A 143,307-nucleotide genomic window follows, 5' to 3' on the forward strand; every position below is an offset into this window, starting at 1 on the left:
TAAACTGGAGAATGAACAGAAGGAAATTATCAGAAAGTTGCCATTTGGTCCCAACCCCCTTAAAAGGGAGCTCATATGCAATATTAACTGCATTTTGCCATTTCTGTTCATATTGCCTGCAAAGGGGGGATTCTGTACACATTCTGGGAGAAACCAGCTCCCAGTGAATTGTGGGGAAAGAGGGGGATTATACCATAAAAAACTGAAAACCCAAGAAGTCACTCCTACTAAACCATCCATAATTGTGTGTGTGTGAGGAAGGGGAGATAGTTTCTCACACCTCACATCTCTCCTTCACATCTTGTGGCAGGAAATAAAGTGGGAGGGGGTGTTAAGGGACAGGAAAAGAGGGAGAAGAACAAAGGGAAGGGCAGCCTGGTCTCTGTTCTCAGTGCATCTTATAAGGCACATTTCAACTACAGTGGTACCTCGGGTTAAGTACGGTACTTAATTCATTCCGGAGGTCCGTTCTTAACCTGAAACTGTTCTTAACCTGAAGACCACTTTAGCTTATGGGGTCTCCTGCTGCCGCCGCACTGCCAGAGCACGATTTCTGTTCTCATCCTGAAGCAAAATTCTTAACCCGAGGTAATATTTCTGGGTTAGCGAATTCAGTAACCTGAACCTTATGTAACCTGAAGCGTATGTAACCCGAGGTACCACTGTACAGGGAGCAGGCCGGAGACCTCTGTCCATGGTGCCAGTCCTAGTGCTGGATCTTAAAAAGGATACATTCCTTGAGCTGTGGTCATTTTGCTCAGGCGGAGGTCTAGAACAACTGGGAGCTGTAAATCGATCACATCCCCAAGTGTCTCCTGACAAGAAGAATGAATTGTGTTGGTGGGGAAACTTTTGAGGCAGGGAATCCTGACCAGAGGCTGGCTCAGACAACAGCAGCAGCAAATAATAATAATAACAACAGCCAGCTACAGGTAATAAGTTATTACTCCCAGGTTTGTTGTTATTTAGGGAATGTGGGGCAGAATGAATTCTGACATTGCTGCATTGCAGGGGTTGGACTAGATGACCCTTGGGTCCCTTCCAACTCTACAATTTTATGGTTCTATAACCAGGGGAGGGCGGGGTTCACCATAAGCTAAAAATCCTTACCCAAGGTTGCAATCCTATGCTGCTTACTTGAAAGTAAGCCCAGTGGAACCCAGTGGGACACACTGGATGATCCTGTCCTGATTTAATTGGAAATGAGTCCCGTCAATTTCATGCGCATGGGATTGCTGCCTTTCTAGAATGCCCAGGATTTGCCTAGAAGTTTTAGGCTGACTCCTCGGTGATCAAACCATCTGTGCAACCCCAGTTATGCCTGCTCAGAAGTCTGAGTTCAAGGGGACTCGTTCCCAACTATGTGTGCATGGGATTGCAGACTTTGCTTGCCTCCTAAGACAGCGGGTCACCTCTTAAAGAACTCATCTCTGCTCCCTCTTTTCTGCTGCTGTGCTACTGGAATGTCAAGTAGCATGAATTAAGGCAGATTTATCTTTGCACCATATCCCCGTGCCAATAAAAAGCACAGATGTGCAGGGGGGACAGAAGCAAAACTGTATTGAAAGTGCTATGGGGCAGCAGACAGAGCCAGTGCCTAGCAGAGTTATGTTTCAGCACCATGACCAGAACAGCCGGCAGACCTCCTAATTGTTCCTTGGGAGCTTAGCTCATCCCATCACTGCAGGATATTCCGTCCTAAGAAGAGGTCAAGAGGCAAAGTTAAACATGGATGTTGGACCACATCTCCCATCACCCCTGACCTTTGGGCCATGATGGGAGGTGGAGTCCAGCAACAACTGAAGACCACCAATTTTTCCAGCTCTGGTTTAGGGGACGAGGTGGTGGGCAGAGAAAGACAAAGAAAGGCAGAATGGGGTGTGAGTCAGAAGGGGTAAGGGAACCCTGAAAAAGATAGTAGCATTAGAAAGGAAGGGCCCACAGAAGAGGGTGGAAAAGAGGAAAACAGCGCCCCTTATCTCCAAAGTCCTTGACATGTGTGTGTGGCATAGTCCAGCTTTTATCCCCGGAGCAGAGTCTCCTGGCTGTCGGGGCACTGCTTCTCCCGCTGTGCATCTGCTCCTTTCCCCAGGTGGTTCTGGCTGTGGCCGGAGGAGTAGCTGGCCGACTTGTCCCCACCAGATCCTGCCAAATGCCCCGGGCTGCAGCAGAGGACGGCGGCGCAGGCCTGTCGGAAGCGGGGGTCAAAGAAGGCATAGAGGAAAGGATTGAGGCAGCTGTTGATGTAGGCCAAGCAGCTGCTGTACGGGTGGAGGTTGCTGAGGAAAGCGTGGAAGCCGCAAGACAAGGGCATCACCCCCCAGTCCATCAGCATGTAGATGGTCTTCACAAAGTGGAAGGGCAGCCAGCAGATGGCGAAGGTGGCCACCAGGACGATGATGATGGTCAGCAGGCGCTTCCGCTTCCTCAGCGCTTCGGTGCGCTCCTTTCGGAAGTGGCCAGCAATGGTGCGGGCAATGAAGAAGTAGCAGGTCAGCATGATGGCAAAGGGAAGCACAAAGCCCAGGAGGGTGGAAGACAAGCCCAGCCCTGCTTCCCAGACCTGCTCGGTCTCATCGGTGGCCACACTGGAGAAATTCATGTAGCACGTCACTTTGTCTGTCCCGGTGAAGACGGTTGTGCTCCGGAAGATCATGGCTGGCAAGGCTAGGAGGACTGCCATTGCCCAGAGGGTTAGGGTCACCAAAAGCCCACTGACCTTGGACCTCAGCTTGGCATTTGCGATGGGGCGGACGATGGCCAGATAGCGGTCAAAGCTGAGCCCTGTGAGGCAGAAGACACTGGCGTACATGTTGACAAAGACCAGGTAGCTGCTGAGCTTGCAGGCAAAAGAGCCAAAGGGCCAGTCGTAGTCCAGGATGACGTAGGTAGCCCAAAGCGGCAAGGTGACCACAAAGGTGAGGTCGGCCACTGCCAGGTTGGCAATGAACGTGTCTGCAGACCGCCGTTTCTCCTGGCCTCCGCAGAAAATGGTCCATAGCACCAGGCCATTGCCGGTGGTGCCTAGGAAGAAAACCAGCAAGTAGATGGAAGGAATCAGGATCCTGGATGAACTCCAGTCCTCGTAGTCACACTCCAGAATGCCTGGGTAGCTGTCAGTATCGTTGCTGGACTCCATGCCTGCTCAAGAAGGAGAAGGTGGAAGAGGCCTCTATTCCAATCTTGTAGAATCCTTCACCAATCTGGATCCACTCTGTACAAGTTCCTTCCTTGTTGCAAGGAGGAAAAAGTCCCAGGGTCTCAGCTCATTTGCCTCTCCTGCACCTCCTTATCACAGCTTTAGGCAGATCTGGCCAGGGGCTTGCTCAGCCTGTGTGTCATCTCCTCCTCACTCTCACACACACACTCAGGAGGCTGCAGTTCCTTCCTTGGGATTTGTCTTAAAATCCAGGCGACCCAGCCCCCTTTCCCACCCCTCCCTTTGCTTTCACTCAACATCCTTATGTGAATTGGACGACTTGACCCCCTGCAGTGCTGGGCAGCTCCATCTGTCATTTGTATCCACCCACTTGCAAACAAACCATACACATCCTCTCCTCCTAAACTCTCCAGAGCAAAAAAAAAGAAGAAAGAAAGGGGGGGTGGAATGCAGCTGAAGTCCAACCAGAGATGCTGGTGGGTGCGGGTGGAGGGAAGGCTCACTGCCCCAGTTCACAAACGCCTTGCTAACCTGATCTAATTTGTCTGTCAGTTTCATCATGAGCCTCTCTTAGTTTTAAGAGCAGTGCAACATGGAACAAAAGAGTGCCCAAAGCAAAGAAAGCATCAGCTTAAGTCAATCCTACTTACATGCAGCAATGCTGTATTTATTTTGAGTGGCATTTGTTCATGCAAATAGGTTTGGTGGGGTCGAGGATAGTGTCACGAGTGAGCTTGGCGGATGCAAAACCAATCTGAATTTTAAATAGGTTCTGCTTGGTCCTTGGGAAGGATGGAGATAAGCTGGAGACAAAATGCAGATGCTGCTTATCCTTCCAGCAACATCTGAAGCCTAACTGCAGCTTATGTGACTGGTCCCAAAGATGAGAAAAAGAAGGCTTGGTGTGTGCAGAGTATACGAGATGCATTTCCAAGCTTTAAGGAGGGGTGGGATTTACAGGGGGCCCAAACATTTGAAGAGCGTCATTGATCTAGGAACTCTCTCCCCACAGTCTAGGGCAAGGATAGGGAACCTGTGCTGGCCCATGTTGTTGGACACAATCTCCCAAGAACCCTTGCCAAAATGACCAGAGATTGGCCGCCACTCCTCTGGACTAAACAGATTTACTTGTTCTGCACCTCTGAAATCAATGGCATCGTTTTATTTTTTTTAAAAAAAAACTCCAAATAGCTTTTTATAAAAAAATATTGCTGCAATCTTGAATTAGAACTTTGAAATCCAGATCTTTTCTATTTTTCCAAACAAAATAATTTATCTGAAATCGGCCGTAACTGATGTGGGCATCAATCCTTGCCATCTCCTGCATCAGTCATTTAATGCAGTAAAAGTTTTCCCACAGCAACCACATCAGCTGTGAGTGGCATATGTATGTTGCATGTGCTACTAAGGAATCAAAATGAAGTTTGTTGACTAAATGGTGACTCCAACCAGACACTACCACTACCCACAGGAGAAAGAACGATGGTCTCTATAGCCTGCTAACTCTCTTTCTAATATGAGGCTGCAGAGTAAAATATTTGTAGGACCACAAGTCTCATAAAATGGCAATGTCCTCATACTTATAGGGATGCGGGTGGCACTGTGGGTTAAACCACAGAGCCTAGGACTTGCTGATCAGAAGGTCGGCAGTTCGAATCACCATGACGGGGTGAGCTCCCATTGCACGGTCCCAGCTCCTGCCAACCTAGCAGTTCAAAAGCACGTCATAGTGCAGGTAGATAAATAGGTACCACTTCGGCGGGAAGGTAAACGACGTTTCCGTGCACTGCTCTGGTTCGCCAGAAGCAACTTAGCCATGCTGGCCACATGACCCGGAAGCTGTACGCTGGCTCCCTCGGCCAATAAAGCAAGATGAGTGCTGCAACCCCAGAATCGGCCATGACTGGACCTAATGGTCAGGGGTCCCTTTACCTTTTACCTCATACTTAGGGTAAAAACCAAAACAGAAATTCCATGTGTTGATTGGAAACAAACTGACTTACAAACCTTTGATTGAGATGAATACAAATATGGAGAATCTGGAAGAGCTCTGAGAAAGAGTTGCAGGAAACCCTATCAGACTCAGCCCATGAAATGGTACCTCTGACCTGACTTGCCAAAAGGTCATATAAAAAGTCTGCTCTGAAGACTAGTTTGAACCCAGGTCACAGGAGATCTCAGGACAAGACCAGACCCTCTTTGCTAATAGTCAACAGCAGCTACAATCAATTTCTTTGAAGTGTCTACAGTAGTGCCATTTCTTATTGGATTTTATCTGCATTCCCAAGAACATCTGGCTTATTGTACTAAAAAATGGCTTTTGTGCTGACCAGAATGCCATGCCTTATGGTCACGTATGGCTTTGGTGTTTGATCTCTCTGTGATCATTTTATCTGCTCTTTGTGTTTTGCTGGTCTGCCTGATAACTACTGATATCTGTCCTAGTCAGCCTCAGTTCTCTTATGTTTATAGTGCATGCGTTGTGATACCATCAGTATAACAAGACAGCCTCTATGCTGTTTAGGCTTAAGTTTCCCTCCCTGAAATGCTGGACTTCTCAATTGCTTAAGAAAACTAGGAAAGAAGTGTACTTTGATCTAGTTAAACAGACCCGGAATGCTTACACTATCTTGACTGTGATTTGCCTGCCTTCAAGGACTTCAGGGTGGTATACAAATCTTCTCCCCACCCACCTCCATTTTATTCTTACAACAATCCTGCAAGGTAGGGTATGGTGACCAGTCTAAGGTGAGCATCATAACTAAGTGGGGGATTTGAACTTTGGTCTTCCCAGTCTTCATCCAACCAATGCAACACACTGCCTCTCTCATTGTTTCACTCTGGAAGGATTAACAACAGATATCTGCTCAGGTCTACAGTTGGGAAATTAAAAACAAGAAAGCATGTCTGGCTTAGTCAAGGGAGCAATTTCCCCAAATCATGCAAGCCATTTGTTGAAAAGTAGAAAATCATAGTGAGCCTGTGTGGTACTGATGTAGCAGGCCAGCTTTGATGATCATTAAATGATCAAATACCATTCTTGTTTTGGAAAACATTCAGTCTAGATCCTTTTGCCAATGGGTAGCCCATCTCATTCTCCTCTTCACATACCAGGGAATAAGCATGATGTCATGGTTAGTGGGAGATCCAAGTCTCCAACTGCAATAATATTTAAGAGTTATTTAGCACAACTGAATCATACACCTTTTTTCAGTAATTCCGAAGCATACAATGTAGGTCAGAATCATTAGCCCTGTATGGCAGATGGCCAAGTGGCTGAGCCTATCAGTTTGCCTAAGACTAACTAAGTAGTGAGTTCATAGCAAAAGGTGACATTTGAACCAGAGACTTCCTGGTTCACTGTTCACGGCCCCCTTCCAACATTATCAAAACCACTAGATTATGGTGTGATCCTATACTAGCATCAAAAGAAGCCTCATTGAGTGCAATGAAGCTTATTCCCAGGTAAGTGGGCACAGTGACTGTAGATCACTAGGTAGCCCTTGGGAACATCATCATTTCTAGAAAACATATCCACTTCATGTGAGGAACTAGCCAAAAATGTCAAGCCTCTCTTTTGCCTCATTTGAAATGAGAACACGATTTAGAATAAACCTTGGTATGTGTGCTTCATGAGCCAAGATCTACAATTCTATGGCAGGCAAGCTATATATTGTGAAATACTTCTTCAGAAATGCTAAGCCATTAGGGGTTGTTTCACCCATGAATGAATTTCCATGGAGGACATTATGAAACTCTCACATGGAGTGGGTCACATGTGACAAACACATGGGCTTGCACATGTACACACATCCAAATTCATTGTGTAGGAAAGCCAGTTTAGGTGATAAAGCCCTCAATATAATGTTTTAAAACACACAGGCAACTAACTGAAAGCAGTGTTTTCACTAGCCTTCCAAAAGTTTGGGACTACAACCACCAGCCCAGTCAGCATGAACATTTTGTTTTAAGTGGCACATAGATCACATCAGGGTAGCCTGTCTCTTGATGGAAAGGACATTGATCCCAGTGCTTCTGGGTCTATACTGCTTCCATATTGCATAAGAACATAGGTGCCTGCTGGTCAGACAGAGGGTTTATTTAATCCAGTATCCCATTTTCCACAGTGGCCAATCAAATGCTTCTGTGAAGCCCCCAAGCAAGACACGAGAGCAACAGCCATCTCCCATTCATGCCCACCATCTTGAGTTCAATAAGTATATTTTGACCTTGGAAGTTCTAAACGCGTTCTACATAAAGGCTACAATCTGCTATGCTCCATCACCAGCCTCAAGGTTAAAAAAAAATTGAGAGATTTCATGTTCCAGCATTTCTCAGTCACTCCATACAATCTAATGGACTTTTATCTCCTGAAATTCAGAGGCTACTACTAGTCAGGGCATGTCTTGGGAGTCAAGGAGGCTGGAGGAAGAGCTGTGCAGGTGAAAACAATCCCATCCTATTTTAAAGAGGTTAAAGATGTGTCATAATCACGTCTGACGCTTGAGCTATTCAAAGAGACACATGGAACAGACCTTGACTTCAGTTCCTGTACCAAAAACAGGATTATTCCGAGAATCTTACAAACAGCATTTTTTCACCCCTAAATTGCTATTTCAAGCCTGTGATAAACAGGTAGGGTAGAACAGCAATTTGATCAGCAAAGAGCAGTTTTGTAAAGGTGCCAAAATTTCAGAAACCTCCTGAGTCATTACAACGTTACAGTCTAAATAGACTCCAGCAGATCTTTCTTTAACCCAATTGCTTAATTTTAAAAACACAAGAACTTCAGCTAAAAAAATAGAATATGACTGAATTATCAGTCATTTACATATATGCTATGTGAAAAATCCTCAAAACAGCTATTTAGGCCAGCGATGAGGAACCTATGGCCCTCCAGAATGTTGCTGGAATAAAATTCCCATCATTCCTGATCACTGATGGGAGATGGAATCTAAAAACATCTGGACAATCACTGGTTCCCCACCCCAGCAAGGGACATCTTTCTTTCCACCTCCAAGATTAAAAAGCATATTGGGGGTGATATTTTGAGCTGGGAAATTGCCAGAATAAAAATGGTTAAGCACCCTTCCATCTGTCTTTCTCACACCCCACCTTGTAGCCTGCCCAGACCAAGTTTGGCTTTTAAAAACAATAATGAATGGAGAGGACTAAAACTGTTGCTGCCACATCACGTGTAGTTTGGAGCTGAATGTTGGAAGACCCAGGACAGACAAAAGGAAAGACATCTTCACATATTGGATTCACTTCCACAAGTAATGGTGGCTACCAACTTGGATGGCTTTAAAAGGCTAACAAGGGCTACTAGCCATGGTGGCAATGTTCTACCTCGACTAAAGGAGGCCACAAGTTTCTGAATACCAGTTGCTGGAAACCAGAGAGGATGCTCTTGCGCTCAGGTCCTGCTTGCAGGGTTCCCAAAGGCATCTGGTTGGCCACAGTGAGAACAGGATTCTAGACTGGATGGGCCACTGTGCCTGATTCTGCAGGGCTTTCCTTATGTTAGGGCTGGTCCACACTTCTGTTTGCCCCATGCTTTCAAGCGATTTTTCTTTTGCCCCACCACTTTCCCTGAGAAAACCTGCTGTTTACTGCTAAATCTGAACAAATATCCATTGCATTTTCTGCAGATTGACATTTGTTTTGATTCAATAGCAAAGATTGGGTTTTCCAGGGGAAAGCAGCAAGGCAAAAGAAAAACCTCTCAGACCCATGGCTAGAAATCATGGGACAAATGGAAGGGGGAAAAATGGAAGTGTGGAGAGAGCCAGGGGCTTGATTAAGGTCACCTAGAGAGCTTGTAGCAGAGTGCAAGATTGGTCCTGGTTCATCTTGCTCAATCTCATAGTACTGCACGTACTCCCAGACTCTGAAATATCTTTTAAATTAAGTCGATGGATGGGAGTAGGAGCTTTTCTAGGAAAACAAAAGGTGTGCATGATGTGACTTTATCATTACTATTTAATATGGGTCTGGTATTGACACGATGTCAGATGTTAGACAGCTTTGGGAAAAGCAACTCGTATTTTAAATTGCAAATTCCAGCCAGGTCTAGTCTAGAAACTGGCGTTACAAATCAAGCTCAGAGAGGAAGGATTGTGAATTTGAGAGTGGCCCAGATGAAAGAGTGAGGAACAGACACAGCAAAAAGGGGTTAGACGTGACTATGCAATAAATAAACTCAGACAGCAGCATCTCCAGTCTCTGGTGTTCCCTTTGATTCCATGCTGCCCAATCTCCCCCGCCATGCCCTGGTCAATTATCTTATTATTACATACAAGCAAGTACGACCAAGTAACTGCCCTCAGTTTTCCTCAGAAGGGGGGGAGGCTAGAAATACCTGGGGGTATCATATTTGAAAACTTCACCTGTTTAAAGCAGCCTTCTCCAACATGATGCCCCCAGGCATTTTGGATCACAACTGTTAGCAGCAGCCTGCATGGCCAATGTTGAGGGATAATGGGAACAAGTGTTTGGTTCAACAACATCAAAAGAGGGTGGTACCTGGTTGGGGGAAGGCTGGTCCATAATAAATGCAAAGGAAGATTCAACTTCTAAGAGACTTGGCCTTTTGTAAAAACAACTCTCCTACGCTCTCTTCCATCTTTGTTGGGTACACAGCTACAGTCCTACCCTCATACCATACATTTAAAGCACCAAGACTCCTGGAAACTCAAATTTACTCCTCGTAGGGCTACAGCTCCCAGCACCCTTAGTAAAATATAGTTCCCAGGATTCTATGGGGGAAGCCATTGGGCTTTAAATGACAGCCAGTGTGATGTAGCGGTTCAAGTCCCCACTCAGCCATGAAGCTATTTGGGGAGCCTGGGGCCAGTCACCCCAGTCTCACCTACCACCTATCCACTACCTTGAACTCCTTGAAATAAATAGAAATGTATGCTGTGTCAAAGAAATATCTTTCTTTGATTGCTGTGAGTGTTTTGATGCGCTGGGCTAGGCTAGTGAGCCAACAAGCATGTGCTACTGGCACAGAGGTACAATGCCAACCAGTTTAGCTGGAATGCTCCCTTCTCTGCAGTCAGGCCTGGAAACGTCAGCCAGGCTCCTTTCCATCGATTGAGATGTGTAGCAACAGCTGCAGGGGCCTCCCTCCAAAGCGCCGGCTGCCACTCGCCTGTCTATTTCCGTCACTTTTCCCTCAGTGCTGCAAGTGTGCCTGGATGTTGGAGAAGATGCCTGGCTGAGATTGGGAGGGGGGGCAGGAAATGGAAGGGAGACAGGAAGGAAAGGACAGGAGAGCCGGGGCCAGCATACAGTAAGCAAAGTATTTATAGCGTGTCTCACTGTAACAATGAGGGGATGTGAGCAGTGGAGAATCTCTGCTTGGATGCAGATCAGCTTAAGGAGATAACAGAACTCTTTCCTCCCATCCAGAGCTGAATGACTATCCACTGTAGGCATTGCAGCACAAGTAAATCAGGCCCCAAGCCCATTATCCTTGGAGTGCCATAGACCTTCTCGGCACAACAGATAGAATAACAGAATTTCATAGAATCATAGGGTCATCCAGTCCAGCCCCCTGCAATGCAGGAATCTCAGCTGAAGCATCCAGGACAGAATGGGAAGTGAAATTCCAAAGGTATGTAGTCTTGCTATTGTGAGGGGAGGCAGCACTTGATGCTTTGCACTCCCAAGCACAGGTGAGGATTTGTGCACAGCCCTCAAAAACTGAGATACATCACTCTTCCCTATTTTGCCAGTTTACGTTCTCCACTAGATTGCTATAGTGTAGTCTCTAAAGAATTTTGAAAGCTAAATGAAAAGGGTCTCAGCTTAGCATACGCAAGGGAAGCTTGCTGCTTCTCATCAGCCATTTTGCACACAAAAATCATTAGAGTTATGACTCTGATGCAACAGTCATTGTCCAACAGGAATGAGGAACCATTGACCCTCCGGATGTTGTTGGACTGCAGTTCCCATCATCCCTGACCATTGGCTGTGCTGGCTGAGGCTAATGGGAGCTGGAGTCCAACAACAGTGTAAGATTATCTACACCACAATCATAATATAAATGAATGTGCTAAGTGTTCTTTAGTGTAGCATAGCCTTGTGGGCAGGAAAGGAAAAAAAATCATCTCAACATGAAATTCTAAGCTTTTCCTCCCTGCCAGTTTAACAAACATGTTTTTAATTTGCACCAAAACAAATTTATGCACAATTGTATGCTTATGTCCATATGAAGCAGGAGGGGAGAATGAAACACGATGAAATGACGCTAATTGGAAACTTGTTTTTTTAATTGTTTGTTTTTATTAGCACAGACATAGTTTTCCGTTTAAGCGCTCTTCTGCAAATATCTCAGTAATTAAATATAATAGCCAAAAAAAGAGTTTTAGAAATGCAGCTAACACAGTGCTGATCAGAAACATAATAGTGACAATGTGTGGGGATATATATGTGTGGTCTTGAGCTTGCACATTTCATATGACACTGCACGTATAAAAATTGAGCTCTTAACACACTTTTGTTCCATTCTTTCAACAAAAAAGCCAGATTTTCTGCTGTTGGGCAGGGGGAGGGGAGAACATGGAGAGGAGGGAACACAGGACTATGATTTAATGGCATCGTATAAATACCCTGTAAAGAGTGGGTGAGTAGTGTGACAATTGCAAAGCAACAGTGGGCTTGGCAGCATCCAAGTCACAAATCCACACTGAAATGAGACAAACACCATGACATCACATCACGTCTCTCTCCTCTTCACCCCCCACTCCCTGCCAAACACATAACACATACTTTACATAGAACAAATACTGAAAATGTGGAATGTTTGTGCAAGCTGAAAGATTTAGGAGCATCTGCAACATCTGTAGTGATGGGGAAACAGGGGAACATTCTCAGGCATTTTCATGCTTACCCAGGTCTGTTCAAAAGATGGCAAGGGGGAAGAAAGTGAAGTATTTAAAATATTTTTCAAGCTTTATTAAGGCAATAACATTCATTTAAAAATACGGCAATTTAAGACTTAACACTCTCGTTTTTCTGAAACCCTTGCAACTAACCATATCCATAAAGCAAGAATACTGGAAACTTATATAAATTTGAATTTTTGCAAACATCGCTTGTGCTTTCCCCCCAAATACTTCAATAAAAATGATGTAGATTTCGAAGTGACCAAACATCTCATTCTCTTCAGCCATAAATCTTGTAGAGGCCAAGAGAGCCCAATCTTACTGTTTTCCTTACTGGCACTTCAGTACTGTAATTCTTCTTTTTCCACTTTGGTTTCCAATGCAAGTTATCGTGTATTGACCATATTCAAGTGTGCACATGGATAGACCTTGACCACTCTGCATACAGATGGAATTATGTTGGTAGCCACACTCAATTTTAACCCAGTTCAGGATGCATGTGGTGAGATTATTTTTTTCCATCTGTGGTAGAACTGCTTTTACTCTCTTGCTGTTTCTTACTGCCTTCACTTCTCCTGTCCATCTGTAGCAACTGAATGCACAAAGCAACAAGACATGTCTGCTGCCAGTTTACAAGGTGCCACAGTGCCCTCTGGTGGGTGCAAGGCACAATAGTTTCAGGCAAATCCCGCATGTGCAATGGCATGTTTGAAAAGCAAAATAATAATAATTACACTATAACATTTGAAAATGGGATCAAGTTAAAGGCACTTCAAGATTGTGCTGTAGTTAAATCGAGGTGTATAAAATCAAAAGTGTGCCTCCCTGGTAAACCTGTGTCCAAGAATGAATAAATCCTCTTTTCAGAAAATATTGTAGCTAAGCTGCTAATCTACTGTGGGCTCAAGTTCAATACTCTGTTCCACTAGTAAAGCTGGCTGATTTGCAGGCCATAGTGAGCAATGGTGCAACAGCCAGACCAGAAGAAAACTATAGGACCCCTGCTTCAAGAATGGCTTCTGTCATTCTCACCTCGTTGCTTGCAGATCCCACGGGGGGGGGGGGATACACAAGAGTTCTGCGAAGGGGGGGGTACCAATTTAAATTTGAAGACTGGCTGTATGCACACCTGCATAGCTGTCATCTAGGAGGAAGAGGAGGATGTTTGCACAACTACATGTTAAGGCCAGCTAGTATGTGTCCAAAAGGAACCCCAGACTCATTTAAGATTGAGAAATACTTGTCTTGCATAACTGAGGCTACTATGAAAGTGGAGAGTGGCCAATCCACTTCTGGCACAGGCAACATGTGAAAAGTCTCTGTGTGACAGTGCCAGGTGTAAAATGGGGTTGTTGTACTTCCTAATGAAATTAACTGCATTAAATACCCCATGCTGTATCGTGACTGTGACCTGACTTATACCTGTTCTGAATCAGGGCTGGGGAACCACTTTTGGCTCAAGGGTCAAATTTGTTGTTCCAAAGGTGGAAGTGGGCAAGCCACACCCACCTGCCAATCACCAGACATCAGGCAGAGGAAAGGTAAAGCCACGCCTGCAAAAGAACTATTAGGAGAATACTGTAAGCCTTCGAGCGAGTTCTCAATTGTGCCTTCGCAGCTGTGGCTTGAATTTGGCGATATCTGAACACGGCATATTTCCCCATAGCGCTACTTTCATCATGGCTCTGATATAGCTGCAGTGAGCAAGTGCTTTCAACCTCTACCATAAGTAGCAAAACAGGTGAAAGACACCTAATTGAGATGGTGTTGAATTCAAGCTGTGGCTGCAAAGGAACAATGGTGTCAGGAGTTGGACAGGTGGGAGAGGATCACCTAAAACAACCTCACAGGTTGGAGATTCCCTCCACCCCAACTGCTCTTTGGGGAGGTACAAGAGAAAGCCAGTTAAAGAGGAGTGAGGATGTGTGCTGATGTATATAAAAGAGGGAGTTGGGAAGATCTGGTGTAAGCTTTTCCCCCTGCAGAGCAAACCTGGATTCATCTCCCCCTACAGTGCCATCAGCACACATACTTACTAGGGATTACATGACTGAATCAGCCACAGATCTTGCCCCTCATGCCGTGGGTAATGTAAGCTATCTGACTTTTTAAAAAAATATATTTTTAAAACCGTCACTTGTACATCTAAGCACTCCAAGAGTTTATTTGCTACCTCAGTCCTGGAGAGGATTACGTATGTACAAGTAGGACTTGCAACAAAATAAGTTGCATTGTGGATGGAGTGCTCCTGCTCAGGGGTCCAGCTCAGCCTGCGTTGCCCTCTTAAAATGTACTCCATTCCATCTCCCTTTCTGGTTTTCCTCCCCACACCCACCCACTAACCAGCATCCTGAGCACACTGAAGATACTCAGTTCTAACTGGACTATTTTGGGACTTGCACTCTGAGTTTTTTTCTAAGGGTTTTTTGTGCTTGTGGTTCCCGTATATGTGTGGTGTAGTTTAAATACACAATGATCAATACACCAAGAATGAGCTCACTACTCGTACATAGGACAGGACAAGAAGACTGGTGAATGTACTTTCAGAGCTCAGAATCTTTTCGTGCACATCTTCAGCCTTAAGATACCCACCAAGAGGTACGGTTGGGTTTCTCCCCAGAACTAAAATTCTCCACATTGATTCATATTGAAACTAGCTAATGAACCAAGTTTCATATTCTAATATTTACACTCATCCTACAATTCCCAACAGGACTAAGCCAATGGGTAGTAAAAACTGAAAATCAATTTTTAAAAAAGGTAAAACTATATTGAACAAGCGCCCTGTTTTTATCCACTAAAAAGCAAAACATTATTTCACCACCAGCATTTTATTATAACCCCTGCTTGTCTGCCCCTCTCAAAGAATAGGTTGCCAAGTAACAAGGCTGGCTCAGGATACAGCTCAGAGGATCACACACAAGCACGCGGGAACCACAGTGCCTCCTTAACCATAAAACCTTTATTTGTTTCAAGTGGCCAAAGGGGGAGAAATCCATTCTTCTTTTGTCTGAAATGCATTATATGGCAGCCGAGAAAGCAGAAGCCTCACCTCTTTGTCTTCCCTCCCTACCTTGGGGTGAAAGAAAAGGGGGCCAGCACAAAGCTCCTTGACTGGTTACAAAAAAAGAATAAAGATACTTTATAAAAATGTATGTGGTATAAGAAGGAGGAAAAAAAGGAGAAAACAGCCAGGACAGCGGCAGAGAGCATCTGACCGCCATATGCATGAGTGACTGAATGTGATACAAAGTGCATAAATGTGCCTCGTCCCCCCTCTCCCCTCCCCACCCCACCCCAATCCCTCTAAGTTGTTAGGTGGGGATTCTGGCTCCAGACCCAACATGCTGCCTCCCACCCGTGAACAGCTCACTGGAACTTCAGCTGTCAGGGCCCCAGTAGCAGGAGAGCAACACCTGCAACAAAAAGAAGAATATGACAGGAATTACAAAGCTTGGCAGGCTTATTTGCTATAGTGCAGGAATCCCACCTACAGATTTATGCATCACCGCCCAACTTTGGCTCATGGGCAAAACATGTTAAAGGCTTAGTCTCCCACACAAGCCTACACACCCTTTGGAGCAGCACGTTCAAATCAAGGTGACCTTTCGTAACTGCATAGTTATTTAGTATGCCAAATTCCCTCTTCAGTTCTCTTTCAGTTAGAATTCCCAAGGAACCAATCTTCCATTTCCCCAACCAAAATAAATGGAAAGTCAGGTGCAGCATTGCCCACTAGGTGGCAAAAAGTTCCTAGAATAACCTGCAAGTTGCAGACACAGGATGTTTCCCGCCACATGCAGTTCCAGCTGCTAGAAGGCTACTCTAGTTCCTGGAATAATGGTAGTCTGGTGCAGCAAAGACAGCCCAGAGAGTAACATATGTATTATGACCTAAACTTTTGTAGACTAGCATTCATTCTGTGCAATACATGGAAGTGCTATGACACGACCTGTACTTTTTGCATTTCATTTGCATCTATCCTCATACACCCACACAGCCCAAAAGCACACATGTGCATATATTGCGTGCATGCACCTACTCAGGACAATATGTCATGCATCTGACGAAATGGAGTCTAGTCTACAAACGTTTGTGCCTTGATAAACATGTAAGTCTTGAAGGTGACGGAAGACTGTTGTTTTTGCAACAATTCCCAGGTCAACCAGGGCAGCACTCATTGGGAATTGCTCTATACCAGTCACACTTCTTCAGCCTGGCAGCTAGTTTCCTCACCTACAATATGCACACACCATTTACACAGGAATCATCCTGTGATGGGTCATGTCACTTTACATTAACTGCAATGGACCTCTGACAGATGGCAAATGTTTTAGGCTCCTCTACTGCAGCTGTCTGTGGGATTACAAACAGCTAGGCAAGAGCATGATTATCATGAACATGTATGATAATTCACCTATTTAGGATTCCAGAGTGCCAATTACCACAATGCAAGCACAGGTAATCCACTAGTGCAGCCTTCTGGGCTCATGCAGTTCTACTAACTATAGCTTTGTCCTTATAGTACCAGGACTAACCCAGTATACATTACCAGAGTGGTAAATGGAAAGGTCAAAAAGGACAGGAGGATTCCCCAAGCTCCCTATCCCCACCCCACACAAACACAACAAAAATAAATGTGTACTGAAAAGCATTGTATTTGAAATCACACTTTTGTGCTAACACAAGCAGCCTGAAGCTGCTGAGTGCAATCTGGACAAGACTGCAGTGAGAGCTCACGGAAGAGAATTTGGGGTATATGGATGCTAGCAGGGAAGAGATTTAATGGCCACTCTTATAACTCTGTCCAACTGACATCCACTATGAAGAGTGCTTCAACTTCCAGGAGGCCTAAATGCCTCATCCTCTTCTCTCAGATAACAATTCAGAGGTCTTAATGCTTGATGTACAACAGCCACAGACATTTTTCTGTGAGCATGCTTGACAAACTGCCAAAATTCCAACAAACGTTTCTTGCAGCTGCAGAACAAAATTGGCCAGATGTGCTGAATGTAGTGCACTTGGAAAGCAATGATGATCCCACTTGCACAAATATTAGGGATCAGATGACCATTTGGTAAGCTAGACTTAAGCCCTAGAAAACTTGCCTGAATGTTTTTATTTCAAGACTTCTTCTTTTTCAACTTCAGAACTTGCAGCCAATTGGGTGAGGATGTTTCTGACCTAGGGGAGTCAGGAAATGGTTAAAAGCAAAAGGTGGAACTACGATAGAAAAAAAAATGGGTTACCCACATTCCAGAGGCAAAATGATGGACCTGGATGCTAAGAAATAGTTTGAATACCAACGCTCAGCATGCAGCCACACAGACATGCCACTATATACAATTTTCCAACCCCTCCAACACTACACAGGCAAGGAGGCAGAGTGCAGAGAACAAGATCTAAGAGCCCTGCACCACTAATCCCCCCCCCCATCTAATATGTCTCATGAGTTGTGGGCAGGAAGCCTGAAGGAGCAGGTAGCGCTGTGACCCATGGCAGAACCCAAAATCACAACACTAAGTAACAAAGTTTGCCCCAAAATTATATATTTATTATGTTTCTTATTTATTTCAGTTACTTCTACCTGCCTTTGCTCACAGAAGTGGACTAAGGCAGCTTACAACAAGACCACGGCTACAGTCATAAAATACAAATCATAAATACAAGCCAGTAAGACAACAGCTGAAAACAACAATTAAAACATCATGGAGAGAGGCCAGGTTAAGTGAGCACCTGCTGGAATAAGATGTTCTTCACTGCTTGCTGAAGGGCAAGCAATGAGGAAGTCAAGTTCATCTCCCTAGGCAGGCTGTTCCTTAATGAGGACACCACAACAGAGAAGGCTTCTCTCTCTCTCTCTCTCTCTCTCTCTCTCTCTCTCTCTCTCTCTCTCTCACACACACACACACACACACACACACACACACACACAGACATCAGCCCGTTAGTTGTATCTCTAACAGCAAGTGAATATAGTAGAGGGCCTCTGTAGTGGAACAGCATTCCTATGCAGGTTCAGACGGGAGAAGGCAATTCCAAAAGAAAGAGTACATCCAGTTTCAAACTTTTTGTAACATTCGTTTTTGAATGCTCAAAGAGGAACAAAACAACTGCAAAGTTTATTTTTAAAATAAGAAAATCCCATGAGGTCATTTGCTGGGAACACATCACTGAACTCCAAAATCTGTTTTAGGACAATACTTTTATTAGGCCAACCAAAAATGTCACAAAACAGCAGACAAGCTTTCAAGTTGCCCAGAACTTTTTATCAGGCTGGTTGTTCAAAAAGCAACAGTGGGGAGAGAGAGAAGAGGAGGGAAAGGCCATGGGTCTGCATCAGGTAAGAGTCTTAACCCAAAATGCCTTTGTCCCTTCCCCTCTAGCTGAATGCCAACCACTAAGAGGTCTTGACTAGTTGGCATGCCAGAGTCTCATTCGATGCCAGCACTAAAAATACAAAACATTCCACCAACTAAGAATGGCTATGCATTGTTCAGAGCAGAGAAGGTGGGGCAGGGGAGTAGAACTTGTGGTCTTCCAGATGTGGATGGACTGCAACTCTCCTCAGCCCCAGCCAGCATGACCAGCGGTCAGGGACAATGGGAGTTTCAGTCTGATAACATACAGAGGACCATAATTGCCCACCCATGACTTAGAGGGCGCATGGTATACAGACACCTGTAACTGACCAACAATAGGCCAGCAAAGTCCATAAGATTGAACAAATGCCCTTCATTTGGGATTCCAGCTGTTCCATTTCATTCTTCCCCATCCCTGGTTTTCCCTAGTCAAGGAACATTCTGTAATCATTAAGCACACTTAGTTCTCAATGGGATGTTTTTTGGGGAAGGAGGCATTCCCCTCAAAAAGGTTTCTTCCTTCATGATTTTTTGTACTTCTGCAAACCTGGGGTGCTGCCTCTTGTGCATGGGTGGTGATGTTCTGACTACATAAGCAATGGCACTTGGAGAATTGAGAACACTGATAGTATATATGATTTTATCCTAATTTCCTGTGTATTGTTGGCTGCTGCCTTTCTTCTGTTATAGTTGCCAGAAAGAGCTGCAGCACACTCGCGTTCTGCAGCAAGCAGGATAACCACCACTGACATACCAACACATGTTATTTTCCACCACCACACACCTACCCTGAGGATTTCTCTGGTTTGGGTGGCAGCACCAGAGGCTTCCCAGTGATGTTGGCAATCTTGCACGATTTAGAGCGCTGAACATGGGTTTCCTTGGTCTCACTTTGTGGATCCCCTTCCTCAGCAGAACGGTTTCGGCCTCGCAACTTGGCCTAGGATTGAGGACAACAGATTTACAAAAACAGGCATTTAGCAAAACACCTAACATTTGCTTAGAGTTGTCCTACTCCCTGATCTTTCATTGGCAATTTTCTGCTTTTTCTCATAACTGCCCCCTGCACTTCCTTTACCATCAGCGGCTGGAGGTTAGATAGTAATCTCCTCTGACAAAGCAAAGACCTATCTCAAGTGTGTGGAAGTTTTTGGCTCCATGGGGCAGGATTGCCTTGCAAGCCAAACTGGACACAACTAATCCTATGGGCCAAAACAAGCCTTGCAAGGCCACCCATTTGTCAATCACCTCACTAAAACAGAGAAAAACGTTTTGTTTTAGCAGGGCTTTCAATGCCAACACCTTTTTATAACAGGAGATTTGCATTGAACCTACTGCTAAAGCAAAGGTTTTTCGTCCTTTCATTTTAGCAGGGGTATACACTTCCCTTCCTTATCACAATGGGTTCACATTGAAACTCCTGCTAAAACAATTTTTCCCCCCACCATTTTAGTAGGATTTCAATGCAAACCCCTTCCTGAACCCCTGAAACCCCTGGCTGCCTATAGGCCAGAGGTTTATCAGCTATTTAGTCCAGCATCCTGGTTCGTCATAGTAGCTAACCAGATGCCTATCAAATATGAGTGCAATAGCATTCTACCATTGGTGATCCTCAGCAAATGATGTTCAGTGGCATGATGGAAGTAATGTTTATCCACCATGACTTGGAAGCATTGACTGTCTCATTCTCCATGAGTTTTTCTCCCCCCTCCTTTCATTCAGTACTTTGATTTCAGCTTGGAATTCTAACATAGAACATTCCACTATCTGATAGCAAAGGCCACTCAGTTTCTAAGAGCCAACCCATATTTGTTAACATTGTGTCATTCTTTATCCTGTCCCCAACCCCTTTTCCAGGTACTACCTTCAATGCCGATGGGTTCAGCCCTGGGAAGAGAGGGACCTTTACCCCCTTTGACAGTGGAGATGTTCGTGACTTCCTGCTCCTTGGTTCCTCTGGGGCTTCTTCATCAGAGACCGCAGAAACTATTCGAGGCTCTAAACAGGGAAGAAAATGGCGATACCATAATGCAGAAGAACCCATGCTGACACCATGTGACGCATTTTAATCCATGCCCCAACAGGAGGAAAAAAATGACATAATCTAAAGTGCAGTGCCTAGAAAGCAGCAATGACAGGCAACCTAGGACACTCCTGTTGGAAACCTTTGTCACACCAAGTCATGCTGTATGTGGCACATCTGCTAAGCCTATAACAAAGCCTAAGCACATGTAACTGAAGCAACCACATACTGCTGCCTTGGTTATCCCCTCTTCACTCTGTCAAATTCTAGACTGCAAGCTCTAGATAGAAGCTTGCATTCTTGTACTGGTAGCATAATATAAACTACATTAAGATGGCCTGACCCTAAGCAGTGCCTCTGCAGTGAACGATGCCTGGGAATCATATGCAAGCTGCTTAGAGCTTTTTGTGAAGAAAGGCAAGAATGTAAGTTAACAAAATAAGCCACACACAAAATGACATAACCAAGTAAGACACAAAGAGATAACACATCCGAAACCTCTTCAGTAACAGGTGTTGGGAATACACCAATGAAGGCTACATGCCAGGCCCAGCATGCAACGCTCCATGCTACCTGTGGAATCTCTGAACATCCAATTGTCTCCGTCGTTCTCGGAAAGAGCCCCTCCAGACCGGGTGGCTGGTGCACGATGACCTCGCTTACGGCCCAAATTAACACGGTCACGATACACAGTGTTGTCAAGAACCTCTGTATCCTGAAAGCATACCGAAGAGGAGAACAAAGGGATCAGAGAAACACATTTCTCCCTCAATGAATGCACAGCAACACCCAGAGTATCCCCATAGATCCTTCTCAGCTTCAGTTCCTTCAAGGAACAGAAACTGAAGAGTACTTCATACACTTTCCAGAGACATGCACAGCTTGCAGGACCACAGCTAGCAAAACATCCACATATTCCCACAAAGCCTGAGCTCAACCATTAACAACTTGTCCTTTCATTAAAAACTGTTAATATGTGTTGGTTTTCTTCTATTTCCTGCCCCAAATACTCTTCTATGGTTGGCTCACCTTCTAAATTTTAGGTGAACGACTGACAGCTATGAGTAGAGGAAGGCAGGGAGAACTGCTTATGAATTTTTCCAACCAGATTGCACTGCGTCAGGCTGCTTACATTGCCCTGGGGTGTCACTCAAGTCGAAAGTGTGGGATGAGGCTGGTTACCAAAAGCCTGGACACACTAGCTCTGCCCATGTAGCACAACACAAGGGCATCACCAGGATGTGTGGGAAGGCTTCTGGGCAGACTGGCATGGGTGGTTGGCTGAAACCTTTCCTACAAATGATTTACAGCTTGCATGAAAACCAAGGGACAAAAATAACTTTGGTTCAAGGTTGCCCAACTGAAATGGCAATATTAGAAAAAGGATTTAGATTTCTCTTCTCACTCTCTAGTCTTCCAGCTTATTTCTACATCAGCAGCAAGACATAAGCTGTTTTTTGGAGGACTCTTGACTCATGAGTCAACTTGTGAAGCCTGAAATATTATCTGGAGTCAGCTACCAAAATACAGCCAAAAAAGGCACGGCTATGAGCTATTCTTTATACATAGAATCACAGAATCATGGAATTGTAGTTGGAAGGGACCATGAGGGTCATCTAGTCCAACCCCCTGCAATGCAACATCTTTTGCCCAACGTGGGGCTCAAACCCATGGCCCTGAGATAAACAGCCTCACGCTCTACTGACTTAGCGATCCCTCTCAATCCAGAAGCAATTATAGAAGATGATAAAACCCTTTGTAAAGCAGGTCTGAAATGGAGCATTTGCCTGAAAGAAAGCATTAGGAACCCATGTTTCTATATCAGCTACGCATTAAAATGTAATGTAAAAGCCCCTCAAACCTTGGAATTGCTGTGCACGTATAAGCCTATATACTGCAGAGAAGGCTCAGGGGTCAAGCAGGTACCTCAGAAACATCTTAAGTACTACTTACCTCTAAGAAGATGAAGTTCTCCCCTTCAGGAGCAATAGCTCCCTCTAAAGCAGGAGCCTTCTGTGATATGGGCTGTGCAGCTTGACTTCCATTTTGCTCTGGATGATTCAACACTCTCAGGTCCACGGGTAGCTGACTCCCATTTCCACTGTCTAACTGGCTGTCCCCACCATCTGCAGCAGACAAAGCTTTTCCATCCTCCTTTGCTGAGAAAGGCAGTCCTTCAGCCCTTTCAGCAAGAGCCCCCTGGTTATTACGCAAGCTGCGCAGTATCCTCTCTTCTTCTGAATGGCAGCTGTGGAAGGAGGCAGGTCTCTTCTGCTGGGCCACCTCTTTGACAGCACTATTGGAAACCATGTCTTCCTGCAGGCAGCTGGGGCTGGAGAGTCGCTCACTATGGAATTTTCTGCTTGGATGTCAGATAATGAACATTAGGGTAAGGTTCTTCTTAATTCTTATCAACAGGTCTCTCACTATCCTAGCAAAATTCCCCCTCCCCAACTCCAAGCATCTCCATATCTCCTAATCATCCCAAAGCCATTTTTCTCCTCACTGTACAAAAGAAATGACGGTATGTGAAGGTCAGGACTCGACAGCCAAAGGGAGAATGAATACCTTACAAACATGATGCAGGCCTAAGGAGGCATCAGAGATGGACAAACCCACAACAGAGGATTCAAACCTACAATTGCCAATGGTCAAAGAGTACAAATACCTCAAAGAGAACTCAAATCATGACCCTACACTTAAGCCACATGGTACAATCATCGTAGGGATATCCGCTTCACAATGCAGGTGGAAGCTCATGTGATCCAAGGGAGCAACAGTTTGCATTAGAGAAGACAGGAGGAAAGATAAACCTGCACATTTCCCGACTGCCAAAATAAATACAGGCTATACTATATGACCATTTCAAAAGGCTGGACTGTAATGAGGAGTGTGGGATATGTAACTGTAGCTACTCCACAGACTACAGATTCCTCAGGCCAAAGGCTGCCGTTATGACATGTCTGCCCAATTTACAACCCACAGCCTGCAAAAACCCTGGCTTGACAACCTCCCTGGTTTTACATTCCCTTAAGGGCAACTCTAAAAGAACAATCCTATGCATGCTTACTGAGAATTAAGTCCCATTCTGTTCAATGAGGCTTACTCTCACATAACACACATAGTCCTGGTTAGTATGTAATGGTAAACCATAGCCTAAAATTACGGTTTACCATGACCCCATGTTTTTGGAGCATTTTCAAACAAACCATGAGTAAGAAATCAAGGTTTGTCTTTGGTTTGCCACTTGTGGTTTGTTTAGTGGGAAACAAACCATGAGTGCCGGTTTGCATGCAACGCTAAGCCAGCAATGATTTGCTTCTGAAAAAGGACAAACACAGAGGTCACAATCCGACCACCATGTACAAGTATACTGCTTGTTTAAGATAAGCTATAGTTCATTTCAGAGCATGGCTGCTACATGCAAACTGGGCAATAGGATTATAGCCTTAATCAACTTCAGTGAGCTGCTAGGCACCACTGCATTCTGTTTCCTCTGTGGCCTGAAGAATGTAAGTATGAAGAGGGGGAGTACCCAAGACAAGACACATTAATTAATTTTCATTCAATTTACACTGGTTTGGATGGTGATACTTCCTGGTTTCTCATTTTGAGTTGCAGGGATTAGCAGAGAGATTCAATCACTCCATGCATGGCTTAAGGGTGTCAAGTGTACAAAATTACCCAATATACAAGAAAGCCTTTGTTTGGAAGTTACGCAGCAACCAAAACAGGCAGAGGCAGCTTCAAAACAAGAGTGTGACTAGACATGCACATGAGAAGGATTCCACATCAGAGAAAGCCAGCATGCTAGGCTTGGACTAGGGAGCCCCAAGTTAATATCCATGCTCAGCCATGATGTTCACTGGGTGACCTTGGCTGTACCCTCTATTCTCTCCACCCCCCATTTTAGCCAAATCAGAAGGCGCATCATTTAGCTAAGAAGAGTCCTTGAGTGAAACCTGCACCTTTTAAAATGGCTGTGTGCATGGCATTGAAATTCACACCTTGTCGTTCTTCTTGAATTCTCTCTACAGTTGCCAAGGCCATCTCTATAACTATCCATTTTCATTAGTTTACAAGGACGAGATGATGGCAATCAGTTATTTGAGATTAAAACTGACCCAATTCTTCCCAATTTCTACACATATATATGGAGGGCACAATGAGAAGACTTCAGTTCTTTTCCCAGGCCTTTCAACATTTTCAACATATGTTACCAATCAGTGCTTTTAACATTATTTTGTTTTGTTTTGATAAACTTGATGACAATGAGGCTTATGCTCAAGAGGAGTTTAGCATTTAGACTGTTTGTTTGCTATGGTTCATTTTTGCTGCTGTACTTGATTAAATTTAATATATTTAATTTTCACTGTTGGCCACTTGGGGCTCCAGCATAATGGTGACTAAGAAATAATAGTTTGCCCCTGTTTCATGGTTAGCTTAAAAAGTGCAGCACTGCAAACTATCTTTCTTGTCCCTTTCGCTTTCCATAATCACAATCCAATTTGATGACTTCGCATTTAAAAGAGCTCACAATCTGGAAGTCTTATTCCAAGCAGTGACATGAGTTCCTCAAATGATAGAACAGAAAGATGCTGGTTATAACCCACAGAAAGTGATAGAAACATGACAACAGCATTAGCTGTATAAAAATAAAATTGTTTCACATTTAGGAAAGTGGGAGAAAGGCGACAGGGGTTTGTGCGGTCTGCTACTCCTACTCTGTTTTGCATTTCAAAAAAGCTGGACAGTCATCAAAAATGTTATTTCCCCAATGAAAGCAATACAGGTATGGATCCTGTATTTGAGGGCTGGGGGGGGGGGGAATAGCTACCACTTCATTCCAGGAAGAGACCACAAGGGCCTGGTCCAACCCCTTCTGACCTACTTCAGTTATGGGACCTGTTCCTACCTCTGAAATAGTGTGCCACTTCCACATCAGCACAATCCTTAAGCCATACTTGCTGCTGGTCTCTCAAGTACCTAGTTGTGGAGAATGTATTGCCAAAAAAGAGGTGCTCAAAAGCACATGTTCAAAGGAGGGAGCAATGCCACCTCACATCCTGACAAAGCACTCCTACTCCAGTCTAGAGCAGTGTTTCACAACCAGGGGCCATATGCTGGGGCCCAGGATATTCCAAGGGGGCCACAGGAGAAAACTGCGTAAATGAGGGACCACAGCAAGAGGCATGGGGGGCACAGAGGGAAGTGAAACATTTTTAAAAAAATACTAGTCAGCAAATCCAAGGCTGAAGAGAAACAAGTGATGACGAAGGGAGATCTTTACAGAATACAATATAGGAAAGAGAATTATAGATACTGTCACTCATTTTCACCCATAACAAAGAGGTTGTGACTTCAGAGCATACTGAATGAGAGTGCTAATTATGTGCATAAGACATGGGACCTGCTGGTACAGGATGTTGCTGAAGCAAGACAGCTAATTGAAAGCCAAACACTAGAAGCAATTCATAAAAGAATCCGTCCTCTTCTCCTCATTCCTGCTGAACATGGCACCAACCCAAGACAAGACAGTGGAACTGATCATACGACAGCAAAGGTGACAGCTCTTGCAGAACAGCAGCTGTATCATTAGGCATTTGCCTGGTCAGCTAAGGAGAGTAAAAATATACCTCCAGGTAACCTGCTGCAGGCCCCCCCCCACCTGCCTGATTTCATTCTGCAACAGCCACAGTACTCTATTGTGTTTCCACAGTTAGGAAAACAAAACAGTGCACATCATGGCTACTGGGTGTGCAGTTGCTGTCATGACCAGATGGAGGGTAGCAGTGGAGCATCACTGGATTTTCTCACCAAAGAAACAAGAGTTACACACTATGATTGTTGCTTCTAAACCTCAGGGCCATATTCAACTAATATGTTGAGCTAAAGTTCCTCACCACAAGGATTTTATTTGTTGGATGGAACCTTCTCCCTCTCTTCTTCCCTCTCCCACACCACCAAATGTGACCCATGCCATCCCCAAATCTGCTATGGAGAACTGGGGGAAAACCCATAGTAGATTTAGGGGCCACACAGGGAGTGAGGGAAAGAAGTTCCATTGCCTGAGCAGTGTTTCTACATTGCAGCGCCGTAGAAGTTGCCTATCCTGGTTCCCACAAAGATTTCTGGCTTCAAGAGGTAGCTGTAAGGCCTACCTCAGCAGCTGTGCACCATAGACACAAAGTAATATGTGGTACTGGCTGCACTAACAATGGGTAACATGGAGAGATGAAAGGGAATGGTTGCAAACCGATTAAAAGTGTGCAACTGTGCTTTTGATTTTACAAAAGGAATTTACAAAAGGAAATGAATACAAAAACAAAAACAGTACTTCAATTCCATTGTCCACTTGTATTCATGTAGCCTTCCACTTCCATTCTAACTTTCTTAAGAGACATGGGGCTGTGCCATCACTTGCTTCACTCACCAACCCCCCCCCCCCCCGTCTGACCCACATTAATGATGCAGTATAAGCCTCAGTGGTACAAAGCAAGAAGGAGGGGAAGCATAGAGCACAACAGATGCTGGGGAGCTGCTCAAGGGGTCCCGACTGTTCCTCTATGACTCACTTGGGCAGGTCACCTGCTTCACTTCCCTTGTTGTCTGACACTGCTGAGGCTGAAATGGCATCACTGGTGTGTGCTGAATAGCAATGGATGTGGCGGCAGCAGCAGGACAGCTGCTGGGAAGATGTCCTGGCAATTCCTCTGCGGATCGCCTGGGCAACCTACCCACCTGCCTTCATCTCCTCCTCCTCCTCCAATACCACTGTGATAGCTCTCATAGGTCTGTTGTCACACTGCACCGCACTGCACAACATCACCTGTTGGAGGCCAAGTGAACTGAAGCATGAAAACATCTGAACCTTTTTATAATACATTAGGATACAGCCTTTACCTTTCTCCAGAGACTCCAGCTGCTCTTGGATGCTCCATCTCATCACCATCCAAAGGTGTCGCTCCAAACTGATAGCTGCTGTCCTTATGCTTTATCCCAGTTGCGCCAGTCCAGTCCATCTGTATTAGATCTACTTCCTCAGCCCCATCCAAAGCCTTGGGCCTCAAATCAGACACTTCCATGCTTTCAGTGCCAGATCTGTAGGCCAAATCTGCTTGTCCCACACCAGGTTCTCTGGTCTCCTCTGGATTCACAGTCCTTACATCTGATGAAGGAGACAAGGTTTCCAGACCCAAGGAAGGAAACCAATGAAGCTGCTTCTCTGTAGGTTTTTCAGATGCATCTGGGCTCCCAACTTTCAAGTCTTTTGAGAGATCCATGCCTCTGAGGCCAAGATCTTGAGTCCACTCAGGCTGCCCCTCTCCAACTCCTCTAGGCTCATCCATAGCAACTGCTATTAAGTCTCCAGACTGACCTACCAGGCTGCCGGCTGTCTCCTCCAAATCCACGGTCACACTTAGACTTGGTAACTCTATTGGACCAAAACTACCAGCTCGGTCCTTCCCTATAGCACCTAACTGGTTATTTTGTTTAGTTGCCGAGACATCAGTGTCTCTGACCCATTCTCTTGTGGCAATGGGGAAATCACTATCTTGTAGATCAGATTCCCTAAGGTTGTAATCATCAGCCCAGACTGGCTTCCGGGCACAGTACTCCAGATCACCAGCCTCAAATTCAGTGGTGCTGCTTCTGCTTGCAATACTGAGTTCTCTTTCCCAGCGTGTTTGATTATCATCATACTCACTGGCTCCATCTGGTTTTTCAGCACTGAACACACCATCATGGCTTTGGGGAATACCCATGACATATCTGCTGGGCCAATCAGACTGTTTGACACTCAGTTCAGACTCCTGGCAGCTGCCATCATCAAAGCCATATGTATTGGGTCGTAGTCGCTGTTGGATGCTAACCTGGGATTCTAGATGATTGGCACTATATTCACTAGGTTGCTCCACCTGGTTGGCATGGGACTCTGACTGCACTGGGCTAGCCCTGCTGTCAACATTGGAATCACTAGGCCAGCCTGACTGGCTGGCACTGGATGTGGCATCCTGAGAGCCAACATTGACAGCACTGTGATCACTGGGCCCCTCTAAATGCCTGGCACTGAGCTCTGCATCCTGGTGGCTGTGAGTACCATATTTGCTAAACGCATCTGATGATTTTGTGTTAACTTCCAATTCTGGACAGCTATCCTTTTCTTCACTGTATTTATTGGGCCAGTCAGTTCTTTCAGTAGCACCAACATGATAGGGGCTGCTCCAACCCATTTTCTCAGCAGCAGACCTGCTGCTCTCCTGATCATCTTCATTACTGCAGAGTCTGGGCCAGCCTGGTTTTCTCACGTATGGCTCTCGGTCCTGACACTCAGCAGTGCTGATGCTGTATGTGCTGCTCCAATCTGGCTCCTCAATCTTCTGGTCACCACAGCTGCTGCCATAGGCAGTGATCCAATCTTCTTGCCCTGGATTAGAACTGTCCTGCAATGGTGTTCCTCTGGTCCAGACTTTCTGGCTGGAACCAAATTCCATATCCTGCCTTTTGGCATCACTGTACGAGCTCAGCCACTCCTGTGGGCCAGTGCCAAATTCTCGATCCTGCTCTGTCTCACCAGGCCAAACTACCTTGCCAACACCAGCAGCCCAACCCATGCCAAAGGTAGCAGACCGATCAACTTCTACAAAGCCAAACTCGCTGTGAAGATCCTTCCTTGACCATCCCAGAAGATCCTAATAAAGAAAGGCAAGGAAAATAAAGCAACATTAGAAAGGCATGGGACAGTGAGCCAAATTTAGTGGGGATCTGATCTAGTAAAGATGTCCCTTCTCCCAACAGTCCAATATGAGAAATACATTAAGGAGACAGAAGCTGAAAATGTAAATTCACTAAACCCTTCCTGTATTTTTTTTTAAACCAGTTTGAATATATTTCACTTAACATGCACAACTTAGGAAAGGGCCATTACTGAGTAGCAGCACGTTTTGCATGTAAAAGTGCCAGGTTCAATCCCTGCCATCCACAGACTGGGCTGGTAAAGATCCCTGTCCAAAACCTTGGAGAGCAGCTGGTCAGTGTAGACCATTATATCTGCAAAAATGGGCCAGATCTAATACCAGATCAACATGACTTAAGGTGGGCACAACAACTACATCACAACCTTATAAATATGTGGTAAAAAATTAAGATGCTTATGCCCAAAAGCATGTTTGAACTAAAAATGGGTCCCAGGTCTAAACTAGACATGAACTAGAGGGATCAATGGTCTTGGTTCAGTCTAAGGCAGATTCCTATGTTCCTAACACTGCAATTTTCTATTTAGAAAGTTCCTCCAAATGGAAAAATATATCAAACCCACATGTATGATTTTAGAGGAAAGTTTTCCTTTTATTCTCTGTTATCCATTATAAAGGCCTTCGGCTATATACAATAAAAAAACCTGACCATACATATAGAGTGATAAGCCTGCACTTGGTAATCATCCACTCATGTGTAGATGCAGCAAGTTACATGCATTTAGTATAGAAACAATTATTTACGTAAATGTGTATGGAGGGGGACCTGGTGGCAATTCTTTCTTTGGTCTTTCATGCTTGCTCATTTTCCTACATAGAAGTGTTTTCTATGTAAGGAAATGATAGCTTGAAACGTGCCTGTTAAAAATTAGTTTTCAAAAATAATTTGGAATTTTGGCAAGTTCCATATTGGTAGAGTGCAAGGAAGATTAAAGAGGTACTTATATGGCCAGGAAAATAAACTAGTAGCCACTGGTACTGAATTGTTCACTGGCAAAGAACCCCCTTGCAAGCCTGATCAGACTGTGAGACTTTTGGGCTTTCAGAAGCACCCCCTATTATAACCACCTAATGGACAGTTAATTCTTGTTCGCTAGAGCACGTGAGCCTACCAAGGTATGCACATTAGTTTTGGTATACAACCCAGTACATTAAGTGATGTGCCTTGTAGCTACATAGCTATGGAGCCCTACCAAACTAAAGAGCACCAATTCATTCTTAGGCTGAGTCTGCTGGAGCTCAAGGCACAATTTCTTGGTGGCAAAGAGGGCCAACCAAACAGACAAAAGTAACTTTGATGTGTACGGGCAGGCTGGATTCAGGGAGGTGAGGGAAGCTGCTCCACCCAGGATGACTGCAGGATTACCCACGCAGCAGCACCTTTTGGCTCAGCCTCCTCTTTTGCACGCTCTGCAGCCATCTAACCTGTTCAGCCACTTTTGCGGCTTACTTAAAAACCAAGACCCGCCCTTCCCAAAGACAAGTTCAGTCTCTGTTACTTAACTGGGCAGGAATGCACATTCACCTAGCCATGCTTGTGCCCATTTAATGCCTTCTTACCAGGTTCTAAAAAGCACTAGAAATAGGAAGCCAGTAGAACTGTCTCCTTGCAACCCGTTTTGCGGTCTTCAGCCAACCACCCATGCCCGCACTAAATACAGTTCCTTTACCTCCGGTCCTGTAGGGTCTTCTGACTTGGGCGTACTTCTCTTCTTTATGTCATCAGCACTAGGCGGAGGAGATGCCAGCAGTTCATCGAGCCAGTGTGAGCCTGGATCAGGGTCAGCCCTCCTTTCAGGGTCAGCAACCCCCAACTTGCCTTCACGTGCCAGACCTACAGCACCATCATCTTCTTGGCAGGAAGCAGCTGTCCGCACCTGGACATCTTCAGAGAATAAGATGCAAGGCTCTGCAGGAGGGGCAGCCTGCTCTACACTTGGCAATGGCTCCATTGCCCTTAAAGCCCCTTCCTCAGGGGTTGGGACAAAGGGTAAGAAACCATCATGCTCCTCTTGACAACCAACCTCTGCTGCTGCTATAGGGCCCTTGAGCTTGGGGCTAATAGGCTCCCTCAGAGTTGAGGGACCTCCAGGTGCTGATATCTCAAGGGCTGAAGGGGACTCCAGCTGGTCCTCAGCCTTTCTCCTGATCCCTGGGGAACTCCTGGAATTGCTGTGGCAGAATAAGCTCCCATAAGCCTCAGTCTCCTCTCCTCTCTGGCCCTCTGAACCTCTTTCCTTATAAGACCCTTTGGGGCTGAGGCTTTCTCTATCCAATTCTGCCTCCAAGAGACCAGTATCATCAGCCTCCGCAATGGGAGACCTTGGAGGAGACCCCAGTCTCCTTCCACCAAACTCAAGAGCCCGGTTAGGGAACGACCATTCAAAGGACTGTGACAAGCTCCAATTGGACTCTCCCCCTGCAGCCTGCTCTAAAGCTGGGTCCCCTCCTCTTGGCAAGACAGCCAAAGACCCTCCCAGCTCCTCCTTGTCCATTTTTTTACCCCGTGGTTGCAACACCCCTTCTGAGGCACGCCGTAGAACCAGTTGAGATAATTGGGGGTCTTTACCCTTAAATGGTAATGTTGGTGCTTGATTGTCGAGGGAATCCTTATCCCTGGAGAGTAAGGGGGAGGCTTGTGCATGAGAGGGAGAGCCAGGAGGTTTATCAGAACTAGCAAGGTACTCAGAAGGAGTGCTCGGGGAGCCAGGGGACTCCGACACTCCTCGGAGACCACAGGGGGGTGCCAGGCTGTGCTCAGCAGGAGGATGAGTCAAACTGGCAGATGGCCCAGCACATCTTGCAGAAAGGTCCCCAAGACCTGAAGACAAGGAGTGTCCTAGGAAACCACTGGGGGATCCTGGGGGGCAGGGATCAGATAGGGCAAGAGGGGAACCTGGAGCCTGGGCATGACCAAGGGAGACCTTAACAGGAGATCTGAGGGGTTCAGTAGGTGCATCAGGAGAGCCTGGGGGAAGCTGAGCTTCAGCACTTGGGACATCTCCTGGAAAATGTGGGCTCTCTGGGGACCGGGCTGATTCAGCAGGGGCATCAGGGGACCCAGGAGTGACTCGAGAAGAAAGCTTCGTGAGGAGTTGATAGGTCTTGGGGAGAGAGACCTGGAGAGAAACAAGGGAAGAATGGGTTTTAAAAATATGATTCCTCCCTCCCTGGAACCTTCCCGAGCATCCTAATCTGTCCCCTCCAGCCCCAAAGAATACAGGATGTCTCCTCCAATCCTAACCTCTTCCCTCTTTTTCTAGACCTTAGAGATTGTCCTTCATGTCTTGGAAGTTCTGGTTTCACTACAAGACCCCACGAGACCCTCCCCAACAATATTTCTGCCCGAAGGAAGCCAGAAGGAAAGGAAATTCAAAGAATGGAGGAAGGGGAAAAGAGAGGCTGAAGAAATCGTTCAAAGTGTTGCAGTAACAAGGCTGTATGCCCCACCCCAGGACCTTGCCTCCTCTCCAACTAGGCCTTCACAAAAGTGAAGAACTAAGCTAAGTAGATCACACAATAGGCTGATGACCTTCCTTCCCCCCTCCTCCTCCTCCTCCTCTGGGAGAGGCAAAAGGAGTTAATCATTACCATCACCCATCCCTGAACAAGCAGCAAGAGGTTACAGTGCTTTCACTGCTAGATTATTTGGCCAAAGGCCCAGCTGCTGGGATCTGCTTCATACATACCTTGTAGGTCACCAAATTATATTCACTGAGTCACAGCTGCTCCCTTCCCTCCAGCTAAGGGCCTGGTATTCTGCATTAGGCTTCCACACTTTGCCTGGGCTAGGCTCAGGCTAGCTAGCTAGCCTAGGCCAGAGTTTGCTCTCTGAAGAGCTGAAGAGTCACAGATCCATTTTTCTCATTTATTTTCTAACTCTTCCAAAAGCATAAGGCAGTATTGGGACTGTTAGTGGGAGCGCTATGTGCTATACCAAATGCCAAGATTATGCTCTGGATTTTTCAAAACTGTACCATGCAAGGTAGAAAAATGAAGACTTCCTCAGAGTCGATGTCACCATGTCTTGCACATGAGGTTAGGGGCTGAATCTTTCAAACTGAAGGCACCTAGGTAAGCCAACCCATGGGATTTTGACAAGGACATACCCAGTTACTGAAAAAGCAACAAATATGGCCTGGGACACCCCATAGCAGTGCAAGATAGTGCATCGTTTGCTTGGGCTACCAATCTCTTCTTGAAGAGAAGCATTAGTAGAGAAAGGAGACACGCACCCTACAGAGAGGGAGCCCGGAAGGAGAGAGGTGGCAGATACCCCTGAGACAGAGGAGAGCCAGGAAGGAGAGAGCCCAGCGGAGGAATTGCCGTGCTGCAGATAACTCACACCAGGAGGAGACAGTAGACTGCTATATCCAGGTTGGCCTCCATCACAGCTCATGCTAGGTTGACTGGAGCTGCTGAGAGAAAGATTACATCACCATCAGGAAACAAGCCTGATTACTGATGGAAAAAATGTATTTCTAAGGCAGGGATGGAAAACCTGTGGCCCTCCAGATGTTGCTGGGCTACAAATCCTATAATATCCAACCATTAGCCACGTTAGCTAGTTGTTGATTGGAGCTGCAAGTCCAACAACATCTGAAGATCCAGTTTCCCCAAAGCCTGCTCAACAGAATTGTGTGCTACTTTTGTCACAAAAGGGTTTTCTGCCTGACACTAGGTATCACATAACGAACGGGAGATGGGGAACCCCAAGGATCATCTAATCCAACCCCTACAATGAAGAAATGCTCCAAGCATCATCAGAGTTCTTCTAAAATCAGTTACCTGTGCCTGATCAACCGCTCACCTACAAATAAATCCCAAGAGTTGCTACCACTCATGACATCATCGTAGGATTTAAGATTACTGAGATTTCACAGAAACTATAGTTGGGAGAAGCATGCCCAATTCTAGCCATTGAATTCAAGTTGTGATTAATTCAATGGTATTTATTGCCATGTATGTAATGCCCAGGAATGTAGCCTTCAGTTGTGCCAACCCTCAGTTTTCATTCTTAAATCACAAGAATAATTTAGCTCTGCTAGAGCCAAATGTGAAAGAACAAAGAAAGAACTGCCAGCAGGTCACCTTCTAGACACATTTACTGTATTGCTTTCATTTTCCTAGCACTGTTCTATAGTTGCTGACCTGCATCCCATCTCAGTCCTCTGTGATGTATTGCAAAGCTGATCTTCTAAGATTATGTGGAATGAATCTGAACCTCACCTGTCCTTAGAGAGTAAATCTAAGTTTCTCTCCGTTGCTCTTGCTGGTAGCTCAGATTCAGGCAGATGCTGACCATTTGAGCTTGTGATTTCCTCCTTGTTCCTTGACAATATGCTGTCCTCAACTTCACAAGAGGCTCTGCAAGCAGGACCCTCCGACTCTGTTTCACCCCCTTCTCCACTGGAATATCTCCGGAATGCAGCATAACCCTTAGGCCCCAGGTGGACAGCTGTGCTACTATCCTGGCTGAAGAAGGAGCGTACCAGCCGAGGCCTGTCAGGGCTGCTTGCCCCTTCTTTGTTGGGCTTCTCCATCTTGGCCAAAATCTCCTCCACTGTGGTCCCAGGAAAACGCTCTGGTTTGGCTGCTACTGGCACCGGTATTACTTTGAAGGGAACAGCACCTTTGCGAACACTGGAGGACTCTCCACACTCCTCTCCGGTTGCTCCCTCCACAGCACTTGATTTATTTGCAGACCCAGTTCCTTCTCCATCTCCAGCTGGTTTGGCTGTAGTGGAAAATGGATACAAAACCTCCTTCCCATTGGTAGCTTCTCTTGGAGAGGTCTTTAGACCAAAAGAAAGACGCTTAACAGCATTGCCAGCCCCACCACTATATGGCTTGGGCCCAGCCAACAAGTTGATCTTTTCAGCAGAGGGCACCTCAGAGAGAGCCTGACGCTGTCCAGGAACAGGCTTCACTGGCATGGCTGGCTTTGGCAACACACAGGGCTTGGGTTTCACGGGTGGCTTTGGACGGGCATCCCCTGAGGAAAAAAGGATGTGGGGAAAGATGCATTTTATACAGAGCTCAGTCAGAACACAGGGCAACTAAATTATATGGATCAAAATGATAATCCATTGCCTAAGTACACAAAAAATAAAAATAAAATGAGCTCTACTAATAATCCTTGCTAAATTTCCAAACTACTTTGCAGGAAACAGAGAAGCCACTAAAACTGCATGCAGCTTTGGACACAGGTCAGGCTAGAGGATCTTCTAGTCTATTAAACCAGAAATAGCGGTAATAAAGATTACCAACAGAAGCCATGAAAATGCTTTTGGAATGCATTTAAATTGCAAATGGTAGTATTCAGAGTAGACCCACTGAAAGTAATAGCATTACTAAGTTAGCTCTATTACTTTCAATAGCTCTGCTCTGAATATAACGTAGTTGCATACCACTCGTTGTTCTCAGGTCCGGCAGTGGGATCAGAGCCTTTACGTGATTAGCAGAAGCGTGTGGTGCAACTTTTAGGGATGACACCACTTCAATTATAGGTGCAGGGCTGCCTCCTGGGGCAAAGAGAAATCCCCCATGCACACAGAAAACAAGCATGTCAGGAAGAAAGGTTCTAGGTTAGCCTTCTCCTGGACACAATAGCCTCCATGTTTTGTTTTTCACACATTCAAATATGTTGTCCCCTACTTTCAGAATGAAGAGCTACAATCCCTCAAGAGCTGCATTAAGTGATTCTTCTGCTTGCTATTTGATTCCATTCTTCAATCTCTGGTGCACCACCACCCAACATAAACAGAAAAATTTAAATACCTAGCAACTTGGCACACCATCTCCCATATTTAGCTCTCTCAAACAATCAGCTCAGTTCTGCTGAGCTGAAGGCTCACAATGCAAGGCATACCTATCTCCGGACTGCTTGCTAGTTGTTTGGGTCCTCTCCGGCCATTAGCAGCAGTACAGGGAAATGGGGAGCAAAGCGACTGAGGATTAGAGTCCATCACATCACCGGGCTGGGACTCTGAACTCAGCATAAATGTCAGCCCCTAGGATACAGGAAAAGGAGGTTAGGCAGTCTGCAAAATTTGTAAAGATAGCAAAGACCTCCAATCCAACCTCCAACCATAGATGCTTCCTCCTAGAATGCAAGTTTTCCAATATCCTCCTTTGTTCCTTTGAGAGAGGAATTTCTCTCTCTCTCTCTCTCTCTCTCTCTCTCTCTCTCACACACACACACACACACACACACACACAGAAAGAGAGAATGTATCATGTTATGCCACTCCCAGGGCAGGCTGGAACAAGGGTGAAGGAAGCAAGTCTCCCACAAATATCCAGGCCATGAGTCACGCTAAAGGATGGGAATCTCAAACTTATAAAACTTTGGCTTTCTAGCTGACTTGCTCCACTCTCCACAGGGCCACCCCTGCTCCACCTTTCTGCCACGCCCTGTCCTTCCCAGCCAACTTGCTATCACTCCTTCCCTGCCTTTCTCTTGCCAGGTCCAGTCACTTTGCCAGAACATTTGGCTGCTTTTCCAGTCAGAATCTCCTTTTCTCTTCCCAAGTCCCTTTCTGCTCCCACCCCTTCGCAGCAAAGCCGAGTTTCTGCTCAACCCAATCCCAGCTGTATACACTCCCAACCCGGATATACTGAGCAGGGAGCAAACATCTGGAGTACTTCCCCCTCCCACCCCCCCTCCAGATTTCTCAATCGTTTGGCACAGCCCCTGGAATTCAATGAGGTAAAGCTGGGGCCTGCTCCTGTCACTACGGCAACGGCCTCCCGCTAGATTTCAGGAGAGGGCCAAACCCTGGCTAAAAAAGAAAAGCAAAGCCAGCATCTTGGTTACAAGGAGTGTGTGCCTCAAGAGATTGTTCTAACAGAACTGATCCCCATAATGAGGCAGGAGGAGGAGGGGGGCCTACCAATAACTCCCCCCTCCCTCAGTATGACAGAAAGAGCTGGAACAACAGGCAGACAGCTGAATTTAAGGCATAGCCACAAGATTGTAAACAGCCCCCTCCTCAACCTCCATCTATACATTATGCCAAAACAGGACCATCAAGCCTCTCCTTCCAAAGCGAGGGTGATTTAAAGGCACAGTGCCTCAGATGAGGGAAGGCGGTTCAGCCGCCTCTGCTCTTTCTGCTTAGGCCCCTCCTTTGACTAGTTTAATCTTGATTTATAAAATATGTTTTTAACATCATTTTTCAGCCCTAACAAGGGCCCCCGGGGCAGTTTACATAAAAGAACATGCCAAACAAAACCCGAAAACGTAAAAGGAACAGAGCTAAAAGCTTCAATCATATACTGAAAACCATTAAAAGCCACGCAGAATAAGAATGTTTCCCCTGCCTGTTGAAATGTCGTCAGAATGGGACTAGTCTCTCTACAAACAGGCTACTGCCACAAAAAGTCCCTGTCTCATTTCTACAAGGATACAGCACCTTAGTCCCATCCCCTACTTCTAGCCTGGTAGCACCTAAGCCCAACATTTGCAAAGCCCCAGACCTTATTCTTGCCTAAGCTACTTGTTCATGTAACCTCTCCCCTCATATTCATTTGCCTTAACTTAAATCTTTATTGCAACTTTGCACACCCCTGTGTCTGAGGTACCATTCTGTTTATCCTACTCGGCAAGAACTTCCTGAGTGAACTATTGCTTCTGAATACAGAATCCCCTGTAAGGGGGAAAGAGTTTCATTTAGTGGAGAAGATAGCTGAAGGAGAGCCGATGAAACCTGAGTGGACATTGAAAACCAGCAACACATTAAGGTACCCGGAACCCCATCCAAAATCTATTAAGGCAGTGAATACACACAACAAAATATGCAAGACAAGATAAGACTCTCTCCAAATTCAGAGCTAGTAAAACTAAATAAAGGTAGAATTTTAAAAAGGCAGAGAAACAGTCTAATCCTATTTCCTCAGCTCTCTTACTTTTCTTCATAGATGAACTATGGTTTTTAACCTGTCAGGCAAAGAGGCTCCTGAAACTGACAAGTCCTTTCTACAAAATACAAGGAAGTACACAAACTATATTTCATCAAGCAATTAAAACTGCCCAACATGTTGTTTTGTTATCTACGCAAACATTTCTATGTGGGAAAATGAATGCATGGCCATTTTGCCATGGGTACATATAGAGAAACATTTGTCAGATTAGATGGTATATGCTTGTTCCTGTACTAAAAAAACAACAATGTCAATGCAGGAAAATCATCAAGAGTAAAGCAGCCTTCAAAGAGGAAGTGCCTTGGTAAAACACATATGCATACACACAATAAGCTAGTAAACAAAAAACAAAAAGAAAGATAAGCGAGGGTGGTTACTTTTGGCTTCTAAAGTGGGGGGGAGGAATATAATAAAAAAACTGTTTTATATTTAGACACTGACTGACAACCCATCCTATATACATGTCTACTCAGAAGCAACTCCTAGAGTTGAATGGGGCTCACTCTCAGGTAAGCAGGTATAAGATTACAGCCTCAGTCTTGAAATGGAAATTATCACAGTACAATTTCTATTTTCCCAAGAGTGTATCTCATGTTATGAGAGACTCCTGAGGAGAGAATTCTTTCACACTTGATCAAAAAAATTAACTTGCAAGACCCATAAGATAAAGTGACATTCCATTTATGATCTTTTCAGATAGTTGCAAAATCTAGTTTTGGCGCCTGGACTTTCTACTCAGCCAGATGGGCGGGGTATAAATAATAATTTTTTTATTATTATTAATTATTACTACTACTACTACTACTACTACTACTACGACTACTACAACTAACAGAAAGGGGCATATATACCCAAATGGTACTTTCCGCCCCAGCTGCAACAAAACGTATCTTTCCCACATGGGTCTCCACAGCCACAGCAGGCGATGCAACCTTCCAACAACTTGACCTCACCCCCAGAGGCACACTCCTCCATTGTCTCCTGAGACACACAGATGCCAACCAGACTTTAACTTTAATAGTGATGCATTATTAAAGACAATCCATAATTGTTTCAAGAAAGGAACAGAGAGATCAGAATTAGAAACCGCTTAGGAAGAAGGAAGCACATAATATTACAGCTGAGCTTTGGGCTACCGTGATGAAGCAGATATGCAGAAAGGCAATTCTTAAAGATCAAGAGTGAGGCAATAGAAGGCAGAGAAGACAGGCAAGTTCACAGTGTAAAGAATAGAAAGGAATATCTAAAGCAAAATAGTTGTTTTTGTCATGTATATAGTTGCACCTCCACAACCCTATGACATAGGATGAAGAAGGCACAGACTTCTAAATGAGTACAACTTGCAACAGAATCCACTCCTGCTGGAACCCAGAGATTTTCAACTGGAATGCCACAGGAAGGAAACCACTCAGAAAGACTATAATAAGGATTTGGTTAAGGTAAAACCAGGGGATGAACAAACAGCAGATACGACGTGGGAGAAAAAGGCACCAATAGGTGTAGGTAAAAAGAAGAAAGTACAAAAGCTGAGCCAAGAAAGTAGAACTGAGAAAATACCTAAAGGCGATGGCTTGATATCTACAGAGGCTCTTCTTGTGAAGCATTTATACCTCCAAGACATTATACAAAACTTCTCCAGCAGAAGGTATATGAAGAAGAGGAAACTATACAACTCACACCATGGCTGCAATGTTCAAAACTCCCATTGTTCTAGGCGCATTTTGCGACAGGGAATTTCATTATGGAGAGCAGTTTCTGAGTTCTGGGCGCAGTACTGTGCCTAAGATTTCAGATTAAAACTGCAGAGTGGAAGGAAAAGAGGACCTTTTTCTGCCTCCCCACTTCCAGCTACTCTCTGAAGACTGGAGAAGAGACCCTCTTACGAATATTAGGGGGGTGGGCAGGGGAAGGACTAGACCATGTGAAAAATGAACATAATATTTTAGCTGCAGTTCATTCATTTTCAGCTTTGTATTCTTGTTATAAAAAAGCGTGCCTAGACATTCCGTTGTTGCACCATAACCTAGGTTTAAGGTGCCATTTAGCTCCTAACTTTCATATCTCAGTTTCTAACACTGCATGGCTGGACTACGCATCAATGACTACTCTCCCAACATACTATGAATTCAAATCAAGTTGGGCTATAACTTTGTTCCTCTAGAACTGTGCATCATTAACAAAAGAGTCTCTAATGCCACAGGTGGGTTTAGATCTGGGACCTCAATAAGATTCTTCTCTACATTAGCCCCTCTACCCAGTATAAATAAAAGTTGCTTACTTATTTGTTCTTTAGAATCCAGACAGCAAGTCTCCCAAATGGCTGCATTCCCATTCCCAGCCCATGCCAGGATCATACTACTTTCTTAAAATGCTGGTTTGTAGTCATTTTTTAAAGCTTCAACAACTTCAACTGTAAGCACAAATGTTTCATGTTTCAGTTGAAGTAGCACTATTTCCTCATATGGATAACCAGATTCCCAGCACTGATGCAATAGGACTGCGGAGGTGAAGATGGTAAAGCCTTTGAATTGCATTTACAAGGAGGTGAAACTTGGCAGCAACAACAAAAATCAGTTAAACTGCTTTCTTCCGCCATAGAACATCAGAAACAATGGTGTCAAGGGAGCTCTTATGGGAAAAGAGCTAAGCAAGTAAAGGTATCTAAGAAGCAATGGTAGGTGCTCTAGTGAGGGGTGGAGAGTAATATGGGTGCAACTTTCCCCACCCACTCTCTCTTCTGAAGGTGCTGCATTGTGCAGGGACTACCTATTATGCAATTAGCACTGAATCAGACTACTACTTGCACAGCTTTTCATCAGCACTTGCATTCTGATAGTTTGCAGTCGAAGGAATGAATAAGTAAAAAGACAGCACACGCTTACTACAATGTAATTCAAGGGATCCCAGCTGCCATAGTGATCTACTAAATGCATCCAGACAAATCCCTTGCCATCTTTGGGCTATTGTTTCCCATGCCACCCTGCCTTTTCAGCCTGTAAGACCCTTGCAGCAATCACTGTCTGCCACTTTGTCTGCACAGTCCACATATGAAGGGGACATTAATCTCAGCATGTCCATAGAATGCACACATACCATGTTAATAAAAAATAATGGATAGGAAACAGTCACAGAAGGATAATAAAAAGGAGGCTCTTCCTCAAGGAGCAGCGGTAGAAAAGAACGGCACCAGGAACAGATGTATTTAGGTAAACTTGGCCCTTTGTGAAACAAAACTGGCTTATTACAAGGCACAGATTATGAATTTATTCTAAAAATGTATTGCTCCCTATTTCCAAACAGAGAAGATCAAAGAAAGAATCCTAAATAGAAACCAGGGCAGATAGGAAAGAGGTTATCACAGCAATTGGAAAGGGGGGCACTAGATTAGTAGTTAATGGGCTAAGAAACTCATAATTCTATTAGGGGGAAGAATTGTGCAGAAATACAGGAAACAGAAGGCATGTGGGAGAATGTTGACACGTGATTAAAGTACAAGAGAGGGGTGGATTTCTCCCAACAGAGAATAAGTTTCATTGTAAACAATAAGCAACAACTCACAAATGGCAGAATTTTAAAAGCCAGTCCTCATAGCCCAGTTCAGACCACTATTTTCACAAGCAACAAGGAAATATCATGAAAGAAGATGGGAGCTCAGCAAGCATGAGGCAGTGTTTTGTGGTGCAGAAATGGGTACAAGGAGAGGTCACAGAGTTCATAAAGCCTGTGTGCAGTAACTGGTTTTCAGCAAGATTTAAAGGGAGCTAAGTATTTCTAAGTTGGGTGTTCTTGGAATCACAGCCAAGAAAGGGAGGGAGTGGTGAGAGGCAGAACTGCGGGAAACTCCAGCCAAAAGGGGGTGGAGAGCAGCTTCAGGACGCATTAAGCAGAAAGCATACAAAGAAGGCGAGCAGGGGTGCCAGTTAGCAGAAGCAAGGAAGCAGGGAGACGGCCCTAGGACAGTTACCCCTGGCCAGTGTAAATGACAGCCCCGCTTACAGCAGAGAAGGCATACAAGCTACCTTTAAGAGCATATGGGCATACCATATGGTCCTAATTGGCCTTCCCTCTACGACCAATCCGCCATCCCCGCTCCTTAGACCATCCTGCAGTCGGGTCTCCAGGCCAGGCCTTCCACAATCCCTGCAGCAGCGAAGGGGCTACAAAGAACAATTGCTGCCCCGGCCACCATGACTCGCCTCGACTCAATCCCGGGCAAGGGGCTGAGCCGAAGACGACCCACCCGCACGCGGATCCACAGCTCCCCCGATCTACCGATTTGGGGGGCGAGGGGGGGCACCTGGCCCTCCTCCCCCTAAGCTCTTTTCCCCAGGGCCCTCCGACGCCACCTCCTTATCCTCGCGGTCCGTTCCCTTCGCACGCCTCCCCCCGCACGCATCTCCCCCCCCCCCCACCAGCGACCCCCAGGAGGATCTCCTGCCAGCCCCACCTCGGGATGTGGGCGAAAATGCACAGCCCTCCCCGCTGGCGGGGGCTTCTGCGTAGGCTCCCTTACCAAGCTCGGCGATCTACGGCCCGACATAGGCGCAGCAGATCTTCGCACTGTGCATATTCATGACGTTCGAATCAAGGCCAGGCTCGCCCCGCCCACTTCGATGCATATTCATGAGGCATGCAAATGTAGAGCCACCCACTCCCACGTGTCACATTCCCGAGACTTGCAGGGACTCCAACGAGGCTGGGCTTGCAAGGAAGCTTCGGCTTACACATTTTATGAGAACCTCGCTGCCTCCGCCTTTTTAAGGGGAAAAAAGGAGGTTTACGACCACGGCCAAAGGGCGGGGCTTTGGAGAAACCCCACCCCACTCTCCAGCTCACAGCCCCCCCACTGGCATGTGAAATATTTCTCCATTGTTAATTTTTATTTTTTTTCTGCAACCCATCCCGGACTCACAAGGAGCTTGGAGTCATGTGGTTTTTATGTACACACAATAAACAATTGCTTTTCATTCTTGTTGTTGGTTTCCTTTGTTTTGGGTTTGGCTGAGGATCAAAACTTTAAAGGAGTCCCTGCAGGCGCGGGATCCGCACCTCCTTTAACTTTTCTCCCACTTTTCCCACGTGTTGCAAGTGATGGGCTAATTAACAGCACTGCTCCGGTCACGAAGAGTCGGACCCGAGTAAACGACTAAACAAAAAACAACTCCAGAGTCGAGGCGAGCCTCTCGACCCCTGTGCCTGTAATGTACTCCGAAACTGAAGCCCCACCCCGAGGGAAGCTTTGCAAGGGAAGGGCTGAGCCACGCGGCTGCTGTGTTACACATAAAACGATCAGCAGTATCATCACGCCTTCTTACTAGGGAGATACTGCTAGATCAGATTACGGCAAGCAGATTTCGGAACTCCCTCCACCAAAAGGTGAAGTCCGGCCCCTCTCTTGTGGCACTTTTTCTTCCCTTTTTTTTTATTCCACCTCGTCTTGAGGCTGCAATCCTACACTTAACCCCCATGGAAGTGGGGGCTTTCTTCTGACTAGACATAGATAGGACTGAGCTGCGAGCGATGTATTTTTAAACTGACCCACTTAGAATCCTGGAACTATAGAGTTGTACGGAATTTCGTCTAGTTCAACCCCCTGCAATGCAGGGGTCACAGCTAAAGAAGTCCTGAAAGATGGCCATCCAACCTCTGTTTAATAAACATCAATGAAGGATAGTCTATCTCTTCCCAAGATAGTGTGTTCCCCTTACCACCAGAAATATCTTATTTAGGTGGAATCTCCTTCCTTTTAATCTGGATCCACTGACTCACATCCTACCCTCTGGAGCAGCAGAAACAAGCTGGCGGCATCTTCCATGTGACCACCAGTCAGATCTTTGAAGGTGGCTATCATATTGCCTCTCAGTCTTCATACCCAACTCCCTCAACCATTTCTCATGGAGCTTGGTTTACAGATCCTTGATCCTCTTGGTGGCCTCCTCTGCACACATTCCAGCTTGTTAACATCCTTCCTAAATTGTGGTTCCCAGAACTGGACACAGTACTCCTGGTCTTCTGGTGTGGTCTGACCAAGATAGATGATGATTATTATTATTATTATTATTATTATTATTATTATTATTATTTATACCCTGCCCATCTGGCTGGGTTTCCCCAGCCACTCTGGGCGGCTTCCAACCAAATATTAAAATACAGTAATACATCAAACATTAAAAGCTTCCCTAAACAGGGCTGCCTTCAGATGTCTTCTAAAAGTTTGGTAGTTATTTTTCTCTTTGACATCTGGTGGGAGGGCGTTCCACAGGGCGGGCACCACTACTGAGAAGGCCTTCTGCCTCGTTCCCTGTAATTTGGCTTCTTGCAGTGAGGGAACCGCCAGAAGGCCCTTGGCGCTGGACCTCAGTGTCCAGGTAGAACGATGGAGGTGGAGATGCTCCTTCAGATATACTGGACCGAGGCCATTTAGGGCTTTAAGGCACCAACACTTTGAATTGTGCTCGGAAACGTACTGGGAGCCAATGTAGGTCTTTCAAGACCGGTGTTATGTGGTCTTGGCCGCCGCTCCCAGTCACCAGTCTAGCTGCTGCATTCTGGATTAGTTATAGTTTCCGGGTCACCTTCAAAGGTAGCCCTACGTAGAGCGCATTGCAGTAGTCCAAGTGGGAGATAACCAGAACATGCACTACTCTGGCAAGGCAGTCTGTGGGCAGATAGGGTCTCAGCCTGCGTACCAGATGGAGCTGGTAAACAGCTGCCCTGGACACAGATTTGACCTGTGCCTCCATGGACAGCTGTGAGTCCAAAATGACTCCCAGGCTGCGCACCTGGTCCTTCAAGGGCACAGTTACCCCATTCAGGACCAGGGAGTCCTCCACACTCGCCCACCAGTGGTTAAGAGCGGTAGTCTCGTAATCTGGGGAACCGGGTTCGCATCTCCGCTCCTCCAACATGCAGCTGCTGGGTGACCCTGGGCCAGTCACACTTCTCTGAAGTCTCTCAGCCCCACTCACCTCACAGAGTGTTTGTTGTGGGGGAGGAAGGGAAAGGAGAATGTTAGCCACTTTGAGACTCCTGAAGGGGAGTGAAAGGCGGGATATCAAATCCAAACTCTTCTTCTTCTTCTCCTGTCTATTACTTCCTTTGAACTGGACACTATACTTCTGTTGATACAGCCTAGGGTTTTTTTGCTGCTGTATCACACCATTCACTCATGTTAAGCTTGTGGTCTTTCTTTATGTTTAGCTTGTTGTTTGTGGCCCAGGGATTTGTTAGGTACCGTACATAAATGACTGTGGCACAGAATGGTGGCACACATTTGTATGTTTATGCATGCACATTTGGGGTGATTTTCAGAGGTGATGGTGGAAGACCTCTGGCTCTTGGTCCCCAGGTTTACTGTGAGTTAGTGAGGTACCAACAAGATTTTATGGGCCTAGTACACTGTATAGTACTCTGCAAAATAAGATGGAAAGTTGCTGGGGTCTCCCCAGCACTGCACTTTGCAATGGGTCCAACTACCCTGAAAGCAATGTTTAAAAGTTTTTTTTTAAGAGGAGCAGAAGATCCAGGGCCCTGAGCCACTGCCACCCTACCTCCCTGTTTTGCTCCTCTAATGCTGCTGCTTTAATATTTTCCAGATTCCCACTCTGAAGGAGCCTGAGAGGGTGGTGACAATGAAAAGGGCCTTTGCAGTTGTGGCTCTCCACCTGTAAAATGCTCTCCCTAGCAAGGTCCACTTGGCACCTTCTCAGACATCATTTTGGCACCAACTAAAGACTTACCTGTGAATTGTAGTTTTTTTCTGGATTTATCAGTTTACGGATTTGTTAATGGCATAGTAATGTATTCATGTTTGTTCTTAACTGTGTCATAAGTCACCCAAATACGTTTATGTAACAAGCATGTTCACAAGTATAATAAAAAATATTATTTATGTCATTATTTTATGGTAGTTTTGTATTAAAACTAGAAGCCACTTTACAGACTCTGTGCAGAAATTTTCTAAAATAAATCAACAAATTCATGGCAAAGGTGCATTTGGGATACTGTTTACAATTGTGATTATCCCATCTGCAAAATCAGAGCCTGTAGCTGGAAAAAGAAAAGGCTAATACAGATGATAACGGGGCAAATGGTTGCTGTGGTGCCTTCCCTAGGTGGAAAGGGTAAATGGGTATTTTTGGTTTAGAAATAAGAAAAGGGACAGGACTGAGATCTATCTGAAACAATTAAGCTTGGCTTGTAGAAAGTGGGTAGAAATATTCAGTTTCCTTTTTTCTGGGGTAGCTCAGTTAGTAGGACATGAAATTCTTAATCTCTGGGTTGTGGATCAAGTCCTACATTGGGTAGAAGATTCCTGCATTGCAGGGGGTTGGACTAGATGACCCTCATGGTCCCTTCCAACTCTATAATTCTGTGATTTTTGTTTATTTATTTACGTATATTTATTTATAACATAACAAAGTACAGTCGTACCTCAGGTTACATACGCTTCAGGTTACAGACTCCGCTAACCCGGAAATAGTACCTTGGGTTAAGAACTTTGCTTCAAGATGAGAACAGAAATCGTGCAGTGGCGGCACAGCGGCAGCGGGAGGTCCCATTAGCTAAAGTGGTACCTCAGGTTAAGAACAGTTTCAGCTTAAGAACGGACCACCAGAACGAATTAAGTTCTTAACCTGAGGTACCACTGTATAATGACATAAAGTAAAAAGAGATCTAAATCCAAACATATAGGAACAAATTTCCATACCAAAGTCAAACATAATAAATTAATATCACAATATTCCTCTCTGGAACTTGGGGCCACTCAAAAGCACAACCACAGAGTCAGGAAAGCAAAAGAATAGTTCGTCCCAGAATGCATAATTAATTTTATGGCAGTTGCTGCCGCAGGATGGGGTGATAGCCAAAACCTTAGATGGCTTTAAAAGGGGATCCAGTAAATCTGTGGGTAGATTGGTTAATTAGTAGGCACAACAGTTAAATGGAACCTCTGTGCTCATATGCAGTATACTTTTGAAGGTTAAGTGGTATGGGACAGACAGCAGGGATTGGCTATTACTTTCAGGGCCTGCTTGTGGGCTTCTCAGAAGTATGTGGCTGGCCACTGCATCAAACAGCCATCTAGAACCTGCGTACCCTTGGCTCTGATACAGCAGAGCTCTTAGGAAATCAAACACACTACAGAGACATGTCTTTATTACTGGTTCATTGTATTTCATGGGTCAGCTCCAGTTCAATCAGAATGGTGGGGTGAGCATTTTCTTTTTAGTAGATCACATACATGCTGCCCAAACATCCCCAACTTACTGACGTGTTGACAGTGCCACAGGAAAGGGAAAAGGACCAAATCCTTTATTGTCAGTCTCAAAAGACAGAAAAGTATCCTTGGGCTCAGTCACAACCATGAACCCCAGGTGGCCAACATGATGTTCTCCAATCATTGGTGGTCTACAACTCTCCCCTTGGAGGTCATCCATCAGGGTGACCAAGGCAGATTCAGTCCCAAACCCTGGTCTGAACCCAGATTAGAATGGGTCTGTATCAGTGGTTCCCATTTGGTGGTTAGCAGACCATTGGGGGGGGGTCCACGTAACCCACTCAAGAGGTCCATGGCACCATTCTCATAATAAAAACTACCATAGAGATATCAACATTTTCAAAAGAAACGAGTCCAAAAGAAACAGGGAGTCTGCAGCACTTAGCTAATTGGGAACCACTGGTCTAAACAATCAGTTTCCTCCAGGAATGTCTGCAGCTGTGTCCCTTCTTAGGTACCTTGTCCCAAAGCAGGTAAATGTAACAGGGGAGTAATTACTGTTGCATGCTACCCTAATCTCTGAGCAGCGCAAGATTCCAGGGGTTCCAGGCACTTGTGCAGAGTTGGTGTTCCCTTTTGGAAGGAGGCACAGCAGAGACAGTGGTGTCCTTATGATATGTGGTTTATTTACACGTGCATACAACTTGAGTCTGCGATGGAGGAGCCCACAGCATTAACACCCCAAAGCATCCTCCTGCTTCTTCCATAGCCGCAGCCTTGGATTCCAGCAGACTTCAAGCCTGGAGCTCTCTCTCTCTCTCCTCCCTCTTCCTCTCTCTGCCTTTCCAGCCTCACGCTTTGGCATCCAGCATCTAGCTCATTTCACTCAGCTCTCAACTCTGGCTTTTTGTCTTTGTAACTAACCAGGGAGTCCACCCATTTGTCCTCTGGCACAGAGCCACTCCTTTGTTCTCTTAAGGACCTATACTTATCAGGCCATTGCCAGGCAGGCCTGGCTATTCCAGCAATTGAATCCTTGCTGGGTCCAGGAATTGGAAGAATCCTGCATTCAGCCTACTTCCTTTGGGGTCCCCCCTCCCCCCAGAAATGGTCACAGTGCCAGGGGTCAGCAAGGTTTACCCCGCCTGGGCTGGTTCACTTCAGCTGAGATCCCTCCATGGGCCGGATCGTGAGCACGCATGCCCACGATTTCCAGCACCATGGAAGCAAGTCCCTGTGCCGCACTATACCGGTTTAGCGCAGTGTGGGGGAACTTGCCGAGTGGGCGGCTCGGTTTGGGGGTGGCTCGTGGTCCAGTTAAACGACCCCCGTGGGCCGTTTGTGGCCCATAGGCCTTAGGTTGCCGACCCCTGGGTCACACTATCAGTTCCTTCAAGGCAGCCAGCACCTCGCCCAGAAACACATTAATCTTGGCCTGAACCCACCAGCTAGCTTTAATCAGCCAAGAGGGGCAAGGGCCAAGAGGACACAACTGGATGCATACTCGCAAGCACCTTCCCAACAACATCAGGCTGCAAAAACTGGAACCGATCACACAAAACACTACTTGATGGGGCACTGGAAACCTCACATAGGACTGCATCACATCTTCGAAGTTTCCCAATTGGCCAGACTAGGTAAATCTAAAATGAGCAAAGGATATCTATATGCAAATCTTCTGCTTATTCAACAGCAGATCTATTTGGGATTATATTTTTTTGAGCATGCTGACTTCCTTAAGTGACTCCTTCATGGCTGAAAGTTGCATTGCCACCGATATTTCACAATCCTTAGCAGCAACATTAACCATAAAACATGCTTTAAATCAGTTTGAATACAAAGGTAACAGGGAATTATCAGTGGAAAATTATATTTCCCACTCCAGGGTGTATGTGCTTACATCTCCTGCATAGGTTATTTTATTGGGTAAGCTTTAAAATTATTATTTTGGCCACTAGATGGGGACTTAAGACAGGTAATAGTCACACTCATCTAGAATACTAAGGTATTAGCAATTAGGAATCCTCAGCACTCTTGCTGGCTGGGTCTTTTAGTTATTTATTCATTCTCTCTCACTCCCACAGCATGGAAAGTTAATGAGGAACAGAAAGGACATATTTTTGAGCCATATATAGGTCTGAAAGACAGTCTTTCCCTTAAAATAGTTAGAGATTCTAAACCATTCACAGTCATTGCTGCAAATGTGGAAAGACGCTGAGGTATCAGGAAGAAAGGTAGACGATCTTCTGACACCCAAGTTTTTATCTTAAACAGAGTATTTGAATTCTCTCTTTTGGAAGCAGGCACAGCTGTATTCGAAATCAGCAGTCAATTCTCTCATGCTCAAAGTGCATGAAAGCTACCTCACCTCTAGATAACCATCAATCATCTCATCTGAATTCAGAACAAGATTAGGGTGGGACTAATCAATTTACATGCCCCTTCAGAAACAGGCCCACATTATTAAGGCTGAAATGGGTATCCCGTTTTTTAATGATAATACCTAGTAGACCCAGAAGTGAAGCATTATCTATCCTGTGCATCCTCTTTCCCCCAGGGTTTTGGGTTTATAAATGAGATATGACCTTACAATGCTTCTTGGGAATGAATAGACTGAGACTCTCACAAAAAAAACAGACAAATCCCCAGAAGAACAGCTGTGCGGTGGCCAAAGCAGCACCCAAAAAATTGTGTCATGAGCTTCTATACACAACAATCTACTTCATCCATAATGCATCCATCCATTCCCCACCCCCCCACCCCACTATCTTTTATTCTTACACAACTTAGCTAGGACAGTAATTCCATTGAAAACCAAAACTTATTTGCAAGTACAGGACTACAGGACTGCATTACTGCCTTGCAAATATTGCCATGGTATATTGTCCACTATAACCTCAGCTCAGGAATTTATGTCTACAACTGTCTCTAGCTAGATCATTCAACCTCCCTTCCCACATATATAGGTAAAGGGACCCCTGAACATTAGGTCCAGTCGTGACCGACTCTGGGGTTGCGGCGCTCATCTCGCTTTATTGGCCGAGGGAGCCGGCGTACAGCTTCCGGGCCATGTGGCCAGCATGATTAAGCATGATTTCTGGCGAAATCAGAGCAGTGCACAGAAACGCTGTTTACCTTCCTGCCGGAGCAGTACCTATTTATCTACTTGCACTTTGACATGCTTTTGAACTGCTAGGTTGGCAGGAGCAGGGACCGAGCAACAGGTGCTCACTCCATCGCGGGGATTCGAACCGCCGACCTTCTGACCGGCAAGTCCTAGGCTCTGTGGTTTAACTCACAGCGCTACACGTGTCCCTTCTCCCACATATATACCACCTCCCTAAAATCTCTCATTCCTATTTGCCTGGGAAGTATTAGAAATACCAGAGCCCTATCCTTTATTTCATCTGGTCAATGCCTAATTAGCCAACACTCACAAAGCAAGGTAAACTAGTTAACTACTTCCATGGAAGCTGCTGTCCAGCAAATACACAGAAAACAGGAAGACCATCGGATAAAAGGGCTGCTAGGACCACAGAATAGGAGGCTGGCCATTTGCTTGCCAACCTCAGCTGTTCAGTCAAAAGAGCAGCATGAGGCAAGATACTACAGTTGCAGGGTAGCCTACAGGTAGATGAAACCAGCCCCCCATTTATTCTTGGCAGCCTATGCACATTTCCAGTAAATGACTTGTATAAGCTTGGCCAAAGCAAACACAAGGACCTCAGGAATTTTACATTTTGTGTTGGTTCCAAGTGTGCAAATAGGAATTTGCTGCTGGCTTTAATTGCAAACTTACTTACAAACCCTTTGGAGCACTCCTGCGCTCAATTCCTAGCACAAGCAGGAGATAGATTCTTCCGTACCAGGTCTCAGTAAAACAATTCAGTGCTTATTCAATTATCCCAAAGCAGAAAATGCTGTCTGACTCACAGGTGATTGCAAGACAGCTCTCAAAAAGGTTCCCACAGCCATTTTAATGGATGGCAGAGGACCGGTAATCCACACTAATTGGATCATGGTTCAGTCCCCTAGCTCAAATTAACTGTCCTTTCAGGAAAAAGAACTTCAGGCTGCTTTAACAGTAATGGAGCTAGATAGAAAATCTACCTTGCTACGAATTGCCACCTAGCAGTTAAATTTGCAAAAGCTGATGGGGTAGAGAGAACTAGAGTAGTGAAGTGGGAAAGTAAAAGCTCGACTTTTTAGTGAGAAGGGGGCAAGAGCTATTCCATATCTACACAGTTTGGGAAGGATTGAAATCACATAGTGCTCCAAATGATCAAACCAGTGAAAATGATAGGTTGAAAGCTCAACTAGATATGACTGTGGCAGGTGTGTCATGCTTGATATGGCATTCTCCTTAATCATGTACAGGCCATGGGACTATTTGAAAAGCAAAAGAAGCATGTGCATGAGAGGAGCTGGAAATCCTCTTTCCCCACTAGACCGTGGCTTACCCTGTCTGTAGCCAATCTTTCTTCTCCACCACTACCCCTCCCAAAAAGTGCTTTCACGCAGCCAAGATCACTTCCAATGTCAGAGAAAAGCAGTCGCATAGAGAAGCCACAATAGGCTGAGTGATTGGTGTAGGAGCATTCTGCAGTCCTTACCCACGTATGCCTTTTGGGGTTAAAATCAGACACATTCCTTAGGCAAAACTGGGGGGGGGGGATTCTTTGGTTAAATACATTGAACTGCTACCATCACATCTAGTCTGACCCCTGGTAAGGCCTGTTTTTTTCACTGTGGGTTATGATGATTTTAAGTATACATAACTACAGAATGATGTCTGAATTGGTCAGAATCTCAGGATGAGCACATGAAGATAATATTTACTAAATGTTAAATGTTATAAGGAAAGTTGAAAAACACAGCTTCCATCATAGCATCATCATATAAAAACCTATGGTATGTGCACACATTTAGTAATGTGTGTGCAGTTCTGGGAACCTCAATACAAAGCCCTACAGCTGTCGAAAGAAACAACATGAATAAAATGATCATGGGGAGCCCACCTACCTTACAAAGAAAGTGTCAATCATTTGAGGATTTTAGATTTGTGTGAGTGGGAAGTGTTGAGGTGGGACAAGACTGGCACGTAAGGTTATGAGAAGTACTGGGTAAGGAATTTTGAAAAGTTGCCCACTCTAAAAAAACAAGAGTTCACAGCTCTTCATTGGAAAGGATATATAGCTGGTTTTAAGATAAATAAAAGTAATCAAAAGAATGCATAATTAAAATATGAAACCTACTGCCAGGGGATACCATGATGGCCAACAACATAAATGGCTTTCTAAAGAGAAATACAAATGCTAGCCAAAGCAGCAACTCTCATGACTAATAACAATACAGGATGCAAAAGTTTAAACATGATGGATTTGATCACCATGCCCTGCTTTTATGTTTCCCAAAGGGCTCCCACTCTGTCTAAGGGGCACAATACCCCTTTGTTTTGGCCCAGCACGCCAGTTATACTCAAAAGAGGCTGATGACTTCCATGGGTTGAGCCATTAGGTCCAATTTGATTTTAATTAGCCCCTTATTTTAATACTGCTCCTGAATTCCCAGAGAGCCACTTGCCGAGCAACATCCCTGCCAAGGAAACAGCCATTGGCAATCCATCCAAGGCCAGCTGAAGTCCACCTCTATTCCTTCTGTACACACACTCACATGGATACATGTCTCCATACTGGTTGATATAAGATGATCCAATAGAGGAGAGGGGGGCGGGGAGGAAGCTGCCTGTAAGCGTCTTTTGCCTTTAAGGAAAAGCAAAGCACAGAAGCTCTCACATTGCTTTAAAGAGTGCCAGCAGTTATCCATCGGGACCAGACGCTGTCCCAAGTGTTAATGTTGGCGAGGTTCAAGGATGCTGTTATTGCTGATGGAATCTCAGGCACTGCCAGGTTTCATCTCTATTGACTGCTTGCCTACATTAGCCACATCCCATCAGCACGCAATGGCCCTTTAAATACAATTAGTGCAGCAGCTGCTAATGGAAGGTACTACAGTTAAGCCCCTTGGCCCAAAGCATTAAGATGCAGCTCCTGTACAAAACTCTACATAAAGATCACTGGTGAAGGTTGCGCAAATATACATAGGTCTTTCCCTGCTGTTGCAGAAGAAACGGTTTGATTTGCTTTGACATACACCTCCATGCTGGAAGATGCTTTTCATTTGTCCAGGCTGTTGCAGGGTGGGGTGTCACACAAGAACAAGTCTCTTCCAAATTCACTTGATTTTTATTAAATCAGTTAGCCACGATAAACAAAAATGCAAAGAGAACCTTAAAAAAGAAAAACCAAAAGACATCAACTGAATCTGACCAGGGAAGCAACACAGTGCCCCCATCTTCCAGCTGTATACCACATACCGCTGAGCCCACCATCTAACAGGACACAGTGCATCTATGGCAACATGAAGGCAGAAAAGGGGCAGGGGTGATGGGCTTTCTCTGTCCTCTTTTAGCACAATCCATTCTCTCTGGACGGGACAACTGGCCCTGACTACAACCTGCAATACTGGGAGGGGGAACAACTGAAGCATTGTAGTGGTGCCAGCTCTCCATCCATCCTGCCTGGAACAACGTCCTCTTGGCCTCACCTCCACAAATAGAACCACCACAACACCTGTAAAAAGGGTGGGGAATCGGGGTGTTTGTGTGGGTGTTTCTTGCTAATCTGAACCAGATGCAGATTCTGCTGAGCTGGGTGGGGTGCTGGCGATCTCCTCCTCATCAGAATCCTAGAAAAGAAAGAGGCACAGGTATTGTTAAGAGAAGGGAAAGATTCAAGATTAGCTGCATGCCTTAGAGTCTAAGCCAACAGAATCAGCGCCGGAAAGCGGAGCTGCTGGGTACCACTGGGACCAGATCAATTAAGCTTCAGCTGAACAGCCAACTGCAGTAAAAGCATACAATAAATGGAGCAAACAGGATGTTTAAGCTGCATGAAGATGGGGAAATCTAGAAAAGCCTGCAATGTGCTTTTATTTACTACGCTAGAAACACAGGAGTGTGTACAATGTAATGGGAATGAATATGGTTCAGCAAGTGGCAGTAAAAGGACAGGAAAACATGGAGAAACCAGGGGAAAATAGAAATCATATGATATATTATTAAAGCCAATATTGTTCTCCAGCTTGAGCTGGAGAACAATAACTGGCTTGGTATTCTTAAAAATAGCAAATTTCTAGTCTTCATGGTTGCAGAGCATAGTAAAGCAAAGGCTTAGAAACCAAGGGGGCTTTAAGCAGGTCTTTGCAGTGGTGTGCCTTTTACCAACACCAGACGTCCGTGTTCTTCCCATGGCTCTCCACCTATCTTCCCTGCCTCAATATCTTTCCTGATGTCCTTTCCTCCTGACACTGTCCTATAAGACTACAGACCGTGAAAAATGTTCTTAGCTCTGAAATACAAATTCCATAAATACTTATTCGGCAAATTAAAACACATGAAGCAATGCAATGTCTCAAGTGTGGAGACTAATGAAAGTAGGGAGATTATGGATTGCCATGTTCACGGTTAGAGGCACTCTTCCATTTCTAGTGGCCACAAAAGGACCATCCTGTAACTTGTGGTGAAAACATTATGGGGGGGGGGAATGGTTGCTCTTCTGTAGCAAGAACTGGCAGCAGGATTCTGACCTGAATGGAGCATGCTTTCCTTCCCCTCCTCCCTAGCTCACTGGCAGTGGCACTGCATTGCCACCACAAAATGCATTGCCTCTCACCTCCTTCTTGTCCTCGCCTGAGGAGCTATCATCACTGGAGACAAACTCCTTGCTCTTGAAACTCTCTCCAAGTTGTTTGGAAGGGCTCTTGCTCACAGACGATTTTGCAGATGCAGGTGCCTTCTTCTCTGGCTTGCCTTTCCCTGGCTTCTCTGGCTTTTTCTTCTTTTTGGATTTTTCCCTGTTCATGTGAAGAAAGAGATAGTGTGCTGTAATGGCAGAATCCCTTTGGGGCAACAGAAGCACTATGGAGAAATGAGGAAGGGAGTCTGTTTTCTTGTTTGCGGGGGAGGGACGCAGCTACTCACTTCTTGGAGCTGTCCGACTTCCCTCCTTCAGTGTAGTCTTTCATTGCCTTCTCGTAGTCCCTCTTGGCATCTTCAGCTTTGCGATCCCATTCCTTCATCCAAAAAGAGTATGTTTTACTCACTACTCACGTAACCCACAAAAAGAACAACTCATGCACCATTTCTGCTAACACCAGGAACATGTATATCCCGTGCAATAGAAACTGAAATAATAATAATAATAATAATAATAATAATAATAATAATAATAATAATAATAATAATTTATTATTTGTACCCCGCCCATCTGGCTGGGTTTCCCCAGCCACTCTGGGCAGCTTCCAACAAAGATGAAAGATACACTAAAATGTCACATATTAAAAACTTCCCTGAACAGGGCTGCCTTCAGATGTCTTCTGAATGTCAGGTAGATGTTTATCGCTTTGACATCTGATGGAAGGGCGTTCCACAGGGCGGGCGCCACTACCGAGAAGGCCTTCTGCCTGGTTCCCTGTAACTTGGCCTCTCGCAGTGAGGGAACCGCCAGAAGGCCCTCGGAGCTGGACCTCAGTGTCCGGGCAGAACGATGGGGGAGGAGACGCTCCTTTAGATATACTGGACCGAGGCCGTTTAGGGCTTTAAAGGTCAGCACCAACACTTTGAATTGTGCTCGGAAACGTACTGAGAGCCAATGTAGGTCTTTCAAGACCGGTGTTATATGGTCTCGGCAGCCGCTCCCAGTCACCAGTCTAGCTGCCGCATTCTGGATTAGTTGTAGTTTCCGGGTCACCTTCAAAGGTAGCCCCACGTAGAGCGCATTGCAGTAGTCCAAGCGAGAGATAACTAGAGCATGCACCACTCTGGCAAGGCAGTCTGTGGGCAGATAGGGTCTCAGCCTACGTACCAGATGGAGCTGGTAAACAGCTGCCCTGGATACAGATTTGACCTGTGCCTCCATGGACAGCTGTGAGTCCAAAATGACTCCCAGGCTGCGCTCCTGGTCCTTCAGGGGCACAGTTACCCCATTCAGGACCAGGGAATCCTCCACACCTGCCCGCCTCCTGTCCCCCAAAAACAGTACTTCTGTCTTGTCAGGATTCAACCTCAATCTGTTAGCCGCCATCCATCCTCCAACCGCTTCCAGACACTCACACAGGACCTTCACCGCCTTCACTGGTTCTGATTTAAAAGAGAGGTAGAGCTGGGTATCATCCGCATACTGATGAACACCCAGCCCAAACCTCCTGATGATCTCTCCCAGTGGCTGCATGTAAATGCTGAAAAGCATGGGGGAGAGGACAGAACCCTGAGGCACCCCACAAGTGAGAGCCCAGGGGTCTGAACACTCATCCCCCACCACCACTTTCTGAACACGGCCCAGGAGGAAGGAGCGGAACCACTGTATGACAGTGCCCCCAGCTCCCAGCCCCTCAAGACGGTCCAGAAGGATGTTCGATGGTATCAAACACCGCTGAGAGATCCAGCAGAACTAGGAAACAGCTCTCACCTTTGTCCCTAGCCCGCCGGAGATCATCAACCAGTGCGACCAAGGCAGTTTCAGTCCCATGATGAGGCCTGAATCCCGACTGGAAGGGATCCAAATGGTCCGCTTCTTCCAGGCGTGCCTGGAGTTGTTCAGCAACCGCTCGCTCAATCACCTTGCCCAAGAATGGGAGATTTGAGACTGGGCGATAATTGGCCATCGTGGCCGCATCTAAAGATGGTTTTTTAAGAAGCGGTTTAATAACCGCCTCTTTCAGCGGGTCTGGGAAGGCTCCCTCACGGAGGGAAGCATTCACCACCCCACGAAGCCCATCGCCCAGTCCTTCCCGGCTAGCTTTTATAAGCCAGGATGGGCAAGGATCCAGGAGACAGGTGGTTGGCTTCACTCGTCCAAGCAGCCTGTCCACATCCTCGGAGGTAACAGATTGGAATTGATCCCACACAACTTGACTAGACAGGACTCTAGCACTCTCCCGCCCTGGCCCTGCTCCCACGGTGGAGTCTACTTCTTCCCGAATCTGAGCGATTTTATCTGCAAAAAACTTTGCAAAATCATTGCAGGAGATCATGTGGCCCGTACTGGGCCCCAATGTCGCAGGTGGTTCCGCTAAATTGTGAACCACCTGAAAAAGTCTCCTGCTGCTGTTTTCTGCAGATGCAATAGAGGCGGCGAAGAAAGTCTTCTTCGCCATCACTATCGCCACTTGGTAGGCTCGACGTTGAGCTCTAACCTGTGTCCGGTCAGATTCGGAATGAGTTATCCGCCACCGGTGCTCTAGCCGTCTCAATGATTGTTTCATTGCCCTCAGATCCGTGGAAAACCATGGGGCTCTCTGGGCTCCATGCAATCAAAGAGGGCGCTTCGGAGCCAAACAGTCAATAGCCCTGGTTAACTCCACATTCCAGCGGGCCACCAGGGAATCGGCTGAAAGGCCATCAGCATGGGATAAAGCATCCCCTACCACTCTCTGGAAACCATTTGGATCCATTAAGTGGCGGGGGCGGACCATCCGAATCGGTCCCACCTCCCTGCAGAGGGGATGGGTCGCAAAGAAATCCAGTTGCACCAAAAAATCCAAAAACTCAAGGAATGCAGAGTCCTGAGGTTTTATTTTAAGCCCATTGTTCTTTTCCTTATGCCTGTGGGTCAAGGCCGAAATAGATTCAACTGAGGTTCAAAAACCCAGAGCTGGATTTAGTGACCAAGTGGAAATGCATAATCATCAGGATAAAACAGGATTTAACTGTCTCAGGACATTATGGAATTCCTGCTGGATCAGACCAAGAATCAATTTGGTTTAGCAACCATTTCTCACAGCAGGAATTTCCTAATGTCCCAGGGTTTGAGGCAGGAATCCTTTTCAATCCTAGCCTGACATGACAGGGATTGAACCTCTGACCTTCTACGTGGAAAACATGTGGCCCACCACTGAACTACCACCCTTCCAAGACACTTCAGAGAAACCTCCAGAAAGCAACAGCCCTCTCCCACTGTTTGCGCCCCCCCCCCCCAGCAACTGGCATTCAGATGAACAAATCATAAACAACTCCCAAAAGTTACTGGCACACTTCCATATCCATAAAATGTTGTTATTATCAACTCGTCACCCACCTCTTTCTTCTCTTTGGACATTCCTTTCCAGAGTTCTCCGGCCTTCTTGGACACATCAGTGACACTCATGCCAGGACTATCTGCCCTGATCTTGTCACGGTTAGCATTGAGCCAGAGCATGTAAGCAGACAAAGGTCTCTTTGGGGCATTGGGGTCTTTCCCTTTCTTACCCTGCGGGAAAAGGGAGGGTGAGAAGAGAGAAAAATCACAACACTTCACCTCCAGGTAAAGGGAAGCCCTGCCTATTCCACAGATTCCGGAAAAATCCCTTCCTGTCGACCAAAGCCACCTGCATAAAGACCTCTAACTTGACTTCTGACTGTAGACAACTGCCCTTCCAGCAATCTGCAGCTCTGCAAAATTGCAACACACAGTTTTTGCTCCAAATCTTCTTCTACTGCCCCCTTTCCCCCTTATATTCCCAAGACTGGTTTTCATATTCACTGCACCACTAATAAGCATGGACCAACTTGGCCCCCGGCGCCATCCCTCAATTTCAAAGCCCATCCCACCGCAGCTCTCCCCTACGTGAGCAGATTCGCAGGGAAAAGGCCTGTTAACCTCTCTATGCAAGGAGAGATTTCGGCAATGCACTCTCCTTAGGTACCCTCACAATAGCTTTACTTAAGTTGATCAATGTTTGAATGTGTTCAAGCGTTTTATTGTTTTATATTTTTTTAAATGTGTTCAAGCGTATTAAAACAGTTCTTGTTCCGGTCTCAGCTAACACAGGCACAGGTTAACACTGTGTTTGGGCACCGCTGAGATCAAGGAGCAGGTTCCCCTCTGTTTGGATGCTCTTTTGAATCAAGATGACAGAGTGCACCTTTCAAAACTGCACTGATTTGTTTGGTTTCTTAGGAACTCCCAAGCAATGCCCAGTGCAAGGCTGCTGATTTGTAATTGTGCGATTGTTTGCTTTCTCACAGGCACTTCCAGCTCTGACAGGAAGCACTCAAAGAAAGCCAGGAAGAGAGCGGCCTTGAATTCAACAATCTCCACATCCTGGTTGCTCTCACCTCAGATGGCTTCTTGCGAGGCTTGCGTTCTTTGACAATTTTGGCTTTTTTGGCAGGTTTCTTCTTCTCGTCACTGTCTCCTTCGTTACTAGACGAGCTGGCTGAGGCATTACTGTCAAACCTGTCACAAGGAAAAGACACCCACAGAAAGAGGTGGGTTCACAGCTTCCTAAACCCACAAATAAATCCCAGTCACTTTTAAAATGAGGGCACACACTCAAGCTTGAGCAACAAAATCCTCATCCTAACTTTTTTTGTGCTTAACTCTCATGGGTCAGTTACACTACATCAGTGTGGTGTAGTGGTTAGAGTGCAGGACTAGAAATAGGGTTCAAATCCCCACTCAGCCTAGCCTACCTAACAGGATTGCTGTGGGGATTAAATAAGGAGGGGGAGAACCATATTAAACACCATCTCCAGCTCTTTACAGAAAAACTGGGAAATAAATGCAGTAAACAAATTAATAAGTCCCAAGAATGACTTGTATGCCGCAGGATCATTAAAATCAATAACAAATATCATAAACAGATAGGTCTATGTAGCCCGATTAGAATAAACAACTTACAAAGTTTACAAACACTGAAAGCCCTATCATGACTGCTAAAAATTGTTAGACATACAATATAGGACTTCAATAAGCCACTGAATAGAGTTGTCAGAAACTATTCTAGAAAGAGCACACAAAGCAGCAACTATCAACTGACTGTTAATCATTGCATGCAAACATAAAAAACAATTGCCTTTTATACTCTTCATCTGTCTAACCTGCCCCAATGTTCATACTTCAAAGACCATCCAGACAAGCCTTTTAAGTGAGCTGACGTTCTTAAAGCATTTGAAATAGAATGGGTCCATTGTCATGAATGCCCACCCTGCAAGATGCTCTCCAGCAGCTTAAGTGAAAACACGCCCAGATTACTAGCTCCCAACGTTTTCTTGAATATTCATTTTTTTTAAAATGATATTTATTAAAGTTTCAGAAAAAGTTACAAAAGTAGAAAAAAGAAAAAAGAAGCAAAAAATACAAAATACAGAAAAAACAAGAACAATTAAAAGTAAATCCATCTTTCCATGTCTTATCTTTCATTTACCTATTTCCCTGACCTCCTCACACCTCCCTTTTTTGTATTCCAGTTCAGTTGGTTAATTCAGCAAATCCTTTCCCTCTTTGTTTTTATCTTAATTCTTTATCTTAATATATTATAACTTTACATTTTCACCTGTTAACAAACCATTTTTACATACTCCTTTATAATATTGCTGCTAAAACCACTTAACTTCATTCCGACATCATTTTAACATTCATTAATTTTACAATGTTTCTGTAAATAGTCTTTAAATTTCTTCCAATCTTCTTCCACCGACTCTTCTCCCTGGTCTCGGATTCTGCCAGTCATTTCTGCCAATTCCATATAGTCCATCACCTTCATCTGCCATTCTTCCAGGGTGGGTAGATCTTGTGTCTTCCAGTACTTTGCGATGAGTATTCTTGCTGCTGTTGTTGCATACATAAAGAAAGTTCTATCCTTCTTTGGCACCAATTGGCCGACCATGCCCAGGAGAAAGGCCTATGGTTTCTTCAGAAAGGTATATTTAAATACCTTTTTCATTTCATTATAGATCATCTCCCAGAAAGCCTTAATCCTTGGGCACGTCCACCAAAGGTGAAAGAATGTACCTTCAGTTTCTTTACATTTCCAACATTTATTATCGGGCAAATGATATATTTTTGCAAGCTTGACTGGGGTCATGTACCACCTGTATATCATTTTCATAATATTCTCTCTTAAGGCCGTAAATTTCATACCTGTGGTCCACAACTGTTCCCAGTCAGCAAACATAATGTTATGACCAACATCTTGTGCCCATTTAATCATAGCAGATTTCACCGTTTCATCCTGAGTATTCCATTTCAACAGCAAGTTATACATTCTTGATCGTATCTTAGTTTTGGGATCTAACAGTTCTGTTTCAATTTTGATTTTTCCACCTGGAAGCCAATTTTCTTGTCCAGATTGTAAGCCTCCCTTATTTGATAATAATGAAGCCAATCTCGCACTTTATCTTTTAGTTTCTCAAAACTCTGCAATTTCAATTTGTCTCCTTCTTGTTCCAAAATCTCCCAATATTTCGGCCATTTGGCCTCCATATTGAGCTTTTTCTGAGCCTTCGCTTCCATCGGTGATAACCACCTTGGGGTTTTATTTTCAAGTAAGTCTTTATATCTTATCCAGACATTGAACAATGCTTATCTGACAATATGGTTTTTGAATGCTTTATGTGCTTTAACCTTATCATACCACAAGTATGCATGCCACCCAAAAACGTTGTTGAAACCTTCTAAATCCAAAATGTCTGTGTTCTCAAGAAGCAGCCATTCTTTCAGCCAGCAAAATGCTGCTGATTCATAGTAAAGTTTAAGGTCTGGCAGGGCAAATCCACCTCTTTCCTTTGCATCGGTTAATATTTTAAATTTTATTCTGGGCTTCTTGCCCTGCCAGACAAATCTAGAAATATCTCTCTGCCACTTCTTGAAACAGTCCATTTTGTCCAAAATTTGCAATGATTGAAACAAAAACAACATTCTTGGCAATACATTCATCTTTATAACAGCAATACGGCCTAACAAGGAAAGCTTCAAGTTTGGCCATATTTCTAGATCCTTTTTCACTTCTGACCAACATTTTTCATAATTGTCTTTAAATAAGTTTAAGTTCTTAGCGGTCATATTAACCCCCAGGTATTTTACTTTCTTAACCAATGTTAAGCCTGTCTCCTTCTGAAACCTCTCTTTCTCAATCGGTGTTAGATTTTTCTCGAGAACCTTAGTTTTTAACTTGTTCAACTTAAATCCTGCAACTTGACCAAATTCTTGAATCAGTTCCAATACTCTTTTAGTACTAGATTCTGGCTCCTGTAATGTCAATACTAAGTCATCTGCAAAAGCTTTCAATTTGTTCTGTTTGGCTCCGACCTGTATACCTTTAACCAATTGGTCCCTTCTGATCATATTTAGCAGAACCTCCAGGACCGAAATAAAAAGCAATGGGGAAATTGGGCAACCTTGTCGTGTCCCTTTCTCTATCTTAAATTCCTCTGTCACCACATTGTTAACAATTAGTTTAGCCTTTTGTTCTGAATAAATTGAACCTATACCATTTTCAAAACCTTGACCAACCCCCATCCCCTGAAGGTTTTTCTTCATAAAACTCCAAGAAATGTTGTCAAAAGCTTTCTCCGCATCTACGAATATTAAGACTGCTTTAGTATTAATGTTCACTTGTAGTTTTTCCAAAATGTTAATTATATTTCTCGTGTTGTCAGACAAGTGTCTGCCCGGGAGAAAGCCAGCTTGGTCTTTATGTATCTCTTCCACTAATACTTTTTTTAATCTTTTAGCCAAAATATCTGCAAAAATTTTGTAATCCACGTTAAGCAGGGATATGGGGCGGTAGTTCTTAAGTTGTGTCTTTTCAGACTCAGTTTTCAGTATAAGTGTAATGTAAGCTTCCTTCCACGACTCTGGTGCTTTTTTCCCTTCCAAAATTTCATTACAAACTTCCTTTAGTGGTTGAATTATCCAATCTTTCGAAGATCTATAGTATTTTGAAGTTAAACCATCCGGCCCTGGAGATTTGCCCAGTTGCATATTCTGGATGGCACCTTCTACCTCCTGTTCCGTTATTTTATAGTTCAACATTAACTTATTTTCTTGAGAGATTTTTTGTAATCCATTTGTTTTTAAAAATTGATCTATATCAATCTCTTTCTGTGGCCCTTGTGTATATAACTGTTTAAAGTACCTCTGGAAACATTTTCTAATTTCCACTGGATTCTGTATATTCTTTCCTTCCACTTCCAAATTTGTAATGGTGTTAAGTTTTTGTCTTTTTTTCATTTGCCAGGCTAACAATTTCCTACATTTATTAGCCAATTCAAATGTCCTTTGTCTCATCTAATTTTCCATTCTATTTCCTGATTCATCATTTTCATGTATTGAACTTGATATAACTTTATTTCTCTCAGAATCTCTTGTGACTTTGGTTTCGCTCTCAATTTCTTCTCACCCTCTTTTATTCTCTCCAAAATTTTGTCTTTTTTCTCATTTTGAGGTCTCTTCTTTATTGCATTCTGTTGAATCAGAAACCCCCTCATAACCGCTTTGCTTGCGTCCCAGATTACTCTTTTTTCCATGGTAGTATTTATATTTATCTCAAAGTAATCTCTCAGGAGTTTTTTGGGCCTTCTTGGTAACCTCTTCGTCTCTAAACAAGGTGTCATTCATCCTCCATCTGAAGGAGTCAATTGGTGTTAGTTTCATCTCCATTTTCACAGCATTATGGTCGGAGCAAGTTTTAGGGCAAATTTCCACTTTTCTAGTCTTTGGAGCCAGTCCTCTAGTTATCCAAATTTGGTCAATTCTTGTCCATGTCATTTTGGCTTCAGAGAAGAAAGTTCCCTCTCTACCCAAGGGATTCTTTGTTCTCCAAATGTCAACTAAGTCCATATTGTCAGTCATCTCAAAAAGGGTTTTTGGTAGTCTACCATCCTTAGTAACTACCTGTCTCTGTGCCTTGTCCATATTTGTAGATACCACTCCATTCATATCTCCCATCATGATGATATTGTAGTCCGAATAGTCCAGCAATGTCTCATGCAACTTTTTAAAGAATTCAGATTTCCCCTCATTTGGTGCATAAACTCCTACTATCAAGAATTTCTCTCCTTGTGTTTGAATTTCAATTGCCACAAATCTTTCTTGATCATCTTTGAAGATAAATTTCGGTGATAGGCTCTCTTTTGCATAAATCACTACTCCTCTTTTTTTAAACTTGTCCGATGAGATAAACTCTTGGCCCAATCTTTTGTTGATCAATACTTTTCTATGTAGCCTTATCCCATGTGTTTCCTGTAAACAAATCAAGTCCAATTGTTCCTTTTTTAAAAGATAAAAACTTTTTTCATTTTCTGCGGGGAGTTAAAACCATTAATATTCCAACTTAGTAGTTGCAGAGCCATGGCGTAGTTACTTTGCTTTTCCTCCAACTGCACCCAGTAATTGTTCTTGTTCTGTCGGTGGTATCACTTTCTCTGAGTTGTCCAGTCCAAAGGATAATGTTGCTATGTCTAGTATTCCTGGTTTTAGTGCTCTTGGCTCTTCTCCCAATTCTTTCTGCAGGTCTTCTCCGTGATCTTTCAAGAATCTTTCTTTATCATCCACTGATCTTATTTTTATCTTTCTTTCTTTAAAATTAAAAGATAGGCCTTGGGGAAATTCCCACCTGAAAACAATTCTATTGCTTCTCAGCAGGGCAACCAGATCTCCGTAGTTAGACCTAAGATCCAGAAGGTATTTCGGAATGTCTTTAAATATCTCCACTCTTGATTGATGTATTTCCAAAGTCTTCCGAAAATGCAGACTCAATATTTTGTCTCTCTCCTCTTTTGTTCGGAGGGTGATCAAACAGTCTCTCACCCTGTTCTTTTTCTCCCCTCTTCGAAGCCTGAAAGCACTTACTATCTTAAAATCTTGATTCTCTAAATCTAGGTTCCAAAAGTCTGCAAATTCCTGCATAAGAAAGTCACTTAGGTTGTCTTTCTCAAGTTCAGGTACGGCCCTGATCCTCAAATTTGTTTGTTTTTCCTTCAATTCAATCATAGATAACATCGACCTATGGTCCTCAAGTTGCCTACATATCGGTGATATCTTCTCCTCTACGGCCACTGCTTTTTCCTTTGCTTCTTCAGCTGTCTTTTGGGTCAAAGTAGATTCCTGTAGCAATTTCTCAATAGTTTCTGTATTAGTGTTCACCTTCTGTCCCAAGTTATTGATGCTTGTAGTATTTTGGTCAATTTTAGTTGATGCTTCAGCTACTTGTTTACTTAATTTTTCCAAAGATTCATTAATTTTACCTAATGCCAAAGCTAAAACATCTTCAGATGTCATTCCTTTTGACTTAGATTGAGCAGATGCTGCCCCTGGTGGTACAGAAGGGCCAGATGCCGATGCTCTTCGCTGCTGCCACGATTTACCAGACCTTGTTGTTTTTTCTTGAAGCAAGTCTAATTTATCTTTTTCATTTGCCATAACACTTTATCTGAAGCTCAAGGTCGATCCCACGGCCGGAGTTTGTTTTGAAGTGGAAAATTCCCCTGGCCAGTTTGAAGTGGAAAATTCCCCTGGCCAATTGTAACAATTTCAAACTTCCTCTAGGGGGACACAGTAACAGTCAATACTTGTTGCATTAAAATAACTCTTTCAGGTCCCCCATTTAACAAAACAAACAACAGTTTCAATTTCAGTTAGTTTTCAATTACCTTAAAGTCAGGAGAAACCAGTCAAAAACAAAGTATCTCTCTTGCAGAGTTAGCTGTCAAAAAGTTACATTGTCCATAAACAGCGCGATTCACAAAGCGGCAATCTTATTGTCCATTGACAGCCCGTTCCCAGGCATTAAGCGGTGGTCTTTTGTTTCCTTCCCTCTCTTTTTGCAGGGAAATATACTTCTCCCTTTTCCCTCCCCTCTCCTGCAGCTCAGGGAGGGAGATCTCTTGTATTAATGTTAGGATTTTAGTCCTTTTCAGTCTATTTTTCCAGGTCTTAGCTTAGAAGTTCTTTGCTTTAGTCTGTTTACAAGAAACGGAAGGCGGACTTCCTGTTTAAGCCTTCCCACTTCGGTGCCAAATTAAAGCTTTTTCTTCCCTTATTTTCAGATCTTTAAATTTAACCTACTCACGGGTAGTTGTTTTGATAGCCGAATTGTCACAGGAAAAAAGTCAGCGCTCTCCGGCAACAGCTGTGCGGCTTCGCTCCACGGAAGAAGCAGTTGACTCTCAGCACCGCGCCGCTCATCCCGTTTCGCTCCGGAGCCCGTAACCGGGTTCTCTTGCAAATTGGGGGGGCGCTGAAGGTGCCCGCCGAGTCCCATGGTCACAGGCTTCACCCGCCTGTGGTTTTTAAAACCATAGCGGCAAGACCCGATTTCCGCATAGCTAAATCCCTCAAAGTTAGAGGGAATCCGCCATTACCGATGGCGCCAACCCCGGAAGTTTTCTTGAATATTCAACCCTGTGTACAATTTTAGACTGATGAAAGGACAGCGTATTTCACAGACGAAGATAAAAAGCACAAGACTGTCAAAGTGAGTCACAAAGTGTTGCCTTAAATTTAGGAGTCAAATTTCCCCATTCATTTTGATAACCAGTGGATGCACCCAGTAATGCTGCTATACGAGTGGAACAGGCCTCCACTCCAGTGGGACTTCCCCTCCCCCTTGCAGCTCTGACTGCACACCGTCATGATTGCTCAAGAGGCTTTGGAGACCATCCTGAGCAGATCTGGGTGGGCTGACAGGAGACAGAGAAAAGGAAGCGCACCACCCCTGCAAAAGTGGAAACCTGCTCATGCGGCATGAACTACAACCCCCATTTCCTATTCCCCAAATGGATCCTCACAACATTATAACAAACTGTTTTTCTTCCCATTTCACCCTACTATTGTCATCACTCCAATACAGATGATCCAACTTTCTTCTGTTGGAAGTCTCCTAATAATGTGATTTGCCTGCTTCCATACGGTCATACTGAAAACCCACAGAGACCTGGTCACAGTTCCAGATGTTATTGCATCCTTCAGTGATACACTGGTCCCTTCCAAGCACACAACTTCCCCCAGTATTTATTAAAATATTAATATCATGCCTTTTGATTCCTAACAGATCCCCCAATGCAGCATTTAACAACACTATCTCCAGCAGGCTGAAGTATTTTACTTACTCTTCTGCCACATCCTCTTCCTCCTCCATAGGATTGAATGATTCATCTGGAAAAAGAAAATCTCTGTTTTTAAGCCACATTGATGAGAATGAAATGTAAGGCATGAAAAGGCAAACAGGAATGGATTTGGCCACAAACCAAAGACAGAATAGGCCAATCTCTGTATCTCCAGGCTGCAGAAAAGCTATTTATTCATTTACTTATTTCATAACATTTAAATACCTAACAAAGGAAATGAAGACATTGTATCAATTATGCTATTGAATCCAAAAGTTCCAATGCTTGTATTATTGAAAGGAAAAAACTAAGCAATTATGCTACAGTGTCTGGATTCAAAATCAGCAAATCCAAATCAGAAATTACGTAAATGGACATTTCTCCATCTGACCAATCAATCATTCAAAAACAGATAGGTTTTTAAATCTGCTATAAGGAAGTAAAATATTTGGGAGCCCAGGTAATAAAAAACCTGTCAGCTCTACAAAAAGCAAACTTTACACCATTACTTTTACAAGTACGATGGGATCTTAGATCTTGGGAAAACTTACATTTAGCATGGTCAGGACACATAACCATCTTTACAGCAGCTATCCTTCTGAAATTTTTGGTTCTCTTTCAAGTGCTGATAATTATGATTACACCCAAACAATTTAAAATTTGGCAGTGCTCAATGAACAAGTTCATACACGAAGGGGGAAAGTGCAACTAGGCTCCAGAACTATGTATGGAAGTGTTCAAAGCAGCAGATTTGGAATCCCACACCTCCAAACTTCTAACAATGTCTTTCAACTAAAACATTTGATGTCATTGATGAACAGCCAAAAGAGCAAACCATGGGCAGATATAGAAATAAGCTTGACATACAACAAAACAAGTGAAATGTATCCTGCACTAGCAGTATTTGGCTTATGATCCCACCCGCTCAAAATTACCCTAATGTTGATCTCTTAGCCTTTCTATTGACAGCTGCCTGTATGGAGATAGTCAGATACTGGAAATTTGGTGTTGGGCTTAACAAGTATAGTCCATAGCATTGGCTTATATTGACATGTCAAGTCGAAGCGGCAAAGGGCAGACACTATCCACATTCCTTTTATAATGTATGGCAAATGCTTCTTGAAAACATAAATTGTTGAGACCATGGCAGAAATCCACCAAACATTCATGGGGAAATGTGGCATGATCTTTTAGCGTAATCAAACACAAATTTATTATATAACATGACAAAAGTTTGAAATATGATCAGTACAAGTTATTTGTTGTTTACTGTTGTAACAACGGTTTTCTCAAAATGTATCTTCTGTGCCATGAAAAACAAATATAAACGTATTTTTTAAAAGTTATATACTGCTCAATTATTAAAAAAACAAAACCCAAAAGAAATTTACAAAAAATGGCTTACCCGTCTCCTCCCCGGAGTCTTCACTGCTGTCATTTGCATGCTCCTCGCGAATCTTGCCCTCCTCCTTCATACGCTCCAAGTAAGCATCATGTGAGTCGTCATCCGAACCAGCATAATCATCATAGGGCACACTCTTCATGCCCTAGAAACATAAACAAAGCATTCCATGGAAGCTTCCCAACTCCAGTATTTGAGCAGACACTCTCAACACTTTCCACACCAAAAACATGCAGAGTTTCTAAAACCACAACTCCCAGCATGCTTTTGAGCACACATACTGTATAGAAAAGGCTTCTGCTTTAAACACACACACACACACACACACACACACACACAGCAGATTCCTCAAGAACTGAATGCATGCTGTCTCCTGGGTCTGCTAGAACACACCTTCTCTCCTCAGAGGGAGGGAAGAACCATGCTAGTAAGGTGGATTAGGTGGAAGCCACTTCTTGAGCAGAGCAGGCTGCTGCCCCTTGCCTGTGGTTCATGCAAGGTTATACTATGGTGATTAGGAATGTTCACCACAGCCATGCAGAGGAGACCTGAACCAAGAGGAGGAGGAAGAGGAGGGGACAATCGCACAGACCTTTTTCTTCTACAAGGAGAGAACAGAAATTGAGAAGGGAGAAAGCTCCGGAGAGACAGAGAACCCCCACCCTTCCCCAGTAGATCAGGATCAGGATCAGACAGTAGTTGCCTTTCCCTGTCCTCTCTCTTGCCCACCCTCTTGTAACAGGTACCTCCTTCAGTCCTCGGTTCTTGATGTTCAACTTCTTGGTATTCACAAAGTCAAATAGTTTGCCATATTCTTCTCTGCAAGGAAGAGAAGCCATAGATGCAATCATCTCACACAAGACTAATACTCATTTGCCTGTGACAAAACTTCACAGAACAGCAGTGAATCAGTTGCTGCCAGGGAAAATAGATCCTATATTGTGAGGGCGAGGAGGGGAACTGGAGAACGAAATATTGTGTTTTTAGGACCTACCTTAGTTTTATGGCTTTAAATTGTTTTGAATATTGTTTTTAATGCTGTAACCTGCCCTGGGACCTTAAGAGTGAAAGGCAGGTAACAAATTAATAAATAATAATATATGCATGATGCAGCTATTAAAATGAAAACATCTGAAAATTATAGGTCACACATATGCAAGCAGCATAAAGAACTGTCTTTCAGAATGGGAAGGGCTCAAGGGCAGTGACAATTCTGCCCCTTTCCACCACAATGGAAAATATTATACAGCTAAAGAGGTGGCTGAGATCAAAAGCTGGTGAGCACACTTGTGTCTCTATGGTTCTGCTACGATCCATTCACTCACCTCTCTATGCTGCTGAAAGTGTATTGCATTCCCTGCTTGGTTTCTATTTCGAAGTCGAAGGAGCGTGTGGTTGTGGTCCCACGGGCAAAGTTCACAAAAGAAATCTCGTCAAAGCGAACATGAACGGGTGGCTTGTGCACGTAGATGAAGCCACGCTCTAAAGGGTACAGGAGGCCCGAACTAGCCTTATAGGAACAAGTGATGCACTGTGCCCCGGAATGCCTGTAATAGGGAAATAAGAGCCATGCTCAATTTTGGCCATACCTTTCTCATTCATGCCCTGGTCAAACAATGACAGCCAATGAATGGTTCACGATTCCTCTAACTCAGCATGGAGGTATTTCTCACCCCTGGAAGTTGCCAGGCACGGTGATCTTCCGGTTGACAAGAGCTTTCATGACACGACTGACCATCTCATACAGGGAGCCAGACATATTCTTGGTGAGCCGACCCTCAAAGCGCTTCTCTACCTCATCCCTGTTAGAGAGAGAGAGAGAGAGAGAGAGAGAGAGAGAGAGAGAGAGAACAGAAGTTAAGAAAGTGCCAGACTCAAGGGGCTGCTGAAAGATGTTTTAAATACTAAGTGTGCATGCTTATGTATGTACAGTCGACTCACAACTTATGCACATTTAACTTGAGGGATCACAGCTTTATGCTGAAAAAGCACAGTCAGCAATTCCACCTGCCATTGCATTCACTCTGGGAGAGCATTCTGAGGTCCAGGGACAGTCTGCAGTAAATGCTGCACTGTGCCTTTTATAGTTTCTATCTTCCCTGAACATAGCTCCCACATAAGCGGAGAGTCGCCTGTGTGTGGGTGTGCACGGGCATATATGCACACATGGGGGTGGGGTTGAGAAAAGTAGTAATAGGGAGCAGGTAGAGACTAGAATCAGCAGTCTTAAAGTTAGAATGTTGCACTGGAATCCCGTTCAGAAATTCCAAGGTCTCCTTGTGCAAGCCAGTCTCGTTCTCTTTCTCTCCCTCTCCATACAAACACACAGAACAAGTTTGACAGAAATGGAAATGCAAGAGACTCCAAAGATTACTACAACACCAATTAATTGCAGCAGTCTGTGCAACTGGGACAAAAAAAGCACTTGGGCATGACGGGTAGAGTCAAGCTTAGAAAGCATCTAGGGGAATCAGACACAGATACACTGTAAGGAATACAATACTGTGAATGGTACGCACTCATTCATGTTGAGGGTCAAGGAGATGTCCTCATCCTTTGAGAAGAGTAGGATAAGAAAGTGGTAACGTGTTTGGCCTTGCTTTATAGGAGGATCTAAGCTGATCTGGAAGGAAGCAGAGATAATCTTCACCTTCAGCAGGAGCCCTGAGCCAAAAGCACCATTCCCATGCAGCCTAACCCCCACACACCACGCTGATATCACATGCATCTCCCTTTCATAGAGACAACCTACCCATCACAAAGCCCTTTCCCCTTGATTTAAGACAGCAACAGAAATCCAAATTTAATCCTAGACAGCAGCAGTCTCTACAGACTCAACTAGGAGAATAAAAATTTGCACTTCTTTTCAGGAATCTTCAGGTTCAGACTGCTGCATCAAACTGAGTATATTTCTCACACACACCCTTTCAGAAATGTTAAGAGACATTATAGTCTTTTTTATTAAAAAAAACAACACCACAACCATGCAGAATGTCACTATGTAGCCTTCTCCAAAATAGCATGGTCTAGCTTTAGATATGACCACTCCCCTAGAACTGCAGATGCTCACAGGTAAGCAGACAAGGGCCAAACCTCCCCAGGCTGTATATGCAGTTGCTCTGCTCACAATAACATGTCAGACATTGGCAATGCCATGCCAGACTGGACATGCAAGCTCTGACTTCCTTCTGCCTTAAAGGCCAATGGCCTTCTCTTTTTTGTACTTTTATTTGTTTATTAAAGATTTTGTTGATTTACAAAAGTGTGTGCACTGTCTCTCTATCGTATTTTTTCCCCCATGTAACATTTTTACAAATCAGTTTCATTTGTTGAGACATTAAGGCCAATGGCCTTCTAAGCAACAAATAACTTGGTCGGATGTGCAGTCTGGCATAGCAGGTGGCACAAGACCACCTTGCTGCTTTCTAAGAAAAAATTATGTGCTTTATCTCCATCTGATAGGAAGAGATTATTATGTGCAAGTTAGCTATGCAACGCTGAGGGATTAGCTCTTGCATCTCTATCCACACCTGCTGCAGTTAGAAGGAACGAGAGAGCCCTAAGGCCCGACACCTTAACACAGTGCTGAAACAACAGGCCAGCTCCCCTTATGCCCGGAACGCTTGCAGGGAGGGAACCAAGGCAGAGCAGAAGAATAGGAAGGATACATAACAATCCCTGAAATTTTATCTGAGACACTGACTGTGTACTGAGTAGAAAGACACCTGGATTCTTCTCCCCAGAGTGCAACATAAGACTGATAATTTGCTTTGTTTCTGGTTTTTTAATTAGTAACAAGAACTTGTTTATTTTTATTTCATAAAAGGTATACATCATTTGATTGCAAAATACCTCCAAGTGATTTACAAAAAGATAAAACAAGAAAATCAAGAAAAAAATCACAACCATATTTTTTAAAAACTTAAAATACTAACTTTCAAAGCACCAGGATAGGTTTGTGTAAGCAAGAATGTTTTTAGCAGGCGCCCAAAAAAGAAGGTGCCTATTTGATCTCAATAGGCATGAAGTTCAGAAGCGCAGGTGCTGCCACACTAAACAATCAAGTTCTTACAAATCTGGAACAGGTATTATGTGGCCCCCACAGTAGTGCCAATTCCACCGATCAAAGCAGTTGAGTGGGTGCATGTGGGAGTAAAGAAATCTCTTACGTTAACTGGTCCCAAGTTTTCAAGGGATGAAAGGCCCTGGCCTCTCTCGTAAAGCACAAAGGGGAGAAGGAAGAGAACCTATGAATGGAGCCTACTGCATGAAGTAACCATCATTCTTACTCCTGACAGGCAACCCCTTCCCCCCAATTCCACTGCTGCTCACCACAAAGAACATCTGGCGTTGGTCTTTATGGGGCAGCAGAAAAAGCCGCAGAACGGTGGTGTAGGGGATCTTGTAGTCAAATGTCTTGCCATGGAGGTGCAGGAAGGTAGGGTAGATGCGGATGTCATATCGACCACGAGGTGTCAAGCACTGCAGCTCTCGGAAGATGCAGATGGCATCTCCGGTGGCCTGGATGACGTCTGCCTTGGATAATACATTCTGGGCAAATGCCTGCAGTAAAGAGTGGAATGAAGTTTTTATCAACTAATGCTCTCTCTCCCACCCCAACATCATCTCTACTCAGTTCTCACTCACCTCCACGGGATCCACGCCATCCTCCTGAGTGGGTGGCACGTAGAAGCGCACCTCCATAAGCGACACTTCAGTGTCGTCATTCTGGTGGAACTCCAACGTCACTTCATTCTTGCCAGTTGTACACTGGGAGACATTACTGAGTGGGATCTCAAAAACTGGCTGCTCACCAATGTCAAAAGAGAGAAGCTGCCCTGCAAAAGACCAACAAGGTATCTTCCAAGAGAAAATAATAATACATTCTCAGTCACTCTCCAACCCAAAGTAAAACCAAAACAACCTTCTCCATTCTTTTCTCTTAGCTCTGTCTTCGAGACACAGTGTGCCAATTTCCCTTGGGGTCGGGGTACCACCCACCACACCCAAACATACCTCCAAACTTCACTGTCCCCCAGTTCCACCCCTTCACACACAAGTCTTTTTCAGCAAGGTCTAAGTGAAAGTGTGTCTTGAAGAAATCTGAGAGTTTGTCAAATTCCTATGGAAGGAAAATGCATAATCAGGGAACAGTCAGTTAATGCACTAGTAAGGCAGCGGTATACAGAGTAGCCATTTGCTGTGAATAGCTTTCTGCACCTTGGAAATTAAAATAAGCTACATATCACAGGCCAGAGCAAAATTATGTCAATACTAGCAAGTATTTTTTATATAAGCTAAGAGTTAAGAATTGCATGCTACAAGAGATGCATGAAACTAGAAATCCCATTGTAGAACCGACATCTCCTTTATAACAGCCTGCAACTAAGGCAACACACAACCATAAGGCTAGAGGGAAAAGGCACTTTTGCAAGACCAAACTGGATATGCAAACTGGTGGAATTTCAGGCAAAAATAAACACCCAATGGCAGATGCTGCACAATATCAACCTGTCTTGATCCATAATCCAAAAAACCGCTCACCCCACCAAGTCCTGAAGACCTGCTGAGGGCTGTACTGTATCATGCTCAGAAGCAAACTCATTCCAAAAAGAACCTTACCGTCTCTCTGAACCCATCATATTTGTAGACGTGACCGTTCTTTGTCAGGAGTTTGAGACCATGTCCCAGTGCCACTCGTCGCCAGATGCCCTCTGCCAACTCTGATGCCTGAATATTATCCACTTTTCCTGTTTTACTGTTCTTGAAAATCACACCTTGACGGTTCAGTCGCAGGCGGCCATCATTCTGACCCACAAGAGACAGAAGGTTAGCAGGTGCTTTAGCTCCGTGGCCTCTCAAAAGCTTGATAGGCTCTTCTCCTAAAACAACTCCATTTATTCCTCAAACTGCCACCAAATCCCCTTTTAAAATACTATTTAGAACAAGTTGGACAAGACATATGATGTGGTGTTTAGGGCAACTATCCAACAACTACAATAATTCCTTCCACTATAATTGTTTTCTCCCCAGACATTTGGAATGGGACTCAAACCACTCAGTAAAGCAGCAGTGGGGAACCTCCAACCCACAGACCTAATTAGGTTACCAGTAAAGCAGCAGTTGGGAACCTCCAACCCACAGACCTAATTAGGTTACCAGACCTCCCCATTTTGCCTGCAAGCCACACCCACCTGCCTTACACCTGATGTGCTATATGCTATCAGGGATAGAGAAGGTCAAAATGTGGCTGGTCCAAAAGTGGGGTTGCAGTGTGCTTTCTAAGCACTTTGCTAAGTGATTTGCCTTGGCCCACAGTCGATTTCTAACCATATAGGGAAACACCAGTGACTTGATGTTGCTGTGATGTCAAGTGACTGACAGGTGGGTATCCCCCCCCCCCATCTGTCAAACTTTGCTTTGGCAGCGAGAGGAATATGGAGCCAACCTAGTGGCCAGATCTAGTTTTCTGCTTCTACAGTAAAGTGTCCAGACATCTGTTTTCTTAAAAAAGACAATGTTTACAGCACAAACCTAACCATATTTGCTAAGAAGTAAAGCCCTATTTATTTAAGTAGGTGTTACTTCCTTAGAAGTCAGCCTCAGAACCTTGCTTCATATTCAGTTTTAAATTAAGCAAATATTTGTGGCTAGGAATCACATTTATATAGATCTATAGACTCTAGCTCACAAAATCTTACACCATAATATATTTGTTAGTCTTTCAGTTTGCCACAAGAGTCTTTGTTGTTTTGCATCCAGAAATAATCCCAAGTGATATACTACCAGCCTGCCAAGTAATCCCCCCAGTGGCATTAACAAAGCTGAATAATAAAAAGGCTCTACGTTTCATACCCAGCTGAAGTCTCAAGATGCATTTTAGTGAGTAAAGAATTTGCCACCCAAAAAAGTTATTTCTCCACAATCCTCAGGAATCCAAAGAAAAATGTGGGCTTCATCACTCTTGAAACATTTGTTCACCGTCCTAAATAATGTATTCTCATAGGCCCTACTGCCATTAAGTTTAAAGTATTAACCTCACCGAACCCTTAAGGGACAATATTATTTCTTACTCCCCTTTAAAACATGGCATACCAGAACACCACAGATCATACAACAAACTTGTGGCAAAGCACTAGGTTTCTAAAGTGACAAGGTGGCATCCCATACAACAGGTCAACCTTCCTCCAAACATACTGCTTGTTCCTCACATAGCACCATATGTTACTTTCCTCCTTTCAGGCTACCACCACCACCCCATTAACTCACCATCGATCCCTTCACTTCCTGGTATATTTCATTGAATTCCAGTGTATCCGCCATGTTGACAGCACCTCCACCCCCCTCACCCCACTATGGCAGGGGTTGAGGCCACACCAGCAAAACGTGCCGAGCTGTTCTTGGGGGAAAGTTTTGCAAACGGAACCAAGCAGGGATAAGACAAGACGCCTTAGTCCTTCCTGGAACGTGGGATCTTCTCCATCTAGTTCTAACAGAAGCAAAGGGATCACGAAGACACAGGGGACTAGAAAACACTTGGGGGGAGGCGAAACCTGGGGAGAAAGCAGAAAATGTTTTGTTTATACATGGGAGGCGGAAAGAAGACGACGACTTCTAGCAAGCTGCCTTGCTATTCACCCAACTCGGCTAAAAACCACCCCTGCCTCACAATGCCTACTAAGAAGGACACACACCAAACCCCGCACCCAGGAGCCCCCGACCCACAAGATGCTCAGTGCCGCCACAGCGCAACACGCACGGTGTCTATTTGCGGGAGCCAAAACTCGCCTCCTTACGGAGCAGCAACAGCGCACACCAGCCGCCTACTCCTGCTGCTGCTGCTACTACTACCGCAGTTTCCCATACCAACCGCGTTTAAACCGAAGACAATTGCCCCCCGCCCTCGCACGCCCGGCTTTGAATTCCCCCCCTCACCAGAAGCACTTTCCCGCCTGCGCAACACGAGTCACATCCTCTCCCCTCCTCTCTAGAAAGCTCACCTCACTTCCTCCTTCCGGGGCCGTTGGCTTTCGGTCCCACAGTCGGTCCCACAGTCGGCTTGCCTCTTCGGTTTGAAAAAGAAAGAAAATGGAAGAAGGCGGCACGACTCTCTACGGAGGCCGTGGGACGCCGCTCTATCGCGCAGCGCCTCTATGGTGGGACGTCTCGGAAGAACGTGCAGGAAACGCGCTCCGTCGCAGACCGGAAGTGCTCACGGGGAATCTTGTTTGAGGAGACGTTTGCCTTTTCAGCCTGGAGTAGTGGGGGGCGGGGGTTGTTAGCATGGAGAGAGGGCCGGTCTTTCCTCCCTCCCACCCCGTCTCTATGGGCTTCCCATCCTGGGAGCGAGGCGCGGCTCCCGTGAGGGGCGGCAGTGTGACTCTCTTGATTGGTTAACGCGGGAATAGGATGGGACTCTGGAACGGGGATATGGGGCTGCCTGTTCAGTATTGCTTTTGCCTCCTCTTGATTCCTTAATCCAAGTCGTTTATAAAGGCATTGAACAGCAGGGCCAGGACAGAACCCTGTGGCCCCTCCCCTTTTCCCAAGATGATGAGGAACCATTAGTGGCCACTCAGGGTTCAGTCAGTCAACCAGCTACGTACCCACCTAACAGTTACCTCGTCCAGCCCACATTTTACCAGATTCTCCACAAAAATTTGGGGGGGCGGGGGCGACTTTGTTAAATGCCTCACTGAAATCAGGGTACACTACATCCACAGCCTTCCCTGATCCACCATGCTTGTAACTATCCAAAAAGAAATGAGATTGCATGATTTGTTTTTGAGAAACCCATGCTGGGTGTCAGTATTCACAGCATCCTTTTCTAAGTGCTCACAGACTGTTAAATTATCTGTTCTAGGAGTTTTCCTGGTACAGTCATACCTCGTGTTACGTTTGCTTCATGATACGTTTTTTCAGGTTGTGTCCCGCAGATGCGCAAAATGATGTCATGCGCATAAGCTGCAAATCGCAACCCATGCATGTGCAGACGCGCCGCTGTGAGTTGCGTTCTGCTCATGTTGCAAACAGGGCTCCGGAACGGATCCCGTTCGCAACCAGGGGTACCACTGTACAGTATTGACTTCAAGCTGACCTGGGTCTTCTTTTTTCCATTTTCTGAAGATGGGGACAACATTTCCCTGCCTCCAGTCTGCGGGAACCTCACCTGTTCTCCAAGAATTCCCAAACATAGACCCAGGCTCTGAGATTACATCTACAAGCTCTTTTAGTACCCTTGGGTGCAGCTCATCGGGCCCTGGAGATTTGAATTTGTTTAAAGTAGCTAGGTGTTCCCTTACCTCCTGTTTTCCTGTCTTGGGCTGCAGCTCCTTCCTTGCATTATTTATTCTGTTAGCACCAGGTTGGGCACTGCTTTCCTTTTTGGGTGAAGACAGAGGCAAAGTAGGCATCTCTCTGTGATCCCAGTAAGAGTTATTTGCTTCAAAAATTCTTGCTGTTCCAAAGTTCACAGCAAGTCCTGAGTCCAGCAGCTTCTAAAGTCCTTTCAGCTCTTCACAAAGTGTTCCACTTCCTTAAACAATTCTACACAATTCTAATCAGTCTCTGCTGCTTAGATCTCCCACACTTTTCTGGCTGAACACTATAGCTTTTGCTCTTTATCCACACGGGAGCTACCTACAAATTCCTCCCAGCAACAAAGATAAGACGGTCGCCAAACACTTGCATTGTGGGGAATAACTCAGCATTTCCAACTCATGTGCAATTAACCCATTGAACACTTTTTTTAACATATAAATCACTTTTTCTTTACCTGTCTAGCTGAGTCCCATCACTCAGATGAAAGGGTGTGTCACATGGGGCTATACCCCTTTGGCCACAGTGGGCCAAGGACATTTTGCTGCTAGAGACAAAGCAAAATCCTGTCCCTCATCCACAGCCCACCCTCTGCTGCGCGCCTGCCACACACCACTCACACATGCCACTGTCCAGGGGTGGGGGGAGTAAAAGGAGGCCAGAGAGGGACAAGTGTGCAAAGGAGGGGGAAGCAAGGGGCATGCTTCTTGGAGGCCAAATCTGCCACCTCTCCAAGGTGTCCAGAGCCTGCCACCCTGAGACAACTGTCTCACCTTGCCTCACTGGAGGGCCTGTCCTGTCTCTGGTCTTATATCACCCACACCTGGAACTCACAAAGTGTAACTCAGGGGATGAGAAAAATGGACGATGGTGCAAGCTTGTTTTCTCCTTCTCCAAAGGCGAACCAGTGGTTTCAAGCAGTGCTTTTTTCTAAAAAAATGTTAAGGGGTACTCTCATTTTCCTACTCATATTTGAAATACTGCCCCTCAGTGGGGCCAAACTTAGATTCACAAAATGTTTCGGGATATGCGTACCCCTGTATCCCAGAAAAAAAGCACTGGTTTCAAGTTACAAGAAAGGAAATTCCTATTAAACACCAGGAAGAACTTTGTGACGGTATGAGCTGTTTGACGGGAATGGACTGCCTAGGAAGGTGGCAGAATCTTCTTCCTTGGAGCTTTTTAAGCTGAGGTTGGATGACCATTTGTCATGGATGGTTTAGTTAAGAATCCTGCATTGCAGGGGGTTGGACTAGATGACCGTTGGGAACCCTTACAACTCTAGATTAATAGAATCATAGAATTGCAGAATATCACTTAAGCAATGTAATGGACAATAAATAATTTGAAGAGCTGAAACTGTACAAGGCTTTTTGCATATATGGCTCCATTCAAAGTCTTACTGTAGCTCAGTAATAGTTGCTTTTAACCTTTTCTGACCCTGAACCTACCTTTTAATCTCAGCCTGCAACATGAGTTCTGGTTTTAGTTTTAAAAACTGTATATATCACCTTTCCTCTTTCCTCTCAGGCAAAATTCCCATACTGTGTGCCACAAGAGAACTGGGAGTGTGCTGTGAGAAACAGACAATTAAAGGCTGTACAAGTCAGTGCTCTGGACTTGCTATCTTCCTACTGGGGAGGTCACATCCAGAACACTAACTTGTGTAGAAACCGGGGGGGGGGGCAGGGGGTGCCATGCTTATTTTGTTCACTCTTAAGAACAAATCTTCTCAGGCACAATAGTCAAGTGATGTTGTTGGAGGCCAACTCCCATCCGCCGCAGCCAGTATGGCCAATGGTAAGGGATGATGGGAGTATTGGGCATATATGCCATGGAAGCTCATTCAAGCAGTTAAGCTCACCACAGAAAACAGCTCTTAAGCAGACTTGTCTTAACCGGTCCAACGCCAACACACACACACACACACACACACACACACACACAATTTACAGATGTTACAAGTAGTCTTCTCTCTATCTCTCTGAGCCCAGAGAGGGGTCTTTGCTTCAAAGTCCTTGCTGTGTTAAAGTCCAAAGCCAAGTCCTTAGTCCAGTTGCTTTCAAAGTTCTACAGTCTTTCAAAAACTGTTAATAATAATAATAAATGTATTTATACCCCACCCTCCCCGGCCAGAGCCAGGCTCAGGGCGGCTAACACCAGTAAAATTACAATGAAAACATAATAAGGAGGAAAAACAATTTAAAATACAGGTTAAAATACAATTTAAAATGTAGCCTCATTTTAAAAGTAGCCCATAGATCAAAACCATACGGGGAGGGAAACATAAAGATCAGACTGAGTCCAAACCAAAGGCCAGGCGGAACAGCTCTGTCTTGCAGGCCCTGCGGAAAGATGTCAAGTCCCGCAGGGCCCTAGTCTCTTGTGACAGAGCATTCCACCAAATCGGGGCCAGTACTAAAAAGGCCCTGGCCCTAGTTGAGACCAGTTCCAATTTTGCTTCTTCAAACTGCTTCACACTGTCTCAGGCAAATTCTCCTACTGTCCCACAAAACAAATGCCGTAAACTGGACCCAGCCTGATATGCTTCTTTTATTCGGCTACTGAGCTTTGGTAAGTGAACTTGAATTGTGCGTCCTGTGGCCCCACCAAGTCGGGGCCAGTACTAAAAAGGCCCTGGACCTAGTTGAGACCAGTTCCAATTTTGCTTCTTCAAACTGCTTCACACTGTCTCAGGCAAATTCTCCTACTGTCCCACAAAACAAATGCCGTAAACTGGACCCAGCCTGATATGCTTCTTTTATTCGGCTACTGAGCTTTGGTAAGTGAACTTGAATTGTGCGTCCTGAGACAGATAGCCCAAAAGAATAACCAGGAACTTCTTTTTGCTGTTGCTCACGCTGTCACGGATTTGGGACTAGGATCCCACTGTTTTCAATGCAGGCAGCATCTTGTCAGAATGATTTCCCATTTTCCAATGTCGTCTCCAGAGGGGAATATTATTCAGCTTTCCCCTCCCCCTCTCCTTCCTTCCCCTTTGACTGATGTTGCGAAGGTCTGACACAGCAGGGGCACTGTCTGTAGAGCTGGAACACCACTCAGAGGAAATGCAGCAATTGCAGATTCATTATTTAATGCTCAGATCTCTTCCATCTAGGCACTCGCTAGAATCCAATTTGTAATTGATGAGCTGGGAAGCCCCACCTTTCTCTGACTGCATCACCGGGTGTTGGGTAGGGGTGGGGGTGGGGAAAGAGATCTTATAAAAAGGGGTCCCAGCGTCTCAAGCATGCCCAGAGTAGCAGGAGGCAACAGCAGGAGGGAGCCAGCAAAACTTCTTCCTTTCAAAAAGCTTCTGAGTGTTCTCCCTGCACAGATTACATCTCCGTGTCTACAACTCATAGACCCATCACAACACCCTTGACATTCCAGTCCGGTCTGCAGAACATCTTGGATTTGCTCCTCGGCGCCCAGGCTTTCCTTCGGCATGAACTGTGTGGCAAACTTCTTCACCTATGAAACCACCAAATCGGTGGTGGTAAAAAGTTGGACCATCGGCGTGATCAACCGGGCCGTCCAGCTGCTGATCATTTCCTACTTCATTGGGTGAGGGATGGCATGTGAATGGGGGAAATATATTCTCACTTGGGGGAGGGAGGGTGGCTGTAGGAGAAACAAGGTAAGGGCTTACACCCCACAAATCATCATCGCTCAAGAGGTGACAACTTTTTACACAAAGGTGTTGGTAGAGGACAGGAGAACAAGGAAGGTGTTGGGGAAGTAACGGAGAACAGCTTATTTTTGATGGGTGTGAGAAGCCAGGTAGATAAGGCTGCTAAGTCAGGGCTTTTTTTCAGCTGGAACTCACCAAAACGCAGTTCCAGCACCTCTCAGGTGGGTACCATTGCCACTGTAAGAGAGAACAAGGAAGGTGTTCATGGTGAGTTCTGGTATTTCTTTTTCTAGAAAAATAGCACTGTGCCAAGTGAATGGTTCTAAATGTAACTTGTTCCTGTAAGGGAGACTTGAAATACATAGAGATTTTCACTTGGATTCTCCAAACTTGCAAAGATCTCTAAGGAAATAATAACTCACATAGGCATGCCTGTCAGCTCTGGAAAAGGAACGTGCAGTTGCAGGTAGCAGGAAAGCTTATGGTCCCACGAGGCTGCAGACAGTGTTGTCTCTGGCTTGTGGGGTTTGGGTAGCGGATAGAAAATGATTACCATCTCTCACAAGTCTGGAGTTGAGGAGCTGTTTGGAGAGCCAGGAGACTTGGATTCAGGGCCACAGCAAATTTTATTTGTGAAAACCCTTGTTTTATCATCCTAAGGGGATGTTGTACAAATTCATGGGCTTCTGCCCTTAGATAGCCCCAAGGGAATCATAGACAAAAAGGAGCTGCTTTTTAACTGAAGAAGTGCTTCACATTATTTGCCTATTGTGGCATGTGTTTACCTGAGACCAAGCAGCTGAATTCATGTTGTCCCTTCAGAGACTTTGTTTGGACGTGTGATTATGTAGGCAAGCTTGTCCACACATACTGTATAGTCATTTCTTCCAGCAAAGGAAGGATTCTGATAACTCTTTGCACTATGTTGTGCCATTGCAAACTTGCCACCCGAGCCAGAGCATCCAGCCTCACAGAGAGGCTGACTTTACCACATGCCATGATAAAATTTGCTTTACCAGAGGGCAAGAGGCTCCTGGTAGCTGTTTGAATTCATTCTACTCTATGGGTTGGGTGTTCATTTGAATGTGAGCAAAGAAGAGAGACATGTGCACGTTTGAACAGACAGAGATGGGGGAGCTGCGTGTCTTTCCTGGAAAAGTAAATCTATCAGTGTGCTGAATGTGGGAGATCTGTATGAATAACTGAAGCAAGGACGTGATTCATAGGTTAGTGGCAGACAGCACATGATTTGACTGCAGAAAGCCCCCTGCTCCATCTCTCCACATCTTCAGGAAAAAGGATTAGGGAGCAGGTGATGTGAAAGAGTTCAGCTTGAGACGCTGGAGAGCCACTGTCAGTCAGAGTGGGCAATGCTGGGCTTGATAGCCAAAAGGTCTGACCTGGTAGAAGGCATTTTCCCACATTTCTCAGGGGAGCTGGGACAGTTTGGGAAGGAGGCGATTAACAGTTCACTTAACTGCTTTGGGATGGGTTCTGTGTTCTGTTTTTCCTGAGACTGTTTATACCGGAGTAGTCTCACTGACATCTTAAAGTTGTTTCTGGGAGAAAAATATATATTGGGGGGTGGGGTAAAGGAGGGAAGCCTTTTGGGGGATGACTACATGGGATGGTAACTCTATAAGAAGGTACATTAGTGGATTGTGAGCAGGCTGACCAACTTTATAAACTACTTCGGCAGGAAGGGGTGTGTGTGTGTGTGTGTGAGAGAGAGAGAGAGAGAGAGAGAGAGAGAGAGAGAGTGCGCACATGGAGATCATAGCTACAGGAGACAACTACTATATAGGGGTAGAGGTTATGAGTACAGTGGTACCTTGGGTTACATACGCTTCAGGTTACAGACTCCGCTAACCCAGAAATAGTGCTTCAGGTTAAGAACTTTGCTTCAGGATGAGAACAGAAATCGTGCTCCGGCGGCACGGCAGCAGCAGGAGGCCCCATTAGCTAAAGTGGTGCTTCAGGTTAAGAACAGTTTCAGGTTAAGAACAGACCTCCGGAACGAATTACCGTAAGTACTAAACTCGAGGTACCACTGTAGTTGGAAATTATGGAAGCCAACAGCTACCTAGGGAACAGTGACTGTGAAGGCCATCTGGTGTCAAAAAAAAAGAAGTAATATGGAAACAGCTTTTGCTGCACACAGAGAGATGTAGGGGGCGGGATCACTGCTGGGTATCCTAGTGCCCTGGGCTTACTATTATTGATTACAGTTAAATAGGTCCATGATATGGTTTTGCCTTACATGCGAAAGAATGTTAATGTTTCCTAATGGCCCGTGAAGGTCTCTTTATGGGAGATAATTGTTAGGAGATGGTTTCTTCTAGTTAACAGAGAGCTTTCTGGAATGAGTAGAACGGGAAAGCCAGCGGAATGAGGGGAAGACGATAAATCCTCAGTTTCCCCCAGCAAGGGGGGGGGGACTGATGTGAGATGTGTGCCTGTGTATGCTATAACAGAATAAGCACTTTTGAAACTGATATTGTTGTGAAAAGGCAGCACCTATACTTTGGAGCCAATTCACATCAGGCAGGCACCTTCACTGTATTTTTTCTGTAAGCAAGCTAATCCAAACAGGTAGATGTCAATATGTTTTAATCTCTTTTAGCTTACTCCTGATTCTAATTGTTTTTTTAATGTTTTTAACTACTTTTTAACTATTTTTTACTGAGAATGAACATATATTGTCAACCCCTTAGTTTCGTTACAATCAAGCAGTACATAATGTTTTTGTAAAATAAATATTTGCAGGTAAGAGGGCAGGATTCAGCTAACAACAAAAACAAAACACCACTGCTGTGAGTCAAGCAATGAAATGGAGGGCCTTGAATTTGGAGCTTTGGAGTTCAAGACTTCTAGTCTGGCCCCACATAGGTCCCTGACTGCAGGCCTCAGTCCCTGATCTGTTAAATGGAATGATGGGTTGCTTGTGAGGGTAAACTCTACAAAGTCTGTGAAGCAGATTAGTGTTGTCTAATTACCAGGAAGTCGCATGGAGATACGGTAAGTGGGACTGTCCCTGTATAAACAGTGTTGGGAAGAGGCTATAAAAGTACAATATGAAATAATAATTATGAGCTTTATTCTGGGTTGTGAAAGGGATGGTGAGAGAGGGCAGCTATATTAGCAAGTGTCCTGGTTATATGCAGAGGTGGTAGTAATATATGGGCATTGCAACAGTGGACACTTCCAGATGAGCATTGAACCTGAATTGTTTGTAGGATGATTAGGTGATGTCTGTTCATTGGGTATTCACTTTGATTTGTTTATCAGGACCTTAAGACGACCATTGCATCAAGTGCATTTTCCCGGTCACTTTCCTTATCTCAAAAAGTCCAATCTTTGGGAGTTGGGAGTGGATTTGTCATGCAGGACACCAAATCCACTTTAATTGCACAACCTGAATTTGCTGGTGTATGATGGAATCCCACCTGAAAATAGATAGCCTGCAAGCACTCAGTGCCAGAAGATTGGTGGGAGTTCATTTGCTTGATGAGGCACAGACTTGTTTCCTGGGCATCCTTCCAGAGGAATATGAACGGAGGGGCTGATGGCAGGAAATAGGTGGAGGCCAAGCCCCCCACCCCCCCCCCCTCTGCCATCTCAGCTTGAGTGCTTGGACTGAATTGTTCCCCACCCCAACCCTGATGTTGTTAACCAGAGTTCCATTAGCATGGATAGCCGCTTGGGCCTTGCCCATTACTTTCTCTCTCCCCTATGCATACTCCCCTCTTCCGGGGGCAACACAATTTCTTATCCGCTACTGCATTGCTGGGGGAAACTCGGCTGTAAATCCTTTCTTCCCTCTCCACTCCCAGGGGTCTAACAGACTAAAGAACATTGTTCTTCTTGAGACAATTATTTAGCAGTGCAATAAATGCACAGGCTCTAATCCAGTATTAGTTCCCTATGACTAAGGCTGCAGTCCTAAGCACATTTACTAGGGAGTGAAAACCGTCAAAACATAGTTACAGATAGGGAGCCGTGTTGGTCTGCCGTAGTCAAAACAAAATAAAAAATTCCTTCCAGTAGCACCTTAACGACCAACTAAGTTTGTTATTGGTATGAGCTTTCGTGTGCATGCACACGTCTTCAGATACCTGAAGAATCTGAAGTATCTGAAGAAGTGTGCATGCACACGAAAGCTCATACCAATAACAAAGTTGGTCTTTAAGGTGCTACTGGAATGAATTTTTAAATTTTGTTTTGTCAAAGCATAGTGCAACTTACCGTATTTTTCTGTGTATAACATGCTCCCATGTATAAGACGTCCCCTATTTTGGGGGACCCAAAATTAAGAAAATAGGCGGAGATTGCCCGGAGTTGTTGAGCTTTTTTGAGGGGGGATTGCCCAGGGCCGTTCAGCTTTTGTGGGGAGATTGCTGAAATTCCCTTGCCCACCTGAGCAAAGCTTCCTATTGCAGACGATGCAAAAGCCACCAAACATCTGACCGCAAGCCGCCAGCAGCTGCCTATCGCCTGCCCAACTGAATTGTCACTGCAGCAGCCAATTTTTAAAAGCCCTTGCTGCAGCCAACAATCACCCGCAATACCACCGCAGACAATCTCTAGCTCCCGGCGGCAACCAATCCCCGATCACCCCTCTGCACTACCCATGTATAAGACGAGCCCAATTTTTCAACATTACTTTAACGTAATAATTAATAATAATAATAATAATAATAATAATAATAATAATAATAATAATTTATTTATACCCCGCCCTCCCTGGCCAGAACAGGGCTCAGGGCGGCTAACACCAATAAAACTACAATAAAACATTAAAGAAAAAACAGTTAATTAAAATACGGGTTAAAATACAATTTAAAATGTAGCTTCATTTTAGTAGTAGCCCATAAATCAAAATCATAAGGGGAGGGAAACATAAGGGTCAGACTGAGTCCAAACCAAAGGTCAGGTAGAACAGCTCCGTCTTGCAGGCCCTGCTGAAAGATGTCAAATCCCGCAGGGACCTGGTCTCTTGTGACAGAGCGTTCCACCAAGTTGGGGCCAGTACTGAAAAGGCCCTGGCCCTAGTTGAGACCAATTTAACCACCTTGCGGCTCAGGACCTCCAAAGTGTTGTTATTCGTGGACCTTAAGGTCTTCCGCGGGGCATACCAAGAGAGGTGGCCCTGTGGGTATGAGGGTCCTAGGCCACATAGGGCTTTAAAGGTCAAAATCAGCATCTTAAACCTGACCCTGTACTCCACTGGGAGCCAGTGTAACTGGTAAAGCACTGGATGAATGTGATCCCATGGCAAGGACCCCGTAGGGAGCCTCACTGTGGCATTCTGCACCCACTGGAGTTTCTGGGTCAGCTTCAAGGGCAGCCCCACGTAGAGCAAGTTACAATAATCAAGCCTGGAGGTGACCGTCACATGGATAACTGTGGCCAGATCAGGGCGAGAAAGGTAAGGGACCAACGGCTTGATACGGCGGACGTGGGAAAATGCCAGCTTTGCTGTGGCTGAAACCTGCGCCTCGATGGAAAGGGAGGCGTCAAAGGTTACATCCAAGCTCTTGATAGAAGGTGCCGGCACTAACTGAGCTTCCGCAAAAGATGGGAGTTGGCCCCCCAGCCCCATGTCGTCCCGACCCAGCCAGAGGACCTCTGTCTTCAAAGGATTTAACTTCAACGCAGCCATCCGTAAAAAATCCTCATCTTATACACAGAAAAGTATGGTACTTCTGCATAAATATGCATAAGATTGGGCCATCCATCTTATTGAATGCAATGTGACCTCAGTCACAAGTTGTTTCTTATAGTAGTTTCAATGGGACCCATGCTACAATGCTATGGAGACTTCCTTGGGAGTAAGCCCCCTTGAACTTACTAGGATTTACTTCCAATAAACATGCTTTGGAATGGGCTATTAGTCACCACACACTGTAGCTAGATCAGGACTACAGTGTTTTACCCATCTGATGCGTGGGGTCCTCAAGGTAGTCCATATTTCACATACTTAAACTGCAGTATGTTGTCACTGGTAAAAATTCCCCGCACCTGCGCACATGCAGTGCAATTGTGGGACTTGTTGCATAGCACTTGAAATCTCTCAGCCGGCAAGCGAAATAACCATCCTGTTTCATTTCTGTGTGATGCTATGAGCATGGATGATTTGCAGTGGTGTTTCCCAGAGAGTTGTGGGTAGTCTGAAAGATAAATTGCTGCTTGCGATGAGATTCTTACCACACTTTCACAGCTAGAAATGGGTTTGGGAGGGTTTTGTATTGTATTGCAAAGTTCATTGTTCTTGACACTTTGATTTGCCTGATCTGCTTCCTGGCACCACCTTCTTTGAGGCTTCTCACGACACCTGTAGCTGGCCTGGCCTTTTAAACCGGTGTTCAGCTTATCCACATTGTTTTGCCTTATGAACCGGAAAGCTCAAGAGCATTGCTTCCTTACTGGAAGAAGAACACATCAGCAACACAAATTCAAAAGTGATGCTGCCTTTGGCTAATCTTTGCCTAATTAATGTACAGAACAGATACACCCTTGGCCACAAGAATAAAGTGCAGTGTGGTAGCAGTCTCACTTGGCGCTGTCTCAGAATTCTGTTGCATCCCATGCAAAATAAAAGGTTAAGCATATCACTAGCCTACTTGGGATGTTTAGCAATAGGTAATTGCTGTCTTGCTATCCAAAAATAATAAATAGAATGTATGTTTATTTATTTGTTTGTTTATTTATTGCATTTAAATCTCAGCTTTCCTCCAAGGAACTTAAGAGTGGTATACATGGTTCTCTACCTTCACATTTTCTCCTCACAACAATCCTGTGGGGTAGGTTAGGCCAAAAGATAACAACTGGCCCAAGGTCACTCAGTGAACTTCCTGACTGTGTAGGGATTTGAACCCTGGTCTTCCAGGTCCTATTCCAACTCTCTAACCAGTAGGTTATATATCTTACCTCTGTGGAAGGAGTATGTGCACATCTGGCTATGTGTAGTTCTTCATCAGCCCCTAGGATCAGCAGCGCAGTGGAAGGGGAACTCAGGGGAGCACAGTTCCATGATATTTATTCTGAGTAGTGTGAGGGCTATCAGGTGCCAGAGTAATTGACAGACTTTCCTTATTTTGGCAAGTGACTGAGATGACAGTGAGGTTTTCCAGTTTGCTTGTGGCAGAATAACAGAAGTCAGAGAATGAGGGAAATAAGCAAAGAACAGATACTCCTTTCCTTTTCTCTGAAGGATGCCAACTTCATGCTAGTGGTTTGAACTTCTTTGCAATAATGTTTGCATTTCTTTTCTTTCACCCCTGGTTAAAACATATCTCTTCTGCCAGGCATCTGACAGCTGGTTGATGACCTATTCAGGGTGTTTTTTTCCAGCTGGAACCAGTGATTATTTTTCGGGGGGGACGCATACCCCTAAACATTTTGTGAATCTAATTTTGACCTCATTGAGGGGCAGTATTTCAATATGAGTAGGAAAATGAGAGTATCCACAAACATTTTTAAAGAAAAAAAGCAGTGACTGGAACTCACCGGAACTCAGTTCCGGCACCTGTCAGGTGAGTGCCATCGCCATTATAAGAGAACAAGGGAGGAGTTCATTGTGAGTTCCAGCACCTCTTTTTCTAGAAAAATAGCACTGGACCTATTGGATTAAACGTTCTTCTGCTGAGTTTGTGTGTGCCTACATTTTTGGGCTCCACTTGAGGGTTTGGTTGTGAACCTCCTGCAGGTATTGCTGTGTGAGCCATCACAACGAGCTCCCGCACTTCAGCCTTTAGCTGCCTGTGATGCCTTATTAGATTCTGCACAGATCGAAAGGATACATGATACTCCTGTACAAACCACAATTAGTTGCAGGGTCTATGCAGGCTCTCAAGTTAACACATGTAGATTGGGGATGCTGCATGTCACAGCAATTCTTTACTCACTTAGCATGGAAGGCCTTTAAAAGAGGATTCGACATATTCATGGAGGATAAGGCTGTCCGTGCGTAGCAGCCGTTGGCTGTGCACTTCCTCCACCATCGGAGACAGCATTTCTCTGAATACCAAGTGGGGAGAGTGCTGTTTTCATTCCGGTCCTGCTTTGGGGGGCTTCCCATGGGCATCTGGTTCGTCACTGAGAAAACAGGATGCAGGACAAGATGTGCCTTTGACCTGACCCAGAAGGGTGTCTCTTCTTACCGTCTTATATTCTTACATAGTAAATGTGGATTGAAAAGGCTCTTGTGTCACACGATGCAGGTACTGCTAACCCCCCCTTCGCAGGGTTTCATTTGGCTCACAGCCTAGCGAAGCATTTGTAGTCTGTGTAATGGACATGCTGCTCAAAGCTGGCGCATGGAGTCTAGGAATTGGCATGACATTGATTGTACCACAAAGCATGAAATATGTTCGTGGTCATGGATTCCATTAGCTTCTGAGGAACCTTCAGGAACTTCCATTTTACTAAGAGGTAGGTTTATAACTCTCGATTGTGGGGGAAACTCCATGCTTATGTTCTAAATTAGGGCAAGAAAAAAGAAAAGGGGGGCTGGGTAAGTATTTGGGGAGGGGGACTTCTCAGATCCAGCTACTGAACTTTTCCCTATGCAAACAGATCAATCCCATCCCAAGGAAAGGGGATCAAATCATCCCCCCCGCTAAATATTTAAATCAGGAGACCCCCCAAATGGAGAGTTTAAGTAGGTAGACACTTGAAAGCAATATGCTCTTGTTAGCCCTCATTCCACACCTTGTTGGCATCCATCTGTCTCGGGAGACAATGGAGGAGTGTGCCTTTGGGGGTAACTGCTGGAAGGTTGCAACTCCTGCTGTGGCTGTGGAGAACAATGTGGGAGAGACATGTTTTGTTGCAGCTGAGGCAGATGAAGGTGTCTGTTTGGTTGTGCTGCTGCAGATGCACCGTGGCATGAATCAGGAGACCACCACCTCCAAACAGAGAGTTTAGGTACGCACGCACTTGAAAGCACTATGCTCATGTCATCCTACAGCAGTAGGAGGATATCCCATCACCACCTAATGGAGACAGGATGCATTGCCATAGAAGGGATAGACATTGGCTTCATTCGCTGGATGGGTGTGGTATGGTTCAGATGCCAGGGTGAGGGAAAGTACATGGTCTTCCTAAAATGAAAGATTATTATTGCAGGGTGATGGTATATACCCAGCTTTTACCAATCTGCCCCCCCAATGTTTTGGACTACAACTCCCATGAGCTCTAGCAAGCATAGGCTGATGGTAGTTGTAGCCCAGAACTTTGGATGGGGGCCAGGCTGGTATAACCCATCTAGTGTCTGACTCTCTCTTGCCTGCTGCCGCACTGGAGTGATGTGCTGGGGTTGTTCTTAGCCTCCCTAGTTTGTAACTACCAAGTAGTCAATATAAAATGGTGTTGACCCAGCAGAGAAGTTGTTGTCACCATTTCTGAGCCTCATGCTGGCAAAGTCCATTCCACACAGCACTTGCAAATATCAGCATCCTTGCTGGAGGGACAGGGCATTTTCCCCAGTGACAAAACTGGGGTGGTCTGAGTGCTAGGGAAATGCGACATCCCTTCAATAAAAGCTCTTCCTCAAGAGGAGGGGACTGGATCCTGTGCGTATGTTGCCTACAACAGCAAAACTCCAGTCTTTGGCAAAGGCAGTAGGAAAGGAGTGATGTAAGATAGGATAAACCCTTCTACTTCTTCTGAGTTGATCAAACAGAGGGAAATAAATGGACCATTTAACTGACCTGCCAGCTTCATTTCAAAATGATCGTGTGCTTAATGTTGTTAGCATTTTACCAAGTTCTAAGTGGGTATGGAAGGGGGGAAATATCTAATTTAATTTGATCCATTAGTGGCTTCCAACCTTGAATGTTGGCATCTGATACTTCATGAGGTTTGTTTTTTTTGTTCTCCTTTGTGATGTTCAAAGGCTGTCATTCTGGTATGGATGGGATGGCATCAGCTGTGCCTGGCTCACATGGTCTTCTTGAGCAAGGGAAGGGATGAACAAGGAAGTGATGTCTCATAGCGGAGGCCATTTTTTAATCTCTAGGCAACCAAAGAGGGATCCAGCAGGGAGACTGAATCCCTCAGACTGGAAATTAGCTGCAAACATCTAGCCGGGAAGATAATTGGCAATTGGAACAGTTTGCCAATGGATGTGCTTGATTCAGCGCTAGATGTCTGATATCCCATAAAAGGTACAGACACCATCTAAGAATTACTGGAGGGATAATATATGCACCCTGCTGTATGCGGGAAATCAGACTGATGATAGAAAGGCCCTTTACAATCTGTGATTCACTGAAATCCAAATTAGACAAACTGCATTACAGATTGCATTCTTAAGCACATGCTCTTATTGGGGAGCAGGCTTAATTGAAATCAGTGGGATGTGCTGCTGAGTAAATGGTGTTCAGGTGAAATTTTTCCATTTGGCCAGTGCTGATATGCTTCCTGGCCTCCTTCTTGGTAAAGTCACCGTTGTCAGAGCCATCAGCTGCATACATGGATGGCGTTTCTATCTATCGCTGTGATAAATCAATATAAATCTGAGCGCTAGAGGGCAGCACCCAACAAAAAATGAGATGCGAAGTAAAAATTGCCTTACAATTTGGTTTGGACAAAAACATTCTTTTAAACGCCCTCCTACAGGGCTTATCGTCATTTATTGCCTAGCAGGGAGGCCTGTTGTGGGAAACAGCATTTTTTTTTGGAAGCAATAACTGGGAGGGATCTGCTATTATGGGGCAGGGGGCTAATGGTATAGATAGGACAACGTCTGAACTGGAAAATAGTATGTTTATGGTTCAAACTTCATTTTAAAAGGACCTGAAAGCCTCACATCATCACTTCCTTTGCTTGCCAGAGCAAGCAGAAGCTGTCAATTACCCTTGTGCTCCAGCAGATCACCTCATCACTCCTTCTCTGAAGAAAGCCCCCAACCCCCCAATTCTCATAACAAGGCAACCAGAAGAGGCTTTTGAAATGCCAAACAAATTCATAACATCTGTACTGACTGCAATAGAAATGGATTACGCCCACAGGGAGGGAGCTGGAGACCCCAAAATGAGATAACTGGCTGGCAACAGCTGAGAGAATGTGGAAGTTGTGACCTCGCTACTACAGGGCTATGCAGAAGCATGAGGAGAAGCTACTTGGCCCCAAGATCTAGTAGTCATAGGGAGCTATTCCGTTAACAATGCTAATGCTTGGGACACCAAAACAGGGGTAAGCAGTGTGCTGGACTCCAGCTCCCATTATCTCTGACCATCGGCCATCCTGATGGCAGCTGGAGCCCAACAACAGTGGGAGCACACTAAGTTAGCTAACCCTGCAGTAAAAGATCAGGGTGGTTTTTGCTCATGTAAATTAGTCCACCATTATTTTCTGTGTCTTGTCATTAGGGCCCTAGAGGACTTGCTAACTGGTCTATTTCCCCACCCCCACCCCCGTTCTGCAGGTGGGTGTTCTTGCACGAGAAGGCCTACCAAATAAGAGACACCTCCATTGAGTCCTCTGTGGTGACCAAGGTGAAAGGCTTTGGCAAGTACAGTAACCAAGTCATGGACACGGCTGATTATGTTACGCCTCCACAGGTAAGCCTTCACGAAGTTCTCAGGGAGGGAGTTGGGTTGAAAGGGTATGGAGCTCTCCTGAGGCTGAAAGATGGGTAGGCCGTTTGGTTTGTTGATATCTGGATAAATCAATCATTTTTATTTTTGTCGTCATCATTTCAATTTAATAGTCCCTTGCTATGTAAGGAGTCTCTAAGTTACTTGAGAGCATAAAGTATAATATAAAATCAGAAAAAAGCAATACAAGCTATACAATAACCCGTAGCACAGACCCAATAAAGCAGCAGCAAACCCTTCAGCAGCAGAGTATGGCTTCAGCAATAACTTGGGGCAGGGGGCGGTTATGTGGCTCCCCTCTCAGAAAAATATTCCCTGGTATAGTTTGTGCATGACTGTGCATCACTTTCTGTAAGAAAGATTACTATATACCTGATTACTAGCAAGGGAATGCATATGCTGACTGATTCCATGGAATAACATTGTTTGTGAAGTGATAAGAATGTTCTAGAACCATGGTTCCCAACATGGGGCACACGCCCCACAGGGGGGCAATTTGATTTTTAAGGGGGGGCAATTTGAGAATGAGTCATTAACAGTGAATGGCCTTTTAGGCTTCCTCCATGTGAATATGAGTTTACTTTTTGAATAATAATAATTATATGTCATGGGGGGGTTGCTCAGGATTTTAGAGATGCTTAGGTGGGGCATGGGCAAAAAAAGGTTGGGAACCACTGTTCTAGAATGACCCATTCAGCATGGCCAGCCTGCCCATGAGGCTGGTTGAAGTAGCTGCCTCAGGTGGTGGAAGTTGAAAAGACAGTGCCCCCATGGGTGCCCCCGGCCGTGCCGCTAGTGGAGAAGTTGGAGTTCTTGTTGGAAATACACTAAAAAGGATGAACCAAGAACTCAGGCCACAAGTTTCAATGTAAGGAATAATTCCTACTCAAGAGTTGAACAGAAAAACGTATATATTCTGCTAAGAATAACAGTTTGAAGCTGATAGTAGATTGGAAAACGCTCCAGAAAACGCTCAGAGAAACGCAAGAAAACTTGGGAGCATTCCATTACCTAAGACGCGTGTCGACAAAGAAACATAAAAGAATTAAATGATACAGACTTCTAACAGATTTATAGTCCTCAAAAAACCGAGCTGAAGAAGGCGTTTACTCTGAAACAGGGCCCTGTCCTGGTCACCACCACTGAGTCGTACATCTGATTCACACTCCGGATACTCCTTTTCGGCCCTATTTGATTATTTAGTCCTTATTTTGATTCTATATAATATGGACTCCTTTTGACTGCCATTGAGACTTGTACAAAATAACTGTTGTGTACTGGCATTTCATGTACCTCTAGACTATATCACTGCATATTTGAAACTACATTATTCCTGTACTTAAACGTTTTACCTTAAAACTATTGACTTACACGTTGTGTTTAAATCTACTATCAGCTTCAAACTGTTATTCTTAGCAGAATATATACGTTTTTCTGTTCAACTCTTGAGTAGGAATTATTCCTTACATTGAAACTTGTGGCCTGAGTTCTTGGTTCATCCTTGCTAGTGGAGAAGTGGCACTGGCACTGGCACTGGCATCGCTTCTCCACCAGTGGCTGTCCTTCGGCTTCCCAGATATGGACAGCATGGCGACACATTCCCATTTCATCTCAGGAGGCAAAACAGGATGTGCTGCCCCTGCCATTCAGTCATACGAATCACCCCCTGATGTTGCAGCCATCAAGTGATAAATGTGCAGGCATGAACCAGATATACATACGTAATATTTTAATGGTGCAAATGAGCCATTTGTGTTTGCACACAAACAGTAAATGGAAAAGGATCAGGGCCTATGGTGTCTGTATTTTAAAAGAACAAACATAGCTGCACAATTTCAGATGCTCAGTTGTGAGTATTTCCTGCCCTGGGGAATCACACCTGAGTGCAAGCCTTGTTCAAAGCACTTCTAAATGCCTTCTTGGAAAATAAGTGTCTTAATGATTTCATGCTTGCTCACTTGCCATGGCAAACGGTGCCATAAAGGAAGATTGTTGGTAGCAATACAGTACAGGTGAAGGTGTGAAGAGCCTTTCTTGTGGATCTAAGGCAGCAAGTAACTGGCATCAGCAGAACTGTAGATAAAAGTTTATTGGAGTCTTGAGTCGGAATATTCTATGGATATGCGTTCAGATTTCATTGTACCTTCAGCATCAAATCTGAGACAGGTCAGTGAGCACAAGCAATTTGTGTTCTAAATATATACACACTGTACTTCTCAGGACCGCAGATAACCCTTCTATGCTGTTCCCCCCCAACCCCATTGGAACTGTAACAGAGTTCTAACGTTGCTTTCATGTTCCCCAACTGAGCAGGAAATTCCCAAAACATGCTCAGGCCCATTAGGAATACAAAGAATGCAGAAGAAGAGTTCCATGAATAGAAAACATTGCGGTTAAGAACATGAGCTGGTCCCACTCCCCACCCCCAAAGATGATAGGAACAACTGCTCCGAATTCTGGAGCTACCAACTTCGTCCCAATTGTTTCTGATTTTTGCTGCATGTTGCAGTGAAACTGATGGATGGGGTGGAATCCAAGAGTAAGGCTTAGTCAAGGATATGGCGTCCTGAGGTCCCTGCCAGCTTTTGCAAGTGGACTGAACCCAGGCAGCTGAATGTGGACCTCTGCCTGGGAGTTGGGGACAACAGGATAGGATTGTCAATTTGTTTGACTTGGTCACCGCAAACTGAGTTTTCATGGGGCTTAATAAAAGAGCGTTCATGTTCATTTATTTGATTTTTAAATCTTTAAACCGCCCTTTGTCCAGACAAATCCTCGGGTGGTGTTGAATAAGAACAATATACTGTTGTGTGCCACCCCAAGATCCAATTGGTGTGAGGTTCCAAGGTTTACCCAAGGTTTGTGCTTCCTTTGGAAAGAGGGACAGCGGAGATTGTGGTGTTGTTATGATATATGGCTTATTTACACATATATACAACCTGAGCCTACGATGGAGGTTTTCACAGCATTAACACTCCAAGAGGGCCTTGTTTATCCCATAGCCACAGCCTTGCATTCACACACAAATCAAACATCACTCTGACTTTCTGGCTTCCCAGCATGCAGCATTTTCCCAGCTTCTAGCTCACACCCTTCAATTCTTCGCTCTCACCTTTGTCTTTCTAACTACCAGCAAGTTTGGTATCTGGCACAGATCCACTTCCTTTGTTCTCTTAATGTCCTCATAACCTAGGCTATCACCTCACCAGGAAGCTAGCCTGACTCTTCTAGGAATTTTAATCCCATCTTATATTACACTTGCTGGACAGGGGATAGAAGAGTTTCAGCATACAGCCTACTCCCCGCCTTCGCACCACCAGCCAACTCATAACAATACAATAGAATCAAAACAGAATTCATCATAATAAAGATACACACACCCATTCCCTGTTACACCCCACCCAACTCCCTGCAAATACCACACACTCTTTTTTAAAAAAAATAAATTTTATTTTCCAATTTTTTCCAATAGCATTTTGACATAAATACAATCCAGTATTTTTCAACAAATATATGCAAATACCACAGTCTTAAACTGGCATCAAATAAATTGTAAAGCCCAGCTTTTTGGGGACGGGGGGGGGGGGGATTGCCATGTCAAATGGGTCCTGTGCTGGTTTATAGCCTTAAAAGTATGCACCAGGACCCATCTGTATTTCTTAATGACTTTTTATGGTCTCCTGAATGGGCAGTTTGCCAGCAGGGCTGGAATATGGGACGGTTCTCAGCAGTTGTGTACATGAGAAACAGCACTGGCAATTTAAATAGGCAACAAAAACAGACCCGCAGGATGGGGAGAAAGTCAGACTCTTGTGGTTGGCTGAAGTTAGCTGGAACTGGAACTGGGGTGTTCAGCAGCTGCTACCTACGTGTGGGATGTCTGTTTGCCTCCAGACTGCTTGCCTATTTGAAGTGGGAGGGGGACAAATATTGCAAAGAAAACAAGAACTCAATTGCTTTTGTACACAGGGAGAACTCATCCCGGCAGCACAGCCCCTGAAGCTCTTTACCACTCAGGGAAACAGCAAATGTGTAATCTCCTAGCACACACCTTCCTCAATTAGGGGTGGGAATCAACTGTCCCCCCTTTTGCTTAGTGCTAGACCAGGGGTCAGCAAACCTTTTCAGCAGGGGGCTGGTCCATTGTCCCTCAGACCTTGTGGGGGGCCAGACTATATTTTTTTGGGGGGCGGGAATGAACAAATTCCTATGCCCCACAAATGACCCAGAGATGCATTTTAAATAAAAGCACACATTCTACTCATGTAAAAACACGCTGATTCCTGGACCATACGCAGGCTGGATTTAGAAGGCGATTGGGCCGGATCCAGCCCCCGGGCCTTAGTTTGCCTACCCATGTGCTAGACCGAGCAGTTTGCATTCCTTCATCCTTAAGCATTTTTAGAAAATTATCTGAAGGCATTTCCTGTTCTGCATGGCAGGTCATGGGTCAGGAATGTTGGGTGGCTGTGAAGGGGCCGCCCATCTCCTGGGCCCAGTGCTCCTGATTCTGAAGGAGCTGCAGCCATCATTTCAACTCCCCGCCCAGTTTCTATCGGGGAATTAGGGGGGGGGGGGAATTTAAATGGCGGCTCCCAGCCACAGGCAGTGCTTGCCAGCTAGAGCACTGTGTCATGTTACACCCCCAGCATCTGTCACCAAGGTAAAGATGGGGGGGGGTTTAAGGTGAAATACACCATCATGCAAGTTGTTGTATTTGAACATCATTAATGGATTATAGTATGCTTTGCTGTTTGTCTTATGGTTCAGTTTTCCTGCACCCCGCCCCACCACACAAATGGGTAACACATATATTTGATACATTAAATTAATTTTTTTTTAAAAAAGACGGCACCTGAACAGGGTAGAAAATCATCCTGGCTTGCTGCTGTGCCTTTTAACAGCATCTTAATCAGCAGAGATCAGCAAATGAAACCTTTTATGTCCTGGAGATAAGCATAATAATCTGCTAATGTCTTTACAGCTACAGTGGTACCTTGGTTCTCGAACTTAATCTGTTCCAGGAGTCCATTCGACTCCCAAAACTGTTTGAAAACCAAGGCGCAGCTTCCAATTGGCTGCAGGAGCTTCCTGCACTCAAGCGGAAGCCGCACTGGACGTTTGGCTTCCGAAAGACGTTTGCAAATCGGAACACTTACTTATGGGTTTTCAGCGCTCAGGAGCCAATTTGTTCGACAACTAAACCATTTGAGAACCAAGGTACCACTGTATTCATAAAGGCATAAAGGACGGAGATGGTGTACGCAACATCACTTGTTTAAAATGCAGCTAGGTCATTTTTTGGCTGTGGAAACATCCACTGCGCTCCCACTGGTGTTCAGAACACAGTGTGCACACAGCATTAGCCGCAATCCATATCTTTCCTGCACCCTATCTCTCCCCCCCTAAATAGTGTGTTTTGATGTGTTTCCTCCCAAACCAACTTCGATCCAATATCGATCCAACAAAAAGGACAACCTTGCTGCTTTTTAAGCTGGTAACATGTACACAGTTCTTTTCTCATTTTGGATCGAAGCTGGTTTGGGTAAAATACATCAAAACTCAAGATTTAGTAAGGAACGGCAGGACTGATACAAGATAAATATGGATTGTGGCTAATGTGTGTATCCTGCTTTTCAAACCAGCGGTGGGAGTGCACTCTAAATGGAGTAAAGGGAATGTGCGGTTCAGTGAAGGCTCAGACATGGAGGGGACACCTCCAAACTCCAGCATCAGCCAGAGCTGAGCAGCTTTTCAGAGAGCTGCAAGGGGGAGGAAGAATCAACAAAAAAATGCTTTTCCCCGTCCTTCAGCAGAAACACCCCAACAGTGGAACTCTGTTCATAGGAGCTCAAGTTCTAAGCCACATGTTTCAATTTTGCTTGCCGAAAACTACAACAGGGGAGAGGAACTGCCATAAAATGTTTTGGAAACTCTGAGTAACCTTTTTTCATTGGCAGACGTGGGAAAGTTGTGGTGCAGAAGAGAACTTTCCTTCTTACTTATTGGAAAATTCAGAGTAATTCCAAGCACAGAAACCAGCTCTGTTTTTGTTTTCCTGCCCAGTCCCGAGGCAGATGCTTGAAAAAGGGAAACTCATTTTCTCCTAAGAGTTGTGGCTTCTTATTTCCAGACTTGACATTCCAGAACATAAGGGCTGCTCTGTGCTGTTTGTTTCAAAGTGGGACTTTGTTTCAGGATCACTTTACATGGAAATTTAGTTACTTCATTTTATGAACCAGAGATTCCAGGTAAGCTGTGCGGGAGAGGGGGAGATTTGAACTCGCGTCTCCCCAGTTTCATGCCAATACTCTAATACACTCACCACATTGCCTCTCTTACTTTTGTTTGTCCATCTATGTAAGCATTGTGAGGAGCCAGGGTCAATCTCAGTTCCTAGTGCCTGTGTGAAAAATGCAGCTGCAAGAATTCAGTTTTTTTAATCATGTGAACACCTTTAGGTATTTAGGCGCCCCTAGGTGTGGAACATTTTACTAGTGTGCCATACAAATCCTTAGATTATATTGAAATTACACAGCTTTAAAAAAAAGTTATTCTTTATTGAAAAATAAAAAGGATTTTTGTACTCAGTATAAAATTACAAGTGAAAAGAATAACAATTGTTAAAATACACCTGTGAAAAAAAGATTGTACTTATCCTAAACTTAACCGAATACTGTGTTTATACAGATGATTTCTAAATATTGTTAATTTTGTCCTTGGCAAGTCTACATTTGTACTTGTTTGTCTATTCCCAGTAACAAGGGCTGGTGGACTGGCTGGCTTGGCTCCCTCACCTTCTTGCCTCCTTACTCTGAGGCAGCCTTTGCTCCTGGCAACCAGCACCCCCTGGCCGGCCCCAGAGGCCCCATTCGCCTGGGGAGCTTGTGGCCAGGGCTGGTGCAGTAAACGGCTGTGCAAGCCTTTGGGAGGCAGAGATGCAAAAGGGCATCAGAGGAGGGAGGGAAGACAAGTGGGACAGAGGCCAGTGGTGCCGACCATCATGCAAGGCACCCCAGGGTGCCACGGCACACTGGGTTGAAAACCACGGGTGTACAGGATGCAGGTTCTCTGCACAAGTTCCCTTTTAAATGTTAATTGCAAAAGTGACTGTGCATATGGCTGAGTAGCTGCAGAAGAACAGCCAGAGAAAAGGGAGGGGTTAATAATAATAATAATAATAATAATAATAATAATAATAATAATAATTTATTTATACCCCGCCCCTCTGGCTGAGCTTCCCCAGCCACTCTGGGTGGCTTCCAATCAAGTGTTAAAAACAATACAGCATTAAAGGTTAACCCTTTCTGATGAAAAAAATCCTCCCCAGTAACTTTTTTCCCTGGGAAGGAAGGGTACCCCCCAAAACCTTTTCCTCCCCAGTGGTGGAAAACCTTGAGTGAGTGCTCAAGGAAGCGAGAGGGAGGGTTTTTTAAAAAGAAAAAGAAAAGTGTTGTTGTTTTTAAAAAATATATGCACAATTGCATCTCCTTTCCAATTCGTTGCCTCAGGGTCTTATTTTTAAAATTCTAATCCATTGCAAAAATAGTCACAGGTCTGGTATGGTGAATTTTTGCAAGCTTATTGAGAGTTGGTTGCAGCTGACTAACATTGGTCGATGTGGACATGCAGGCTCATAAAGAAATGTTTGCTTGTCCCCGTCTCTTAGTCTGTGCTTTGATCCTTGCCTGGGTGTTCTCTGATTCTTTCCCACCCATTGCTTCACTTGGCATACCCTTCTTCAACTTGTCGTTTGGGTTTAATTTTGCATTTTATTTTCTTGGTCTGTGACTGCGGTAACTCACTTGTTCACCATTCTTCTTTCTCTGTGCCCTTCCTTGCGACAACGTGAACTTTTCCCTCCTTTCCCACCCTGCTCCCACCTGCTCCTAGGGAACATCGGTCTTTGTGATCATCACCAAACTCATTGTGACGAAGAACCAGTTCCAAGGCGTCTGCCCTGATGTAAGCAGGTCAGGCAAGAGAGGGTGAAGGGAGGTGGCCTGGGGCTGTGGTTTCTCCTGCTATGTCTTCTGTGCTCTAGACAAAAAGGGGCTTAGCCTTTTGTGCTTCCCTCCTTAGCTATTCCTTTGAGAAGACTACCCTGGTGGCAGAAGCTGTCAGTGTGGTGGGGCAGAGCTGCAGAGCCGCCCTCCTGACGCCATGTAGCTTGCTTGAAGCGGATGTGCTGGGGCACAGTGGCAGCAACGTGGGCACAGCCAGTCCGGTGTTCTTGCTGGTGGCAGCTCTGACGTTCCGCACTGGCCTGTTCATTTTGGAGTATAAAAAGCTGCCTTCACCGTCTAGCTCAGAACTGCTCACACTAATTGGCTACATTGGTGGCAGAGAAAGGGGTGGGGTGGAGTTCATGGATTTTATTAATGGGCTCCTTCCCTCCAAAAAAGAAATTTAAGGACTGATGGTGAATGAGACAGGGTGAGGATCGGGAGCTAAGATATTCTTAGCTCCCTCAGGAGTCTGAGCATCTCAGAACAGGGGGACAAGGTAACTGGGAACTAATATTGGAAACATTAGAGGTTTCTTCTCTCTGCCCATCTCTTCTCTTTCCTGTTTCATAAATAGCCGGGGTACAAGTGCAAGGGGGACAAAGACTGCAAGAAGCCCGTCCCCACCGCCACAGGAGCAGGTAAGCAACGGACAACAGACAAGGAAGGAACAATGTATAAATGAAAGGCTTGTCTTTACCTTTCATTGTCACTGTGAAATGTACTGGGTTTGGCTCATCGTTGGCAGAATGATCTATACACCATTGACCTACTTTTTCATACCCAATGGTCTGAGGGCACATGAATGATGCTGTGACAGTCCGGGGGGGGGGGGGGAGCCAAGCAGGGGCTGGTTGGTACTTGGATTGCTCTGTACAGAATTTTATTTTTAGAACAATTTCTGGGATGACGGGAAGGATAAATAGTTGGAATGTGTGGAACTTATTTTCCCCACCATACGTTCTTGAGTTGTGTTGAAACAAGGCTGGTGGACAGGCATCCAGCACAGGAAAAACTGTGGTTTAAAAAGAATAATGTGGCTTTAGAGATTATTTTGATTAAGACTGCCCGCAGGCTCTAGCTGAATCAGCTCCCAAACCAAATCAGGCCAGTTCAGGTTGACCTGGGGTTCAGTCAGGTTGAGGCAGTCATGGATTGCCCCACAGTGGATTGGATGTGCTTGATCAAAAGTCGGGTGGTTGGGTGGCGGTTGAGGAGAGCGTGGAGACTGCAATGGACCCCTTATAATGAGCTGGAGAGTTCCATCCAGTTTTGCTTTTTGAGGTGAACTACAAATTCTCAAGTAGTCCTTAAATGAAGGCATGGCTTCCTGACATGCTGAGCTTTGCTTTTTTTTACCATGACATTTTCCTGATGGAGTGTTTCCTTCTGCAGGGATCCTGACGGGCCGATGTGTTAATTACAATTCCACTTTCCAGACCTGTCAGATCCAGGGTTGGTGCCCAGCAGAGGTGGACAATGTAAACGTGTAAGTGCTTGGACTGTGATTGTTTCAAAGAGAAGGAACATTGACCCCACTGTGAACCTTCAATCAGAGCTGGCGCCCTAGTCAACTGACTAGTCAAATAATGCCCAGCAGACCTGCCAACTCTTGTCTGTAGTCAAATATTTCTTGAGGCCAAAAATGTCCTTGCGTGGGTGGTGGCTTAGCTTTTCCATTCGTTTTAATCTGACATGGAAGGACAGGATGGTTCTTTGACAGTTATCCCAGTACTGATCCAGTGCCTTCCAGCTTCAGGTGACTTGAGCATCATAACCAGGCCCCAACTGGGGGATGCATGAAATGTCTTAGTGCCTCACAGACAAATATAGGCTTGTTCCTGACTTAAAATGAGGAAATCCCCCATATACGGCAATTTTTTTAAAAAAAAAATATTGCACGGAAACCTGAAACCTCAACATGAACTATATTGCCACTATCAGAGATCATGGAATCATAGAATTGTAGATTAGGAAGGAGTCCCAAGGGTCATCTAGTCCAACCCCCTCCAATGCGGGGAAACTCAACTCAAGCATCCGTGACAGATGGCCACCTAATCTCTGCTTAAAAACCTCCAAGGAAGGAGTTATTTCATCTTATTTCACTTGGTTATTTCATTTGATTAAAAGGTGGTCATATACTTCACCAGCAATCTGCTTCAGGAGGTCAGGACATGCCCCACCGAAAGCACAGACAGCCCTTGTCCTCCAACAGAGGGAAATGGCTAGCAGGGCTTAGGAGGAATAGCCAGGAGACATTTGCCACTTGAGGCAGTCCCCTCACTTTGCCTAATGGCTGGGCCAGCCCTGCAGTACTCCGCCCTGTTCCAAATAATCAATTTCCTTTACTTTTCTCCCTGCAGACCTGTCATGCTAGAAGCAGAAAACTTCACCCTCTTCATTAAGAACAGCATCCGTTTCCCCCTGTTCAATTTTGAAAAGTGAGTAAATGGGCTCCAGCCTATAAACCTGAGTGGGGATGGCATTCAGGAATGTAGCTCCTGATACACTTGGTCTGAAAGCTGCCCTCTGGAAATTTCCCTTGGCCAGAGGTTTTCCTCATCCCGCTGGAATTGTGTTCTCTGGCAGTTGCAGGAGGGCTCCGTGCAAAGGGTGGGAAGTGGTGGCACAGACTGGCAGTGGCTGGGCTGCAACAGGCCTCCTGGGCCATCAAACCAGTCTGCAGCATAGGGCAGGGACAGGGAACTGTGTGGCTCTCCCCCCACCCCCACCAATACTCTTGGACTCCAGCTCCCATCAGCCCCAGTCAGCATGCCCAGTAGTCAGAAATGATGGGAACTGTATCCCAACATCACCAGTTCCCTATCTGCAGCATAGGCATAGCCACTGGATGGCATTTGATTGAGTATGTCATCTCTGTCAAGCACAGTCTGATGCAGATTCCCAAATCTGGTGGCCACCAGGTGATGGGAATTGTAGTCTGGAACACCTGGAGGGCATGGCTAATGTGCAGTGTAGTGGGTGCAGGTTGCATGTCAGCAAAGCAGGCTCTTCCACACCAATATTATTCTTTCCTCCAATATTATTTCTTTCCTAGAGATTCAGGTTTGGGAGGGTTTTTTTTGCAAACAGTAAGAATGTGAATTGTGCCAGCAAGCATCTGTGGAGAAAGAGAGAGAGAGAGAGACCCCTATAATGACCTCTCTCCCTCATAATGTCTCCAAGCAAGTTATTTTTATTTATTTTATTTCATAAAATTTATATATTTAGCATTTATTGATTGTAAGGTGAAACCTCAAAGCAATCCATATTGACTCTGCATTCCCCTTGGCCACTGGGGAGAGCCAGGGCTTGCTGTTTCATTGTCAAGCAAGTTGTGCCGCAGAAGTAGACTGGGAAGGTTCAGAGAGGAGCTCACACATCCCCTAGCAAACGTTGCAGTTCTTCTGGCCAGTCTCTTTCACCCTGTGATGGCTGTGGCACTAGTGTCACCTCCAATTGCTTCTAGGTGAAGGGAGCAGTAGGGCAGGCTCCTCAGACCGAGTTGCATTGCGCCACCAAGCCCTGACTTTTCTTGCCTCTGACTTTCCTCACTCTCTTCATTTGGGGCTCAGCAGTTCTCATCTTAGTCTGACTTGTTTTGCCTCCTTCCCAGGGGAAACCTCCTACCCAACCTCACAGCTGAAGATATCAAGAGATGCCGCTTCAACCCGGTGGAGCAACCATTCTGCCCCATCCTGCGCCTTGGGGATATAGTGAAATTTGCTGGGCAAGACTTTGCCCAATTGGCTGACACAGTGAGTATTACTGCTGCCAATACGAAACACTGGAATGGGTGCTCTGTGGGGTAGTGGCCAGGATTGCAGTTTTGAGCATTGGAAGCCTAGTTTCTGACCTGAATCTCCCCCTCAGCTGTGATGCTTTCTCAGTGGTCTTGGGAACTCACTGATACACAGTCTGTTCTACCTTGCAAGGCTGCTGAAATTCTAAAGTACAGCTCTGATCTCCTTAGAGATCAGAGCAGGGATATAAATGTACATCAGAACCACTGAAATAAATGGTGCAACAGTGGTACCAGGATGAAAGCATTTGCAAACAGAGATTGCAGGGACCACAGGCATGGGGTTAGGGTAGATAACTTTATGGTGATGTTCATAAGATTACACCCCTGTACTTTGGAGATGCTACTCCTCAGCCCCTCCAAATAGAGCTCTGAAATCCGGGAGAGCTGCTGCCACTCAGTGCAGACAATATTGAACTTGATGGACCACTTTCTGGAAGCTTGGGTGCAACTCAGCTTACAGAAAGAGGGAGTTAGAACAGATAGTGTAGGAATCTGAAGGTTGCTTACTCTAGCTCTGTACCTTTGATCTCTACGCTGACTCTTCTATCTTTTGGTATTAAGACTGATATCCTTAAGCTGCACCCTCTCTAACTTTCGCCTCCCTCTCGCTCTCCTCTTTTGGACCTTGAGATGAGAGGTCAACAAAAGAAGCAAGCATATTATTTCTCCAGCCTAGTTAGCTTAAAACTGGAACTTCTACCCTACCCAAGTTATGTGCTTCCCATAATAAAATCATCTGCTACTTTTCCTCAACAAGGGTCTGTGTGTGACCATAACAGGCAAACTTGCACACTTACAGTTACAAGCTGTCTCAGTTCCATTACTGATGGTCTCTGTCTGTGTGTAAAGCAGATTCCTATCATTCTAATGGATCCAGATTAGCTACCATTTATTCACAATCCATCGGTAGTCAGGATTAGAACCCCTCACACCATGTGTAAGCATGAATTAAAAAGATGGTGGTGGGGAAAACCCATCCTTGTACTATACAGTGGTACCTCGGTTTTCAAACGTAATACATTCTGGAACACTATTCGAATTCTGAAATGTTCGAAAACCAAAAACTCAATACAGAAGCCTTAATACAGAAAACACAATATAGAAAACTCAGTACAGAAGCCGCGTGGCATGTTCGACTTCCAAGGTGCATTCAAAAACCGAAATGTTTGTCAACAAAGACGTTCAGAAACTGATGTACCACTGTATTTTAGTGACCCTAAATTGCACAATAAAATAATTAAAGACCACAAAGCATAATTTAATTAGTATGACGTGATCTTGGGCCACATGCCTTTAGAACTGGCTCTGTGTCTGTGAAGTTCCTTGTCCCTGCTGAGTGGCCAGAAACTCCCTGCTCAGCTTGTAGGGAGATTTTGCCTGAGGGTGTGTTTTTCCGCACAGGGTGGGATAATAGGGATCAAGATCGGATGGGTGTGTGACCTGGACCATTCTTGGGATCGCTGTGTCCCCAGCTATTCATTCAACCGGCTTGATGGTGTCTCTGAGAAGAACAAAGTCTCTAATGGATACAATTTCAGGTAAGTGTGGAGCTTTTCAGTCCTCAATCAAAACCAATACTCGGAATCCCTTCCCCTGTTGCAATGACTTTGTAATTTAAGATTCCTCCCCACATTCTCACCCTTGCTGTGGCTTATGAACATGCTGTCCTGTGCACTTTCGCGCCCACCCACACATCTTCCACCTGCTTTTCCCCCTGTGCAGATACACCAGAGGCAGCCCTCATTATATATGACTTTTCAGCTGCAGAACTCGTCTCGCACATAAGACACATCTGCTCTGTACATAAATGCAGGTGTCCTTACTCTGCCAGCCACACACAGAGAACAAAGGGGAAGAATGGCAGTTCAGTAGCAGAGGGCACAATTTGCATGCAGAAGGTGCCTGGTTCAACGCTTGCTATTTCTAGGTGAATTATCAGATAGGTGAAAGAAGGAAAGATCTGTTTGAGAATTTGAAGCACTTCTGTCAGTCAGAATAGACCAACAGTCATCAATATTTTGAGACCTGGGACGCACCTTTAACCCAGACTTGCATTTGACACCCATTTCTTATCCTTTTTACCACATATTTTATATGATAATTGTGCCACTGTTGCAGCCCATCTTAGGTCAGGCTGTGAGATAGCAGTGTTTCCTGACACACCCACAGCAGACCAATGGAGTAGAAGGCATTGAGCTAGCGAATTATTGGTCTAGCTCATTTTGAAACAGCTTCCTGTGTATTTTGGGGTCCCAGCACCTTTACTGGTGTGTTGAGGCACTCAGGGTTCTATCCAATGAAGTTGCCCATTTCCCCAAAGACTTTTGCTTGTGCAACAGAACTTCTCCTCCCTCTCCCTGTACACCCACCCATTCTGTCCCCTTAACCTTCGAGAGCACATGGGAAGTGGAGAGGGAAGGGAAGTCCTTGTGTGAACAGGATGGCTCTGTTGGACACAACCCACAGTTTGCAAGTAACAGCCTTAGTGCCTTCTAGCTGCTAGCTGGCAAGCATTCTATTGCAGGTTCACAGCCTTCCGACTCTCCTCTTCTACTGTTACAACCATCCAATGGCACCTCACCATTATGTTTACCTTGCATGGATGTGTATGTACATGCAATCATGTGTTTGCTGTTGGCCTAAACAGACCCATGGACCTGTGTGTGTCCCTTTCCCTCGCCCACAGATATGCCAAATACTACAAGCAAGAGAACGGCACAGAGTTCCGCACCCTCATGAAAGCCTTTGGCATTCGCTTTGATGTTCTGGTATACGGGAATGTGAGTGGCACAGGGCAACTGCGCAGACATAAAGCAATGGCTAGGCAGAGGCCTGATGGGATATGGTGGGAGAGAGTTAAATCTTAACTAATGCCCAGGGAATTAAAAGCCCAGGTCCTTATGCATTTACAAAGGCAATATGTCTTGCAAGGGGTACTTGTAGCACAATCCTATACATTTCTATCCTGATGAGCCTCATGAAATTCAAGGGAACGTACTTCCAGGTGTCTATTTGTAGGATTTCAGCTACTGTATTTTAATGAAAGGAATCAGGTTGATCCAGACTGAGGCTGCAGTCCTGACCATGTCTATTCAGAAGTAAACACTATTGAATTCAGTGGGATTTACTAGCAGTTTGAAAGCACGTCAAAGTGCAAGTAGATAAATAGGTACCGCTCCGGCGGGAAGGTAAACGACGTTTCCGTGTGCTGCTCTGGTTCGCCAGAAGTGGCTTAGTCATTCTGGGCACGTAACCCAGAAGCTGTACGCCGGCTCCCTCAGCCAATAAAGCGCGATGAGCGCAGCAACCCCAGAGTCATCCACGACTGGTCCTAATGGTCAGGGGTCCCTTTACCTTAAGTGGGGTTAGGATCACAGCCCAAGTTAGTTGAAATCAGAAGAGCAGCTTTTGGGGGGGCGTTTTTAATGAATTCTATATCAACGAAACATAAAGTAAAACAGTGCTAACTGAAAAGAATCGCTAAAGTAAATAAGAAGTGGCAACGTTAGGATCTCGAAGGATATGCATACATTCAAAAATTATTCCTTCAAAACATCACAAATAAAACCCATCTTTTCACAAATGTGTTCAGATGCTGCTAGTTACCCATTCTTCTGTAGTATGTTAATTAATCAATAATTCCATATTGAATTATTATTGTGGAACTCTGGATTCTTGACCATCAAAGTGACACCAGTGGCCATGCCAAAGACGGTAAGCTGGAATGATTAAGATGACAGTGGCATCCACGACTGTGGCCCTTCTACAGAGAGCTGCAAGCTAAGGTAGAGGTCCTTTCATGAATAGACCGAGAACGCCTTTCACAACTGGAGGGGGAGCCATTTTGGTGGTATCCTAGTTCGCTGACATTTATTCCAATCCTCTGATTCTTCAAGGAGAACCGTTTTTGGTATGCTAACGTTGCCTTGTGTTCCCTCAGGCTGGGAAATTCAACATCATCCCAACCCTCATCAACACAGTGGCAGCCTTCACGTCTGTTGGGGTGGTAAGCATTTTGGATTGCCCAAGGTTTTGTCATGTCTTCTCTCCTTTCATTGTTTAGTCCAAAGAACTGTTTGGATTTCACCATTCATGGTGTTCTCAGAACTTCACACACCTGATTAGGACAAGGTTCTCTAGCGCAGTGTGGACACTTTTTCAGCCCAAGAGATACATTTCCTTCTGGACAGCCAGAGTGCTCTTGTCCAAACTTCCCACAGGCATTTGGCTGGCCACTGTGAGAACAGGATATTGGACTAGATTGGCCATTGGCCTGATCCACCAGCCTCTCTTTATGTCCGTATGGATTCTCCAACTGGGGAGGAGAGTGGAAAGTGCTGGGTTTTAGGAAGCTCCGGAGGATCAAGGATTTGAGCTTCCTCTTGGTCAGGAAGCTTTTTCTAATCTGAAAATGTTGATTAATGCACCAGTCAGTCAGTTATGCCCAGAGTTGCTTCTTCTGCTGTACCATTTTGCCTGGCCACTTCTCCTGTGAGACGCCATCTCACCTGTTCTCTTCTCACTTCAGGGGACAGTCTTGTGTGACATTATTCTCCTCAACTTCCTGAAGGGAGCAGATCAGTACAAGGCCAAGAAATTTGAAGAGGTGGGTCTCTACAGTACAGTACAGCAAAGTTCATTGCCAGCAAAAGTATCCCCGTGCCAGTAGACCTCAGCCTTTTCAGACCAGGAGCCTCTTATGGTTGCAGTGCTGCTGTTGTAACCCATCTTATGTCAAATGATGACCTAGCAGTGCATCTTGGCCCACCAGCTGAAGATCCATTATAGTAGACTCTGCTCGCTATGGGGAAAACTCCCCTCTACTCAACTTTTTAGCTCCACCCCCAGCCTTGTTCACACGTAACACTGAACCAAACCATGACTCAGTGTAAACGAGCAAGTGTGCTGGTGCACAGTTAGAACACTGCAGCCTCTTCACTTCTTCCCTGCTCTTGCCCTGTCACAAGGAGCTAAGTCATAGTCTGCAGAACAGAGCATGAGAAGAAATATTCAGAATTGTGCAAGCTAGTGTGGGGCAGGGGTTAGAGTGCTGGGCTAGGCCCTAGGAGACGCAGGATCAAATCCCCACTTGGCAATGAAGCTCATTAGGTAACTTTGGGCAAGTTACTGTGTCTTGGCCTAACTTAAACTCTCTGGGTTGTTGTGGGGAGAACCATGTATGCCACCTTGAGCCTCTTAGAGGAAAAGTATGATACAGAGGTAATAAATAGGAATAATAATGATTCCTCTACAAAGGTAACAGCTTTCTGTCTCTCTCCGCACCCAGGTGTCAGAGAAAGTGTTGCATCCAGACACTTCTGGAAGCCCCATTTACCAGAACAACCAGACCCTGGGACGTCGTTGTGAGGAGAAACAGTCAACTGATTCAGGCACCTTCTCAATTGGACTCTAACAGACAGACATGTGAAGAGGACATTAACAAATTTCCTACATTGCTCTGCTGTCATGGGTGCTGCCCCACATAACAGCCCTTCAATTTGGATTCTTCTGTCACATCGCACCACTGGGGTTGAGGGAACCGGTTGGTTGGTTTCAGTTTACTGTGTGCTTCCCAATTCTCTCTCTCCCCGTCCCTGTTTTTTTCTCAGTTTCACATCATGGCCCACCTCTCCCAGAGAAGCTTGTGAGTCTTAACTTGTCAGAGACTCATATCCCCTCTCACCTCTTCCTTGAGAAAATAGCCACAACAAAAAGTGTTACTTAAAGAAAAGGAGATTCCTGGGTCACCAACACCAGTGCATTAAAAGTGGGTGTGGGATGATCATCCAAAAACACTCTTAAGAGTTCCAGTAGAACTGGAAAATGTATCAGTGGAAAACTGCTTTTCACACTGAACCCATGAATCTCAGATTCACTATGGGGTGGCACGACAGCAGCATCAAATCTCCACCTCGTGAGCTGAGCTGTACCATGTGGTGACATTACATAAGAACACCTAAAGTCCCAACTAGACCAGCATCCTAGTCTCACAGTGGCCAGACAGATGCCTGTGGGAAGCACACATGCAGGACTTGAGTGCAGCAGTCCTCTCCTCACTTGAGAATTCCACCAACAGGAATACAGGGGCAGCCAGGGGAGGCTGGATAGAGCCATAATGGCTAGCAGCCACTGGTAACACTCACCCTCTTTTAAAGCCATTCAACTTGGTACCATCATTACATCTAGTGAGACCAAATGTCATACTTCAACTGTGCAGAATGGAGAAGTTCTTCCTTTCGTTTCTCCCAAATTTTCCAATATTTAACTTACTGGATGGCTGAGTTCTAGTATTATGAGAGATGGAGAAGTTTTCTCACATGACCTTTGTGATGATCCATGTGACAGTATTTTATGCAGAGAAGGAGAAGTTTAAAACACTGTCACATGGATCAACACAAAGGTCACGTGAGAGGGTGGTGGTTAGGGAGCTTTGACCACTCCTTCACCTACCAAATGGCCAGGCCTTTTCGGCAAAGTGATGGAAGTTTCTGAATAAAAATAAATATGCATGCGTAATCTATGAGGCAAGAAATCATGGGTGTGCTGTAAATAGTGGTGGGTTTGTTTGTTTTTCATTCTGTGACAATGCTGATAGGTACTCCCTACTCCAAGAGCAGTGGAGACAATACAGCCTTTGGATGAGAGAGAGCCAGAGACTTACGATGTCTAATATTGGTTCCATTTTCAAATGTAGAAGCAGGGTCCAGTGGAAGAAAGTCGGCCCCTGCAGCAGACACCACAGCTCCTAATCCTACATCAGGTTCCCCAAAGGAACATTAAAAGCTGCCTTATACCCAGCTAGATCACTGGTCCATCTAGTCCACTACTGTCTTCATTGCTTTGCAGTAGCTTTCTGAATTTTTTTCAGATGTGAATCTCGCCCCCCCCCCCGCCACCTGGAAATTGAACCTTTGACGTGCAAATCAGATGCTCTATGATAGAGCTAAAACACTTCCCCAAAGCAACAGCTGGGACCACTGGAGCCTCCCTGCTGCTTTCAGCCCACTAAACTTGTAGCTCGATCTACCCCACATTCAAAACTGGCAAGTGCTTCCCCACCACTCCAGCCTTGCTGTTGCCAAGCACTGACTCCAATCGCAGGTGATCTACCCTTTCAGGAAGAACATCCCCCAACTGTTTGCCTCCCCCAGGAAACATCCGCTCATCTTCTCATACTGGTAGCAAATACCCCGCCCAGGAAAGGATGGTCATCCGGCAGGTGTAACATGGATTTATGATGTAAATTCTTTTGGAAGGTTCATAGCTTGATCAAGTGAGAGTAATATGCGTGTCCTTCTGCTGGATTGGAAACTGTCATGCATGCACTGTAGTTTGCATTTGATCACTGAATGTCATAATCAAGGCTGCGCATGCAACTCTCAGTACCAGATTGGACTGTCACAAAGAGCGATGGAAAAATGGTCGGTGGGGTGCTGTCTCCTTTGCCTCTGCTAATCACCTATTTGAGAGGGGTAGGCCCTGCTGGAATCAGCACTTGCCTTTGTATTCTAGAATCCTTCAGGCTGCCTGACTCACAGGCACTAGCTTCTGTCTTTATGAGAGGCAGGAACACAGGCAGAGACTTCAGATGGCACAAATGGTCCCCTTAACTTAGGGCACAACACGATGACAGAGGAGATGATGCATACTTTCCCATGTTGCTGGTGCAAGCTTATACGTAGATGAGCTTGCAGAAGACAAGCATCAGCTCAGAGAATAATGACTGAGAATATTCGTGAAGCTGGTGCTTGAGCCAGAAACACAACCTGCCTGTAGTAGCAAAGCCACAGTTCTACAGTTAACAGAAATCTCTTTCCGGGCAGTCATAAGAAACTGCTATTGGCAGCAGACGCCCCGGATTCTGCCCCAATTTGTGGGTGTCTGGCGCATGTGGAAGATGTCATGTGGCAGGAGGTGGCCTGATGGGGCCTGTCGTACCCTCTGGAGGGCCTGACGGGACCCGGCACGGCTGCGGGTAGGCCCAAGGGAGCCTGCGCCACGGCGGGCATGCTGACATCAGACACATGCTCCCCTGTGGTGCGTGGCTCCGGTGCAGAAATTTGTGGGTGCCCAGCCCCTTCATGGGGAATGTTGTGGGGGCTTGAGCACCCAGCCCCCCCCCATCCAGCATCTATGACGGGCAGAATTGATAAGTCCTGGGCTTTTGAGGAAATGTTCTTGTTTTGCGAAAGCTTCTAGAAGTGTTAAAACTGCTGCATGAAAGACTACTTTGGAAATCTCTCTTCAGCAGGGAGGAAGAGCATCACTATTTCATGCAGCCTTCAACTTAAGTAAACTTTGAATATAAACATAGACCTCAGTATGTGTTTGATAGAAAGAACCAGCAGCATATAAGCCGTCTCAACAAGCTTAACTTTTTAAAAAACAACAAACCATTGGCTTTATGTCTCATTGAAGCTATTCAAGTCAGAAGAACACAGTATGAATGTGTGGTAAAAGGATAAGCTTCCAGATCCATAATCCTACAGGTCCATCAGCCCCATCCATCTCCTGCCCTGTCTTGAATTCAGATTCCCCCTCCTGCCACAAGCCTCTCTATACAGGTGTCTTACTTATTTTGAGACAGCACTGGTCATCTGTTTATTCCTTTAAATTTGCATCTCATCTTTTTTCCTGCCATGGAACCCAAGGCAAGGAACATGTGGTTCCTAGGCATCCTGTCAGGAACCGCAAAGAAAGGAGGAGGCTAGAGCCCCTTCTAAGGTTGGCTGGTGAAATGACCTCACCCCCAAGGGATGGTCTGGCAACACAACAAAACCTGCTGTTGTAGTCAGTGCTATAATTGATACAATTATAGTACCCAACAAGTCACTACATTTTCTTGCTGTACCTTGAAAGGAGAGTTTATCTGTGATGGGAAGAGCTGTGCACCAGTGTGTGTGTGTGTGTGTGTGTGTGTGTGTGTGTGTGTGTGTGTAAGAGAGAGAGAGAGAGAAAGAGAGAAATTGATGCTGAACATCAGGTTTCTTATTCTTCTGCTATTCTACAGTATTTATGAACTTTCATTACAGTTGGGTTCCCTTCTGAATTTAATTTAATATTGGACTTCTTGACTGCCACACAATGACTTAAACTAGTGCATCTTTCCACAATTGATTTTTTTTACATATATAAAAAAGACAAGCTTTATTGAAGTATTCAAATGGCATAGGGTGTTGGTTTTTTCCATTCCATGACTTCAAAAAAATTTTTTTTTGGAAGGAATATCTCCCAAGCTGTGTAATGGACTTTGGTTCTTAAAAACCAATATCAAATATATCTATTTAATAATTCAAAACAATGAGGGTAGACTGTTTTTCAACTAATTCAAAAACTTAATGGGAGACAAAAATGTTAAGACTTCCACTTTAAAGAGTTGCATTTTCTGACATATTAAACATCCTAACTTGGTACCTGCTCTAATACTGGCTTGTTTGTATGATTCACAAAAATATAGCTCTGTTAATAAACAAAATAAATGTAAGTGAAATACAACCTAAATTCCCACAGTAGGAAAATACAATATAGGTTTGATTCCTAGAAAAATAACACTCTGGAGAGAGGGAGCAATGAACTGTGGTTTGGCAACACAGATATGTTTAAGTCCATTTCTTTCAAGGGACTTAAGCACACCTGACTGTGTTGGACTGTGACCAGATTTTGCTGGGAATGAAGCTCAGAGAGAGAGGAGGCTTCTTCCTCAGTTCCCTTTTCAAATCTTCTTAAGGTTCCCTTTTGATAGGAGAGGTTCGCAAAGTCTACACAGCGAAGGGCTCAGATAGAAGACTCCAGGCCTTCCTTCTTGCCTGCAGTTAAGGCTGGGGAGGCTGCAATGTTATGTTCATTATGCCGCCGCTTGCACTCCAACCACACCATCACTGGGTTGACCAAAGCCAGAAACATTAGGACTACGAGACCAATATTCACCTGGGGGGGGGAAAGATGCACTATTAATACTCAGGCGGCAGCTTCTAAAAATGTTCCTTTCTGGGGGGCTCTAGGAAATGTGAAGTGTCTGAGGCTGGCACCTAGCCTAGAGAGCTATCTGGGTCTCTATGCCTGCTCTGCATAGAGGCAGAAGGGTATAGATGTATGCAGAATGAAGGCTTTGAATCAGCCAGGCCTATGGCAGCCACTTATGCCGCACCAAAAAAGAGAGGAAATGCATCAGCACCACTCCCCGCCCAAAGGACAAATGAGGACAGAGACTTGCATATTTCCATATGCTAATTTATAACTATACGTGCAAGTTCAAAAAATGACTATTTCAAATAAAAAATGCAATATATCTAGTCCTACTTGGGACAACAGACCAGGTGCCCTGTATGCTGAATTTGCTGTCCAGGTCCAGGTGCCCATTTAAACTCGACTTGGAGTAATAGACTTCCCCCTGAAGAGCAGGACACACTCAGATATATATTGCAATACATGGGGCCTGGCCTTTTGCCTGGTCAACAAAGTAGTACGTCAGGTCTCCTAGCTCCCTGTTCACTACCGTCTGCAATACAACACTGTTCCTGAAAGAAGTAGAGATCCCCATTTGGGGTACTGACTGTCCCCTGGTGAAACAGACTCATTAGGGCACAAAACACTCACATAAAAGGGATCCCCGTTGAGTGGGCCCCTGATGAGCGAGAAGCAGGGGTATTGCAGGAGAGACACCACGGCTGAGAGCCCCATCACCAGGCCGTAGAGTTTCCCAAAGTGTTCCAAGGGGAAGCTGCCAAGACACAGAGTGGGGGAGGGGGAGGAAGAAGGACATGGAAATTGTGACACGGCATGTCTAAGCGGACTATCCTCCTCACAGTGACTTGTCACCATGTGCTGCTTCTCCACCTCCCATCCTTCTATATTTTTATTTCTTTTCTTTTTGACTTCCATGTTCCTTTCCTTCCTCATCAGGAGGAAGGACAGCAGACCTGCATCCCTCATATGGTCAAGGAACAGGGCAGGACATTTGTTTACAGCGTCTGCACCACTATTTCATGGCACCCACATACCCTCCAACATTTCTCTGATGAAAATAGGGACGTCTCATTCCATAATGATAATTTTACTATTTATACCCCACACATCTAACTGGGTTGGCCCAGCCACTCTAGGCAGCTTCCAACCAGCGGCGGAGCATGGGGGCGAGGGGGGCGTGGTGCGGATGGTGCCCTCAAAGGGGGTGGAGCGAGCTACTCATGACAGACATTTGGCACGCCACCTATCTGCAACTCCCAAGCCTCCCCCAAGCTGTCAAAATGAAGGGGGAAGGGGGAATGCCACTGGCAAAGCAGTGCAGCCCCCCTTACCCCGATGGCTCAATACTCGGGGTGGTCTGCTCCCACCCACCCCCTTCCTATGCCCCTGCTTCCAACATATGTAAAGACATAATAAAACATTAAACATTAAAAAAGCATCCCTATACAGGATTGGCTTCAGACGTCTCAGGGGTCAGATAACGCCATACCCTCCAACATTTCTCCAATTAAAAAAGGGACATCCTAAGGAAAAGTGGGACATTCTGGGATCAAATCAGAAACTGGGACGGCTTCTCTAAATCAGGGACATCCCTGGAAAATAGGGACACTTGGAGGGTCTGCACCCACACTGCAACAAACGGCTTTTCATTAAATCTATTGAAGGAAAATTCCACGCTAACATGTGGCCTGCCTCCTCAATGACTAGCTTAAAATGAAAACATCCAGCAGATTTAGCACTCATACTAAGTCCTTTCCTCATATCTGCTTTCTTTAGTATTTTAAGCCAAGTGCAACAGTCACTTCTCATACACTGCCATCATAGCATAACTGCAAAACATTAAAATGCCAGATAAATAGTTCATTTTGTCCAGTCTCTTGCGTCTGACAGAGACAAGCTCTAGAAAGGTATCTCAGCAGGGTTCTACAAACCCAGAAGACATAAATTGTGCTATGAACTGTGGAAGCTGCTCCTAAAGCAAGATTCTGAGAACTGCAGCCATTTATTATTAGTATAAATTGATATTTTTAGACCTCTTGCGTGTGGGGAGAATCTTGAACAGCCTCTGTTTCTGCTAAAAAATTCAAAACCAGAGGAGTCGGTAGAGAGGGGAAAAGGATTTCAGTGAACAATTTTCTGTAATTGATTGTTATTCTGCACTACTACCAGTTCCTCTCAGTGGCTCCAAGTACCATTCACTGAGTATCAAAACTTCCTTCTGCTTTCATCCTTCCCTTTCTCTTTCCCCCGCCCCTAATCCATCCCTCCCAAACCACACTTTCCTCTTTTCACGAAGAGGCCAGTTACTTACGCAATGGCTAAGAAGGCAGCATTGCCCCCATAGAGGAAGGAGCGGCTCAGAACCTGCAGGATAAATGTGGCGTACTGCACAGGCAGCACCGGAATAGAGGCACAAATTGAGAAGGCCACGCACTGCAGCACTGTGATGACCAGTGACAGCACACAGGAGCGTAGGTCCGCCAGGGAATCTGGCACCCCTGGAAACAGAGAATACAGACAGAGGTGAGCAGGACCAAAGGAGACCTCGGGGCATCAAATATCCTTGATGGGCAGTCTCATGAGGAAAGCAAAACACACACAATGGGACGTACCTTGCGAACTCCCTTCCTTTTTATGTCCACGTTTGTGACGGTCCAGGATAAGCCCATTCCAGGGGGCACAGATGACTCCACAGAACTGGGTGAAGGCAAAAGCATTGGTGTAGCTGCTCACTGTTGACAGAAAGAATTAAGAAAAAAGGATGACAAAACCCTCTTCCCGTCAGCACAAATATGTGCCAAGATTTTCATACACGTAACCCATTATTAGATGATGGCAAGAGACTAGGAGGAATGAAAGGTCAGGAGCCTTTATTTCTCCAGTAGTTCCAAGCAAAAAAATTTCAAGAACTACCTCTTCATTCTCAATAGGAAGACTATCACTATCAGGAGGGGCTTCCCCTCAACTCCTAGACCAGGGCAGTCTCCTGGCACAGCTATTTAGCTAAGTCATTACAACACCATTTTACCGGTAATTCGATTTCAGCAGCTTTTTCCTGAGGTCAAGAGCAATGCTGAGACAAGATGGCCTTCCTCTCATGGTGAGAGAAAAGGGAGTCAGCAGCACCAAACACAAGAGACTGAAAATGGAGGCATGCCTCAAAATTGAACTGAAATTATGTGGGCTGTATCCACCATTAGGTCATATTTAGCGTAGACTCATTGCAATGAATTACAACTAATTTAGGTCCATTCATTTCAAGAGCTCTACTTTAAACATAACATACCCTCCAACATTTCTCTGATGAAAATAGGGACATCCCATTCCGTAATGATAATTTTACTATTTATACCCCACACTTCTTACTGGGTTGCCCTAGTCACTCTGGGCAGCTTCCAACATATAAAAAATAAACATTAAACATTAAAAAACTTCTCCATACAGGATTGCCTTCAGATGACTTGGGGGGGGGGTCAGGTAACTCCATACCCTCCAACATTTTTCCAATGAAAATAGGGACATCCTAAGGAAAAGTGGGACACTCTGGGATCAAATCAGAAACTGGGACATCTTCTCTAAATCAATGACCTCCCTGGAAAATATGGATACTTGGAGGGTCTGACAGAACTTAAGTTGGCTATACTGTACATGGAACTTTGATGAAACAGAGAAAAGCCCAACAGGTTTCGATGGAAACCTTCCTTAGGTGCACAATAATTCAATTTATTAATCCCAATTACAAAACTTCTCTCATAGTGTGTTTTTTCCCTTCTACACTCTTCTAGTCTACCTGCCCCAAGACAAAGGGCAAGACCCAATGTTAGCCATAATGAGAATAAACCCATTGCAAACAATAGATTTAGGTCCACTGATTTCCATGGGTCTACTATGGCTATAGCTTAGTTGGATCTCACTCAATAACTCTTATCCATCTCCACACACACATTTTTGTTTGTTTCTTACATATCCTAAATTTGGTGGAGGGGCTAAATTTTCCCAAAGGAGCCCAGGGTGGCAAGAAACAGGGCATCAATACACTATAGTTTAAAAGAAAGTAATAAAAACACTTAAAAACATAGACACATAGCCTCACAGCTAATAATTTCAACAACAACAACAATAATTTTATTATTTATACCCGTCCATCTGGCTGGGTTGCCCCAGCCACTCTGGACAGCTTCCAACACACATAAAAACATAAAAAATGTCAAAAATTAAAATAAAGTTTCCCAAGAACAGTATTTTTCAGCTTTCAAATGTGTGGGTGGACAGATATGTTTTAAAATTCCTCCTGAATGTTTATACTGAGGGTGACAGCAAAGGGAGAGAGATTATTCTGCAAACAAGAGAACCTCTTAATCCCCACCCGATGGTTCCCTGCCCCTTTTCCAATACTCTCCTTACCAAGGGTGGCGTCTCCCTCAGCCAGCTGTGTCAGCATGGGGTTGAGGGTGCCAATGAAGAGATAGTGGCGCAGCTGCATCACCGACAGCCACACCAGATGCCAAAAAAACAGTTTGGAGAAGACACAGCTCCAGAAGGAAACAACAGCTGGAGCCTTGAGGTTTGCTGCAGTCTCAGCATCTCCTAAATAAATCAAAAGGAGGGGACAGGAGGCATGTGTAAAATCTGAAATGATCTTTATGTCACACAGTACCTTGCTACTATTTCACTGCTGACAGTCATACCAAAGTGAGAGCCCTTTCGAGGCACAAATCAAATGCACATCCATTGGTTTTTATGAGGGATTCTAAGCAATTAGCTCCCCATGCAGAGGCCTAGAGAATCTCTCACCCAGGGGTGACAAATGGGCATGCGAAGCTGGTTCTGGTATAGGACTTACATTTTGTCAGTAGTGATGCTATGGATAAACATGATTAAGTATGGCTGAAATCTTCCAGTCATTAATTCACATGCCCTGGGGAAAACCACTAAGAGCAAACAAATGAGTTAACTCTTCCTGCTTGCCTGCCCACCCAAAAAGGAATAGCTGACTGTGATGCTTCAGAAGACATGAGGTCTTATTCTCTAGCAGGAATGATGAGCATAGATGTCTGCCTGTGAATTACTAGTAGCGCAGGGGTGGGTGCGTAGGATCAGGGCTGGATTTAGGTTTGATGAGGCCCTAAGCTACTGAAGGTAATGAGGCCCTTTATATAGCAGGTGGGCCCCATTACTTACATCATAGGAGCCTACACAACACAAAACACTGTTGCTATATGTAGGTTTTATTTTATTTGTTTTTTATATTATATTTTGGAAATGTACATCCAGGTTTTTTTCCTTTAATTTTTTTGGGGGGGCCAAGAGGGTGGGGCCCTAAACTATAGCTTGTTTAGCTTACACGTAAATCCGGCACTGGGTAGGATTAAGAAAGGTTAAAGGAACTGACTTGACTCTTGAGGTCCCTGGTATTGAATCCCCGCTTGCTCACTGGCTCTGCTAAACACAGCGCTTTCAGACATTTGAGGGTAAGAAATGAGATATATGAACCTGACTACAGAAACACATAAATGCACACAGAACCTCTTCTTGGAACAAATGCCAAGTGAAAGCTATATTTGACACCCTCAAGCCCCCATAAACTGCACTTACTTTGCAGCAGATTTACTCTATTTTTTAACATATTTTCCCAAATGCAACATTCCCATCCAATATTAAGGCCCAGCTAGAATCTCTAACCACCAACCTTGGAACCGGTCTCAGTCCCTACCTATGCCAACAAGCCCTTTGTTGGTGGAATTTTCTTCGAGTGCTGGGTCAGCATGCAGATTTTCCGAGTCCTCTGCATCATTCTCATCCAGGACTTTGGGGCTACGTTGCTCCTCATAGGTGCGATACGAACGGGACCTCTTGTGACAGCTCACTCTGCAGACACAATCCACATAACTGGTATCCTGGGGACTTATTTCCCATACAAAGAATGAAAACCCAAGTTCCACATGTGCAAAGAGAGAAAGACAGGGCGGTACAAACACGATTGATTTGTTCTTTCAGATGATGTACCATGACAGAAAGGTACAAAATCACAATGGCATTGATCATAAAGCCAAGTAAATAGAAATTGCCATTAAATGCATAAACTATAAATGGATGATTCAACATGTAAGAGAAAAGGAGTACAGGAAACTGAGAACTCAGCCTCAGATTAGTTTATCTCTATTGCAGCAAATACTTTCACCATGTGTTTGAGCCAACAACATTCCCCTCTCTCTTCATTCCTTCAGTTTTCTTATTTGATAGTGGTGAGAAATGGGAAGTTTCATTCCAAACCAGTTCACTGCTCACCAGTTTAGGCTGGGAGTCCTCTACAAACTTACTTGAGAGTGAGTTCCATAGAACTCTGAGATTTAAGGCTAAACGACACATTGCACGCAAACAGGTTTAACTGTAGCCCAGTGAACCTTTTCGAAGCGGCCATGCTGCTTTCAGGGAGAACAATCAGGAGCATAGAAATGGTAGGAGGGAGGGAATATGTGTTTAAAACCCTACAGGGGAGGGAATTTGCTCCAGGGGGTAATTTGGGGCAGAAAAAGGGCAGGTGGGAAAAAGGCTGAGCATCTCCCCATCAGACGCTTCTCTACTCTGGATCACCCCCCCCCCCCAGGCTTTACTGCTTCAAAAAGGGCTGTAGTCAACATGTATTTGCTTGCTGTGTAGTTTGGCCCTTATGTCAATGTAAATTTCCAACTAAGCATGCAGAGGTCTGGGGTCTTAGGGATACCTGCCTCAACTGCTGGCATTCTGAAACAATGGGTTCACTTTGGACTATATTTTCTGCATCCTTTCAATGAAGGCCATGCAGATGCTGTTTAATTAGGGCTTTTCTGAAGATGCTACAAAATGGCACCTGAGCTGCTCTCCAAACTGGTGTTTTTTCCCCCAGTGGAGCTTGGGATGGTGATGTTGGGAGACAGCCACAGTAAAAACTGTGCAGGGTGTGAATCCTATCTTTATCGATTGGGCAGAAGAAGTTGTTAAACTGCTCTTTTATCTTTAATAGCAGCACGTGAAGAAAGCCTACAGATGAAGCTTTTCTCATCATGGATATAAACATCACCTGCCAATCAAGCAGTATGGTTACAGTGGTCCCTGAAGAGTTGGCAACCCTATACGAATCCCAGAGCACTGTGCCTGCCTGAAGAAGCATTCAGAAAGCAGAACTGTCTTTTAAATATAACAGTGGATGGCACCCACTGGGGATAGCTTCTTTCTTCTACCACCACCAGGGTTTTAGGCAGCACTTTGCGAGCTTGAAGAAGGAAGGAAGGAAGGAATGGAAGGAGATAGAAAGGGGCTCAGGTTCTTAGCGAGGGCACACAGGGGAGAGAGCTGTGTATCAGACTGAAGTACAGGCAAGTGCAGCTTACCCATATGTATATCCTGGGGGCAGTGGATATGGAATATGGCTGCGGGGCATCAGAAAAAAAGTACGGATCAAGTGCCAGGCACTGCAAGCAGACATGAAGAGGAACATGGTTCTCAGCGAGAGGCCTTGTTCATACAGCAGCTGTAGACAAATAGCACAAACTTGAGTTAGCCAAGCTCTGCATTGACTGTAATCTGTGTGGTGCACAGATTGCTTGCTTGGCTTTGGGCTCATGTAGCAGATTATCTGCCTGTCTTTTAAGAGTGGGAGACAGATCCAACCCACAGGGTACAATTCAATATAAGCAGCACTACTGCATCTCTTCTGCAATTCCCATTCATTTGAACAGGAAAATGTATTGGTGGACTGTGCTCTATTTTTAATTATGATAAATCTCCACCTGAGACACCAAAATGCCTTGGACCAGTCACTAGCTCTCAGGCTCATTCTTTCATTTGCATAACAGATTTATCTGGTCACTCAATTTGATTTGATCTTTTTTATAGAATTCCCCAGGCCCAGCTACTGTTTCTAAGCAGCTTCTGCATGTCATCACAATAGAGCCAAATTATATGCGATATCAAAATGTGTCTGCATTTAGTGTGTAGTGTTTAATAGGGGGGGAACACAATAAAAATGTACTTCTTGAAAAACCTTACTTCCTCATAACAATAGATAGCACAGTGCTTCCAGACATCGTGCCTAAGTACCATAAGCCACCGTCAGCAAATCATGCCTCACATTCCCTTCCTGGAGCACAGTTTTGCCATGACCATGCTCTCAGAAACATGGATTTGAGTAGCAACATAAAGGTAAAGGGACCCCTGTCCATTAGGTCCAGTCGTGGACGACTCTGGGGTTGCAGCGCTCATCTCGCTTTATTGGCCAAGGGAGCCGGCATACAGCTTCCGGGTCATGTGGCAAGCATGACTAAGCCGCTTCTGGTGAACCAGAGCAGCGCATGGAAATGCCGTTTACCTTCCCGCTGGAGTGGTACCTATTTATCTACTTGCACTTTGACGTGCTTTCGAACTGCTAGGTGGGCAGGAGCAGGGACCGAGCAACGGGAGCTCACCCCGTCGCAGGGATTCGAACCGCCGACCTTCTGATCGGCAAGCCCTAGGCTCTGTGGTTTAGACCACAGCGCCACCTGCGTCCTGAGAAGCAACATGGTCACATGCATATACAATGCTGAACCACAGCTGGAAATAGAACCCTTGTGAGCTGACGTCTTCCACGCTAACTATAGCCCTGCTTCCTCTTAGCTGAAATCACGCTTAGGATACTGCACCCTTCCTCTGCTTTCACTACATCCCCATATTCTCTGTCCTCGTGGATTTTGGTTTGTGTCATCAGGAGTGCTGCCTGCTGCTTTCTGTGTGGTGGCTCATGTGCTCTCTCTACAGAGAATGGTGATCCCTTAGCTCAATGCATATCTGAACAGTCTTAATGAAACTGGTGAAAAGAGGCAACTGTTAATACTAACAGCACAGAGACTGTCTTCCACCAGGTGTAGGGGGCCTATGATGTTGATGTTAAGTATTGCACATACAGTATCTCCAGGAATCCAGTCAGGAAGCTTTGGGCTATATGAGATTCTACAGAAAGACCCAATTGAGAAAATCAAAGTTGGCCAATAAGTCGAAGGGAAATGGTAAATGAGGATATCCACCATGGTTCAAAAACATCTAGGATATCCTTATTTACCCTACAACTCCCCCTATCCCTGAGCATTGGGCCATGGTGCTTGATGCTGATGGGAGCTGCAGTCTAATGACCTCTGAAAAGCACACTGGCTATCCCTGGGTGAAATGTTGTGATCACACATTGAAATTGAGTTGCTGAGTCCCTGACTAGCTGAAGACACATGACTCAGAGCCAAACAAGATGCATCAAGCAGATGCATTCCCCCCCCCCCATGGTGTATTTGTTATCTTTACTGAAAAATAGTCCAGAGCATTATGAGTTTAAGAGGATGAATGGAAGAGGGTGTTTAACCTTTTTCCTTCTTCCTGCTTGCCCACTCAAAATTGCTGCCCCATCCAGCAGTCCTCCCACCTACGAAGGAAAGAGTGTTCCTCTGCAGGAGAATAGCGGCTGGAGGATATTTGGAGTAGACAAATGCCAGTAAGGGGAAAAAAAGGTTGAACAGCCTCTCTCCCATTATGATCAAGGCTGCATTGTTGTTGTTGTTGTTGTTGTTGTTGTTGTTGTTGTTGTTGTTGTTGTTTAGTCGTTTAGTCGTGTCCGACTCTTCGTGACCCCATGGACCAGAGCACGCCAGGCCCTCCTGCCTTCCACTGCCTCCTGCAGTTTGGTCAAACTCATGTTGGTAGCTTTGAGAACACTATCCAACCATCTCCTCCTCTGTCGTCCCCTTCTCCTTGTGCCCTCCATCTTTCCCAACATCAGGGTCTTTTCCAGGGAGTCTTCTCTTCTCATGAGGTGGCCAAAATATTGGAGCCTCAGCTTCAGGATCTGTCTTTCCAGTGAGCACTCAGGGCTGATTTCCTTCAGAATGGATAGGTTTGATCTTCTTTCAGTTCAAGAACACTCCAAGTGGATTCCCCAAGAATCCCGAGAACTGTAGTTTGTTAAAGATGCTGCGAATTATAGCTCTTTGAGGGTTAAACTACAGCCCCCAGTGTACTTTAGGAGGGGGGAAACCTGCTTTGATTGTGCTTTCAATGTATGGTGTGTACTGAGTCTAGCTCACAGCTGCCCCGTGCTGGTTTTCACAGGGAAGACAAAGAGTGTTGGAATAACAAGACAGGTGACTGTGCCATATCTTATTATTTGGCCTTGACCTTCAGCTATGACCTAACTAGGAATTAGCTGAAAGCGCAAGGATGACCCTTCACATACAATTTAGCTACTTATCGGATTAATAGTCTCGAATTGTCTCAGGGTCACTACAAGCCGCCTACTTAATTCTTCAATGTCCTGCAGCAAAGTGACCAGCAGTTTGCTACTCTAATGCTCTTGAAAAGGCATGGGTTAGCTTATCTACGGTACAAGCATAATACAACAACTTCTAAAGGAAGTGTTTTTTATCATTATGTAAGTGGAAAATTAATCAGGTGGGGATGAGACAAATGTGTTGCATATGTTTTTGCTATTAAATGTTGAGAGTTAATCCAATTTAGAAGCCCCCAAAGATTAGAGGAATAAGATACCTAGCACTTGCCAATTCTATCCATGCAGACACCCAGATGTTCAATAAGAAAGACATATCACATGATGTCAGAGAGTTGTAGACTTTTTCTGACCAGAGAGGTTGAAAATGTATCTACTGGAGTTGGGACCTTTCGGAATCTCAAAATCTTTCTCCATCCACCTGTTTTCCTGTCTTCCTATTTTTCCTCATTCTTCTCCCTCCGCCCACTTAAATCACCATCTTTCCTCCTCCCTTCCCCCCATCATCTCCCATCCTGGACTGTTTGTTTCTTTCTTTCAGTGTCCAAACCAGTTGCCAGTTCAGGCCATTCAAGAGCTAGCCAGTGGCTCAATCAATGCTATTAAGTTAGGTGGGACCAAAAGGCGGCGATGCTTGAGTCCAAACTTCCCTTTCCTGTGAAATTTCTGAGGGTTCTATGACTAGGCTGCTGACTCAACATCTTAGAGGAAGAAGAAGCACTGTCATAACACACATCATTTCTTAGGAGGAAAGCCCACAACACAGGATTCTGGTGCTTGTTTTTCCTAAGTGTGGCAATTTTTAATTCTTTAGGAAACAGTCACTAACCTTGATGACAAGAAAAACTGCAGAGGAAGAGTCAAAGGCCCCATTGTAGAGGGTAATGATGGTTGAGCGGTGTTTTCCAAACAGATTCCCAACCTGGAGAGACAAATAAGATCTCAAAGCAAATTGACTACTTTCCTGGAGGGGGTCAGCAGATCACAGCCAAAGGGCCTAGTTGCCGGTGAACTTTAATATGTTAGAGTATGGAGGCAGGGACAGGGTGCCCCAAAGGTTCTCCTGTAAAGAATTTCCTCTCCCAGCTCCCTCCCCATTAGGATGTGTGAGGGAAGAGCATCAAACCTGCATGTTGGTGAGGATAAAGAGGATCCCACCGACAGAGAGAAACGTCAGTGCTGGGAACAGCATCAGCGCAGTGGCTGTACCGGAAGAAAAATTGACGGAAGGGCATATCAGCAACATAGGCCTACCATGCTCATAAAACAAGACACAGCTGGGCATCACATCACTCTAAGCAGCGGTGCCACTGCAAACTTTGAACTGCAGGAACTCATAACAATCCCTATAGCAGGCATGTCCAACAGGCAGATGGTGATCACTGGATGTCTGTGGTAGATCACTGGTAGATAACTGGCTCCCCCCAAAAAAGATCAACAACCCCTGAAAATGGACCTTCCTCCTCCCTAAAAAAAGCTCAGCAACTTCAACCTGAACCTCAAAAAAGGGGGTAGATCACTGCCAGTTTTTAACTCTGAGTAGATTGCAGTCCCTTGGGAGTTGGCCACCCCTGCCCTATAGCAACATCCCCCTAGATATATTACACACACACACACACACACACACACACACAGTGCAGCAGTACATAGCACAATGCCCAAATTATTAGGACCAGTTGGCAATAATAGAAAAGTGAGTCAGCAAAGTTGTAATGATTAGCATGTTGAACTTTGGCTGTGGAGACCTAGGTTCACATCCCCAATCAGCCTTTAGCTATTAAATTAGAAATACAAAGAAACATGCAATTAAGTATTATCTAGCATGAAGTAGGAACCCCATCCAAGGAAAGGAAAGAAGTACCTAGCCTCTGCTTTACTGGTTCCCTCTTTTTCCTTCTTTGTTTATCTGGCCCCAAAATGTCTGAAAGCCTTGTTATCACCTTGTTAATTTGCCAGAGTAAGGAGAGAATATTAGTCATCCTGACAAATGAAACAGAAGTCCTAGTGCTGCATTCTCCTCTACTTATGATCCTAAATTTCTTTTTTTTCTTACAATCTTGCTGGTGTGTGCACACAGAAGCAGCTCAGTACTGAAAAATGAGACGTTCCAGTGCAATAAAAGGAACTCATACTCCTCAAGCCATCTCTTCCTACAATTCTCCAGTCAACATATTAATACAGGGCAGCACACTGTGGTATTCTAAATTTCTATGCCAGCTCAGGGGGCTCAGAATGCAGCAATGGGAAGGATGAATCCAGTTCATTTGCTTTTTGGTGTTTAGCATTTGAGAAAGACTAGCACAACATGCCAGGAGTGTGTGGAAAGAGGCAAAACAGGAACTTACTACAAATATAGATTGTAGTTAAGATCCCACCTCATATGATTCCCCTTTCCAATCTTTAGAAATATTTGGAGGATCCAGCATAATTTTGGGAGACCTACACAAGCAATAATAATAATAATATTGGACTGACAGCTATCTAGCAACACACAAAGACTGAACGTCTCTCAAGATGGACAGCTATAGTAGCATGGTTTCTCTCTCCCTGCAGCCATTGATATAGACATTGAAACTCTTGTACATCACATCATACATGTGTACTTAACACACACACACCCTTTCTCTTCCACATTTACAGCCATCCCTTGATTATAGGTGTTGCTAAGGCACACTTCTAAAACTCATGTCCGCACTACAGACAGACACACACACCCCTTCCCAACATGAAGACCCACCCAGTCATCTTTTGCTCCTGCACACAAAGCCATACAAAATGTATTTGATTAGGTATATGTTAAAATCATTTCTACCCCACCGGATGCACTGAATGGGTGTTTTCACATACACAACTCTGCATCAAGCTGACCCAGCTTGCAACATAACATAGTATCACGTCTTTGATTGTTCTGAAGGACAACAGCAACAGTTCCCAACAGTTCAAGCCTAACACTGGAACTATTGTGTCCAGAATTTGTACCCCTACAAATCTACCTAAATAAGCCCAGTTCTTCATCCAGGAACACTCACCTGCTGAGGAGAATGCAATGAGGAGAGTACCAGTGGTGTAGGCAGATCTGGAAGACAAAGAGATGCCCTGAGCTACCAAATGGGCACTGGGCTGTGGACACGTGGGCAGCAAGGTGAACTACTTCCTCCCTTCATCCCCCATCAGACACAGTGAGCATCCATCAGCTTCCCATCCTTTTAGTAGACAGGCAGGCAGCTGTGGGAGCCATGGGCATCGGAGGAAGAAAGATGAATCAGTAATATGGAGATTGGAATTGAGAGATCATTTGAAAATAGAAATAGACCAGTGGGGAAAAGATGAAGGAAACCATGCTGAGGAACAGAATAAAAACTGAAATTAGAAAAGAGGAGAGACTCAGGCAAAGGCACAGCCTGGAGGGAGTTGGACCAGGGGCAGATTTAGGGGAGTGTGACTAGTTCTGTTGTACTGGGTGTGGAGTTTTAGGGGCGCTGTTGAGGACACCACAACTAGGATTTACAATGGAGTGCAAGAGGCACTGAATTTTGGTGTCACACAGGGTGCCACTGAAATTTGAGACCCCAAGATCCGCCTCTGGTTGGATCGTTAAAAATTGTCCTCCATTTTTGTTTAGGGTTATGAGAGAAAGAATGATGATGATGATGATGATGATGATGATGATTTATTACTTATACCCACCCACATGAGAATGTGAATGAGCATTAACTCTAGTTTAGTTTTAGTTCAGATACTGATAGACAAACTACATGAAAGTTTATGTTTGTCTTCTGTCTCTAATATACAGGTTCTTCTTTTTAAAAAGGCAAATGGCACTGGGTGGGTGATAATTATTGGAACTTAAGCAGCTGTGGAGAAACAATTTTAACCATATCCTCCCCTGCTGATTCCTTGGGGAGTCTTCTGATGTTTTTGGAATGCTGCACCCATTAACATTTTTTTTTTGTACTAGATAACACCAAGCAGATAACACCAGGTTAGGAAAACATTTCCACAGCTCTGCTTAGTTGGCCACGTGCCCTGAGAGGAAAGAGGGCAGGGACCCAAAAGAGCCACCTCAGCACTACTCTCCTGCCCACATGGCTGATCAGTTCACTCACATGAGCCGCATGACTTTGCCCACTCCATTAATATGCCCAGCCAGTTAAGGAACCTCACAAACTGCAGTCACAGCAAATACTAGCTTCCTGCATGTGGTCATAGGGACCCTTGGACTTCCTGCCTCATAGGCTGGCATAAACATTGCTTCACTTGGGTATCCAGCTCAAAGAACAGGCACTGCAAAGGGCTCCCTGTTTGCAGCTGATCATAAATAAAATCTGTATCAGATAACAGGGCTAGATTGAATATTGACACCTCACTGCTGTAGGCTCACTAACCTCCCATCCCAGAAACTGTCCTCCCCACAATTTGGCATGATCGCCAGGGGTTTGATTGGTTCGATTCACAGCTAAAATGTACTTGGGCAGAAGTGCTGTGTATAATCAGCATGTTCTGCAGTGAGTTTCATATATGAATTATGTGCCGTGTGAAGAATCATTTTATTTTGTCTGCCCTAAATCACCTGCCAGTCATTTCCATTGATAACTACACCACACCCAGTTATTTTATGGTGCAAGAGAGGGGGAAGCGTCATTGTCTCCCTGTTCTCCTGTCACTATCAACTGATAGGGAGTTTAGAACAACCTGTCATCTTCCCTGAAACATCGGCTCAGGCCCTTGTTTGTGAAGGGTGAACTGTGTGCATTTCATGGATGCACCAAGTTCCCCACACAAGTGAAGTATACGGGCATTTCAGATTTTATTTCAGGTAATATTGACTCAAGAAGCACATCACTTCTATTCCCCACCCTCAAGGTGGAGAAATTAGATTGGTTTTGAAGCCCTGAGTGGTAGAAGGCTCAGTGGTTTCAGTGTGAAAACTGCTACAAATTCAAATGCAGCTAGGTAAAAAAATGTCAAAAGTTTCCAATTTCCATCTTAAAAAAAAGTCCAGGAGCTCGTTATACCTGTTGCCCACAGCCTAGCCAATCTGTGTCCAGCACATGCCTGCACACTTGCTATGCAGCTAGTTCTGTACACAGCCCAAATAGAAGTCAGAGCTGCCAGATGAAAAACTGCAGCTGCCACAGTCTCAAGGAGTCTTACGGATAGGCCCTTCAAGCCATGGACAGCTGCTAGTTACCGTATTTTTTGCACCATAACACTCACTTTTTTCCTCCTAGTAAGGGGAAATGTCTGTGCGTGTAAAGTAAGGGGAAATGTCTGTGCGTGTTATGGAGGGAATGCCTACGGGTGGCATGCCTACGGATTTTCCTCCTCTAAAAACTACGTGCGTGTTATGGTCGAGTGCGTGTTATAGAGCGAAAAATACGGTACTTTTCTAATACTTCCTGCTCACCCTGTGAGTCCCTATCTATCCCCAGTCAGCCTGCTCTCCCCTTCACTGCTTCAGTCAAACTTTTTTAAATTTGAGGAGACGAAGGAACTGTCTTTCAGAAACTGAACACGTCAATGCAAACTAAAAATGTGCATGCATGTGTACTCGGTTACATATCCTGTTCATTTATTACATAAGAGGGAGGCTGATGTTTTGTATGCAGCAGTCTGCAGAGGCCTCATGCAAAAACTAGCAAAAGTTTTGACCTTCCTCCCTAGGGTATAACCTCCCCCTTGACAGGAGCAGCAAGCTGTTTATTAGAGTTATGTGAAGATTAGTATTAAGTCAAGAGGAACTTCTCAGTACTCATATGGAGGCAGTCTGGGCTGTTAAAGATAACAGGCATTTTATAATTCTAGCTGTCTGACAGCATGCACAAGAGCATGGGTGGAAGATAAGGAAAGAATCAGGCAGGAGGGAGGGATAGAAATGTGCATAGAAGTGAATTTCTGACCATCACAGTTCCTTTCTGCCCAGCATATGCCAAGTGTTTGGGACTCCACCCATCCCACCTAAAAAAGGGACTGGAAGAACAGACAGTAAGAGTGGCCTGAACCACTTCAGACTACAGGTAGGCATCACATTTTAGATGATAAATAAATGTTGGGGAATTTTTGTGCAGATTTGTGTCTGCTTTGCTCCTCTTTTGGTGATGCAATGTGAGTAGTCACCCTAGGACCCACCCTCCAGAACACTTCAGTCCCTGAATCAAGTTTCAGAGAGTGAACTTACTTCAGTCTAGGATTACTCACTCTTAATCTATAAAGGATTTTAAGTGTTGCATTGCAGGGTGGAATTCAGCAGGTTCCAATTCTCACATCTTCTTAGGGCTGTGGTGGTGGAAGAGTTCACTGCTGCCCAGTTTCTCCCCACTACATGACTATTAAAGGCAGGAGAGCTCTTTAATGGCAGGCGCTAGCAATCCTGCTTCAGTTCCACAGAAAAGGCAGAGAGCTCCAAGCAGGGAAAACGAGCACAGGTTGTGCCCCAACACTTACATGGCAAGCAGACGTGCTGCTGTGGTACCAAAGCGGTCAAAGATGTAGCCTGTTGGGAAGGTCATGAAATTGTTCATGAAGGAGCCAATGGTGAAGATGAGGGAAAACTGCTCATCCTGAGCACTGCAGTCTGCAAAGGGACAGAGAATTCAGATATGGTCCCTAATGCAATTCAGTCCCCCAAGCACATATTTACTGTATGCAGAGCTCAGACTCAACTTACTTTAGATTTTTATCTACTGTATGTCTCCCAGCCTAACACACCCTGTCCCACATGCAAAGCAAACCCCTAGCACCATATTGTTCATAGCCAGTACCCAGTTTCCAAAAGGAGAGGTGCCAGGATCAAACCCTCCTGATGAAAGTTTCACAGCTTCTCATTTGACAGCCCTTAACCTCAGATTCCTTAAGTGCTGGCAATGGTTGCAGTTACTTAAATGTTTTGAAAGGGCACCCTGCGGGTACTTAAAAATACTCACTTTATTACTATGGTTGAGCCCTGGCACTGAAAGCCTGGCATGTCCTGGGGAGTATTTGGTGTTGCATTAGACTGAACCTACATCAGTGCTCCCCTTCCAGCCTTCAGTTCAGGACATGGAAACAGCAACTTTCCCTCCACATCCCGAAATGTTCCCTGTTCTGTTCCTTGAACTTTTTGCAGTCTACCCATTCACAAAATGTAACGCAAGAATTATTTACAAGCAAGTGTACCAGCCTGCGGTGTGGAGTGCTTGCTAAGGAGCACATCTGTTAAGGCAGAATGGGCTCCAGCTGCCACTCAGTATGTTAGACTGAATTCCTTTTTTCAGATGAACCAAACCTGCCATTCCAAGCCGCAAAGCCTGCATGAGAGGAGCACGGTAGGAAAGTTTGTATCCCTGCAATGAGGTGCTCACATCACAGTGAGAAAACCTACAAAATGAGTGCTGTACTCACATTGGCATCACTCGGGATGATGTATAGACCACACCAGCCAGTCTCCAATGGTACTTCTGAACCAGCATGAATGTCTCAACACATTCAGGAGTTCAGGGGCAGGGAACCTGTGACCTTTTGTGGACTCCAGCTCCCATCATCCCTCTCCATTGGCCATGGTGTCTGGGACTGATGGGAGTGAGGAGTCCAACAACTTCTGGAGCACCTCACCTCTGCCATAATTCATACACTCTCACACCCACTCTCTGTGCAGTTCCCAACTAACTCCCTATGTCAGACCTGCTCAACATGTGACCCACCAAGCTGAATGCAGACCACCAGCTACGCATGGTTATCTGCCGCAGGCTTGGTAAATCTCCTTGGTTTCTGCTGCCTGCAAAAGCAGGGTTATCAAGCATCTGGCATTTCACAATACATGAACAACAGTCTGCATTTGGCTTGGTGGGATTACAAGTTGTGCGGTCCTGCCCATACAGCTGTTTGTGACTCCCAACTAGCCCAGTATGTGTATAAACTCAGAACTTCCCTTTAGAAGCAGACCCCCACCATCTGATCTTACCTGTGACATTGCTTGTTTGATTGGCAGCTGCAGACATACACAGATCCTCAAAGTATTGCATATCCTTGAGGACGTACACCAGGGAGGCCCATCCAAAAATGACACCTGCAAAGCACATGCATTCCACTAGACCTGAGAGTAGCGTGGCCAGACGTTTGGCCATGCTTGAGCCCCGATGCTCCATGGCACTTCCCTGTTGATCCTGAGGAAATTCCTTTTCTGATCCTGCAACCAAAGAGAAAATGTAGTCAATGAAATACGTGGAAAACTAAGCAGGGCGTATCCAAGTTGCTCAGTAGCAAGCAGCTGCTTCTGCAGTGAAATGTATAACAGCATGCATGAGTTTATAAGGGGAGGCTGGCTGAAGATGCTGGACCTAGTAAAGAGGCAAAGGGGGAAATGAGGAAGCAGATTAGTGGTAATATCATAAGACTATGAGCAAGGACCAAGCAAGCTCTCTACATCTACAACACAAGGAAACAATCATAAGAAGAGAAAGAGAAACAATATAAGAATGTGTAAAATGGACACAGAATAGGCTTGTGAATAGCTACAGTGATGCTTGGGTTTTGGCAAAGCACCCTATTTTTAAATAAAGTGCTTGCAATAATAAAGAGAATTTAAAGCTCAGGCTGCTTACAAAAAACAGTTGGGAAGTTCAGTTATGAAGCTTTCAAGGACAACTAGCTTATGGGCAGATGCAGAACAGCTTGGCACTGCCATTCTCTATTGATCTGTTGTGAGAAAGCCCTAGCTGCACCTCAGGAGCACAGAAACGAGACCAAACTCGCCTAGCAAGTCAGAGGATAAAGATAGCTAAACTTACAGGGTTTAATGCACTGATATTGGAAGAATCTGGTGACTTGGGACTGGTGCATGTTGCTGAGTGCACCCAGTTCCTTTGAACACATTGCCTCTCTTCAATGTAACTATATTGCAATGGAGTTGGGTAAAATCTCTGAAGAGTACTCCATGACATTATAGGGCTCTCCTTTATGTAACTTTGTTCTCCTTTACCTTGCAGTGGGACAATTCACTCCGACAGTGGCCTACCCAGTGACCTTCAAGGGGGTAGGGTTTATACCCTACTTCCCACATCAAACACTCAAGCAAAACTACACCACACCACGCCACACCATGCCATACAAGCCCTCTTGCGGCAATGACTTTGCTGCAAGATTTCTCCAGGTCTCTGGTTTGTGGTGGTAGGGAAAGCCCTCTGTGCTATTGCAACAAGACTGAGCTGCTGCTACATTGGCTTGAAGTATACTAGTTAACAACAATGTTTTAATAAATGTTACATTTCATTTAAACAAAAAATATATATGATAGCTTGGCTTTCATAGAAAAGGTCAACAAAGCTGTATCTGGGAGGGGTGGGGTGGAATCTGCTTGTTTTTTTTCTTTTACTACAGATTCCACCAAAATGTGTCTCTCACACACTTTTCTACAGAAAGGAAAGCTCGTGAGTGATTAACAGGGTGAGGTGGGAAGTCCTTGATCAAATCTCTCCCTGGCCAAGAAAGTGTCATATTTTTCGCTCTATAAGACGCACCAGACCACAAGATGCACCTAGTTTTTAGAGGAGGAAAACAAGAAAAAAAAATTCTGAATTTCAGAAGCCAGAACAGCAAGAGGGATCACTGTGCTGTAAAGGCAGCAATCCCTCTTGCTGTTCTGGCTTCTGGGATAGCTGTGCAGCCTGCATTCACTCCATAAGACGCACACACATTTCCCCTTACTTTTTAGGAGGGAAAAAGTGAGTCTTATACAGCAAAAAATACGGTACTTCTTTGCCTTAGGCAACCCTGTTGTTTTTCAGAGCCAAACAAGATGGGACATTTGACATGTACTTAGCCCTGCCATGGAAGATTATAATTTTTTAAAGAAAAATGGGCAGCACATGGGGGCTGCGTGAAATTGGCACCAAGGTATCAAGGGGGCAGGGTTTTGATCCTTTGCCTCACCGTAAGCACAATCTTTCCCCTTGCACATTTACAGTGGGAAGAAGTTAGCACCAAGGGCCTCTGATCAAGGGCAGACATTGGTAATATGGCACCCTGGGCAAGGACAAGATTCCACCCCCGCCACCCAAATATGCCTTATTTTCACAATAATTTCTTTTGGTGACTGTACCCATAATGTTTGCACACTCCCCAGCTTGGCACCCCATGTAGAGAAAACCACCTGCAGCACCCTAAATCTGGCACTGCTCTGATCAGATCAGGATCACAGTGTGGGGGGTAAGCTTCAAGTCTCCCTCCACACCATGGTTCCAATTATAAATAAACGTTGCATTATATCCTTGCTAAATTTCATGATAGAACAGCAGCAGGCACACACCCTAAAAGCCACTTCGTGCATTACCCTTACACTGTAAGAACCTGTATGTCAGAAAAAGCATGTGTTGACATCACATGTGGCTACTGCACAAACACATTTCACTGCCTGTCCACACACAGCTTCACAGTACTTATACATGAAGCAAAATAAACATGTATACAATCACTGTCTGCAGTGATGTACACCCAAGCTTCACACTTTTCCCTACACACACAAGTCCTTAATACGAAAGAATGAATTCAACATTGGACAACACAGCCACACTTTTCTAATGGTATCTGATATGGAATATGCTTTTGAGTTTTGAATCCACACCCTGTACAGTTCAAGCAAGCAAAGACAAGTCATTGTAACAAAATAATAATAATGCATTTTTATAGTGCCATCAGGGTATTCTTCACTTAACAGAGAGAGACCCCTGCCCTGAGAAGCTTACAGTTTACATTTAGACTATTGGCAGCAGGAGAGATTACAGAGAGATGGAAAAGTGTAACAAGGGTAAGAAGGCATGAAAGATGAGCTTGTGCAGTTACACGTGATAATTGATTGCACATATGATCATTGCTAAACAGGAATGCACCCTCTCAAACTCCCTCCAACATTCACAGATTCACATCCTGCCATCTGTTTAACTTAAGACACCCAACTTTCTGTCAATCACCTATCCTCCTGCTTGACATGTGCCTATGCCACCAGTTATCCCCTCACTTATCTATATTTCTACCATCCTCCTATCTTTTGCTGGCAAGCTCATCACCATGGTATTTCTTCAGTGCTGTATAATAAGCAGAGAGATAGGTTTGGTCTTTGGTTATTATGGTGGGTTGCATATGGAGAGAGAAAGTAAGTGTGTGTGTGTGTGTGGATGTGGGGCATGTTGCATTGTATAACCTTCATAGCTGCAGCTTTGTCTGTGAATCATTAATCACACATTCTTTTAATAAAAGCCTGTTCCCTCTCAGCTGTGGGTGGTGGTAAATGTTAAAAATAATGTTCCACATTTCTGGGGCCCGTTCAATCCAAGCCCTATCAACATGTTCCACCTAAATTAACTGCCCAAGCTGAGCTTTAATGACTGGTAAATAAACTGCATCACATCTCAATCACTTAGAAGAGAACTGGGACCCAGCTCCACAGGGCTAGACCTAGTTTGATCCAGGTACTCTCTGCTCAAATAGAGACTCAGGCTTCTTCTACTATAAACATTGGGACCATGCTGAGTAGGATGTGAGGGAGGAGTACCAGAGCAACAGACTCCCTTTGGGATACTGATCTCACTATAGGGTGTCTCAAGTCAGGAGGATATTGTCAAAAGCTAAATAAAAACCCAAGGATGAATTATTCTACTGGAAACATATAGTAAACAGACTAGTAGAGAGCTAGTAAGCATCACTTCCTTTCACTTATCAGTTCATCAACCCAAATCAAAACATCTTACACATGCCTGCCCTTTATTTGTCTTGTTTTCTTCTCACACCACTCAGCAGTTGGACTCGAAAAGCCAAAGTAGGGCAATATTTATTCATTTATTTATTGTTAAAACTATGTGCCACTTTTCACCACATGGGTCTCAAAGTGGCTTATAATAAAATATACAATGTACAACATTAAAAACATAATTAAACCTCCAATTACCAAAAATTAAAGATTTTTGACCAGGAGTCCAAACTCAGCAGGGACAGTGCCCCAGATGTGGGAGGGAGTGCCATAGAGTTGGGCCCACAACACTGAAGGCATGGCTCTTCATTGGCATGTCATGCTTCTGGCCCATAGGGAACCACTAATAGTGCTCCCCCCCCCCACAATGACCTTAGTGACCAACTTGGGTATGCAGGGTAAGGTTGGCCTTAATATACCTTGGGCCTAAGTTATTCAGCTATTTGTACACTAGTACAAGAACCCTGTTTAATTTGACCCAGTTGCAGACAGGAAGCCAGGGCGGATCTTTTTAACACCAGCGCCATGTGTTGGCAGTACAGTGGTACCTCGGGTTAAGTACTTAATTTGTTCCGGAGGTTCGTTCTTAACCTGAAACTGTTCTTAACCTGAAGCACCACTTTAGCTAATGGGGCCTCCTGCTGCGGCTGCGCTGCCACTGCACGATTTCTGTTCTCATCCTGAAGCAAAGTTCTTAACCCAAGGTACTATTTATGGGTTAGCAGAGTCTGTAACCTGAAGCGTATGTAACCTGAAGCGTATGTAACCCGAAGTACCACTGTAGTCTGTTCCTGCCACCAAACTACTGTTGACTGCAGCATTCTGCACCAGCTGAAGCTTCCAGACCAGACACTAAGGCAGCCCCACATACAGCATGTTACAATAATCAAGTATTGAGGCTACCAGTGCATAAACCAGAGAGATCAGGTTATCCCTATCCAGGCATGACCATAACTGACATACCAGGCAAAATTGATAAAAGGCACTCCTAGCTACAGAGGCAACCTGAGCCTCAAGTGACAATACTGACTCAAAGAGTACCCCCAAAGTATGGACCTGTTTGTTTCGAGGGGGTGCAATCCCACCCATGACAGGAAGCTAGCCTTTTGCCTGGATGTGAGAACTGTTCTCCCACAAGGCCTCTGTCTTCACAAGGTTCAGACTCATCTTATTGGCCTCATTCAGTCCACCACTCTTTCACAGCCTCTCCTGAGTCAGATGTAATGGAGAAACAGAGCTTGGCATCCCCAGCATACTGATGAGACCTTGCCCCAAAACCACCATTCCCAATGGCTTCATATAGAAGTTGGACAGCACTGGGGAGAACAGAGTGCCCTCCAGGACTGTATACTGCCATGGGGCTGAGAAGCAGTCTCCCCATCATGCTGCTTTCTGGACATGACCCTGCAAGTAAGAACAGAACCACTGTAGAACAGTGCCCCCAATAACCAGCCTGCAGAACCAGGCCAGGTGAATCACTTGCTGAGAGATGCAGCAAAAGAAGGGGGTTGCAGTCCCCTACCTTTTTCTTGATAAAGGTCATCCATCAAGGCAGCAAAGGCTGGTTCAGTCCCAAACTCAGATGTGAAACCAGACTGAAATGAATCTAGATCATTTGTCTCCTCCAGAAGTAACTGCAGCGGCTCCACCACTGCCCTCGCCACCATCTAAAAAAATGCAGTGTTAGCAACTGGCCAATGGCTGTTGCATCCCATTGGGTCCAAGGTTGGCTTTTTAAAGAGTGGACACACTATAGACTCTTTGAGGATGGGGGCGGGAAGCAATGCCTTTCTCCCCCTCCTGCTAAATTGCTTCCTCCAGATTCTTGCTTAATCTCATTTCTTCCTCTACCATGCCACTACACACCTCGATACCTCTCTGCATCCCTCAGTTATATTTTTTACCCACTCAAGTCTATCCAGCAAGGACTCTTTTTACTCTTTGATCACCTCCCCTCACTTTCCTGAGTCATTCTCAATCTCCCAAACACGTATCTCTGTTCCTTCACGCCTCACAGCATCTGGTTCCCCTTAGAATCATTCAGCTATTTTCAAAACTTCCTCATATTTTCCCCATAAACATCTTACCCTTGGTTAAGCTCTCATGGGCTGGACACCTGCCAGAGAGTGAAGAGGGGCAAGAGATGCTGCTGACCTGCATATGCGCCTCATGTCTCAGAAGTGACATGGTTTTCCACAAGCCACTCTCAGACAAGACCCGAAAGACACACAGCTGCCTCCAGAGAGTGAGAGCTTTGCCAATGAAGGCAGGTCCAGTCAGCAGAATAATGAACAACAGGAAGCAGACACTGGACTGGGACCACATGCAACTTAAGAGAATGCCCAGAGTCTCTCTCCTCCCTTATGTCTCCTCCCTCCTTCCCTAGAGGAAGGAAACAAATGTTGAAAGAGGAGATCCTCTGGTGGAAGAAGTCAACGTTACCTCTCAGTCAGACAAACGATGGCACTTGTGATGGGTACACTGCCACATATTCACCAGCACTGTCACATTCATGCATAAGCTGCTGCCCCAGATCTCTCCCTTACTCAGTTTCTACCCAGATATTTCACACAGCATTGGCTTTTTCCTGTGAGATACCAGGACACTTCATGGGAAGCTGAGGTACACGGCAACTTCCTCACCCATAAAATAAATTAAATACATGTGGTGCACTTCACAAGTGATGAAATGCACATTTTGATCTATGCTGGAATTTATCTCTGCAAAAGAAGAATATTTCACCACATAAAATGACCCCAGACCTTCCTAGTGCAGGTCTTCTTAAGTGTGACCCAGCATTTGGTGCTCAAACTGTGTGAAAGGGGTGCCAAAACCTCTAGCTTACAAATGTAACACCTTCCTTAAAGCTTATGGCTCAATATCTTGTTCCCCAAAATGCTGACCTTTTTCTCAGAAAATTGAAAAACCCTGACTCTGGGCTTACTTTGAACAAGAGCTTGATTCTGCAATGGTTGGCAATTATATGGCACAACTGTAGAACTCTAGAGTTGCTAGGGGCAACATTTTACAGATGAAATTACACATTGCTGAAAGCTCTACTCCGGATCTACGGCTTTTGTTGTTGTTGTTGTTTTTATGATTATGATTATGATTATTATTACAGTGGTACCTCGGGTTACATACACTTCAGGTTATATATGCTTCAGGTTACAGACTCCGGTAACCCAGAAATAGTACCTCGGGAGAAGAACTTTGCTTCAGGATGAGAACAGAAATCGTGCTCTGGCGGCGCGGCAGCAGCAGGAGGCCCCATTACCTAAAGTGGTGCTTCAGGTTAAGAACAGTTTCAGGTTAAGAACGGACCTCCGGAATGAATTAAGTACTTAACCCGAGGTACCACTGTATTATTATTATTATTATATTTCTTAGTTGCTTTATCTTGGCCAGGGCAACCCAAAGCAACATACAACCAACTCTACAAGAGCCTCTCTGATTCAAAAATCAGCAGGGTGTTGGATTGTTTGGTTAAAAATATCAACAGTTCAAAAATGTACCTTAAGCAGTTGCAATGTGTGTATGTAAAATAGCACAGGACCTTGGTGAACACATGCATGCTTTGACATCAGCGAAGGGCAACTTATGGCTCTTGGCATAAGCACCATGCAGGTGGCAAGGAGGAGGAAAATGAGGGGAAAGGGGGGAAAGAGAAAGGAGTGGCAGGAAGAAAGAAAAGGGGCAGCTCCAGCTTCACACAGATTTGAATACTAACCCACCCACCATTGGTTTGCAAAGCCTCCCCCCACTGAATGTGGACCCTCAACAGATTTTTTTAAAAAAGGATTCACCACCCTAATTTACATGGATATATGCTAGAGGCAAGATGCGTCCGCCCTCCTCCCCCATTTCTGCAGGCCTGGAGTAGGCAGCTGAAACTCAAAAGGATGGCATATCTAGGAACTCCCCCTAACAAAGTTCAAATAAGGCATTTCCCCAACAAAACAAAAATAGGCACTTACCAGGGGCTAGAACAGAATGAGAGGCAGTTGGCATGTATGCAGAGGTGCCCTGAGCAGGTTCAGAATGCCTTCTGCTCAACAGAGCTAACGCCCCGCAAATCTAACAACAGCCAAAACTTTCTCCTGGCTTTGCTGCTTCTCCACACCCTTCCCTTAGGTCTACAATATGCGGAGTAGACAAATTCTCCATTCCTATCTACCCAGACCCAGAAGTCTGCAATCCCTCTGGCTCCTTATCTCAGCCACTTGACTAGGCTAGCAACCCGTTATGTAATGATGGGCTGGGCCAGCCCCAGCACTTGACAGAGAATCATAAATGGGCAACAAATTAGATACTTAATCTATTATGGTATTTTATTTTATTTTATTGTGCCGGGGAGTGGGGCAGGGAGAAGTACAGTGGTACCTCAGGTTACAGGTGCTTCAGGTTACAGACTCCGCTAACCCAGAAATAATGCCACCGGTTAAGAACATTGCTTCAGGATGAGAACAGAAATCGTGTGGTGGCGGTGCGGCGACAGTGGGAGGCCCCATTAGCTAAAGTGGTACCTCAGGTTAAGAACAGTTTCAGGTTAAAGAACGGACCTCCGGAACGAATTCAGTATTTAACCTGAGGTACCATTGTACTTGTGGGATTTTCTGCTGCAGGTGCCAAAATAACTCAACCTACCTTGAATACTAGGCACCTTGACTTGGGAGAGGGGTGCTGTTTTGCCACTCTGTCTGCCTCAGGCAGCAAAATGCCTTGGTCTGACACTGTGGCCCACAAAAGATCCCACAGGCAGAAGGGAACCTCTTGCGGAAATTCCTCCAGTTTCATTTACAAGGCTATGATCTTAATAGCATTTGCCTTAGAGGTCACCAGTGAATTACTGCTGGATGCACCCCTTTAGCTTCCTGCTATTTCTCTTGGGATTGTTTAAATTAAAATGAGATGTCAAGCTCAAAGGGGTTGGAGGGCTCAGCTCTCCACATAGCAGATGCACAAGGGCACAGCTACATATATTTTCCCATAGACAAAAGAATTATAGCTGTGCCCTTGTACATCTGCTAGTCAGTACTACATCAATTCACCTCCATTAGATGACAAGTTTGAAATAATTTAAAAAGGTTTGATGCCCTACCCTATGGTTTTGTGGGTACTTTGTAGAAACATGTCACACAATGTGCCCTTAAGGTACATTCCCTGAAACATTTGCAGAAGGATAGATACAGAGGTTAGTGAATTTTGAATAAAACCAGTATATTTTTTGCATTTTTAATTGATTTTCAAATATAATGTAAAATCAATACTGAAGGAATGAACAAAACAAGTCTTTGAGGCTTTACAAAGTCCTAGATTCTTTACTGCTCAATTTGCCCTAAAGTCACAAAGCACAAAATTGGTTAGGATTTAGGTGGATGAGTTCCTCCCAAAAGCAGTGCAACTGGAAGTGAAAGGAGAGACCTGGTAAAATTCATACCTTGACTGGCAGCTAGAACTGCAAGTCACAGAATCCCTCCCCTACTTCCTGCCTCTTTTGTGTCTGGTGTTTTCAGTTAATAAAGAAGTAGGACAAGGTTACAAAATATATATTTTAAGAACACCTTAGGAGACTTCCCAAGATTCTAACACTGTTCCAGAGCTTCGGAGCTAGGCAGCTACACCCTAGACTGCCTTGGATCCAAGCTATTTTGGATTCCAAAGTGGTCCAGGTATCTCAGAGATGAAGATCTGCAAACTCTGCCTTTTCCACAGAAACTACATACTATCTCGACTGTTCACAGCACTGGGACTTCAAGAAGTAGGACTGTATTAACATGGTGTGTGATGGGCAACCCAACCCTCTTACAGAGGAGTTTCCAAAGGAGACATAATGATGACCAAATAAAGTTTTAAGTCAATCTACCAAGGTAATGAATTAAAAAACACTGAATTTGTGTACACAATATTTAGTGCTTTACTGTGAACTATCGTAACGGAGACTACATAGTGTGGGTGTGTGGAGGAGGGGAACAATGCAACCCTTCACTCTGTAAGGCAAGTGTGAGTAACCTTTGGCCCTCTAGACATTGCTAAGCTACAACTCCCAAGCACGGCCAATGGACAGGGATATTGGGAGTTGTACTTCAGCAACTCCTGGCAGACCAAAGGTTCACCACGTCTACACCATATAGTGAAGGGCCAGTTAATCTTTTGTGCCTGTGAGTGTGGATCCAGCTCACCATTTATTTTCCATGATCTGCTCTTCGTTGTCACACAGACCTACTTAAAAGGAGTGACAGCTACCATCAAGGCCACTTTGTTGCAACCCAGTCATGAAAATTCTCCAGATATTCTCTTTT

General features: G+C 44.9%; 5 protein-coding genes across 40 annotated transcripts in view; 1 reads left to right on the top strand and 4 right to left on the bottom strand.

The window, feature by feature from the left end:
- Positions 1-461: 461 nt before the first annotated feature.
- On the bottom strand, positions 462-3,396 carry APLNR (apelin receptor). The gene has a single exon (XM_083627086.1). It carries the CDS (start codon positions 3,137-3,139, stop codon positions 2,021-2,023), a length of 1,119 nt encoding a protein of 372 aa, XP_083483212.1. The 5' UTR covers positions 3,140-3,396; the 3' UTR covers positions 462-2,020.
- Positions 3,397-14,994: 11,598 nt separating this feature from the next.
- Positions 14,995-42,846, bottom strand: TNKS1BP1 (tankyrase 1 binding protein 1). Of its 11 annotated transcripts, none has more exons than XM_083617591.1 (12): positions 42,634-42,846; positions 36,067-36,208; positions 34,425-35,190; positions 33,541-33,613; positions 30,866-32,314; positions 27,343-29,132; positions 22,393-22,798; positions 21,013-21,154; positions 20,281-20,414; positions 19,205-19,356; positions 17,163-17,238; positions 14,995-15,470 (listed from the first exon to the last, which is right to left on the bottom strand). In XM_083617591.1, the coding sequence occupies exons 1-11, from the start codon at positions 42,658-42,660 to the stop codon at positions 17,178-17,180; spliced, it is 5,142 nt and encodes a 1,713-aa protein (XP_083473717.1). In that variant the 5' UTR covers positions 42,661-42,846; the 3' UTR covers positions 14,995-15,470; positions 17,163-17,177. The 11 variants fall into 11 exon arrangements, with proteins under 11 accessions (XP_083473717.1, XP_083473719.1, XP_083473718.1 ...); XM_083617593.1 differs by having other exon boundaries at positions 33,541-33,610; positions 42,634-42,744; XM_083617592.1 differs by having other exon boundaries at positions 22,393-22,801; positions 33,541-33,610; positions 42,634-42,744.
- Positions 42,847-53,566: 10,720 nt separating this feature from the next.
- SSRP1 (structure specific recognition protein 1) lies at positions 53,567-78,318 on the bottom strand. Of its 6 annotated transcripts, none has more exons than XM_083622143.1 (17): positions 76,670-78,318; positions 75,939-76,222; positions 74,292-74,477; positions 73,686-73,791; positions 73,317-73,507; positions 73,002-73,232; positions 71,189-71,292; positions 70,343-70,471; positions 69,995-70,216; positions 69,416-69,488; positions 68,673-68,814; positions 67,271-67,316; positions 59,495-59,615; positions 58,476-58,646; positions 55,382-55,473; positions 55,074-55,254; positions 53,567-54,087 (listed from the first exon to the last, which is right to left on the bottom strand). In XM_083622143.1, exons 2-17 carry the CDS (start codon positions 75,990-75,992, stop codon positions 54,019-54,021), a joined length of 2,118 nt encoding a protein of 705 aa, XP_083478269.1. In that variant the 5' UTR covers positions 75,993-76,222; positions 76,670-78,318; the 3' UTR covers positions 53,567-54,018. The 6 variants fall into 6 exon arrangements, with proteins under 6 accessions (XP_083478269.1, XP_083478271.1, XP_083478270.1 ...); XM_083622145.1 differs by having other exon boundaries at positions 76,614-76,795; XM_083622144.1 differs by having other exon boundaries at positions 76,605-76,685.
- A 2,926-nt stretch (positions 78,319-81,244) lies between these two features.
- Positions 81,245-110,755, top strand: P2RX3 (purinergic receptor P2X 3). 4 transcript variants are annotated; one of them, XM_083626063.1, is made up of 12 exons: positions 81,245-81,554; positions 93,053-93,188; positions 101,118-101,189; positions 101,808-101,871; positions 102,626-102,719; positions 103,594-103,671; positions 104,847-104,988; positions 106,437-106,573; positions 107,722-107,815; positions 108,976-109,041; positions 109,564-109,641; positions 110,323-110,755. In XM_083626063.1, exons 1-12 carry the CDS (start codon positions 81,436-81,438, stop codon positions 110,446-110,448), a joined length of 1,206 nt encoding a protein of 401 aa, XP_083482189.1. In that variant the 5' UTR covers positions 81,245-81,435; the 3' UTR covers positions 110,449-110,755. The 4 variants fall into 4 exon arrangements, with proteins under 4 accessions (XP_083482189.1, XP_083482190.1, XP_083482191.1 ...); XM_083626064.1 differs by lacking the exon at positions 81,245-81,554 and adding an exon at positions 92,194-92,820; XM_083626065.1 differs by lacking the exon at positions 81,245-81,554 and adding an exon at positions 92,940-92,956.
- A 2,655-nt stretch (positions 110,756-113,410) lies between these two features.
- SLC43A3 (solute carrier family 43 member 3) overlaps positions 113,411-143,307 on the bottom strand; it is a 43,400-nt gene continuing 13,503 nt past the window's right edge. For 7 of the 18 annotated variants that reach the window (XM_083622806.1, XM_083622802.1, XM_083622803.1 and 4 more), the window contains 12 exons: positions 133,226-133,450; positions 131,731-131,860; positions 128,316-128,362; positions 126,413-126,489; positions 126,116-126,208; positions 122,372-122,511; positions 120,715-120,869; positions 119,406-119,588; positions 117,614-117,733; positions 117,313-117,499; positions 115,632-115,755; positions 113,411-114,962 (listed from right to left, as the gene is read on the bottom strand). In XM_083622806.1, the coding sequence (XP_083478932.1) occupies positions 114,810-114,962; positions 115,632-115,755; positions 117,313-117,499; positions 117,614-117,733; positions 119,406-119,588; positions 120,715-120,869; positions 122,372-122,511; positions 126,116-126,208; positions 126,413-126,489; positions 128,316-128,362; positions 131,731-131,860; positions 133,226-133,409 (1,593 nt within the window). In that variant the 5' untranslated portion in view covers positions 133,410-133,450 and the 3' untranslated portion in view covers positions 113,411-114,809. Of the gene's footprint in view, positions 114,963-115,631; positions 115,756-117,312; positions 117,500-117,613; positions 117,734-119,405; positions 119,589-120,714; positions 120,870-122,371; positions 122,512-126,115; positions 126,209-126,412; positions 126,490-128,315; positions 128,363-131,730; positions 131,861-133,225; positions 133,451-138,527; positions 138,673-139,092; positions 139,301-140,982; positions 141,218-143,307 lie in introns of those variants that run through there. The other 11 variants (XR_014550223.1, XR_014550224.1, XR_014550225.1 and 8 more) reach the window with 8 other exon arrangements.

The sequence above is a fragment of the Podarcis filfolensis genome, assembly GCF_964270895.1.
Source record: "Podarcis filfolensis genome assembly, chromosome: 1".
NCBI classification, from domain to species: domain Eukaryota; kingdom Metazoa; phylum Chordata; class Lepidosauria; order Squamata; family Lacertidae; genus Podarcis; species Podarcis filfolensis.

What these genes read in the sequence shown, in the direction of transcription:
- P2RX3 (XM_083626063.1), top strand. Translation starts at nt 81,436, where the DNA reads ATGAACTGTGTGGCAAACTTCTTCACCTATGAAACCACCAAATCGGTG. An exon ending in TCTAATGGATACAATTTCAG is followed by an intron (nt 106,574 to 107,721) that starts GTAAGTGTGGAG and finishes CCTCGCCCACAG; the next exon opens with ATATGCCAAATACTACAAGC. An exon ending in ATGTTCTGGTATACGGGAAT is followed by an intron (nt 107,816 to 108,975) that starts GTGAGTGGCACA and finishes GTGTTCCCTCAG; the next exon opens with GCTGGGAAATTCAACATCAT.
- TNKS1BP1 (XM_083617584.1), bottom strand. Translation starts at nt 42,660, where the DNA reads ATGTCGGGCCGTAGATCGCCGAGCTTGGTAAGGGAGCCTACGCAGAAG. An exon ending in GATTTACTCTCTAAGGACAG is followed by an intron (nt 33,614 to 34,424) that starts GTGAGGTTCAGA and finishes TCTTTCTCTCAG; the next exon opens with CAGCTCCAGTCAACCTAGCA. An exon ending in TGAACCCATCGGCATTGAAG is followed by an intron (nt 19,357 to 20,280) that starts GTAGTACCTGGA and finishes CCTCAATCCTAG; the next exon opens with GCCAAGTTGCGAGGCCGAAA.
- APLNR (XM_083627086.1), bottom strand. Translation starts at nt 3,139, where the DNA reads ATGGAGTCCAGCAACGATACTGACAGCTACCCAGGCATTCTGGAGTGT.
- SSRP1 (XM_083622143.1), bottom strand. Translation starts at nt 75,992, where the DNA reads ATGGCGGATACACTGGAATTCAATGAAATATACCAGGAAGTGAAGGGA. An exon ending in ATGGCGTGGATCCCGTGGAG is followed by an intron (nt 73,233 to 73,316) that starts GTGAGTGAGAAC and finishes TCTTTACTGCAG; the next exon opens with GCATTTGCCCAGAATGTATT. An exon ending in TGTCCAAAGAGAAGAAAGAG is followed by an intron (nt 55,474 to 58,475) that starts GTGGGTGACGAG and finishes TTTTGGATGAAG; the next exon opens with GAATGGGATCGCAAAGCTGA.